Source organism: Paralichthys olivaceus, chromosome 7, assembly GCF_024713975.1.
Source record: "Paralichthys olivaceus isolate ysfri-2021 chromosome 7, ASM2471397v2, whole genome shotgun sequence".
Classification (NCBI taxonomy): Eukaryota; Metazoa; Chordata; class Actinopteri; order Pleuronectiformes; family Paralichthyidae; genus Paralichthys; species Paralichthys olivaceus.
The window spans coordinates 25,347,928-25,478,108 of record NC_091099.1 but is presented as its reverse complement, the minus strand read 5'-3'; the positions used below and the strand labels follow the sequence as shown (position 1 = coordinate 25,478,108).

General features: G+C 39.4%; 6 protein-coding genes across 16 annotated transcripts in view; 2 read left to right on the top strand and 4 right to left on the bottom strand.

Moving 5' to 3' along the window:
- Positions 1-21,750: 21,750 nt before the first annotated feature.
- LOC109624279 (pro-adrenomedullin-like) lies at positions 21,751-24,243 on the top strand. The gene is made up of 4 exons (XM_020078832.2): positions 21,751-21,881; positions 22,252-22,367; positions 22,841-22,975; positions 23,318-24,243. Exons 2-4 carry the CDS (start codon positions 22,264-22,266, stop codon positions 23,598-23,600), a joined length of 522 nt encoding a protein of 173 aa, XP_019934391.1. The 5' UTR covers positions 21,751-21,881; positions 22,252-22,263; the 3' UTR covers positions 23,601-24,243.
- Positions 24,244-30,353: 6,110 nt separating this feature from the next.
- LOC109623943 (AMP deaminase 3-like) lies at positions 30,354-45,682 on the top strand. Of its 4 annotated transcripts, none has more exons than XM_069528038.1 (17): positions 30,359-30,536; positions 30,923-30,985; positions 33,695-33,758; positions 36,771-36,993; positions 37,091-37,259; positions 37,548-37,713; positions 38,912-39,131; positions 39,290-39,419; positions 39,505-39,699; positions 40,070-40,201; positions 41,258-41,421; positions 41,780-41,906; positions 42,435-42,598; positions 42,858-42,978; positions 43,185-43,358; positions 43,565-43,675; positions 44,687-45,682. In XM_069528038.1, exons 3-17 carry the CDS (start codon positions 33,701-33,703, stop codon positions 44,852-44,854), a joined length of 2,322 nt encoding a protein of 773 aa, XP_069384139.1. In that variant the 5' UTR covers positions 30,359-30,536; positions 30,923-30,985; positions 33,695-33,700; the 3' UTR covers positions 44,855-45,682. The 4 variants fall into 4 exon arrangements, with proteins under 4 accessions (XP_069384137.1, XP_069384139.1, XP_069384138.1 ...); XM_069528037.1 differs by having other exon boundaries at positions 30,471-30,536; positions 30,923-30,977; XM_069528036.1 differs by lacking the exon at positions 30,923-30,985 and having other exon boundaries at positions 30,354-30,536.
- Positions 45,683-46,616: 934 nt separating this feature from the next.
- Positions 46,617-58,858, bottom strand: rnf141 (ring finger protein 141). Of its 6 annotated transcripts, none has more exons than XM_069528040.1 (7): positions 58,751-58,792; positions 58,478-58,682; positions 56,451-56,649; positions 53,387-53,495; positions 52,059-52,240; positions 50,252-50,359; positions 46,617-50,119 (listed from the first exon to the last, which is right to left on the bottom strand). In XM_069528040.1, the coding sequence occupies exons 3-7, from the start codon at positions 56,585-56,587 to the stop codon at positions 49,969-49,971; spliced, it is 687 nt and encodes a 228-aa protein (XP_069384141.1). In that variant the 5' UTR covers positions 56,588-56,649; positions 58,478-58,682; positions 58,751-58,792; the 3' UTR covers positions 46,617-49,968. The 6 variants fall into 6 exon arrangements, with proteins under 6 accessions (XP_069384141.1, XP_069384143.1, XP_019934016.1 ...); XM_069528042.1 differs by having other exon boundaries at positions 58,617-58,682; positions 58,751-58,785; XM_020078457.2 differs by lacking the exon at positions 58,478-58,682 and having other exon boundaries at positions 58,751-58,858.
- Positions 58,859-60,032: 1,174 nt separating this feature from the next.
- LOC109623979 (alpha-1,3-mannosyl-glycoprotein 4-beta-N-acetylglucosaminyltransferase C-like) lies at positions 60,033-98,230 on the bottom strand. Of its 2 annotated transcripts, XM_020078454.2 has the most exons (5): positions 97,938-98,230; positions 94,335-94,426; positions 62,160-62,293; positions 61,913-62,060; positions 60,033-61,799 (listed from the first exon to the last, which is right to left on the bottom strand). In XM_020078454.2, the coding sequence occupies exons 3-5, from the start codon at positions 62,286-62,288 to the stop codon at positions 60,631-60,633; spliced, it is 1,446 nt and encodes a 481-aa protein (XP_019934013.1). In that variant the 5' UTR covers positions 62,289-62,293; positions 94,335-94,426; positions 97,938-98,230; the 3' UTR covers positions 60,033-60,630. The 2 variants fall into 2 exon arrangements, with proteins under 2 accessions (XP_019934013.1, XP_019934014.1); XM_020078455.2 differs by lacking the exon at positions 94,335-94,426.
- A 20,909-nt stretch (positions 98,231-119,139) lies between these two features.
- borcs5 (BLOC-1 related complex subunit 5) lies at positions 119,140-124,410 on the bottom strand. The gene is made up of 4 exons (XM_020078354.2): positions 123,899-124,410; positions 122,578-122,721; positions 121,073-121,230; positions 119,140-120,785 (listed from the first exon to the last, which is right to left on the bottom strand). Exons 1-4 carry the CDS (start codon positions 123,954-123,956, stop codon positions 120,552-120,554), a joined length of 594 nt encoding a protein of 197 aa, XP_019933913.1. The 5' UTR covers positions 123,957-124,410; the 3' UTR covers positions 119,140-120,551.
- Positions 124,411-125,531: 1,121 nt separating this feature from the next.
- The window catches only part of smc1b (structural maintenance of chromosomes 1B), a 15,197-nt gene continuing 10,547 nt past the window's right edge, over positions 125,532-130,181 (bottom strand). The window contains exons 18-25 of one of the 2 annotated variants that reach the window (XM_020078493.2): positions 130,020-130,173; positions 129,769-129,867; positions 129,491-129,647; positions 129,118-129,272; positions 127,848-127,999; positions 127,021-127,090; positions 126,324-126,434; positions 125,532-126,237 (exon numbers count right to left, since the gene is read on the bottom strand). In XM_020078493.2, coding sequence (XP_019934052.2) covers positions 126,097-126,237; positions 126,324-126,434; positions 127,021-127,090; positions 127,848-127,999; positions 129,118-129,272; positions 129,491-129,647; positions 129,769-129,867; positions 130,020-130,173 — 1,039 coding nt within the window. In that variant the 3' untranslated portion in view covers positions 125,532-126,096. The remainder of the gene's footprint in view (positions 126,238-126,323; positions 126,435-127,020; positions 127,091-127,847; positions 128,000-129,117; positions 129,273-129,490; positions 129,648-129,768; positions 129,868-130,019; positions 130,174-130,181) is intronic. The other variant, XM_020078494.2, reaches the window with a different exon arrangement.

The window sequence follows — 130,181 nt, the reverse complement described above, 5'->3', positions numbered from 1 at the left end:
TCATCGTCGCCATCATCCTCCAAGGAACCTGGAGCCAGAAATAGAGCACACAAGTGATTAAACAACCCAGGAGGTGACGACAGGCTGCAGCTCAACATGAACCTGACACCACAATGACTTGAAACTTACTTGACAGGACCTCAGCCCTTCTCTTCCTCAAGGGAGATCGATGAGATGGGCGGGAGTGGAGGGTGAGACGGCCCTGCTAGAACTGGAAGGAGAAAGGATGCTGGAGGCTAGACCTGGCGATGAGGAGGCAGCAGGTGAGGAGGCAGCAGGTGAGGTCCTCTCTGTCCCTCCTCATGAAGAGCTTTAGCAGCACCAAGTGGGACTTGGCTATAGTCTCACCTCAGTCTGCTGAAGCCAGCTCATGTAACTGAGACACAAGACTTTAAAAGAATCTTCCAACATCTCCAACTACCGACCTTAGAATGAGGGAAACAGGCCCAGGTCGTTTTACCTGCTGACTTATGAAGCATTGCGTTAGTCCATGCAGGACACGGAGTCATAGGCTCAGCTATCGTAATCATCAACTAAATAGGTGCACAGGTGCTGGTAAGTCACTTACCAATCACAGCCCATCCTCTCATTAAGCAGGCCTTAAATACAACCTCCTCCTCACCGGTTCTGCACATGTGCCCTGTTCATCCTAGCATGCTGCTCAGCTAATCCAGGGAACATCCAAGGCATGGAGCATCAGCGCCAAGTATAACTGTATTTCAATTTATGCAATATATGGTTAAACCTGACAAAGTGTTCCTGACTGAACAGGGTTCATTGATGCATTCACCCCCCGACGTGTGGCGGCTATACTCCAGCAGGGCATCCTTGCTTCACATAAAGGAGGAGGCGTTTAGGGATCACGTGACCTCTCATGTACACTGGGCATACATGTGCCGTGAGGAATCATTTTGTTGTTGCAAAAAGAGTTACTACAAACAAATAATAGTTTAATTAATTCAATGGGGGCATTAAGCAGGTGCCATGTTTGACCCTCCATGCCTTCAATGAACCATAGATCTATAGGGGGTGCTACATGCTCCTTACAAATGCAGACATCAAATCCATTTGAATCAGTTAATTAATCAATTGAATGTTTTTTTAATTTTAGCTGGGTATTTATTTAAAAAACAATAACTGAAAAGGATAAATGATCAATACTATAACAGGACATCTCATTACCACAACATGCATGATAGTGTAGCAGTATATGAGATGTGTGTTGTGGAGGATGAGATGAACTAGCATGTTTTGCTAACAATAATGAAGCCATTATTAAACATTTATAAAATGTACATGGTTCATGCACTGGACATGGAACTTATTTCATTTATATTGATAATCTAAGCTTTTGTGAAACAAATGATGTTGCAGTAATGAGAATCGATTTTGACGTGTACAGGGGTTGGAGATTTTCATTTTGAAGTGTGAAAAACTGAAGACTTGTAGCTATTCTTCTCTGTGATGTATCTTAGGAGAATACAACTTTATTGAAAGAATACAGAGGTATTTACAGGAACGTGAAAAATGTTGTGGAAGATGAGAGGCTTTGATGGACATAATTTGGAAATGAATCACTGCTATGCATCATGTTTTGGTGACTACAGGACTTAATCAACAATATGCATTTTGTTTACTTGGGCATTTTTGTGTTTGTTTATCCTAAAATGAAATCAATGATCCTCTGAAATGAATATGGACACATCAAGAGAATGAAGCTCAAAATGTATTAAAATTCAATATAATTACTTTTCATGTGTAAATAACACACAGTACAAAAGAGAGCATATTATCTTTCATATTGTCTTTTTTTTAATTTCAATTAAATCATGGCTTTCATTTTGAAAAGATCACGGCTATGGTATAACAGTGGTTTCGTGAGAATGAGTCAAATAGGTTAACAATGGTTTCTAAATTTAAGCTGCACAGTACACTGCCCAATGTGTGCTGTGTTATTCATGCCTTTGAGTGAACACTGGTTTCTATTTTATGTTTTTATGTAAAAAGCTGAAGACTGAACAATGCAATAATACATTTTGAATAACCGGCTGACTCAATCCAATTTTATTTGTTAGTCCATATTCACAAATCATAATTTGTCTCATAGGGCTTTAACAAGGTGTGACATCCTCTTCCCTTAACAAGAGTAAGGAAAAACTACCAGAGAAATGCAAAACAAAACAAAATTCAATTCCAGCATTTACTACATTGAGTTGAAAAAACAGTTCTTAGCATGATGGAAAAGTGTGTCAATGTTTTAAGTGTTTGTGTATAAGAAAAGGTCTGATAGAGATGAAGGGAGCAGCGGTGACAATTGAAATGGAGCAGTTATTACAGGTATTAGAATCTGTGAGTAGGCATATTGTATATCAAGCAGTCTTAGTTCTAATCATAGTCAATGATCAGCTGCCACCACGATCAGGATCCACCACCACCATCGACAATCCACCACCATGATTCACCACCATGATCACATATAAACATATTGTAGCTGTTAGTCAACAGTAAATAAATCATTTATTTTCATAATAAATCAATCTCAAGTATTTTAATGCAAAATGGCCTGCTTATATAATATTCATAATTTCCTGACAAGGAATGGATGATTCAAGTAAAAGCAGATGTCTGAGTTTATAAACATCTTTTCTAGTCTTGATGACCACTGAAAGTGCTTTTACAGTACAATTTGTATCCACTAGAGGGTGCTACAGCTCCATAAACGCCACACCACGACCAAGCGACGTCCTAAGAGCTGCATTGTGTGACAGAGGAACAGGGGTCAGGTTTACCATGAAACTGTGGAGCATCTGTGGAGAGACTTCAACACCAAGACTTCACTGTCAAGGATCTCAGTCTTCCAAAATCAAGACCATCAGCGGCCTCTGTGAGATACAGATCATATCATCACCAACTGTGTGTAATTGTAAGGAAGAATGTTTTTGTCATCCTCTGTTTGTATTATCGGAAATTGTAGTAGTCTGATATCTGGGGGGTGAAACAGGAAAGAGTGGGGAAGTGAGTGATACCAACCTGCCACACATCTCCTCACTGACACTGAAAATGTTTTCTTTGAACAAACCCTGGATTGAACAATGAAACAGGATTTAAGATTTAAGAAAACAAGGAGGAGGGGAAGGATAAATAATGTTCTGTAATTATATATGTTTTTGTTAAAATAATTCTTGCTGAGTTGTTAATCATTCTGAGAAGTAATAAGGACACTATGTATATGGCAGTATGTATGTCTATGTAAGGGCAACTAATATGTAAACCATGATTATTTTGATTTTGATGTGTTATTTGTGCTGTTCATGTTCAGGGCTGTTATGAATCGACATTGCATGTGTTTATGTCAAATTGTTTGGATATATAAGATCATAAAAATGTCGTAACTCCTTGTAAAAGAGTCAGAGTGAACCAAAGTTGAAACGTGATAGAGTACAAGTGCACACTCACAAATCCTTACACACACAAATCTAATGCATTTGTTTTCCTTCCACCTTTTTTTTTTTTTTTCCTGTTGCTCTCATTGTATATTGCATCCAATGTTTGCCTCCTTATGTTGAAGTACAGAAAGATTTCAGATTTTGGCTGGGTATTGTTTTAAAGATTCTCAAGTTTGTGCTGACACAATACTGGAGATTTGTTACAATTTAGAACCATTATCCAGAGAAATAAACACTCGTATGATACACTTTCTCTAAAGGCGGACAAGGAATGCACATACAGGAATTTTGCTAAATAACATTCAGTCTTTGTTTCCTGTGATTTACAGTCTGGAGACGATTTATGCAATAACCCCACTCTTATTTTCAGAGCAGGAAATAAACCAGTCCAAGTCTTGTTTTGCTCTTTGCTGTGTCCAGCTTCTCAAATGTGTGGACTTTGCTGCCGGCCCTTGTTTTATATCATTTCCCTGAGAAGAACTCTGAAAACTTGTGAAGGCCTTGTTTCACAGTTTTATGACACTGATTGTGTAAATTATTGTTAGTTGTAGCTAAGATGGTAAATCTGTTTGATTGTGCTGACACATTTTGATCAGTAGCAACACATTGCGGTTAAACACGAGCCCTGAGTTTCTTTGTTTTTTAAATGTTGTCCACATTAATATTATCATGAAGATCAATGCTGCTTTTAAGAATGATTATGGTTATTGCATAAAGCATCTTCAGACTGCAAATCACAGGAAACAAATAAAGCTGCTCTAGAAATGTTCCTGTGTGCGAGCAGATGAACTCGGGCAGAAAATAACCAAGAGAAGAGATGGTGGTAAATCAGGTTCAGGAACTTTCCTTCCCCATCAAACAACTTCACAACGAGCCTTTCACGCTGACAAGCTCTGATACGCGTCCGCGAGAAAAGAAAAACAGTATCTGAACGTTATTTAGAACAGACCAGCTTGTAAAATCTCCACTTTTAGATCAGCTCCCCCTCTAAAGATCCCCAACTAAGTTAATTCACTCCATCCTCCCTCCGTATCGTGCAACAGTCGTTAATTTGAGTGAGACGGGACAGACCAAACAAACACACACAAAATACGTTCCAAACAATCTGCGCTCCAGATGCGCTCGGCACATACCACAGCTGCACTAACATGGCTTCATGCAACAAGATGGCCTGTCATTAATGAAGAGTGCCGCGCCGGATGCTCTCTGTCAACCCCCCCCCCGCCTCCCACTCCCTCCCAGTTTCCCCACACAGCCCCCCTCCCACCCTGTAACCCCCAGCAGCGTCTGTATCCCATCATCCTCCTCTCTTTTAAACATCCTCACACTCATCAGCCTGAGGTTATGAGGCTTGTGGCACGCGTGGCGCATTCCTGGGAGGTGATGCGAAACAGAAATGCATTAAATTCCAGATCTGGAATCCATCGCAGGGGGTGTGCGTGTGTTCCTGTGTGTGAGCAGGGGAAATTTTGTGACTGTGTGTGTATGTGGGGGGAAGAGGGTTGGAAAAATGAGGATAAGGTGGGGTTAGGGGGTCTCACTGCCCCCTCGAGTACCACAGCATCTGAGACACACAGTCTAAAGGTGTCTGAGGAATTCACAATATATAGGGTTAGAAAGTTTTAGGAATTCGGGGTATTTATAGCAAAGATAGTTCTCAAGAGCCCAGGGGTTTGTGGAGGTTTACGGAGCAGAGGGGGACTCTTGGGACAGTAGAATAAAATGCGTGCAGATCATTTACCTTCTTTCACAGTATCGCACATGACAATTCATGGACCCCAGGGGGATGATAGAGCCGCATTCAGGGAAGCATCTGGCGAGAGAGTAGACAAAAATAGCACATCACTGCATCTTCATATTATAGATCTCTACAGAAGATTTAAAGGTCCCCAGAGAATTCCAGTAAGGGTCAACGGCACAAACAGATGTCCTCCTCCACCTCATAAAAATGAAAAACACCAAAATTGGGTCCAGAGAGTGAGGAATTAGCAGCAGCATTCCACTTCACACCAACTACAGTGACTATTGCTGTTAAGAGCGGTTCGGCTTCACCGGTGGAATTTCACCTTCAACCTTATTTCACCTGAATGTCATCTCTCGTCCACCAGCACATGTTTCTCCACATCGGCCTCTTGACATTTCACAACATCACATTAGAGTTGGATTTGTGTAATGTGGGATTTACACCAATAACTGAAGGTTTTCGTTTAGAGATTTCGTGAGGTTCAAGGGTGCAAGACGGAATTTGGGACAAAGGATCTGGCTCTAATCAGTGCATCTGACTGAGGTTGACTCTGCACCCACAGGAAGGCCGAGCCCGAGGCCACAGCAGGGAAATCAAACCCATCTTTCTCAATTGTTCATTCCAGATATAAATATCTTTTGACAACATAAACAGCTAAGCTAAAGGTGAGCCGTGTGCCACTCTGACCTCCCATTAGTATTTTTACCCTCGTTCTTACTGTGAATGCATGTAGAAGTACATGCACATAAACCTATAAGCAAGCACAGTGTTTACACCTTGGTCGACACACACATTTAAAATGCATGCATCAGCAGTCACTACACATCTGTCTGCTCATGCTCAAATGTATGAGCGCTGTTTGTACACATACAAACCACACATAAATGCAGTGAAGCACAATATATACCTGTGCTGTGCACACACACAAACACAGGTGCATAACAACACACGTGTACACACAGATTATCTAAAAAAAAATCCAACCTGATATGAACTGAAATGAGGAATCGGTGAGTGACTAATCATCTATTCTATCTGAATGGAATGCTTAACGTGACAAGACAGAAAGACTTCAAAAGTCAGCGTCTTATCCTCTTCCTCCCCCATGAACACAAAAGAATGTGTGGCAAGGCGCAAATATAAAACACAAGTGTTTCCTTGAAAAAAGAAAACCTGCAACCCCCATGGACTGTGCTGCACTCCTGCCAAGCAAATACAGCTATTCATTTCTCAGTGAAACCGTCTGAGTTATGGCTGAGCCAAGTTTGGAGCTGGCTTCCTACCAGAGCATTGTTTACCAGCATCCTACTCGATCGCATAGAGTATATGACATGGTGCTAAAAATACTCAAGAGCAGCAGGCTTAAAGGAAGCCAGTCGACGAGTCAGCAGGGCTCTCACCGGGTGCAAGGCCAAGTCCTTGATGAGGTGATGCCAAGGGTAGAATGACCTAAACGCTCCTTCACTAAGCACACACCCTGCTCTCATCATCAAGGTATGATAGCCTGATGACCACTTAGACGAACAGCTTCAAAGTCAAAGTCAAAGTCAGCTTTATTGTCAATTTCTTCACATATACCGGACATACAAAGGAATTGAAATTGCGTTCCTAACTATCCCTCGGTGAAGACAAGACAAGACATTTCCTGACACTAAAGTAACAGTAGAGTGCACAGGCACAACAAATGAAGACAGACGTATCCTAACTAAAGTAGACAATGAATAAAAATGACTGTTTTTTAGTGCAAATGTATGAGGTAGCAGCAAAGTTTTATAAAATAATATAATATAATATGGTGATGTACAATGAGTTGTGATAGTGCAAACACAGTCCGTGGTAGCAGCAGTTTTTTTTTCTGTGTGATATAAGTGTGCTAATGGCAATGGTAGTGCAAAGACAGCCTCATTGTCTTGTCAAAAAGAATATGAATGGAAGGGAATGACACCTTATCTAAACTGTGTTGATTCTTCAGCAGTGAAGACACCAGCCTGGAGCTTTGCCACTCCTCTACCTCCACACCGCCTCCCTGACCGACCACAGTAGATGTTCAACATCACTGTGAGTCATGATGTGTCTTCCCAGAATCAGAATGGAGTCATTTTGTTTTAGAACATTTCGTAATGGGACACACCTACAGACAATGTAAAACAATTTGAAGACACGCTCCTCCGAGCGTCCAATTCACTTCCACATTCAAGTCGTAAGAGCATTAAGACTAACCCGGTAACAAGTGAGGTACAAGTCTGAACTGTATGTCATCAAATTCACATAAAACCTAAATACAATTAAAAGCTAGATCTTATATCACTGCAATGTATTTTCATTCATTATCTTGTATCGTCTTTTACAAAGAAAATAAAATCTATTGGATAATCCACAACACGCAAGATAACAAACTGGATAAATGAATGAATGTCCAGCATGAGAGCGTTTTTAAACAAACTTACAGTTCCAACATGTTGCCAGTGAATGCTTATGTTATTTCGAACTGGAACTGGACCATTAATGTGATATATAAATCAGTTGATTGACGGAAATGTATCTGCAAATGAATTCCTCATCTTTTCAAACAGATGAATTAATAGAGAAAGCTCAAGGTTATCAAATGTGAGGACTCAATGCTTTTCCTGAGCTTATGGACAAAAACATTCTGATGGGCATTATGAAGGTTCATGATGATTCAGTGACAAAATAATTGGGATTTTTTGCAGCTGGTGCCGTGCTATTAAACAGTAAAACATTTCAGATAATGATATATTGGCCAACAAATTAAAAAAATTGACAATGACTCCAAAATTGTCTTTATTCAACCCTTGTGACAAAGAAATCAAACTGACAATTTAACTAGAAACTCAATGAAAGGAAAATGTAATGTAAAATGTAAACATTGTTAACTGTTAACATTGCATTATTAATTCTGTAGAATAAAAGTTTCCATATCAGCAAACATAATCACTTCTACCAATACTGAAAGGCAGATTTTTAACAGGCTGTAATGAGGACAGTGTGACAATAATCCTTTGGCTCCAACAGTGAAGAAACTCCCCAATTCTAAAGTAGAGTTATACAATCATTTAGCGTGTGCCAGCATCGCATTACAAATTCAGCACCGGGAAAAGACTGTGTGCTTTCAGTACGCAATGTCTCCTTGACAGCGGATGACTCATAGCAGCAGAATGTGATGGAGCAGAAAACATCAGTTGCAATTACACTGTTAACTTCACAGGGATTAAAATAGTAAACATGCTATTTTCGAAACACATTTATGGGCCACTTGTGAGACATCCATCTGCTCGAACCGAGGGAGACAATGTGAAATAAAGCCCCAAAGCATCTTGGAAATGTGATCTACGTTTTCTCAGCTTGTTGCCTCAGTACAAAAATAAAAAAAGGATAAACAGTAACTCTAAGGTTTACAGATCTCAGCGCAGCAAGAGGCACTTTCCAATGAAGTTATAGCAGGATAGCAAATAGTGAATAATAGTATAAAAAGTTTTGGGTGTATAGAAAAACAGCTGCAGAAGGGTGACCAGTTCAAATCCCCACATCAGCAGTCACACACACACACGCACACGCACACACACACACACACACACACACACACACACACACACACACACACACACAATTGAATCCATGTAAATGTGAATGAGACGCAGAGTGTTGCTGGGTGCACTGGACTTGTCTTGAATAAATTGTCATGCAGTTTTAACATAATTGCCATTTTAAAGCCAATTTGTTGCATAAGCGTTCGTTGCAAGTCATTGTTTTTACATGTGACTCATGCTTCAGTGTTTTGAAACCAGAGGAAAGCACTACAGCACAGTTAAAACAGATGTAGTGAGGTTTCTATAAATATTTAAAGGACTCAAATGTACGATGTCTATCAGCCATTAGTAACAGTATATCTGAAGGTGGTTGACAACATTGATTTCCACACAGATTTCCTGCTTTCAAACACACTTTTTCCATTCTGCACCCTACCCGTTGGAATTTCAAGACTCTCCAAATCAATCCCTGACGTATATGCACTTTCAATGCATGACAAGTGAGAAAGCAGTATCAGCAGACACTTCAGCTATAAAAATACAAATATGTGACAGTTGTAGGTTGCTGATATATATACATATATATCCCTCTTCTCCTTCTCTACTGAAGTAAATGAAAAAAGAAATTCTCCACATTATGAAAACATGGTGTCATATGGTTGTTAAATCAGTTTCTAATTCTGAACCCTCATACACTTAATACTAATAACATTAAGATAGATACACATTAGCAATCATAGGATTCAATACTTTTTTCATTGGCATTGTATATAAAATTTGATGGGCATCTTTTTTTTTTCTCTGAAATTACAGACCAAACTAACATAAGCTTATTACTATCACACCATAAAAATAAAAAAACAATCCGTATCACGTTATAATATAAAAAATGTCTCACTATAATGTGATACTGATCATGTTTCTTCTTATAACATGATAAAAAATGACATTAGAACATAAAAAGTTTCTCATTGTAAAGTGATATTGTTCAGGATTACAATGTGATAAGTTATATATAAGCCGTATATTCAGAGACCAATGGTTTTCATCCCGATCAGATTTCAGCTCGTGTTGATGAAAATAATACTGGTTGTGTACATTACTCTGTTTGGAACAAGTGTTATAAGGACATTTCATTTATTAGTGTATCGATCTGAAAAGTCTGAATCTGTGAATCTGCCCCCTTTTCTTCTTCATTATCACAGTTTTTCTTATTTTTCTGGTGTGACAGAAAAAGGCTTCTGTACAAACCAATAATTGATTAATCAAGGAGACAATATGCAGATTTACCATGAACAATATCAGTTGTTAAACCCCAAGATGGAACTGAGAAAATATAACTGCTGCTTAATGACTGCCTATAGATGTTGAAGTCAATCTGTCAGTTGTCATTCGGTTCACTTCATCACGTCTAGACTGAAAGAATTTAAAAACTAATACATGGACATTTCCAGTCACTAAGCCAGTTCAATTAATGGACTGTATTTATGTGGCACTTTTCCAGTCAACCACTCAAAGCACACACACACACAAACACATAAAAAAACAAAAAAAAGGACTGAGCTATGAATTTGCTTCACCCCCAGTCACTTGACAAAACCACTGGATTGCTTTGATACTGGAGAAAAGCTGGTTATTTCTGGGGAAGTTCTGGATTTATGAGGAAAATAAGCGATGATGAGAACATGGTATTGCCTCTATGAGTTGTCGGCCACAGGAACTGTTGAACACATTGCTAAGTTGACCAAAAATATCTTCTGGTTGCGTTTATAATAATGACACGCCCCTGGATCTTTCACCTCATTAAGTATCTTATCTTGCATGCCTTCCTCGACATCATGTCTCCACCTGTCCTGTGTCCTCTCTGAGAGACAAATTTCTCCTCTAGCACCATCATCAGGTCAAAGTTTGCTTAATAGTTAGGTATGTAACTAAATGACTACTGATACCCCATCTGCCTCAGCTGTACTTGTTGTTTTGTGCTAATAACAACGTATTAAAATGCGAGCACATTAATGAACAACATCCCCAGAAAATGAATTAAACTCAGTCACTATAGTAAAACTCCTTTTCGTTTTAAGAATAATTATTTTTCCCTGAAATGTATTACTGTAAGCAAAACATCTGGTTAGTCAAAAGGAATGAAATTGCAGCTAAAGCGTAATTCTCTGAAATCACAACCACGTCATCTGTGTTGATGTCTGTGTTGCAATGGTGCTGTTTGATGTGGACATTTCATGATATGACACAGAAATGCCACTATTGAGAAACATTGACAGAGCATTAAAGTGGGAAATATCAAAACTGATTAGAAAATGGTCAGGATATCAGATCCCCTTACGTCTGTGGTTTAACACTGTTGAGATTTCTGGCCTTCAAACATCACTTTCTGGTTTGTTTTGGAAAAAATCTCCCCTGATGATATTCCGACACGCTATTCACTCACATTTTAAACAGACTACTAATGGAAAACTGTGCTGTGAGACAGCTTCTTCATCCTTGAATGATCTTAGTGTTAAAAAAATTAAATATTGTCAGCTCTCTCTCTGCCTGATTGTCAACATCTGTATATTGCATGTCATCTTGGGGATATTCACTTATGAGAGGTGGTGTAATATATATGACTGCCTCAGGTACCACCTGGGTATCACAGGACACTTGGCAGTAAGAGTCCAACTGGTATTGAGGATAGTAACACATTTCAAATGTCTTGAACGTAAAAATCTATTGAACCTGACATCTTAGGGACACACCAGAGTCAAGTGAGGCAACATACCGTTACATCAAACCTTTGGGTTCAGCATAGTGCAGCCACTGATTCAAGTTTCAAGTTTGGCATCTGGGCGCTCATCCCCATCACAGCCCATGAGATGAAGGATAATGAAACAGATATATCTTCAGATAAAAATCCAGAGCAGCTTTGACACAATCAACGTAATTTGATTCAGTTTTTGCTCTCATGAAACGGAGAAAATAACTGTGGATGTTTGGCCCCGTACACAACTGGTATTAAATGAGATTCATTCAGACTTTCGTGACATGTCTCTCTGCCTCTCTTTTGCGTGCTTGTGCCGACACAAGCACGCATGCACGCACACACGCACACACACACACACACACAGAGCTATCCACTAATCCAAGCGGTGTTGCAACAAAGGTTGAGCTATATTAAACTTCCTCGCTGGATTATCCTGTATTTCTTTTTAACTTGCGTTGTCATTAATGAATGTCAATGTATTTTAAAAGAAGTTTCTGTCTAAATTTAGCACAAAGTTCTAACCATTCTAACCTATTTGCATAAATCAAGTGTAACACAATTAAACACAACCAGTGAGAATTCCCCTGTTCTCCCCCGGAAGAGAAGAGAACCACACGCTGATGCAACTACAGTTGCAAATGTTGTGGAAACACTAGAAGAAGTCAATGAAACAGTGGAGAGGAGAAGTAGTGGTTGAAGTAATTGCTGCAGTGTAGAAGCCAGCGCCATTATGTGTGGGTGCACAAGCCCACCTAAGAGAGCACACAGCTCAGGAATTTATACCGGAGCTGTGTCTGGATGGATGCCATGTCCAGCACTACCTGAGGCTGAGCAGGGACCGGTTTAATCACCCTCTGGCTCTGGAGTGGTGCCAGGACTGAGTCCAGTGAATCTCATGCTCAGCGGTGACTGGGTTTCGCGATGCAAAATTGCTGTGAAGTTTGGTGTGAACGCACCATTATAGACCATTATAGAAGAAGTTGTGATAACACAGCAACAATGACGATGATGTAATCACTGGACCAATTTTGTCCACAGAGGGAAATGGAATAACATGATCCGCTGTTACGAAGTGGAAATGACACCTATCAATCATTTTTCATATGGAGGACATGGATGTGGAGGGTGATGAAATAACATTAACTAATTAAGTGTGGCCTCTCCCCACACACACAAATGGAAATAGACACATTCTCAACATAAGCATTGTACAGTTGCATATTATTCCTGATGAAAACATAGCACTGGTGCAAATCATGTTGGTTATCCCCACTTCCGCTGCATAGTGTGAAAGGTTGTTGTTTTTTCCGCCCAAAACCGAATCACTAATTCATCAATGAGCTACAGCTGAAGACAGATCGACAGGGAGGGGCCTTTAGTAGAGCAATCTGATCCCAGTGTGGACCACTGCCTGAGCTCCGAGCCAGTCAAACAACCTGCTTACTAAAGCAGCTGAGACCTGCCTGTTGGCATTTAAGACCTAATGATTGATTTTATAGATGTTCATAAATGATAACATTATTATTCAATAAATACAGTATGAAGCTAAAATAATTCAAAAACCTTGTGTAGTTCTTGTTTTCAAATAAACTAAATCATTTTGCTTGCAAATGTTTCCTTGTATCCCTTTATTAAGGAAAATCACATCATTTGATAAATTCTCATCCCATTCTTCAAGTCCTTTTTCAATTTGGGAGCACATGTCCTCCTCCCTCCTCCTTTCTTCCTAGGGAAAAAGTTAGCGTCAAGTCCTGGAGTCACTCCTTCAACAAATAAAAACAATGTGGAAAACGTGTTGGAAACGTGGCATTTCTCAATGTTTTCTGTCTTTGTGTGACATTTTTCCCTGTTGCATTTTTTTCTCTCTTCAGTGAATTAGAAGCTTATAATTTATGGCTTTTCCACTCAGGCACAAAAAACAGACGGATCTATCAACAACTCCTGGGCGACCCTGCACCATAGGACACGAAACCTCTTCTGGGTGTGTCGAGAGGATCTCCCTAAACTTGTGACTGTATTCTGATTAGATGCCTGAAAAACCTTAAATGTCTCCTTTCCATGCAAAGGAGAAGTGATTATACTCAAAGTTCCTTTGGGGAAGGAAAGCTCCCCACCCTGTGTAATACCCTACAACTTTTTTTTCTCGCCTGTTTGTGCAATAGAGAATGACACCAGCAGCATTTTTCTGTCTGACTCATCCCCAACCGAATAATGCCCATGCCCTAGCCCGACAGCCATTTTGTATTTTTCTTTCTGACTCGACCAGAGCAAGAAGTGACTGAGCCCAACAGGCAAATAGATTTTTTTTCTAAATGCACTGAAATGTTCCTACCCTGTCATGCAATTCTTCTCACCATGGTAGCAACTTGCCGGCAGACCCTGGTTACACATCTTTGAGCAGACCGAGCACCTTGAAAATGTCCATCAAATGGTGTCATCATTTTGGGTAGATTGTTCTAACAAACAAAACGTTTTTCACACATGCGGAAGGCTACTGAAGCCGTTTTCAGACATGACTTGGGTCGGGACTTTATCCACAGTTTGCCTGTCAGAAATGCAGAACGCAGCAGGAGATTCTCCGCTCGGACACGTTCACAACAGCAACAAATCCTCGGTATGATTCAGGCCAGGGGTGGTGCAGCAGGCATGCAGAGGCAGGACATTTGTGTTTGTTTACAGCTCATCAGACACAGGCCTCTGCTCTTTTCACCACAAACTCTCAATTCAATCCAATTCAATTTTATTTGTATAGCGACAAATCACAATATACATTATCTCAAGGCAGGGAGAGAAGAGAGAGAGATAGTGGGAAAGGGGAGGGGGGGGGGAGAGAGAGGCGAGAGAGACCGGGAACACTTGAGCACCATCAGGTATCAGATCTGATGAGTTAAAATGTAAACAATAAAAGTGTAAAGTTTTACTGGGGGACTATGGGAGATAAAAGAAACATAGTCATTGACATGTATTCAAATAAATAAATGAGTGTGGGGGGGCAGAGAGACAGAGAGAAGTGGAGAGGTGCTCAGTGGATGATGGGAGTTCCCCCAGAAGTCTAGACCTATAGCAGCTTAACTAAGTGATGGTTCAGGACTCACCTGATCCAGAACTAACTATAGGCTTTATCAAAAAGGTTTTAAGTTTAACTTTAAATGCAGAGATGGTGTCTGCCTCCTGAACCCAGAGTGGGAGCTGGTTCCACAGGAGAGGAGCCTGGTAGCTGAATGCTCTACCTCCTGTTCTACTCTTACAGACTCTTGGAACCACAAGAGAGCCTGTGTTTTGGGAACGAAACAACATCCACATTACCACTGATAACACACATGTTTCAATATCCAAATCCATCTGACACTCACAGAAGAACAGGGCTGGGTGTATAAGTGATGGGGGGGAGGGTGAGTACAGAGTGCTGGTGGATGGTTTTGTAGAGCGGGCCGGTAAAAATCATCTGCGTAAGAATGTGGCCAAGACCAGGGAGATGGTGGTCGACTTCAGGAGCGAGAGGACGGTTTCACAGCCGCTGCGTATTCTGGGAGAGGATGTTGTGACAGTTGAGGATTACAAATACCTGGGCGTGCACATCGACAACAGACTGAAGTGGAAAACCAACATCAACGCTGTATACAAGAAAGGAATGAGCAGACTCTGTTTCCTGAGGAAGCTGAGATCTTTCAACGTGTGCAGCAAGATGTTGGAAATATCCCATCATCAGTCTGTTGCAGTCAGTGTTCTGTATTTTGCTGTGGTCTGCTGGGGGGGGGGCAGCATTGGAGCCGGTGACACCAACAGAGTGAACAAGCTGATTAAGAAGGCTGGCTCCGTCATTGGCTGTGGTGGTGGAGAGGACGCTGAATAAGCTCTTATCCATCATGGACAATCAAGACCACCCTCTCCACAGGAAGTCTTTCCTGCCCCCAGTAATAAGAATGTACAATTCCCACCTCTGATAGTACTTAATAGTAATTACTGCTGCAATAACTGTCAAGTATTTATTTATTTTGCTCATATTATATTCATACCCATTTTGCCACATTTAGTTATATTTATATTTAATCATGTCTTTTGTGTCTTACTCTCTGTGAATGTTGGAACTGCTGCTGTGACACAACAATTTCCCAACTGGGATCAATAGAGTTCATCTATCTATCTATCTAAAACACAGGTCATTGATGAAGTGATCCAGACCTTGATCTTCATGCCAACTTGGAATCTTTCTCTGACCTCAGTCACAACACTGCATAACTATCACTTCACACAATATTTAGTTTATATTCTGACCAATGTTTCTGCACTGCCTCGTCCAGCTCTGATAAACTAGTCTCTCAGGGCAGCTGTTGAGACATTGCTTTGAGCTCTAGTGCTGAAATTCCCATGGCAAACTTCTCAGGACTCACAGGTCCCACATGGTGTAAATCTGAAACTTGCAGTGAAAAGTCAGATTCACACTGGGCAGGAGCAGCAACATTTAGATCAGACTTTGAGAAAACTGGCAACTCTGAACCCGAGTGAAAAAGACTCCGAATTCAGTCAGAGTGTAAAGTACTAATGATATTCACAGTAGACTTAAGCTATAGCCTGTGATGGTGATGGTTGAAAGTATGTTTTTAAATAGGCTCAAATATTGTTTTTATGCTCCCCTAGCCACCTTTAACACATTTCTAAATATATTGTTTTTCTCAGAAGTTACAGACTACTAGTTCACATGTGCTGCTTTCAGACATGCACTGGTACTGGAAACAAAATCATGTGATCTACGCAGCAGCAGAGTTAATACGTCTCTTCCTGCCTCGGTCTGCTCCACCTCTAGCCTGAATAATGCAGAGGATTTGATTCTATTGTGAACGCGTCTGTGCAGAGAACCTCCCGCTGTTTTTGTGGATGTGCGAAAGGTAAACTCTGGGTAGGCAATTCTTAGGATTTTACCACAAGGTCATGTCTGAAAACTGCCATAATCAGTTCTGTGTTCTCTTCTCTCCCTGCTTGGAGAATGATGAATGTTCACATCTATTCACATATAGGTGCAAACGACAAAATATATTCAGACACTAATTGCATAAATAGTAGCTGGTGCACTAGTTGCAAGTGACCTGACAGATAAAGTTTGGAAAGATGGCACATTGGCTGTTTGGTCATTGGTCAAATGTTTGTGAGTTATGCAAACTGAAAATGAGCTGCTACTACCTTTTACTAAAAAGAGTGCCGTATGTAGGATTTAGGCTGGATACTTACACATATGGGTATTACATTATACAAACATATCCCGATATACTGTATTAAAAATGAATTATTGGTATCCATGTAATAACACACATATGATAAAAGCATATTATAATCCAGTTCCTCTTCAATCATTTTGATTTCTTTCAGTTGTAATGCAGTAACTATCTGGTTCACACTCCAACATAATAAATAACAAATATTATTTATGATCATTATTTCTTCCGTATGTGCTGAGCTCCCTCTCAGAGCAGAGGAGGTATGTTATAGAGACAGCTGTTTATGGCTTATAGCACGTGCTCTCTCTCTTGCACTAACTGTCCATTTGCTTGGAATTAGAGCCAAAAGTTTTATTACAACCATGAAAAATGAAAAGTCAGCGGACTGATATGTTCTGTCTGTCTGTTTGTTATCTCCTCCGCTCCATTTCTGTTATAGCGGGGCACTTACACACTGATGTTTGTGTGTATCTTTGTGTCATCGTCACAAGTATTTGTTATACGTGGGAGATGCATATTTAAAACTACAGAAAATGAAGTGATTGATCACCGACATAATAATCTATCTGCACAACTCTAGTAAGTTATAGTAATTCTTGGTATTTTGATTGTAATTCATTTGCCAAAAATGTGAATATAATTTTGTTTAGTGTGTTGTGGTTGTTGAAATTGAGCAATGGTGCTGTACTGAAACCAAAATATGGACAATTGCCCAAGACTATCAAACACCTAATAAACATTCATAAACAGTCATGGTTCAGATCATTCTGTTATTTCTCTTACCACGTGCGTCAGTAATTTGTTGTTTTTCCCTTAGGAAAACAGACACCTGAAAATGGTACAAATCTGATTGTGTATTTTTCCACACAAAACCAATCACAAATTGTTCGGAAGTGAACTGAGAGGAATGCTTGGGCTTCATGTTTAGACAAGTCCATATAAATGAGTTGATTGTCAGAAAGACCCTGATTACTAATACAAGAGTAGAAGAGTTAATAAGATCCTTATATTTCCATCTGGTTGATCTCAGTAGCAATTACATCGAACTAAATCTGGAACTATAGATGATATAATATACATGATATAATAATATAATAACATCACAAAACGAGATCCAACGTTGAGCTCACACCTGCTCTACTGACCCCTGACTGTGGAAATCAACCACAGCTTAATCTGACCGTACCCTAACCGCACCGCCATGATCTCTTTTGCATTTAACGTAAAAGCTACAAATGCAACCATTATACAGCTACACACTTTATTTTGGAGTTGTGAAATTCTGCCTGTCATGAGACAAGACATTGGCATGAAAAACAGATTTGACATGATTTAAGAAGGGGACCGGATCGTGTTAAAACACAGATCCCTGAATCATCTTTTTTTCTTGTGAAAGGTGCAGTATTGTTGCCATGACAGCACTGTGTGTATCTATTAAAGGCACCATGATTTCTTCTATGAACCCATCAATCGTTTGTGTGTAATTGGGTAAGTCATATAACAACAGGCCTCGCACTTTCATAGGTGCGGAAATGTAGTTTACAAACATGGTGACGATGACGACTGCAGTAGTCAACACAAGTCAAAAGCAAAGGTTTTTGGCAGACTGGGAAGAACTTCGATTACTTTTAATAAGCAATCTTTTAGTTCGTCACCAAACATTCATTGTGCTAATCACTTTGACGACTATAAATCAGTTCATTTTGTCTAAACCAAGTAACAATTAAAAGTCATTGCCATTAAGAACTGATCCCATTTCTTTTCATACTCGCTTTTTGCAAAATGAACCAAGAGCTACACACATTAGATCAGACAGACTGACTGGTCACCCACTGATTGGTTGATTTCGGTGACTATCGTCACGTATCATCTGTATGACCTGGACCCGTGTGGGGAAATCAAATTCAGGTCACATATCTCCTGTCAAAAACAAGACTGCTTTCACACCAGAGCCTGAACTTTAAACTTCATCTGCAAAAGCAACAGTTTGATTGAACCATATCAAACAGGAAAGGGGAGAAAGCATCCTTTCCACCCTAAAAGAAATTCCACTAGACCTGCAGGTGATTTTAACAAGAACATGCACAGAATGTAGATCCGACTTGGGAATTGAATGAATGGTCAGGTACACTGCCTGCACTACTGCTGATGCCACACTGACCTGCCTGTCCATCTCCTGGTTCATCTTTCCCTCACTTTCCCCTCCAGACACCATGGCCTCGGACTTGGAGGTGCTAATTCTAATCTCGACTGTTTCATAGGCCTTGTACAAACCTGGAATTAAAATGTTGTTTTGTGATCCGATCTCAAGTGGACAGATCTAAGTACAGGTGTGAAGACACTCAGATCGGATATAGATCGGTCCTGGGCCACCTTCAGAGGACCTCCTGCTCAGCTGACGACCTCTGACCCGCTGCAGTTTCACCATGAATGGAGCATATTTTTATTTTCTAAATAATTTGTTTGTGACCACCGTCACAATATCAACACTGATCACCACATAATGATCATCCCTTAAATTGGTAAAATCTTTCTTCAAAGCACAGCTGCACAAGAGTCATTCAAACTCTCCTGACTCGTCTCTCTTTCGCTAGCTCTTGCCGACACAGACACACACAGGACACACTTAAAAACAACATAACTTGGTCTCCATGGAGAGAAATAATGTTTGTGTTTGTTTGTAAAGAGCGTGGTGGTGAGATCCAATCTGAGATCTGATCACAAGATCCACTTTGGGGCCACATTTTAATGCCAGATGTGACCGCACACACTCAGTTGCTGTCCAGTGTGTGTACTGGGCCACACTCTGCTCCTCCTGAACCGGGCACTCTCAGTGACTTTGTGCCGAGGGTGCAAACACAATTCTCTCTTTGGTTAAACAAGGACCTGATGGCCCGTAGCAAAGGCCCCAGTACCCCTTACTGTCTGTAATCATTCATCTCTCAAGAAAGCTAGATCTAGCAATAACACGGACCAAGCACAAGGCCAAATCCATACAGGCAAGTTTAGAGCAGGCAGTGCACCAGTATAATAAATAACTGGAGTGCATGTCCTGGCTGTCTAATCTGTACCCAAACTATACATTAGATTTAGCCTAACCTGTCCCAGCTTATCAGCAGCTTTGTAAATGTGGTTTTGGTTTTAGGGTGCTGCTAAAAGGGCTCACCCGCAAGCTTTTTTCAGTATGGAGTTTTTGTTGTCACAGCAAAAACGTTTTAGTTCAGAAAACTGTACTTACAGCCAGGAGTACCGGGTCAGGTTCAAGTCTGCAGGTCAAGGAGTGCAGGTCAGCTCTAACCATGGGTTCGGGTGAGGTCGAGCAATAAAAAACCTTGACCCGCATATTAAAATGAAAAATAACAATAACATGACATAACAGCATCAACTAAACAACTAAATAAACTGTGTACTTTCCAGTACCTCCAAAATGCATGTCAGAACATGCCTTGTAAATTCACGCTCACCTCGCCAGAAATAACACAAGGCTGCTGAAGGTGTGAACATGATTACTCATTGGTTTTCAGGACTAATGCCCATTTTTTATAAATATCCCCTTTAGAAACCCTAACGGCTTTCATCAGTTGTATGTTATACAAGGTCTGTGAGGTCTGTTTATTTTGTTTTTAGAAATACAAACCCAACCCAATAGCAACAACACCCTGCCAAAAAGTACAGCTAGAGTAGATATTATCTTTCAGGTAAATCAAATAGTAATTTTTAGGCTTGGCGTATGTATGGCAGTAGAAGGTCTGAAACTAAAAAAAGATGAAATGCTTCATATGATTAGATATTGTCGTACTCATTTCACACACCTGTGGTGGTCATGTGCCAAAACAGCTTATGAAACTCCAAACATTTTTAAGTTTAAATATATTTTGATTAACAGTTTTAAAGAGTCATTTTTCGAGCAAATACCAAACATTCTCTGGAACTTGTCTCTAACACATGAGAATTTGTTGACTTTCTCTGCTTATTAATGTAAATCAAATATCTTTGGGTTGGACTGGTTAGCAATTTCGTGGTCAGTATTTCTCACTTTTTGTCTCCCTATTCTCAACACTACATATCTTGTCATGTTCATCTGACAATTGAACTTACAGGTCCTGAGTGAAGATCAGATCAACTTACCGTTAGTCAATTTGATTGTTTTAAATGCATGTTTCAAGGTTTGGGAGTACACAATCAGCTGACACTTTTTAAGGTAATCCTGAACTCCTTTAACATTACTTCTGCACTTCTCATGCTACAAGTTCTTACATCTCAAAGCAAAGCCATTGCAACTAAAGTGTAGCACCCTAATACGTGGTTAAGCTTTACACATGCAGGAAACTGCCCATGTTTAGAATGCTTGGAATTAACTGCCGGTGGATATAAGTAGCACTCAGAGTTTCCCACCTATCATCTGGAGTTGCACAAGTTCAGTATAAAGCACGAGTTTCCTCCTAATCTTTCCAGTGCATGCAGTTACCATAACAACGCAGTACTCATTTAAATATTCATAGCCCCTTGTAGCAATTTAAAATCACAGATGACTAACCTGGGTTAAAACAGAGCCATCTAAAAACATCTTTAGAAATATTTCAGCTAAACCTCATTCGCAAGCAACTTAACTGCTATAAACAATGCATGGCCACAAACCATTAAGATCAACCCAAAAACAAGTAAACAGAAAATATTGATATAAAACAAGATGTTAATTTATTTTTGCACAGCACAGGATAAGTATTTGAGAAAAAAAATGGAGACTGACCTATAACTCCTATAATCCCTGACATGCATAAAACCCCATTCTTTTAAAATACCCCAGAAAATGAGTGTAATAAATCAGAATTAAGATTTACCCAAAACTTCATTAGTCACACTGTTTGGGGGATTGCTATTTCGAGCGCAATCTTACTCTGCATTTTTTTGGTTTGACTGTCTACATGTGGGGTAGTCAGGGTTGACATGAACTGTCCCACAGTCCCTCCCACTGGGTCTGGCATTCAGGTACAGCTCCCTCCCTCCTTCTATAAAGCCTCTCATGTTAGCAGTGTAAACTTCAGACTTCAACTCATAGTAAACTCTTTACAGCCTTGAAAAAAAAAAACACCTTACTCTCCTAAATAGTGCACAAAACACTTGAATGCATGCCATCATTTTTCTACATCAAGATACAAGCTAGAGCCTGAGGTAAGTGACTTTTTACACAATTTTAATTTGAGTTTAAGATTGTTTTCATACAATGGTTAAAAACATATTTAGGTATTTAGGAGTATAGATTGATGCCTTGTTAAATGTGGGTTCATGCTTGAAGGACTAGAATGTTTTTTTATTAATTCAGTGATGATGGCTGGACTGATGTATGGATGTTTCATCAATAACCTGTCTTACACATCCAATAATAATGAATATATTTACAATTTAGCAGCAACCAGTTTTCAAGCCATCCTTTTACAGGCAATTTCCAATTAAATAATGTCTTCATCTGATCAATCATCACTTGAAGCAGGTTTTCAGACAAAACCTCATAAATACCATTTCTGCATGTTTACTTTTGAAGTTTTCAGCCAAGATGAGATTAGCCCTACACACTATCATCTGCTGCTGTGTTTTCACCACCGTCCTGCCACTGGTGAAAGATGCCACTGAGGAGCTCAACTCCAGCCTAAAAAAAAGGTGACTTGCCTTTGTGACTAGCCTTGACTGTGAGAACATTGTGTTCACTCTAAAAAACCTGCTTTGCTCTCTCTTTTACCATTGAAATGAAGGGTTGACCTTAATGAAAAAATGAGTGAGACATTGTCAACATAATATATATATACATTATTTGACACATTAAAACAACTATGATGGTTAAATGTTACTAAAGATTAAGGGTCAGATGATGTAGTGATGGAGCATTTTGCAACTGAAAAATAAACAGGTCATCAATCAACACATTGTTTTTAAATGACCTAAAACGTGTCTTTAGTTATTGCTTGTTAATTAGTAGTTGGCATATATGCAGGTATTAATATAACTGTGATAATGTTGGTCAAATGGATTTGTAATACTATCTCATACTCTTATATCATTACTTTATGTCTGTATTCTACAATTTATATTCGAATTAGTGCCAGTTCCTTCGTTCATCGTCTCTTCTGTTGCAGGTTTAAAGTATGGTTGCAGAGCCATGCAAAGAGAGACCTGGGCAGCAGCTTAGTCACAGCCAATGAGCAGATCTCTGACGTCCATGTTGGACCACAACAGGGCGAGAACGCCAAAACTGCCTCAACTCAATTAAGGTAACGAAAAAAGCTTCATTTTGGGGGTATCTGTGCCCTCATTTGTTAGCTGAAAGTTAGGGCTAGAAATGCACTAAGGGATGGAATCGCACCAGGAGACCCCCAAAGCAATCATGAGTGCAGTGGAGGCCACCTTATTAATCCAAACTACCAAATTCCAAATAATGTCATACATGTGAAAAAAGACATTTTCAAGAAGGTGTGTAAGGGAGGACAGTGGATAATGTATTGCCTATTGAACTGTTTAGGTGAATGAATCTTCATGACTATTCAGATTTAAACCCTGTGAACTCAATCATGAAAACAGTCTGAAAATAGTGACTAATTATTTTTCTTTTCCAGCTTTGGGTTAAATGGCAGATCCAGGAGGTCAACATCATCGAAACAATCCAGCTGCCTCTTAGTCACATGTGTATACCACGACCTGTTCCACAGACTACATAAGATTAAGAACAGCCAAAGAGACACCAATGCCCCTGAGAACAAGATTGGCGCGAAAGGCTATGGGCGGCGGCGGCGGCGCTCACTCCTGTACGTCACTCAACCTGCCCTCCATGTGGGAAGACTGGCCACTGAAGCTGGTCAGCAAGTCTGCAGATACAATAGTGTATGCACAGTGGCCTAGGACGTTCATGGAAAGGGAGGAGGAGGAGGATCCTTGTTTTTTGCTCACAACAGACAAAGATAATTCTCCTATGAGGTTACATTCTACAGATTTACAACTAGCTATGCAGAAAGAACGGCTGCTACATCTGTACTGCCCATTATAGGAAACTCATGATACTCTAGAAGAAAGCGAGACTCTAATAATAAATACTGAGAAGCTTGTGTTCGCATGCTTTCCTGCAGGTTTCAGTATGTCTGAACGAGTGTGAGATTTATGGATAATTTCAAGTCTGACCTGTGGGACTTGACAATAATGTCTGTCTCTTCTTCAATTTCCAAAGTCAGCTTGGTAGCTGAGATAGAGGACAATTCCTTAAGATCTTCTCAGAAATATCCATGAACCGAAGAGGAACCGAGGCCGGGAGGATTTTTCTCTCAAGAAAGTGCTGTTACAGGACCCCAAACTGTCACGTTTAGGATCCTCTCAAAGTGAACTGGATGTGTTGAAGTGCAATCTATACCACGTGTACTAAGCTTATGCATAGAAAATGCAATTATCAACTTGTATCAAAGGATATATGAAGCTACCTTACATTTAAGCATATACTACAATTGTAATTTTATACAGCAAATATACATATTAAACATGTTTCTTACTTGTTTCTCTAACTTCAGTGAAGTATCTGATGCATCTTAACTGTGTAAATAGTTATCTTGTCCTGTATGTGAATGAAGGATATCATCACTGAGTTATGTGTTCCAATAATGTTCCAATTGTCTTAACATTATTGGGATCATTATAATTTACTGGAAATTAATCATATTTCAGATTTGTAAGACATTTGTTTGAATGGTAAAAATCAGCACTGGCAACTGTAAAGCAAAGCGCTCATTCAGTTTTGGGCCAGACAGAAGCAATGGAAAATTATTGAGAGGGTTTTCTACTATGATGTCGAAGGACTGATGTTAGTTTGTGTTGTGCTGCCATCTAGCTTTGTAGGCTACATAATGTATAACTAAAAGTAGGTAAACTGTTTTTTACAAACAGTGCTGTTTCAACAGAGTGCTTACCATGTTAATATTAAATGTTAATCAAAAAAAGCTGTACTTGTTGTTGTTGATGTATCTGCTTATTGTTTGAATGTAATAATTCACAATGTACTCATAAGTCAACTTGAAGAGTTGTATGGGAACATGATTTATGCTGTTGTTGTTTGTTTTCAGCCGGCTGCGATGTCCTTGTTTTTGAAATAAATGAATGCAACAATGAAAAGTTGAACTCTGATATATTTGGTGAACTATAATTTGTAGTATAAAGTAGTATGCTATGTTTGATTGTAATTGCTACTTGTAGTTGGTGTTGTAGACAAACAGCAGATCCAGAATCCTTATCAATGCCGATCTTAACTTTCACAGACATGCAGGAGACTGTAACTATAGCAGTTTCAGGTAAACTAGTCCATGCATTCATCTGAAGCAGGTTGGATGATTGTAATGATAGTTTTGCAGGACTACAGACAGTGTTTCTCCTACCATTACCTTGAGGATGCCTTTATGTCAAAGACAGAGGAGGAATAAAAACCATTAACAAACAGGTACAAAATAGAATAGGATAAGGCACTTAGTGGTCTGGTTCTCCAGTATAATACTGACCCTGTCAGTCAGTACAGATCACTCTAGGCATCTAGTAGTTGTCTTAAATGTACGAGCACTTTTAGTCACTTCGGACCTGTTTACTGAAAACTCCCAGATGACCGGAAACAATTCACGGCTATTTCCACATTAAAAGAAAAATTGAAACATTTCAGCCTTGACACCTCTCAGCCGGTTCTGCCACTATGTGTGGGGTTTCTCTGTGTGTTCCGGCTTTTTGCCCACACTCCAGGACATGCAGATTGGGGGGAAGTTTATTGGAGAATCTAAATTGACTGTAGGTGTGAATGTGAGTGTGAATGGTTGCTTGTGTGAGCCCTGTGATGTGCTGTTGACCTGTCCAGGGTGTACCCTGCCTCCTGCCCAGTGTGAGCTTGGTTCGGCCCCAGATCCCCCACAGCAAAATGGATAGATAAATTAAGAAAGTTTTTAATTTATGTTGTCAGGGCTTATGCCTAGACTGTCTAGAGTGAGAGCGAATTAACTAGTATTTCTTTCTTATTTGTGTGCTGTCCATTTTTATTTTTTAAACTAAAGGATTTTATCATGTTAATTTGATGAAAGCACATTGAACTGCCACTGTGTATGAACAGCGCGAGACAAATACAACTTTGCTTGACTAAATATGATTAAATCCTTAATTTTATTAAGTCCAAAACCTATGAAGCAATGGTGCACATTCCATTCTAACAAATAAATGAATAAAGCATGTACTAACATCAATCCCTCCTTAGGACAACATGTTCTTAAAATTGTGGAATTATGACGTTTCAACAAAATTAATTATGTTTTGGCAAAGACAAGCCAAGTTTTGAAGAATGGAGAGAAGAGATGTATTAGCACCACTCAAACGAGGACCAGATAAAGATATAAATAACTATGGAATTTGACCTCCACCTATCATCTGCAGACTGGTCACACTGTCCTGACACAATATACAATTTCACCAGAAATCTGGTTATTTTCTTCAGAACCTCCCTTTCAGATTTATAAGTACATTGCAACATAAAATAAATGGTTTAACTACAGTTGACACAAATGTTTCAAAGCAAGAACATTTCCATAGTTCCTTCAAATTAAATTAGTTTTTTCTTTGCCATCCATACAATACAACGTCCTCTTTTTCACAAACATCCAGCACAGTGCTTAAAACAACATGAATGCAGCTCTATTCAACTATTTGGGTCCTCTGAACAATTCATCATATACTTTGCCACAAGCAAACTGAGTCTGACTAGTGACAAAACAATTCTTCCACTAGTAGGCTAGTGAGGAAAACATCAGTGTCACTAGTTTACGAGTGGCTCTTTTTGGACCCGACTAGTTTGCTAGTGAGATAATGTGACTGTAATTTAACTAGTGGAATTGTGGGCTCTTACTAGCAACTAGTAAAATATTTGAGCCTCACTAGTTAACTAGTAAGGTCAAAAACATCCTCACTAGTGTGACTTTTGGCTCTTTTTGGCTCTTACTAGCTCACTAGTAAACATTTTGCGCCGCACTAGTGAGCTAGTACGGTCATAAAGACCTGAACTAGTGCAACTAGTGGACATTTGCGCCTCACTAGCTAACATGTAGGTGGCAAACCTAGTAGCACTAGTGGCTGCACAAATGTCCACTAGTTGCACTAGTTGAACTAGTGGACTGCAGGCAAATGAAGCAGGCGGGACAAGGATTTTCATTGGTCAGTGTTCAAACTGTGTTTCAAGCCTTAAAGGGCCCGCTCTAAATTATGATGATCTAAAGTTTAGATTCGAAATCCTTTAGCAGCATTCTTTTATGGCACATGAGAGTTATTTCATCAGCCATGCCTCTAACATTTGATGAAATGGTGATTCATTGGGCTGCATAATATTATTCAGATCAAAGAGAACAATCGTCTCTTCCAAAATAAAACAGATATACAATCCCACAATCAATGTTATCACTAATTTAGTTATTATTGACATATTTGTTTGTATATGACAAGTTTTCAATTAAAAAAAGTAAAGAAAAGCTACTCAGGTCATTTTGCCCTGCCATCTACTGGCGATAGTAAATGTCGCAGCAGGCCACATACACTGACCTCCAATACAAGTCAGATTAGTTGTTTATCATACAATAGCACAATACCTTCAATAGACCTACAGTGGAATATTCCTGTATTTGGATAATTTCTGCACCTTTGTATCCACAGTAGAAGAAAAAAGAACGAATGTAGTGTCAGCAGAATAAAACTGAAATGGACTCTACTGATGTGGATGTGCTTCTACAGAGTCCTGGGACTATCAAAAACTTGCAATATCAAAACATTAATGGAGGAGGAGGCTAAATTGTAGGCCTGTAGGTGTTTAGTGGTGAAACAATGCATGATCATTTCTGCTAGCTAACTAAACAATGCAGTCTGTCCTACTGCCAGTTATTCATATCGGGATTGAGAAGGTATCATTCCCCACAAGAGGAGGTAGCTTGAATGTTTTCATTTCCAGGGAAAGGAGGCAACGATAATTTTCTAAAATAATACCTTACATACTAGATTATTGTATGGTATGTTATATCAGTTATTTCCACTGATCTGTAACAATATAGTTTTTTTTTTTCCATGTGGAGACATGACATCAAACTTTGCATTTAAATAAGATTTAACCATCACTGCTATGGGCTTTTATTTAGATTAAGAGAGAAGGGACTTCTCGTCTGGTATTTCTGTTCTGAACATTCTTTTCATAAAATGTTCATGTGACCATGTTGAAAGAAAAGAAAGAAAAGGCAATGAAGGTGAAGAGCTGCTTTTCTGTTTTACTCACTCACAATAGAAAATGATTACATAGCTTTGTGTTTCATTGTTAAAAAGGCAAAAGTCAGGGATCAGTGAATTTACACAGAAGAAAAACAATGTCATGGCTTTGTTTCATTGTTGTCAGAAAAAACAATGAATCTGACACAGACACACAAATTTTCATGCTTTATTCCACATGGATAGTAAGCAAGGAGCTGGCAGTTCACAAAAGTGAAAGCTCATTAGGCTTTATATTTTCGTTGGGTGGAGTTCTTTCTGAAGAGCCAATAGGAAGGTTCAATTTACGCCCCTTTCCCATCTCCTCATTAGCATTTTGTGCAACTAGTGTGACTAATGCAACTAGTGGGCATTTTCACTGCCACTAGTCCAACTAGTAGACACTTTTAGCCTCACTAGTTCAACTAATAAAGTTAATAGACACTTCAACTAGTTAACTAGTGCACATTTTGATTTCACTAGTTGAACTAGTGAAATCAAAATGTCTCAGACTGATGTTACTAGTGGATATTTGGACCTCACTAGCTTACTAGTAGACATTTTTAGCCTCACTAGTTAACTTGTAAGGTCAAATAGGCTTTAACTAGTTAACCATTGGGCATTTTGGCTCGCACTAGTAAGCTAGTGCAGAAAATTGTAGGTCACTAGTTAGATAGTGAGCTGAATCCATGCTTGACTAGCTTACATGTCAGAGCTTTTGCAGCACACTAGTTAACTAGTAAGACTTTCAGCCTTACTAGTTTGGTCCAGAGGGCCACAAGTGCGTCAAAAAAACGACGAGTAGAGACTTTGATGCTGCTAGTGTGGCGCACATCGTTACTAGTATGTGTTGTTAGAACTAATCAGACAAAAGTTGCTGAAATAGGGTGACTAGTAAGAGTTTTTGTTCAACTAGTACAAAAAGATGCCGAACTAATTTGACCAAATGTCCAATTAGTGCTGACAAAGAGCGACCTAGTGGTGGGGACTGACGTGATATCAAGGATATGGAATAAATGCTCAAACGGCTTGCCATACTTCAGGGTCTTCAATCCTATGAAGCTCGTTCACTTTCTTATTCATATTAATTATGGAAGAACTGTGACTGCTTGTAATCACGTGTGCCGTGAGTGTACAGGGGAGCTGGCTTTGACCTTTAGTACTCTCACTTTACATGCTGCCACTGGGTGACATCATCAGGGCGCAATCTGTGTGTTTCCATAGTTACGCAGATAATATACAATTGAACAGCGCTGCTAAGTCGAATGAGGATAGCGTTCTGCGCTCCATCGCTATATGTCTTTGAGCAATAAATACATGAATGAGCAATAATTTCCTAAAAGATAATGAGGACAAAAGAGAAATTCTTTTAGTCGAAAATTCCCAAAATAAAAAAGAGAAAATACAAAAAAAGAAAATAATCTGGGTCAGTGAACACCTTGGATGGAATCAGGGGTGACAAGATTAGGTGTTATTTTAGACTCATATAGGCATCATAACAGATTATAACTCTAAAAACTGATTCATTGCTTCATTTCTATCCAATTGGATTACTGGATTACTTTAATGTCTGTAATGTACTGTATACACAGTATATATATATACTATATGTTTATATATATATATTATATGTTTATATATATATATATATATTATATGTTTATATATATATATGTTTATATATATTTCCTTTTCCTTTGCATGTCATATTAACATATTAATGTTTCTTAAATCAATTATATTTCTTAAAATCTGTTCTCTTATTTGAACTACATTTTAACATGTCTTTATTTTATATATATATATATATATATATATTAATATATATATATGTACAAGGGATTTTCTCCATCTTGTCCAATGTTCTAAAATAATACAAAATAATATAGTATACTATAATAAAGTTAAGGTATAAGGTCTACAGAATCAAAATCCTTTTCCTTCACTGTCCAGATGGTGGTGTTGTATTCCACCATTCAGATAACTTTTGCAAAGATGATCCACAGACACATTTGTATAACCTTGTCAAAACTATACTGCAGGGCTCCTTGAGTGTTTTGTTGGAACATCAGACTCTTTCCCAGGCAACACAGCAAAGATGAATCATACCCTGACCTGAATCAAGACAAGCATTGATGAATTAAAGTGTGATCTGCAAGTAATAAACTGAATTAATAAAAACATTTAAATAAAACAATATATTTGTATATATATTATCCAACCCTCATCTAAGCATATTTTGTGAAATCATATTATCTAAATAGATGAGATTAATCATGAAAAATACTGCAGACAAGCAGCGAGTACTACTGAAAATGTGATGTGAAGTTCCGGTGCAAACTTCCTCCTGAACTGATGCAAATCATTTCCTGAAATTCATTTGAGCTGTCACTTGTGCACTCTCTACTCTAGTTTACATTGGCACTGCAGTGAACTAGCTTTGTGCCTGCACTCTGGAGGAGGCTCCTCTGGTAGGACTTGTCCCGTGACGCCTAAAGGTTTGCTGCTGTACCATAAGTGTTAACACTGTGCACCACCCTGCAAATAGTGAGTACCACAGCTGTCAGTATCATGCTTTGTGTCTTTAACTCTTATGCTCCTCTCTCTTTTTTCCTTCATTCTTGCTTTTTTCATGCACTTGCCCTGCTTTGCCGCATTGTCTTGTGTATTTTATCTTGAAGGTCAATATGGATCAGATTATTTCTGAAAAGTCGTATTTGTTTTCAGTGCTGCATTAGTTTTACAGATTTTCATGCATCTAGAGAGTATGAAAAAATGACTCATAGTTGTTTTTAAGTGACAGTTACACTGTTGGCTTACACCCGACAGTTGCAGGGTTTATATTTCTCAGTCTCAGCTTTCCTTTGAGCTTAGTATGGTATGTTCTTGTCCTCTTTGAACATGTGTATTCTTGTCCTGTGGTTTCCACTCAGCCTAAAGAAGAACCTGGACAGCTCAGGTCTACTACAAAGTAGACATTTCCCACAGGTATTAATGTATGTGTCTATCAACTATAATGGGCAGGCAACTTTTATATTACAGGCAACATGTCTATATATATATTCTTGTTAAATATATCATATTAATTATTTTGTATTTATGTTATGTATAAGACCTCCTCCACCTAGATGAAATGTCCCCCTAGCTTGTTTTTTTCATTCCCTTCATGCTACAGCACAGATTTGTTTAGGAACCTACAAAGCCTGGCTTGGATGAGGAATACTAAAATACTGTAGGTGTAGGGTTCTGTGTTAACTGTAAAACAAATTAGTTCAAGGTGGAATTCTATTAGAGTTCATTGGAATGTAATGACATGATGATCTAAGGCTGATAACTTGATTATACTGCATTTGTGTTTTAAACATTTTCTTCACACCCAAAAGCCAGCACTTAAAATTGTTTAAGCAAAGATAGATAGAAAGTTTAGTTAGAGTTTTGCTCTGGAGTGAAGGTTGTGGTTTTAAACTCTCCTTTATGAGCAGAAAACACTTGATAACCAGCAGAACATGTACATCTGAGGTAGATTAATTATGTATTATTCCTCCTCATGTTGCATAAGCAATATATTGGACTTTGTCATATTGCTATTGATGAAAATGATATGCAGATAATTAATATACATAGGTGAAAATGTCAGCTATCACTGTAATAGAGAAAACATAGTTTTACATTTGCAGTCATCCGGCAAAAAAACAAAGTGACTATATTACAAGATCACTTTTTTCAATATAACAGAAATAATGACCATAAGATAATGACCAATAATAGAGATATACTCAGCTGAAAAAGCTCAACTCAGATTATGATACTGCAGTTTCACTGCACTGCTCCAAACCTAGAAAAACACTGCATTCCATTGTCAGGCCACAACTTGTGAGCAGGTTCAAGACTTGAAATGCCTTATAAGGGAAAGTCCAGTTGAGTGTATACAAAGTGACGAGCGACTGTGCTAATTATCTTCTGTAGATTTTTATGACAACACCAGGCTAAAAATCTTGTCGCAGAAACTGTGCGAAGTTCAGAGATTGTGTGTGTTGCCTGCATCTTCAAATAGATTCCTGTTTACATTCCATGCTGGGACGCCCTGATCGCCATGTTCTTAAAAAAATATACACACTCTTCTTGACCCTCATACTACCTTTGCTGCCACTGACGCTTTGAAATGTTACATGTTGAATAAAAAATGAGTTCTAAAAAATGCAATCATTTCAGTAAAAAAAATCTATACAAGCCTGTTTACAGTGATGATGTCAATACACTAACAATGAACACTTAGACGATGCAGTCCCTTTAATCATGCAAAAGACTGAGTGATTCTGTGCTGCAGCGTTTGGGTGTGTGTATAGTAGCCAACTGAAAACAGGAAAAAGAAAACAAAGAAACAGGAAACTCTAAAATCAATACACCATTTCAAGCAAAACTCTAGTAGCTCTACAAGCTTGAGTTCCTCTGTGTTACTCTTCTAGAGTTGGTCACCTCAGTCTTGTCTAGTTAGACATCTAATATTCTCCAGCGAAAAAGTCACTATTGCAAATTGATTATTAGAACAGTTGGCAACTAATTTAGTATTTGATTAATCAAGTCTGTTATAATGCACAGTACACACAGCAAAGCCAATGCCGTGCCTTGTGTGGCTCACAACGCCGTCTCCTTTCTAGAGTAAGCATTTGAAAAATGGAGGAGATGAAACCTGCTGACACAAGTCGTTAAAAGTGTGAGAACACTTTACATTACAGCTTTCCTGCAAACTGTGTAAAGCTATCAGATATCAGTCATTATGACTCATTAATTTTGACTGTGACTAGTATTGTGACTATATTTTTTAGATTTCTCAAGTAAAGAATTTACGTGTGAATTGAAAAATGTGTTTATAAAATATCTGATATGTATAAATGTATAAATATAAATTAAAAAGAAATTCATATTTCCATTTGTTTTGTTTGTACACTGGATATTTCAGTGTACGACAATTTAGTCTACATATGAAAGAAATCCTGAGAGAACAAAAGCTGTGAACTGTGACAGGAAACCTCTAACTTGGCGCATTCTTAAAAAAATTAAGTTAGGCCCTTTATAATGCACTGATCCACCGTTTGGAAACCACTGATCTATGACCTGTCAAATAATCTTTGATTCTGTTTTAACTCCTAAAAAAACCAAAATTTAAGCATCTGTTGAGATGCTTAAATTGAGACTATTGAGATTCAAACTACCATCTTTGAAGATTCAGAGGTATACTTAAATTATGACTAGTCAGAATTAAACTGCAGATGTCTGTAATACACATAGAAAGAACACTGTACTTCAAGAAAAAAGGTTGAACAAGAAGACGAGGAAGTGTTTTCTCGAAAAAAAAAAAAAAACAGCTGGAAAGTGTAAAATGTAGCTTTTGTCTTTTTATCCGATTAATCGACAGATTAATCGATTATCATAATAGTTGTTAGTTGCAGCCCTACCAATGTGTTTTAGATTTTTACAAAGAGCTCAAAGGAACCTTTAAGCTGATTTAAAAAGAAGTTACCCTGACAGAGGTGCTGGACTTGGCTTTTAGTGCATATTCTTGAAATGCCAGGTCAACATGATCACCTCTAACTATTTTCATTTACTTATATAGACTTGAAACTCAGACACCACCTCTAAATACAACTCGTGTGCTGAAGTGTGGATCAGTCCAGAGTTAATTGAACCTTTGTTTGTCCTAACAGATCAAAATGAGTAGAAGGGACGCTCCGCTTTGTAAGCAACTGTCCACACCATGCTTTGGGAAAGGTGAGTAAATACTCCAATGTATGTTGACCATAACAGTTTTTCCCCTTGGATGGAATTGTGCAATGTTTGTGCAGCTCAAGGCAAGTTCGACTTAAGACATGAAGACTTTTCCAATGTCACAAGGAAAGATCTTGTGTTGGTATTGGAGCATGGGAGGGATATGTGCTGGCAAGGGTAGAACTGTTCAAACTGTAGAAATGCAAGAAATGGATTGAAAATGGCACAACAAATCAACTTCCTCTCTAAAAACTGTTCCCATATTTCATGGTCATCTTATTGCCCCACTCACATGTTAGCAGCCAGTTGTGACATACCAGCTTGGATTCGCAGCCCCAGTTACCATGACGCCTCTCAGTAGCCTAAAATAGGGAGAGAGGGACACTCAACACAGCAACAACTAGCAGCTGCATTATACATACAGACACCAGACCACATAAAGAGCAGAGCAAAGCCTGACCGAGGCAGATGGAGTGAAAAAACTGCAGAGACGCACCGTAGATACAAGACAGATACAGACACCAGACCCGAGGACTTGATAGCATCAAGAGGTTTCAGCAACACTTCAAAGTGTTCTGTAGGACCCGACATAGAGTGGCAGACATATGAAAATAGTGGAGCCAAAGCTAAGAAGTAGGAAAGAGACAGAAGCAAACACATGAAAGCTGAAATACTTGACTCACCAGGCAGAGACTGAGAGGGACAAACATGGCCCAAATCACTACAGAAGGTAAGAGACTAGTGAATATAAAACTTTTTAGTGACACTGAGACACAATGTGATGACATTTACCAGTTGGTTCATTCATGTCTTTGGTCTGAGGCAGTAAAGTGGGGAGATTTGATGGATGATACACTTTCTGGTTCTTTGACAAGTACATTAGCTTTTAGCCAAAGTGATAAGTGAAACAAGACAAATGTAAAAACAAAAGGAGTATTACAAATCACTGAAAACTTTTTATAAAAATGTTAGGCCATCTCAAAAGTTCTATACTTTTGGAAAAAGAAATCAGCTGAATAACTGAAGTTTTGCTAGAAATGTTCAAAGACTCGTACACAGACTGCTAAGTAAAGGTCAGGTTTTTATAGCTGGGGTATGTGGGTCAAGGTCATCATAAAGGCTGCTCAGCTGTTCCAGTAGAGAGAGAGTGTGCAAGTGCGAAGAGGCTCGTCAGGAATGACAGCTTCTGAAATGTGCTAGCCATGGAACAGGCCGCAACTTTTGTGCAAAGTGTCATCTGTGAACATGCCAAGATTTTTCACTTTTCAAAAGGATTCAGTTGCATGTAAACCACTTAGGATGATGAATGTGCAGCACAGAAGTTTGCCATTTGTCTTGTGCTTGTTGATTCAAATACCTCCAGGCATTGATGCTGGAACTGGCGGTGTCGGTGTTCGAAACACTGACGACATGATGATTACAACAGCCAAACATCTCTGCTGAGGGGCAGTTGGATTGAGACTGTAGCGTTTGCTCCAGGGAGATGAAGCAAGCAGCCAGAGCTATTTAAAAACCAACTCTGCTGTTCTTCATCTGCTCCGATAAACAAATGAATTCACAGAGTCAAGTCTAAAAATAAGACCCACGTTCATACCATGGGTATGTAAGAGAACCAGGTCAATACAAATAAATATCACTGTGTTCCCACCAAAAGGTCTTGAGAACCAACCATTATGTAAGTAATACAAATAAAACCATAAAGGATATTCATTTTCTATGTAAAGTAAAAGCTAGACAAATACTGTGAATAAGAATGAAAATCCCCTGGGAATGTTTACTCACTTTAATGTTCATATGTTTGTAATTGAACTTGATCTGGTAGTTTCTGCTAAATGCTAACTTAGAAATTGAGTTGCAGTTGAGGAAAAAACAACTTTGACCAACTCAAAAGAATAAAATTGCAAAAAGCAGGAAAAACAAGCCTTGAAACTCAGTCTGAAGTCAGCTGTCAACACAGCTTCTAAAATCATGCCTCCTAAATATCACATTCATTGATTTCCTTATGTCTGATTTATCCATACAAACCAAACACAGATATGTATCAACAGACAAACACACTGTGGAAGCAAATTCTCTTCATGTTTTCACTTCTCTCTGGGTTACATACCATTCCCAGTGCTCCAAGGGTTTTAAGGAGGTCACTCTGCCAGTATAGCACACCCCGGACAGGGATTAACTGTGTTTACTGTAACCTGCCTGGCACACTGGCAGAAGACGTAGTCAGAACTGAAACATAAGTCAGCCACTAAAGACATGTTTACTGTGACACGACATGTAAGTATAAATGAGACTTTGCAAGTTCATTGCTTAGGCCCCACCACCCCTCACCTGAGACTCATTTCAACGCCTCATGTTTATCATCCTGGTATTTGTATTAACTGCCACCACTAAGATGTTATCTTCATTTAATGCTGTCATATTTTATTACATTGAGAGATGAGATGAAATATGATGCGTCGGTAAGTTTGGCTGACTCCAAAACCATGTTATCACGTTGAAACTCTATCTCTAGTCTGCAAAGTTGATGTGTAATACTAGCTTTTGTTGTATGTGTGTTCCTACTACGGGCATGTGGTTCTCAGCTCGTGTGCCAAACTTGGCTTAGCACCAGCCGTATCTGTCTACTTGTCATTAGGAGTGTATATCAGAGCCTGCTGCATGCATGTGCCAGGACGATACACTGAATGGCATAAGACTTAGCTCACCGGCGTGTTGGAATAACCAGCCCTAGTCAATCCGACCTAAGTCCTTAGCCTGCATTTCTGCATTCTGTTGTTTAACATAACTATATGGACCAACAAGAGAATTGATGTGGAAAAACAATTTTAATTTGACATAACCCAGCATTTACTGTGAACTTCCACAAAAAAACTTTGCCCAGAATCATTGATAAAATCACAAAATTACAATCTAAGAATTATAGACATTTCTTTGAGAAAGTTTTTTAAACAAAGCCTTTCTTTGCCAAGACAAACAAGGCCTGAGTAAAACTGGCATTTTTCATGACCCTTTTAGACATGCCACGGCTTTTCCCAAGAATTTCAATTAATGAAGTGGACGAGTCGGTTCGCCTCATAGCAGAGAAGGTTTACGCCTCGGCCCTGAAGGAGGAAGACACCAAAGATGCTATGGCACTGTTCACTGTACCAGAAGACTGTCCCATTGGTCTGCATGAGAACAGAGAACGGGCGCTGCAGAAGGAGCTGGCTGAGCAACAATCTGAAGAGTCTGCTAAGAAGTAGGAAACACAACTGCACAGCCCTTGGGTCATACAATTCTAAATAACAAAAATACTACAAACAGTTATTGAGGAGATTTTTTTTGTGTGTCAATAGGAAGAAGAATTTCATGTTGAAGCGTTCACAGTCAGTATCTCTACAGTTACCAGTCAGTGGTGACTGGCCCCCGGCTGTGGCTTCCCCAATGCTCTCACCAGTAACAGCTGAGCCAGGGAGCTTCCCAGACTTTCAGAGAGTAACCATCAGCGGAGATTACTGTGCAGGGGTAAGCCTGTTAATGCACAACTACACATACCACACACGTGAAGGATGCTTTCTAGATTTATCTACAACAATTTCTAGATTTTAGGGTTTATTCTCAGTACAGTGCAGACTGTAGACAAAATATAAATACAACAAATAATTTAACTCTAAGTTAAGGTCAAATCAATCCTGCTGAAGCATGAAATAGTGTGGTTTTTGAATTGTTTTTTCTTTTCTTTAAAAGAACTTAAACTTTTGAGGTTGAGAAATGCATTCACGACTTGAATTTCCTTTTTTATGACATTTCCAGATCACAGTTGAAGATTATGAGCAAGCGGCTAATAGTCTCCACAGGGCACTGATCATCAGAGAGAAGTACTCCAAGCTGGCCTACCACCGTTTCCCCAGAACCACTGCCCGAATCCTCCGCAATGCCAAAAATGAGAAGTGGCGGGAGGAAGATGAAGTCTTGCCAGGTGTGTACACACTCTAAAGTTAACACTCAACCACACCACACTGAAGTGTTTTTCTATACACTTGGTTCATACAAGAGATCTCCTGTTTGATCTGCAGTAGTTTCTCCAGCCCAAATGACCAACACTACTTTTTGGTCAGGAACAAAAACATGGAGGAAGATGCAAATAGGTTTGAAGGATGTGTGGATGGCCCTTTAATATCCCAGGTTAACAACCCCTCAGACTGAGAGCAGAGACAAGCAGTGCAGTGTTTAGCCGCTGAGCTGACTTTTTTTCATAAGGCCTGTCATGATAATTACTAAAGGCCTATCGACTTATCTCACGCTATAAAAACATCAACTTGATAAGTTTGCTGACCTCGATAAATTGTGAATTGTGTTACATGCATGTTTATTTATAAAAGAATGTCACAAACAAGTTGTGCCGCTTCTCTCTGAGTGAGGCAGAGTTTACAGAGCCTCGCCCTTAGTCACTCACACAGAGCGACCCGCACGGTGAAGTAGCCAAAATGATTGGCTGGTTTACCTGTCTGTGCACACTGTTAGTGCTCTAACTGAGCATGACGGAAGTCTTCAGCCATAAAGAAGTGCACCGCTGAAGCAGAGACAATAGTCAGGGGTTTGTGAGTGAGTCACAGGAAAGTTGTCGCTTTGGTTCTTTATAACATAAGACAGATATAAATGCTGTAAGGAGTTCAAGGTGGCAAAACCTTTTTTTTACGTTATTTCACTTTCTCAAGTGAATATTTCACATCAGAGAAAAGCAACATTTTAGCACTTACTATTCCTCGCTGGGCTGATAAAAGCCCATGTCTCACATGCCATTACTAACACATATAGATAATTCCACGTTTGAGCACAAACAACTCGGCCATATGGAAAAACTCAAATTTCCTTGTGGAGTCTCGGACAACTGAGTTGAAAAGGTTTTCAGAGGAGCTTCATTACACAAGTGTTATCCATAACTTTCACCTGTTTAAATTCAAAATTGTTAGTATTAATGATTTCCATTTTTAATTGTACTAAACTGTCTTCAACGATGTTATCAAAATATATACATTTATTATGGTGCACAATTTATATAATCATGATAATCTAATGGAGTCTCAATATTTCTCATGAGGTTGAGATGCTGCTGTTGCTCATGTATCTCGGTCCAATTATAAAGCATTCTCTCACCATACCTCCATCACCTGTAGAAATCTGGCCTTCCCCTCGTGAAGGGGAGGACCCATATTCCATGGAAGGTATTCCTGAGGACTTGAACTATGAGCTGCAGATGAAGGATGGCATAGTTCATGTTTACGACAATGCAGAGGCCCTAAAACAACAGCAACTCCACAGCCTCCCTTACCCCGACCTTGAGACGTTTGCCATAGACCTGAGCCATGTCCTTGCTATGATAGCTGATGGTCCGACGTGAGTACACAAATGTTTGACTTATTTTTACCTATAATATATCAAGTAGGATTTTACACAGTTTTTCACTAACATTTCACGATATGGCAGTTTCTTAAGATGATAAATCTCTGATGTTCGGTTTTATTTTGCTGATTTTCTTTTATGTTGCATCAAAGGAAAACGTACTGCCACAGACGGTTGAACTTCTTGGCCTCTAAATTTTACCTTCATGAAATGATGAATGAAATGGCAGAGCTAAAAGAGCTGAAAGGTGTTCCACACAGAGACTTCTACAATGTTAGAAAGGTTTGTTGATAGTTTTATCTCTGTATACAAACTTTAGTGATATATATATCCAATTAAACCAAAGTTTGTTTTATCACCAACACAGGTGGACACACATATACATGCTGCTGGTTGCATGAACCAGAAGCACCTGCTGAAATTTATCCAGACAACATACCAAACAGAGGCAGATCGAGTGGTTTTGGAGAAAGGCAGTCGGAAAATCACACTCAAGGAAGTCTTCAACAAGCTCCACATGGACCCATACGACCTCACCGTCGACTCGCTGGACGTGCACGCTGTAAGAATAATTTTTAAAAAGTCAGTTCCAGTTTCATTGCTTCAACGCTGCTGCCACCTTCATCAGGTTTACCTTGCATGGTTTACATAAAAACACCAGGTCCTCAAAGTACATATATCAGATATAATGACATGCCTGCCAACACTTAAATTCTTGCTTTCAAAGAACAACAGCACATTTCACTAACCCGTGCTTATTGACACAAGGATGCAATTAGTGTTCGTGCACTTCATACAGTGTTACACAATCATTTGATGTTTCATGCAAGGTCCTCAGTGTGTAATGTGAAAATAATCAGCACAGTCACTTTGTTGGAACAAAGACGTGATTATCAATAAGATTCATCCTCTCTCACCAATTACTCTCCCAGGGAAGACAAACATTTCACCGGTTTGACAAGTTCAACTCCAAGTACAACCCTGTGGGAGCCAGCGAACTGAGAGAGATTTACTTGAAATCAGACAACTACATCAAGGGAGAATACTTTGCACGTCTCATCAAGGTGTAGTATGTGTTTTTTTTTTTATCACATAAAGGTTCTGAACACTGGTGTTTTCATTCATCTGTTCTAAATAGGTTTTCTGCTCAGATTAAAGAAAAAGATAAAATTACATGTAAAACTCAATAAACCCAGGGATGATAAGAATCAGGGCAATAGCTATAATTATTATAACCTTCTGGTTCACTGTATGCCACATCACGCTCTTATCACTTAACTGCAAAATGAAACAGGACTGCTATAATCTTCTTACTGTCAGACAAACAGAAAAAGAGCACAGAAAAGTCTTTGGCTAATCACCATTATTTTATTTAAAATGTTGACTGCTTTTCTGTGGAAGAATGTTTTGTGTTTTGCCTGTCGGCTGCAACACTGGAACCAATCCTTACCCACAACTCTGTACAGTCCACTCACAGGGCTTCTTCATTCAACCAGAATTGGCTCAAATGGTACAGTGTGGCCTTGTTGACCACCTCTTTTCCAGTACTGGAGATACTGGCATGGAGTCACTTAGTGATGGTGTGTTAAATATCAATACATAAAATACTTCACTTTGGTCTTGCAAACTTATTTTGAAGTAATTAAATCCATAACAACCAAACACCAACAAAATAACAAAGTAGTAATAATGGTGAGTGCACACTGTACCCTGTCAAGGGTGCTGCACTGCTTCCATTTATTTTTATTTTTATTATTCAAGGCATACAAATATTTATTTTTGACAATAGTAGAATGAAATATGAAAGACCCTGGTATTATGTATACATTTATATTTAGTTCAAAGTTATCTTTCTCCTTTTAAACATGTGCACTGAATGTGTACTTGATGTATCACTTTTTTCTTTAGTGTATTTTGTGTGGTAGTCTGAGATGATAATGGCGTACGAGTATTGCTTATTCCTACAATGTTTCTGTGGTGTATAAATACCACTTCCTTTCTTAGCATGTAGAAATGGCACAGATATGAAGAAATATATGCAATCTGTCCAGTTGTTGTTACTAACATTCTCCTGAGCCTTATCACGAAACATTACAAACATCCTGTGGCTTGTGTTACAGGAAGTAGCTAAAGAGCTTGAGGAGAGTAAATACCAGCACGCTGAGCCTCGTCTGTCGATTTACGGACGCTCTCCCAGTGAGTGGGAGAGCCTGGCGAGCTGGTTCATCCAACACAAGGTCCACTCACCCAACATGAGGTGGATGATCCAAGTTCCTAGGATCTAGTAAGTTCATTGATAGCAGAGGCCGACTAAAACACAGCAAATTAGGACATATCTGATTAGATTAACACCAAAGGGAGTGGGACTGTTTGAAAGTGGGAAAGCTCATCTCAGAAAGTGTTATATTATTATTTTAAATACTGAGTGATAAAATTAGAGTCCATTTTGTCTTTTTTTAGTCTTAGTTTACAAAATCCTGAGTGGACTAATTCATAACATCCGTGTTGACAACTCTGAAGAAAGGCAGAGTTTCATATGACACGCATTATAAAAACATGACACACTAAGCTGTTCTAAATAAGCAAACAAATGCAAACATTTTTGTTGTTTGAAAGCTGATTTCATTCCTTTTATGTTGCAGTGACATTTTCAAGTCAAAGAAATTAGTACCACACTTCGCCAAGATGATGGAAAACATTTTCCTTCCCCTCTTTGAGGCAACAGTCAATCCGCAGAAGCACAAAGAAATACATGTTTTCTTGAAATATGTAAGTATTATTATGATGCTGGAATCTGAAACTGTTACGGCCCCAGCCCATGTCTGTGTCCTGTCTGTGCACGGTGTGTATGCTGTGTGGGTGTGTCTTGCAGGTAGCTGATTGTTGGCCGGCTGGAAGTTCCTGTGCATGGCTCCCTGATTGGCTTGCTGTTATAAACCCCCTGCCGTGGGCTGTCTTTCTCTCTCACTCATCCCTGAGATCTCCATCCTGCTGCATCTACTTTTGTTATGTTCTGCACCTGACAACATGCACCACACATACTACATAGCACTCAAACACCCTCACACACTACTGACGCTCACTTTCACACTCCATCGCTCATTTCCGTTTATGTTAAATCAATAAAGCATATTGTAATTCGCTACATCACGCTGCCTTGTCTGTGTTGTTGCGGCCTCAGAGCCAGGCGTAACAGAAACAAACTGCAATCTTTTTAAAGTGGAAACTTCAGCTCTCTGTGGAGGAGACAGACAAGACTAAGTTATATCTTGGTACATTATATTCGCTGTCCTCCAGGTGACAGGATTTGACAGTGTGGATGATGAGTCCAAACACAGTGACCACATGTTCTCTTACAAAAGCCCAAAGCCTGAGGCATGGACCACAGATGACAACCCTCCCTACACCTACTACCTGTTCTACATGTACGCCAACATCATGGTGCTAAACAACCTGCGCAAGTAAGTCCTGCATGTCTGTGCATGGAGCAACCATGCAAAAGATTCCAGAGTAGTTGAATGAAAGAAACATGTACTTCGTGTACATGCTCATTTGATTCATCTGCACACATTTTGTCATGTAGATATAAAGTATACTGATTAAAAATTAATGATTTGCAGAACAGTTAGACCTTGTGGTTCACACGGTTATGTAAAGTTTCCAAATTACATTATATTTTGCCAACTGCATCGTGCTGTATTATCATTTGTCTTATCCCAGGGAGCGAGGACTGAACACCTTCCAGTTTCGTCCCCACTGTGGAGAGGCTGGTTCCATCACCCACCTGGTCTCCGCCTTTCTCACCGCTGACAACATCTCCCATGGACTCAACCTCAAGAAGGTGCACTTCTCAATACTTAACTAGAGTTGTATACAAAAGTCTGTACATTGTGACAGCTTAAAAGGTGCCAATAAAAGTATTGGATACTTTGTTTCAACATATACAAATTTGGGCCGTAATAGATAATGTTTTGGTACCAATAACAGAGATAGCATTTTCAGAGATTTCCAATTACTGTGGTGTCAACACTTCATCCTCCTCCCCAGAGTCCAGTGTTGCAGTACCTGTACTACCTGGCCCAGATCCCTATCGCCATGTCCCCTCTGAGCAACAACAGCCTGTTCCTGCAGTACTCCAAGAATCCTTTGCGGGAGTTTCTACAAAAAGGCCTGTGTGTGTCTCTGTCCACAGACGACCCCATGCAGTTCCACTACACCAAGGTCAGAACCACAAGAATGATCTTGAGCATTTATCTTCATTATCCTTTGAGGGTCGCGGGGCCTGAACCAATCCCAGCTACACCTGAAACAAATGAGCTAAAGAAAATCCATTCTTGAAACACAATTCACAGCTGAACCTAGAATTATACTTAAGGTATTGCTAAACTTTAGCACTATGTTACAAATGTTGCTTTTAACCCTTTTAGGAGGCCTTGATGGAGGAGTATGCCATCGCAGGACAGTTGTGGAAGCTGAGCACCTGTGATTTGTGTGAGATAGCCAGGAACAGTGTGCTGCAGAGCGGCCTCTCACACCAGGTATAGTTGCTTTTTGCTGTATCAGTTATATAGCTGGATTTTAGGAGGCAGAAAAGACCTCAGAGGGGTGACAATCCTTTCTACATATTTCACCATTTCCCTTTCAAGTTTTTGACAGTTTTGTAAAAACTTGCAGGCTGATGATAAAAACATCTAATGTCTATTCAACTGAAAGCTACCCTTGTGAGGCAGCTGGACATCTCACAAGTGAGAAACCATCTTGCCAGGCTCCAAACTATTCACTTGTTGGCTAAACTACGGTGGTTACCTGTCTTAGGTGTTGAAACAGCAACAAGTGACTGTTAAACAACAATGGTGCTCCTACAGAGCATAGATTAGGACTGTGTGATATGACTATAAACATATATGAGACAGTGCAACATCTTCTTAAGGATCCCAAATACATTGTGGATTTGGTACAGTGTCTTCTCATCAACACTGATATATCTGTGATCAGCTAATATTGACCAGTATACAACATTGTTGTTAACCGAAACTGAGGCCAATGCTGGAGGACTCAAGCCTCTGTGTTCCGAGCATTGTAAATTTGGAGTATGCTTTGTATTCCAAGAATACCGAGGCAGAGTCCATCCCCTGTGACTGCAGGTTCATTTCTGACCTGGACCCCAGCTGCATGTCCTCCCTCACGCTCTCCCCTTAAAAAGCTGAGCTGTCTTGTCTATTAATAATAAAGTCATAAAAGCCCCAAAAATATTTAAAACATGTATTGGTCAAGCTCACGATAAGAAAAGATAAAATCTACAGACAGACAAGAGAGTAAATTACATTAGGAACACCTGCATCATGAAGACACGCAGTCCCTCTTTAGTACTCCCTGCCTAAGTTAGCCAAAGATCCAAAAAACGCTGTCCCAATCCTCCGAAATGTCTGGAATGATTCGAAATTAAACCTTGTGCCAGAGCTCATACTGCTACATGTGTCCTGCTCTGGAAAAACAGCCAGCCACATTTTGCAAGCTTCTCTATATTGACTTTACCTTTTCACCCGCAGGAGAAGAAACATTTCATTGGTTCCAACTACTTACAGGATGGACCGGAGGGCAATGACATTCGGCGGACAAATGTGGCACAAATCCGCATGGCGTACCGCTATGAGACTCTGTGCAATGAGCTCAGTTTTCTAGTGGATGCAGAGGTTGGCAATGGCCCAGTTGAGTGACTGAGTTTACCAGCACAAAGTGTACCTGGATACGTCCAGAACATAGGTTACACAACATTTTTTCATCATCTTTTATCAGATCTGAAAAAGGGGTTTCTTAGGATTTAACATTGACTTTTGTGCAGGCATTTGTGGGGAATACTTAATATAGCATGATAAAACTTGATCTTAAGACTGTATTCAATGTTGTGTCTATGAACTTTGCCAATCCCATAAGTGCCTTATTTTTGACTAAGATAGAAGTTTATTTCCTTTTGAAGAGAGTATAAATCTATTTACATTTTAGACACAAGAGAGTAAGGCACAGTCACACATAGGCGGATGTAGAAGCGATGAACCTTGTGGTGAATCTGTGCGAGTTAGGAGGTAAATAAAACCTAAGCTTCCTGGGCCACAGCAAACACTTCCACTTCGGTGAACCTTGACCTGTGATACTCGCTTTACATTTGCATATGTGTGACTGTGCCCTGAGGATGGACACATTCAGAGGCAGCATATCATATTATTTCCAGAGTTTCCCAAAATTACAAGTTTGTCGATTTAATTTTTTTTTTAACTCATTATATGTCAGACCTGTAATCCATTGCAAATGTGTAAAAAGAAAGAATTTCAGGCAGCAGTCAGATTTGCCTATTCACAATTAATTGATTAATTGCATGCTTTTGTCTGAACTAGAGGCCAGGGAGATATTCTCAGAGTGATCCAGGTGTAACTGAATTACAACGTCTGTGCGTAACTAGAAATATTTTTCTTTGTTTGTCATTTTTCATAGATTTTAATATGTAAAATAAAGATCTGAACATAATAAAATAACATTGGCATAAGTAACCTGACACCTGCTGTTGCCTTAACATGCCATTCAGTCTAAGGAGCATGTATGAGGTATCATCAAAACATTTCTGCTGTAATAACAATTTACTTACCAGTAGTCTCCAGACCGAAGGGGGACCTCTTTCCGATATTGTAAGTCCTTAATGGAGTTAGCTCTAGACTGGACTAGATCAAATCCTTCTGATCAAAAAATTAGATAATAGACAAAAAATAATCAGCTGACCAAAAGTTTGTCTGCCACAAGTTTGACAGAAGAACCATGTTTCAGTTACTGACAAATTTTAACTTTTGTACTCAATTAGCAAGTGAAAAGCCCAATAATCCAATTAACAGCAGATGGTTGGAGTTAGCTTGACTTTAGCATGCAGAGTAAGTGAATTATAATGGATTCCTTAAAAAGCATAAAAGAAGAATATTTAAAATACAAACTGACCTGAGAGGAAGTGAACGTCTGAGCAAACCACGTGTGAATGTCTTTAGGATTGAACGTGACTAAAATAACATACAGCTTCACCCGCCTGCCGAGCGTCACCGACACTCAGCCATGACAGTGTTTTCAGCAGCATCATCTGCAACATTCATTATTGATGTGACAGTCTGTGCTATTCTTGAATTAAATCAATATACTGTAGGCAGTTAATGATATCATAGATCCCTACATTTGAGAACAGGCTACTCTCGCCAAGTCATTTACTTTTAATACTAATACGAAGTGTATTCAAATGCAAGTACTAACTTCCCTTTAACTTATTTGAATACTTCCTCCACTGCTTTGTATATTTGATATATACAATAAATCATATCAAGTCATGATCATAAAACACAATGATGCCTGGATTTTATTGAACGGACTGTGAGGACTACTGCCCTGCTGTATGTGAAACACAATTGTACAACATTGGGGTAATATGTAAGAAAGACAGACGAAAAATAAAATTAAAAATATACCACATAGCTTTAATGCTGAATAAGTGCTACATTAAATCATTTAGGTTTTTATTGCATCAGATGTTCTTTGCATGTATAAATGTGATGGATAAATTTGTTTAAATGATCAATTTTACAGCATGTCTACAGGAGGAAGTGCTGTCAACCTTCAATTCCGTCCTAACACAAAGTCTTGAAAGTGCAAACAAGCAAGTAACCCTTTATTAAAGATTATACAGTGAGAACAAAGTCAGGTTACACACACCTTCCATTCAGTTTCATAAATGAAAAGCCTTCAATGATTCTCGAACTGGTATCAGTAAAATTATAGGACAATGCTTCCACCTTTTGGATTCAACATTACATTACACAGCAGGTTGAGTGATTAGGGCATATTTAAAGACATTTACATATAATGTACAGTATGTAGGCTCAGATGCATTACATTAATATTATTAGACATATATTGAAATTATGACCTAGGAACTTAATTGAACATTCATTCTTTCTTTTTTTTTTCTTTTTTATCAATTTGTCTCCAGACCACGCAGTCATGTGTCCTGCAGAGCGGAAGGCCTTTGGTCAAACTCTTGATTCATTTGGTTAAAAAAGCCTCCTGTTCCTGCACATTGTTTTGTGCACATCATTTTAACTGCTGCTAGATTAGTGTCATCAGATTATATTCTACACCACAGATAAAATCATCTGCTGTTGTAGTACACATACACTGACAGGAAGTTACTGTCAGGTTTTAAGGTGCGATTTGTCGGCATCAACAACCAAAAATTACTTTTTGTGCAATAAAATATCATGTCTGTGGTCTATTAACAGAAGAGAAAGTTAAAGCTACATGGTAAATGACTACTGTGTAAAATTCTTATGTCAGATTTTTGTTAAATAATTGTGAAGCAATTCTCTCATGTTTTTAAAGAATGTCAATCTGTAATGCAATCACAGCAAATTTCACACAAAAACTGTTAGCAATTAATAATTCTGCTACTTTAAATCAAGCATTACGTTTTATTTAAACATAAATTTATGAATCTAATTCAAATTAGGTTGATACATATTCACAGTTCATTAAATACTTCAGCACGTAAATCACAACCACTTTATTCAAAGTGCTTCAGTGATTTCACTGATTTGGAAACAAGTATCAGTTTGAATAAAAGATGCCCATCTCAATAAATCTAGAATTAATGGCATGGCAAATCAAAGCAAACAAACAGCTTTGGAAATATGAAGTACAGTACTACTCCAGCAGTCTGATAAAAATAATCTTAATACTGTATAATTATTGAATGGAAAAAATATATTTATAAAATATTAAAAGATGAGAACAGTAAAGATCACAGATAGTAGTTATTTCCAACAGGTAAAAAGACAGCACAGAAAGCCAAGTCATTCAAATCATATAAAACTAATTAGTCTTGCACACCTACAGATTCAGGTCTGAAGTGGGTCAGAGCATCAGTTTGTAACATGTTCACATGACAGCTTATAAGGCGTGTCGTGTGGGGTAGAAACATGCAGGGTTACATAGCACAGACTACAGAGCAGTTTTACATGTGGGAAATTCATTTGGCTTAACTGTTTGACCAGATACTCTGATGGAAAAAAAAAAGGAGCGTGTCAGTGTCTTGCACATGAAGCAAAAGTTCTACATTTCAGGAAACGTGTATTTGTTTTCAGCTGGAGTCGGATGAGAAGATGGACACCACTCTCAAATCTGTGAGTTACACAGACAGCTCCAGCCTGCACCTGTAAAGCTCACTCATCAACACATCCTTCTATCAGTTGGCTGTTTTATGTTGTGGGCCAGACTATTTCTTGGCTCTGAGATGTTGTCAGGTAACCAGCTAACAGACAGACATAAGAGTGGTATCAAACATTTCAATCAATTTTCTGCTCGGAAGAAAATATTTTCCAAAATGTTGAACTATTCCTTTAACTTTTAATATGAGTCTGTAGGAGTCATATATTTATCAGCCCTCTCTTAATATGAGCGCTGATATGAGTTCATCTCTTTTGTGTCATATTAACATGAAGAACTTCACCTCAGATCAGATAAGTGTCTAGTTAGGACCTAGGTCTTTTTGTGCTGTAAGAGCCGGGCTCCTGGTTATTCTGTGTTAATTTAGAATATTATCATGAATTATAATATACTGAAAATACAGAATTTTCACTTTAGACAAGAAATGATCTCACACATCTCCCATAAAGCACTGCATCTACAATACATAGGTAACAAATAGCATCATGGTATTTTAAGGTCTTGAAGAGAAAGTATTAAAGGTTCAGTGTGTAGCATTTGTGATATCTAGTGTTGAACTTACATGCAGCTGAACACCCCTCACCTCACCTTCCTCTCATGAAAAAGAACCTGTGGTAGCTTTAATTGTCATAAAAACTCAAAAGGTGTTTAGCTTGTCCAGACTGGACTAATGTAAAAAAACATGGCAGCCTCTGTAGAGAGGGTCCCCTCGATGTAAATATAAAGTATTTAAATATAAAGGGTCTTTTCTGGAGTAAAGAAAACTACAATTCATACAATTTAAATGAAACGAACTAGTGAAAACATCATGAGGATTATTCTACATTAAATTTCTGCCAATTGTTCCCTCTCACCTAAATCTTACACACTGCACCTTTAACACTTTATTTTACCAATCATATATTTTACAGCTAATTTCCTGAAAACTTTACTTAAAATGCCCAACAATTTTGCTGGTATTTAACTGTAAATCACAATGTCCTGCTTAAAAATGGGTAATCTGGGTAAAGCTAATCTGTACTTTCCATCTGCATTGGAAATTCTTTAGTTTTGTGTTTTAAACTGATATGAATGATGCTAATTAAATAAAACCCTACATGTGATAAAACTTTACAGACCCCCACAGTTATACTTCAGTCAGTTGATGGTAAGTAAAGTATTTTATACTTACCCACTACATCATTTCTTATTTTGCCACACAAATAGCACAACCTAGTGCTTAGCAACAGCAGAAACACCTTCTCCTTTTCACTTACAATTAGTACTAAACTGTGATGACATTTCTTAAAACGTCCTGTTGATTTACAGGTAGATAACAGCCAATTTTACGACATTTTGCTGATCATTTTCAGGAAGTCTGCTTGAAAGAAAGAACCTGTTAAATGTGTGGTTACTGGTGTCATGTTCCAAACATGTCAGAATGTGAAGATTAGGAAACCAAAGGGGCTTCCTCTGCATTGTTAACTATTTAAGAGAAAGAAAATCTCCTCCCCTTAGAAAAGTGACATTTTGTGTTGTGAAATCTACTTGGTACGGGTCACTGTCCCTTATCTAACATCTCATTGGCTTTGTGGTAAGTGTGTTAAGGCCTGTGGGGGTGGCCTGCCTCATCAGCCAAGTTGAGGATGTAGCCAGCTATGTCATCCTCTGTGGGGAAATCAGACATTACCCACGATTCATTGGCAGCAGTCACTTGCAGGCGGCATATTGGACAGTTTCGGCTCTGCCCACTCCTGCAGGAAAAGAATGACCATTTGGGGTGTGTATCACAAGAGACTAAAAGATTTCTGTGACAAAAATAAAATGATTTACAAAGGAACAGATTAACTGTTGAACCAAACTGAAGCTTTTTTTTGTCATCTTACCATTTGTCAATGCACTTCTGACAGAAGCTGTGCGCACAGGGCAGGATAAGGTCGGCCTTTCCGTCCATGCAGATACAGCACTCCTCCTCATCAGTCAGCTGCTTCACTCTGCAGAGAAACACAAAGAAACAGGGGTAAACTTTGAATTATTTCCAAAGACAAAAGGTGTTTTTTCACTGAGCGGCCGCTAAGTTATTCTTGAATTAAATGCTCTTTGTAAGATGAATTTAAATTCCTTGCTGGCTGGGGATTTATCCCTTGAAGACAAATATCTTTCAGTGTTATAAAAATGAATGGGAATTGAGACTCAGCCTGCCCCAACCTCTCTCTATGTCTGGAAATCCATTGTCTGAGAAAACGGGGGCAAGAAAACCAAAAAACACAAGCTGTAACGCAGAGTGGCAAAACTTTACATTACACATAGTCATTTAATCAATAAAATACTGGTTATTACAACTATATCTGAAATCATTATATTGTGGTTGAGCAGAAATGTTTCTGGTGTGAACCCAAACACCAGGATAGTTCAAACTGCAATTCAATGTCATCAATAAAGTTAATTTAGATAGGCCTCCATAAAGTTGTAGCTGGTAGTGTCACAGTAAAAACATCATGACTTCAATATGAAACCTGCCTAAATAGCTCACATCAGGGGAAGTAATGAAAAAAATAAATGACGATGAATAAATTAGCCCAGCAGTGTGATCCTGTTTTAAACAGGAAACATGACTATAATTATCAGCACACAGCAAAGGGTACCTTACAATCTTTATCATCTGTTATAAAGTTGTTGTTTTAAAATATATATAGTATATTCCTCAAGTTATTATATCATCTCAACATGTCAGTCCTGTTTGATTTTTTTTTATTTTGTAGTTTATTCCTGTGAGTAACTGATGGTTAAACGTTTCCTCTGTATAAGCTAACAGGCCCGTGAGGAGGGAGGACATGTGGCAGTGTAATTTAGTACGGTTCAAGGATACTGGGCCTATAATGGGTGTCTGCCCGAATCCTGAAGCAGCTTTGGAAAAGAGATGAATAATAATGAATCATGAGAGTTAATAATATTAATATTTGAATTATTATACATAATTAGATCAAGGGCATTATCTTATTAAAGTTTTAACCTGGTATGAAGTCATCAAATGTCCCCTATACTGAAATCAGACATCAGTGTTTAATACACTTCCTTGGCAGACGTCTGCACTCCACTGAGCACATTAGCTGATTATAGAAATAATTATTGACAACTACTGTAAGTTGCAGGAAATATGGTAACAAACTCTGTTCACGATTTATTGCATTGAATAATGGGAGACTGTCGGCTATTAAAGCAAAATGATGTCATACTATGCTTCTTGCGTCTGTCAACAAAGCCATGGATGATCGGCAGGAGCACATGTAATAGCACCCATGCCTCTGGTCTTGTTGTCACCATGAGAGCTAGAAATAGCCCACTGTCATACACTGACTCAATGTTTAGGCACATGGCACTTAATAAAATATAGTTAACAGAAGTGTCAGCACTAATACATTGGGGTATTGTAACGTTTTTTAACAGCAGGGTATTGTGATACTTTACACAACACTAGAAATTAGTCTTCCTGACTAAAAGCACAACAACACACATCTGGTTCAAAACCTTTAAAAGATTTTGTAGATTTTGTAAAGTAAGACTTGCATTCAACAGCTTATGTCACATTCGTCCACAAAGAGTCTTCGTTGTGAAACAAAGAATTCAAATGGGTTTAATGTGAAAATACATATTGGTAAAATACTGTACTTTGACAAGGATCAAGTCACAGACCTGCCCATCCACATGCTGGCCTGGCAGGAGTCTGTGGAAGGGAGCTGGCCAGACGGGCCTTCGTTGGCGCCCTCTGCAGACAGCACCTCAGCAGCCTGACTGGTGATGTCACGGTACAGCTGGATGAACTGGTACAGGTTCATGATCCGTGATGCTTCCAACGTACCACTCTCCTTGTTGATCTGAGAGGAGGCAAAGGCAGTCACATTAGGACTCACTGGTGTAGTTTATTGATTTTCTGCCACATCACTAAAAGTACACATGGAAGGGTCATTAAATAGTTCATAAGAGAGAGAAATAAAACACCATATGATCTAGTGTTTCCTATTATTTATCTAGATTGCGGCAGCCTGCCATATTCTATTCAGTCCTGCCACAGTTTCATAATGAATCAAAACATGTTTATGCCTCTGCGCTGACTACAGCCAGTTGCCGGAGGTATTATGTGTCCAGGTTGTCTGTCCGTCCCATTTGCATAAATACGGTATCTCAAGGATGCCTTGAGGAGGTTTCCTTAAATCTGGTACAAATATTCACTTGGACTCAAGGATGAACTAAAAAAGATTTTGGTGGTCAAAGCTCAAATGTCAAGGTCACAGAGGTTTTAAAAAAAATGTGTGTTTTGAATGTGATGTCACCGAATTGAGGGCATTTCTTCAACTTCTGATCAGTTGTCCCAAATGAAGTGATTACATTTGAGTGGTCAAAAGTGTCACAGTGACCTTTTATGAATCTGGAAAAGGGTTACAACCGCAGCGTGCAATTCTAATTTACACTTGTCATAATAACTTAAGAGATCTCCACCTTGGTGTGTGCAGCGCTATTTGCAGTGCTACTGCATATAGGAAAGAGAAATTAGAGAAAACAAATGTGAGGTCACTAAAATTTAATTAGACAAAATGAAACTCTCTGTCGAGCAAGTGTATTGAATAATGTAACTATATATTTTTTAGTTAAAGTTTGACGTTTAACTGATTTTGTGGCCTGTTAATGAGACTGACAGCATGAGTAGAACAGATAAATTGATAACTGTTGTTAAATGTTAACATTAGCTGGAAACGTGTTGTTAATATGTAAAACCAAACAGAGAGAAATATGTTAGATATTCTTCCAATCTTCCAAACATCTGTCCGATAATTGTCTATTTCCAATCTGATAAATCTTTCTGACTCCATTGAACTGACACAAACATGCAAACTTTCTCCACAGTTTGCAGGTGAATGGTTTCAAAGGCATCTGTTTCTTTATCCGTCACAAAAATGAAATGGTGCACACCGGTGCATGGGTTGGCATGTGATGTGTGTGCACAGAAGGACATTTGGTCTCACCTTGGTACAGACAACCCTGACGGCCACCTTCCACAAGGCCGTTGCATCGGATCCTGGCTGCACCTCAAACAGAAGGTGCTTCTGCTGTCCGGCGGCAAGCTTGGCCGTACTGAGAGAGATCCAGCAGAGAAGAGTAGGTATGTGCAAATTTTTGATTTCATTCCTGGTCATGCTGAGTGTTAGATTGGTGAAAGATAAAACTGCTGTGCTTGTTTTTTTTACTGGTGGCACTGTCACACACATAGAAAATGGCTGAATTAATTTGACAGTACATTGTCAGAACAGCTCTGGACATACAGTGGCTTCAGAAAGTTTTCAGACTTCACTTTTTGTACAATTTATGTTGAATATTTAATTTGAAACTGATGAAGAATTTAAAATAAAAATCCATAATGATGAAGTTAAATTATTTTTCATTAACAATCAAAAGGTTGTCAAGATCTTTTTTTTTTTTTTTATCAATTCACAATTGAAGTAACAACACAATAAAGTGTGTAAAACATACTGAAGTCACTTAACTACAGGTGATAATAGAGAAACACTGGGAAAGGCTCCAGCCCCAGCTTCCCCCTCAACTATATATGGATTTAAAGGTCCAGTGTGTCAGATTTAGGTGAAAGAGATCTATTGGTAGAAATTGAATGTTGACTAATCCTCTTGATGTTTTCACTAGTTTGTTTCATCTAAATTATATGAATTGTAGTTTTCTTTACCCCAGAAAAGGCTCTTTATATTTAAATACTTTATATTTACATCGAGGGGGTCCTTTCTATGGTAGTGAAATTGCAAGTTGCTGCTGAACACCCTTCACCTCACCCTCCCCTTCCAAACATGAAAAACAACCTGTAGTGAACTTCAGTTCTCAAAAGGTGTTTAGTTTGTCCAGTCTGAACTACTGTTAAAAACATGGTGGCCTCCGTAGAGAGGACCCCTCGATTTAAATATAAAGTATTTAAATATAAAGGACCTTTTCTAGGATAAAGAAAACAACAATTCATACAATTTTGGTGAAACATACTGGTGAAAACATCATGAGGATTATTTTATATTCAATTTGTGCCAATTCACTTAAATCTTACATAGTGAACCTTTAAGTAATGAATGTTTCATTCCGTATGTTTCCATTTAGTTTTTTTGGAACAACTTAGACTAGCTCACTTTAACCACATCATCCTGCATTCATAATACCATCTCTGAGGGCAGGTGATCTAAATTTAAAATGGCAGAAGCTGGGCCTAATGGACCAGGGGAATAAGGTGGGCTACAAAGGGAATAGTGCTGCAGCTCTTGGGTTAAGCTCTCAAATTGGAACAACCTAAAGAACAAATGACAAATCCTACAAAACATCCAGGTTCAGGCATTCAGGTATTCTTTGTGATCCAATTGACGTCCCATACGTCCATCTTTACATCCCTCTCAGTCAGTCACTTGCTATTTAGCCCACTGACCTCCTCTACAATATAAATGTACAACCCTTTAGTAAAAAAACAATTGGAAAATGCAAATAAAAAAAGACAGCAGTGATTTCTTGATTTACTTTCACTTGTATTTCATTGCAGACAGTTTAAGCACAAGATATTTTATGTTTTGTCTGGTCAGCTTCATTACATTTGTAAATATACATCCATTCCTGCCATTCACAACACATTCCAAAAAAAGTTGGGATGGGGGCAATTCAGGGCTCGTAATGAGGTAGAATGATTAAAAGATGTGGTGATTTGAAAAAGTTAATGTCAACAGATGATTGTAATCTTGATTTGGTTCAAAAGCAGCATCCAGGAAAGGCCTAGTCCTTTAGGAGCAATGATGGGCTGAGGTTCACCAGTTTGCTGACACAGGTCTGAGAAAATTATTATTATTATTATTATTATTATTATTATTATTATATATATTTTAATCATCATTGTGCTTAACATAATTAAAAGATTCAAGGAATCTTGATGATTTTCAGATTTTCAAAGGGCAAGGGCGCTGACTGACCGTGCTCTATGATCCCTCAGACGGCTGCATCAAGCACTGTCACTTGTCTACAAGCAATATAACCACATGGGCTCAGGATTACTTTGGCAAACATTTGTCAAGCACTACAATACGTAGTTACATCCACAAATGCCAGTTAAAACTTTACTGTGACAAAAGGAAGCCTTATGTTAACCGTATCTAGAACCACTGTCGACTCCTCTGGGCTCAAAGGCATCTGGGATGGACCATAACACAGTGGAAACGTGTATTGTGGTCAAACGACTCAGTACTTCAGGTCTTTTTTGAAAGAAATGGACGCCATGTGCTCCGGACCAAAAGGTACATCCAGAGTGTAACCAGCAACAAGTCCAAAAACCAGGGTCTGTCATGGTATGGAGTTGTGTCAGTGCCCTTGGCAAAGGTAACTTACACTTCTGTGATGGCAGCATTAATGTTGAAAGGTACATAGAGATGTTGGAGGACGACATATGTTAACTTCAAGATGACAACGTCCGTGTGCATATTTCAACAATGCAAAACCACATTCTGCACACATTACAAAGACATGGCTGCGGAAGAAGAGGGCGGGGGTGCTGGACTGGCCTTTCTGCAGCCCCGACTTGGCCACAATAGAGAATGTGTGCAGCGCATTTTGAAAACGCAAAATACGACAACAGAGACCCCGTACTGTTGCACACCTTAAGACTTGTTTGCAGGAAGAATGGGACAAAATGACACCTGTAACGTTTCCTCACTCTGTGTCTTCAGTCCCTAAACATCTTTTAAGTGTTGTGAAAAGGAATGGCAACATTAGAAAAGTGGTAAATGCTTTACCGTCCCAACTTTTTTGGAAATACAGTATGTTGCAAGAATCAAAAAGTGTTTATTTTGAGAAAACAATCAAATGCATGAGGTCAAACGTCAAATAATGTGCTTTTGTATCGTTTTCAATGTGATACAGGTCAAAGATCATTTGTAAATCACTGTTCTCAGTTTTCATTTTAAATTAAACATTCCATCCCAACCCTTGCTGATTTGGGGTTGTACTTATTCCCACTGTGCATGTGCTGGTAGCATTGAACAGTTATAGTCTGAGACTTACACGTCATTAAGCTCGGCCACTCGAGCCAGGAACTCCTCGTAGGTGAGGTAGCCACCGTCACGCACCAGTCCGACGTGTTTCACCAGCTTCTCAGGCAGACGGGTCATCACCGACTGACCTGAGATCTGCTGGCCCATCCCGGCAGCAGCACTTACAAAACAGCAAAGGTAGAGGACCGCACCTCATTCAGTTCTGCAGTCTCAGGAGACAAATAAACAAATAAAGGTCTGTTTTCACAATCCAGACTGGACAGTTTAATTGTGATCATGCTGACAAAAGTGCACTTATTCCTTACTTGTCTATGTCTGACTGTATGTTTTGTCTTATCACTTGTGCTTTGTGCAACAACAAAATTGACTTGAACGTGTCTGAACTCAGCTGCTATGTCTTGTAGAATCACCTTCCTGTTATGAGAGGTCACTTCAGTGTGAACCAAAATGCAAAACTGTACTTAGAGAAGAGAAGATGCAAAATCTATTTGACTGTTAACATTACAGTGAATGTGCAAAAAGTTTTACTTGGCTTGCTATCATAACCCAGTCTTCAGCCGAGCTGTGCTCTCATAAATTTACTCTGCCTGACAACATGTGACACCATTATGTGGCTCTGACCAAACATCACACTGCTTATAAATCCTACAGTCAGCTGAGAAAAGAGCTGGGACTTGGTAGCTTGATGATTGATCCAGAGTTGTCTTGTTTCTGCTCAAGTGAAATTACCTTTGTTGGATCCATTTGTTTGATGAGGCAGTTTTATACCACTAATTTATTTTCACATTTTCTGATGGAAATTAAATAAGCCAAGCTTTACAGTACACATATCTGTTAAACAGCCTAGATTTGTAAGGTCCAATACTAATTGGGAACAATAAGGCCTGATTCAAAGTCAGCTTTCGAGTTCATCCCAAAGGTGCTGGATGTGGCTGAGGTCATGTTTGTTTGCAGGCTCGTAAAATTCTTCCACACCACCAGGTTTGTGCAAGAAACAGGATCCCTTCGGCGGTGAATAAAGTAATCTATCTATCTATCTTTCCCAAACTGTTGCTACAAGGCTTGAAGCACATTTTAGTGAAAAGTGTTCGCTGCAGTGCGAAGATCACCGAGTCGAACATGCACATAAAGGTCTCTAACACATTTTTACACATAACTTTACTGCAGGCCACAAAGTTCCCCTTTCACTGAGCACTTTATTAATACTGTACTGTAATAATACTGGGCAGTTCCTCCCTCTACTCAGCCCCAGTCCTTTGTGGTAGATGTAAACTTCCCTTTGAGATTTCTGCTCCACATTAAAGCTGCCATTCTTTTCTCTGACCAAACCCCAAAGGTGCTCTGTTGATTTCAAATTTGGTGACTGAACTCACTGTCATGTTAACAAAACCAGTTTGAGAGGACTTCTGAATCATTCTGGTAATATTTATTAGAAGATGGTAAACTGCAACCATAAAACGTGATGCGCATGGTAATCAACAATGCTCATATAGTCGTGGTATTGTGTGTAAAAATACCACATCAACAGCTTCTGAAATACTCAAACTGGCAACACTTAGGACACAATATATAAAAGAATATCTATAATCAATATCAACTGATAGGAACGTTATTATATATTAATATAATAGTTGGGCATATCCTGCAGTCCTGACTCTGCCTGCCATCACAGGCTAAAACGTGGAAAACATAAACAGGTATACACGTGTTCCTAATAAAGTGCTCAATGTGTGTTCATGTGCAGGGTGATGATCAGACAGCGTGTCATACACTCGTGTATTAAAACTTAATTGGTTTAGAAAAGTAAAACTATTACTCAGCTTTCAGAAACAATTGTTCACTAAGAAATATAAACCAACCCTGTCGGAACAACAACAGATACACAACACTTCTACAGTGCTGAGGCATCAGATCTCAGTTAAACACGAGTTATGAGTTGATCAATTAAACTCACAGGGAGTGCACGCGACCTGAATAAGCCAAATGATTAGCATCGGATAACAAGGATGCTAACGCTGCGGACGTAAAGGGACTTACCCGTCAATTCAGCCAGTGACAGCAGTGAATCTACTGACTTTTTAAAAACACCATGTCAGTGAAGGCTAATCCTTCTCTGGAGCTCCAGTCCACACAGACTTCTCTACCAAAGTGACAGCGATAATGAACGTTCGCTAACCATGAAAAGCGTCATTTAGCCCCAGACTCAGCAGTCGGCGAGCCTCGGGGTGGAAGAGCAGACGAGCTGTGAAGAGGAGGAACACTGGTGTGACCGTGCGGCGACAGAAGACCACAGTGAAACAGCCTTCTTACCAGACTGTCAACACCACAGGCTGAAGTTCCCTGCTAGCTCTGCTGCTAGCTTCTGTTTGGGTTGAAGACACTCGGTCGCATGTGTGATGACGTAGACAGATGACGTTGTTTACATCAGAAACACCGTATTTACGCAATATTTATTTAACTGTATTATAACTTGTATTCCTCGAAATTCTTGAAACCTATAGAACAAATATAATGTTTGTAATGTATAATCTATATTTTATCATTGCACATATACAAACTCCATTTGGTCATATTTTATTTCCTACTGTACGACTAATGATAACATTGAAATGAATTGCAAGACCGTAATTGCATATTTTAAAGTGGATAATAACTTTTTAAAAGTTCACATGCACAAATGTAGGATAAACAAAATAAACCCTAACTTTGCTGGCTTCAAAAGATTATTAAAAAATTATTTAGTTGATTTATTCCAAAAAGTAATATGACTGTACAAATATTGCATTGCCTTTTTAAGGGGGTGTGGTTGTATGTGTGGTTTACTTGACTTGACACAAGGAGAGTCCCTTAAAAAGATCTGTATGTCTGCTCATCCCACAAACTAAATATCAAGTGTGTCCTCTGTGTGAACAGAACTGACAATAGTTTCAATATTATTTGAACTTTCATAAAGTTCAGCAAAGTTATGTAAGATTCACTGAGCATCTGCTGATGTAAGTACATTTTTGGGAATAATCATTTCAATTCATATTGTAATAAAAAAAACACATGTAATGTTAAAAATATAAGTAATATTTCTCTCTTAAATTTTCAGTTATGTCAGATTTAGCAGATTTAGGTGTAGCATAACTTAAATGTATGATAATGATTTCATTAAACCATTGCATTTATTCATAATGTATCACATTGGCTCTGAATAGTGCATATTAAGACATCACTAGGTAATTTACAGCCTTTATATAAAGTTTCCTTTTGGAAATGTAAAGCTATTTATATGACGTCTTTTTGAATTGAATTTCAATTATCAGTTTTTTTTAATAACTTTTTGTCATTGTTGAATTCATCTTTTCCAGAAAATTCAGATCCCTCTGTGCCAAGCCGTGAATTTACCAGCAGATGGCAGCAAATAATACGAAGCAGAAACCCAGCGACAATACCACTCATGGAAAACTAAGCTGTGAAGGATGTCGACATAAATCCATGATTTAGTTAGCACAGGGCTCGTTTCTTTATTCTAACAATTTTGAATGAGATTTGAAACTTTTTTCATTGTCATCAACGGTTTTTTTTTTTTTTGCAGGCAGTGTTTACACATTTTACTTTTCTTACCATCTTAAATTCTTAAACATGCTCTCTTCACCCTCCATACTCACAAATCCTCTCCAAACTACAAAAATACATTGTATGGACATATACATATTCATAATTTTAGAAGTGAAAACAGATATTTAGCTCAGAAATGAATCCATCCTCATTCTATTTCAAACTTAGAAACATTGAATGGGAGGCAGCTATTCATTAATTGATTCTGGCTGCAGACATCAGCGTGGACTTTAAAAAGGATCTGAACCATTTATAAGAGGTAAGCTTGTTGTTTTTAAGCTCAGGTTCTGAGGAATTCCATTTAAATGTTTAGAAAGAAGGAGAAATGATACCAGTCAGGTGTGAACAATTTTATGTACAGATTTTTCTGAAAATTAACATTTAGTATAAAGGCTTCATACTGTACATGTTGGTCATTTGAATACATCCCAATAAAAGCAGTAGTACAGTACAGTACAGTGGATCAATGAACAACCCAAGAAAAATATGGATTTTTTTAGATCCAGTAAACAGCAGTGTTCCAAAATGAAGTGCATCCATCATTAACACTATACACACTGATGATGATCATTTACAAATATCCTCTGTTACTTCTTTAACTGACTCACAGGCTGCGTCGTCCATAAGCTGATAGTTCTTATGATGAGCCACTCTTTCTGATTGGCGGTAATAACTATTCGCACACACTCAATGTCAAAGCCGATCTTGTGGTACACATTGTTAACCTCAATGTTACCACCTTTAAACTCCCCTAATGTGATGTATGATAAACACTGTCTTCCCTGTTTAGTTTCCACAGACTTCTGTCCCACTTCCAGAGCTCCATGATGAAGAATGTCATTCTGCCGATCCTCTGTACCTGTAACTATCTTAATTCTGCTGACTTTAGTTGATTTATTAAAGATTATGAGAAAGAAATCTCCAGTGCAGGGAGGTTTCCCCCAAAAATACTCATCAACGATACTACTGTAAGCCTTGGTGGCGTCATAGTTTTCAAAGACGTTGATGTTGGTGTAAAGGCTGGCAGGGGGGTTGTCAGGAATGTCTATGGAGTCTTCCTCAAAGTCGTCGTCCTTCAGTTTGTTCTCCGCTCCTTTGTAAGACGAGTAGTAGCCCATGTGCTGGAAAAGTGAGGGCTTGAAGCGGATCACGTCCTTCTGGGCCAGCAGACCCCTGAAGTGGATGAGGAGCCAGTCACAGGGCATCTCCTGGTAGAACATGAGCAGGAAATGAGCCAGACGTGGCAGGTCTCTGGAGTGGTACAGCTTCCCGATGTAGCCCAGCTTGGAAAACTCCAGCATCACCCAGTAGGAGCCTTCTCTGGAAGTGATCACCTTCTTCAGGGCTGTCAGGAAGTTCCTGGAGCAGCGCACGTCGTCCTCTAACATCATGTAGAAGTGAGAAAGGTTCGTGCAGAAGTTGAGGAGGAACGCGTAGTCGACGTTCTGCTTCGAGCGGAAACGGACACGGTCCTCCGGGTCGTTATAGTTCCTTTTCAATCCATCCAGCGACGGGTAATACTCCTCTGGTGCCTGGATCACCAGGAGGCGTCCGGATATGATGTGGTGAGCAAACTTCCTGGTGATTTCCTGCACCAGGTTCTCACACCAGACCAGGTCAAAGTCGGCCAGGTGGACCACAACCACTATCTCTTTCAGTTCCTCGTAACTGGACTGATCAAAGATGGATTTGATGGTCTCAAGAAGATAGTTCCCTCTTTTCCTTTTCACTGAAGACAGTCCAATGGTAAGATACTCTGTGGACAGAAAATACATTAGTCAGTTATATATTTCTTGTTGCTTTAAATGAAATATGTCTAGACCTCAGAACCTAACATCAAACAAGTATTGCCTTGGTAGAGACACCTACTTTTGCGTGGGAGAGGAGTCCCTGCAAGATAGCGATAAGTTACATTAATGGTCCCAGAGAAGTTGGATAAGTCTCTGAATGTGTTGACATATCTTTCAGAGTTTGCAGGATGCATCAGTGTCTCCCCCAGCCGTCTTTTTTCAGCCTCCTAGAATTATAAGGACAAGATTACAGGAAAATGACACGAGAGCAAACATCTGACAGACACATTTGAGCTTCATCATATTTCATAATGAGAGCAACCTACCAGCACATATCCACCGTCCATGTAAAGGTTAAAAAAGAGTAGAAAGGTGATGAGGAAGCCAAGAAACGGGAACATTGACCTCTTCCTGAAACACCTCATCTTGTCTACGGACTTCCATATCAGCCTCATGATCACTGCAGGAAATCAGAGACAAACAGAAAGCTGGTCGATGAAAGGATAGTTCAATGTATGAGAGCTTTTATTCATGGCTCATAACTACGCACCTTTTATGAATTCTAATCCTTGAAGACATTGGGGTTATGACATTACAATTAAAGATGAGTGAATAGAAGAATAAAAAACCTCATCACCTGCTTCAATCTAAAAGTAATGTATCGTAATGTATCCGTTTTGCTGTTACTGAAGTAAAATATCAGACAACAAATCAGCAACTTGTTTATCAAACACAAATGTCCAAAATTCACCAGTTTCAGCTTCTCAAATGTAAGAATTTGCAGCCTTTCTTTTTAATTTAATTCATGCAACTCGATGTCTCTGGATTCTGATTTGGAAAAACAAGCACCTTCTTGTTAATGTATGTATATTATATATAATAATGTATAAATAATGTATATATAAGGCTGTCTATAGATGATCAACAGTGGAGATGGAAAGGGAAACATGGGGAGAGAAGGACGGCAAGACCTGTAACAAACAACAAGCCCCAAATAAGCTATTTTACCATCTTGGGATCCGGAAAATCACTATTATCATATTATACACATATTTTTTAGTCTAAATTAGAGATTGATGAATCATCAGAGCAGCAATGGTTGATTTTATCACAAAGAATGAACATTTTATTATTCACACATCTAGGAGACCACTATTGGTACCTTTACTTATTTACCAACAATTTGAGGTCTAATTATTATTTGGGTATTTCCATTTTAAGCTAATCTCTACTTCTACTCCACTATTACTTCTAGAGGTAAATATTGTACTTTCAACTCTATCCACCCATCCATCATCTATATGACTTTCCACTCCTTTGAGGGTCAGGGAACACCTTGAAAAGGTCGCCGGTCTATCACAGGGTGATCTACTGATTGCTACCTCTCTTTGGATGTGTGAGGAAGTTGGAGTACCCAGAGAGAACCCACATAGACCGAAGGAGAACATGCAAACTATACACAATAAGATTCTAATCGGCCGTCAGGTTCAAACCCATAACGGCCTGACTTTTCTAAGCTTTATTATTTTGTGAAATCAGATTATTCATACAAAACACAGGTAACAAATCAATTATGAGGTATTAATATAGATCAAAAAAGAAAATCCACAGGCCATCTTCGTGAAAGTGATGCAAACATTTGAATGTGAAAATCAGTCAGTGAGTATAAAAAAAGGTCTAAAATCATGTGTGAAGAAGGCCTACATTCACAAGATTGTATCTAACCGCTTCTTTCTGCTGTTTGGTGTTGAGCAGGTAGAGCACAGTGGGTTTTTAAAGCTTTCCTGCTAAAACACCTGCAAATAGAACAGCACATACACAGCGTATACTTCTGCCATGGCCCAACAATCCTCTTAAATTCAATCAAGCTGCACCAGTTCACAAACTCATAAATATCAGTGCCCTTAATATGAAATCCATGAATTATTCCTTGGGAAATCTGTCAACATGTCAAAAAGTGCCACAATGTGAAAGAATCTGAAAAGAAATACCTGGCTCCACTAGGATCAGGCTCTCTCCTCACCCATATCACTTCCTCTCACCAAGTTCCATGCTAATCCATTCAGTAGTCTGTTCATCTGATTAAAACAGGCTTGATGAACTGTGGACCAGAAAACCAAAACAATGAGCTGAACGATGCTAAAATGTCAGGTTAGTGGACAACCTGCTGCAATGGAGATGAGTCAAATGATAACTGTCTGTGGGTTCATCGTCACTAGGAACAAATGCTAAATGGACATTCATCTGGGATATGATGAGGCACCAACACCACTGACACTGATACAGAAGGCTGATTTCAAGGTTTATCAGTGGAATAAACTAAATGATTGCATTTATCTAAGTGCTCCTGAGAGGAGACATCAGCCACCAGTTCATATGACTTTCAGAAATTACTAAACAACAGTGACATTTAAGAAACAAATGTTCTCACTCTTGTTCCGTGTGACTTTTCCTCCCAGAGTAGACATTTAACTAAAAAGAATGATCCTGCTCAGTATCTGTCCTATTTGGCATCACATCTGAAAAAACCCAACTGATCCCATGACGTCCTCTCTAATTCAGATGCTGCGTAACAACAAGACAAAGCCTACAATGTGAGTAATCATGAGCTCCCCAGTGACAGGGACAATTTTAGCGTAGACCCTCGTCCCTGCCGCTGGGCGCAGTAACTCAATAAACAACTTAGTATTCATTGTGTTATTCACTGCTTAAGTTCCATTTTAGGAAGGAAAACCATCTGCAAGAGAAGATAGTAGGCCATTTTCTGTTTCTGTCACAAAAGCGCTCCAAGGTGGCACCTGAGAGACGTAGTGGGAAGAATAAGTGGAAACACAATGACAGCTGTGAGTCAGTATTATGAAACCCCCACCTCACAAAAGCACCTCAACAAACACACACGCCATTATTTGAGATGGCTGCCTGCAAAATCAGATATCGAGAAGATGGAGGAATATCTAATAAGGCGTCATAATGGCCACATGCTTTCTGCGGGAGAGGAAATACTGCTATGAAATGTGATTTTTGTTTTCCTTCTCTGAGTGAATCTAAACAACAAACAAAGCGAGGAGAGGCCACGCACATTTATATGGAAATGAAGCTACATCTATGAATAAATAAGCACCAGTTGTTGGACCTGTTTGCTTTAGTATAAAATGCTCTTCTGCTGCCAAGTTGTTTTTGTTTTGTTTCTCCCTCAGAAAATTATCAGTGTGTACGACCGGCGAGCTCATTTCAATGGTCGAAGTCATTTTAGATTAGAGCTGGAAAAGTAATAACAGGTACAGAGGAATACTAATGAGTTCCAGGATTAAACAATGTTATATGTCCTATGGGAGGGTTTATCTTTACTGGGGAACATTAAACAGTCTCTGGGGGATTTGTCCTGTCCACTAATCTTTTGTTTTACAAATGTAAACTCCACAGATGAAGGGAGTTACAACAGTGCTTAATAATAGTCGAAGCCTGCCTCTCCTAGTTTACAGGTAAAACTTCTGCTTTCAATCTAAGGGAGGTTAAATTAAGATAAATTGAATGATTCAAATAAGCAATTTCCCGTTCCATTAATATTTCCAGGAACTGCATCTGATCAGACTCAATAATAGCTTGGGGACAAATTATATAACAGGTAAATTGTCTGAGGATGTTGCCGCAGTGAATGTTAGTGAATTACTCTCTTAAATTGCACATTAAGGCTGCCAGCAGTCAAACACTCTCTTTAATGTGTTTTTTCTCCTCACTCAGTCTGTCTGTTCATCTTAAGAGCAAAAAGCTGCAGGCACATTTCTGATATGCATTCATGCAACGGAACAATCAGATTAGAATTGTGTTTTAGTTGGCTAACGCTAATCATATCAAAAACGTTTGGGATTACCCAAACCTTAGCCCTCGAAAAACAGTGCAAAAAGGATTTTCAAATGGGTCAACTATTAGATTAAAGAGGTGGAGGGGTGCATCTACAGGATTTGAGGCAGCAGTATGTACAATTTCTGAGGCTCTCTTTGGAAAAACAGGATATAATCCTCATATTTAAGTGTTAATAATTTCGATAGAATGAGCCATACACTGTATATTCCTAAATATCTCCATGACCACGGGACCCCTATCGCCATGTTGGATCGTCATATTGCTACAGGAGAACCCATTTAATTTTGGCTTGGATGCAGACAAAGTTAGGTGCTCTACAAAGTGCAAGTCTCCTTATTAATGATTTAACTATGAGTAGCAACTGGAACTTCAACAAGAAATATCAAACACAACATTGTTTGCACCAACATGCTGGCAACATGAGAGCTAACTGTGTAAAACAATGGCTCCATTTATTTAAATTTCCACCCTAACTCTTTATTTAATTTTTTATGTTTATGTGCATGTATATAATTATAACCTCATGTTTTGCTTTTAATGTTTTTCTGTAAAAATGTTAGAGTCACATAGTTGCGGAATGGACACGTCCAAAACAACTCTGTAAATGTACAACTAGAATATCACTCATATACCTCCACTTAAATCAAATCAAGCCTTATGGATAAGGCCACAATTTCAAGCCCTATTTGTTACCACACAGCAGATGAAAAAACCCATTAAAATGGGTCTAGATCTAGATTTTTGTTTAGAAATACAATTGCACACACATCGATAACAACCCTATAAATGTATCTGAATTTCTTCATCAAGATTCACACATGATTTGCTCTGCAGTTAATGAAAATTCAGAAAAATGTCCTCTCTCACAGTGTTAAAGAAAGAAAGAAAAGTCCTGGATCCAAAGCTAAATTTAATGGGTTCTTCCCTGACGTAAACCGCATCCTTCAACCAGGTTGTTTGGTAATCTTTCTAGTAGTTTTTGCATAATCCTGCTAAAAAACAAGCAAATATATAACCTTCCCATTCAGGTAAATGGGGCAGTGGTCTCACAGAAAGCCAGTGGTCTGGTTTGTAACACAAGCTTTCTGTGGTATAAGTTTGCAATACACGACTCCAATTTAATATTTTCTAGGACCTCAAAAGCACATCAGAGGCCACAAAAGATTATGATGATGTCAATTTTTTCACAAATTGAGTAGTACTCCCTATGATGAGATAACTGATTTTTAGAAGTGAAATTGATGGAGTTGCGATTTGAAGCTATGACATGTGGATATAATCCAGAGTTTTTCCAAGATCATGTAATATCAACATTTCCAGCCCACATAAACCTCGGATCTGAAAATTGTGTTTTAGTGCATCAAAAAGAGAAACCAGTGCTGACATATGGTTTAAATAATGACCAGGACAACGATGATGCATTAAAAAAAACAAACCTCTTGCCGATGTGATCTGCACCTTCAATATTCCTGTGAGTTGTTATTGCTAACAGATCCTAAAATGAAGCCTTCTTAAAATCTGATTTGAGCAATAATTTAGAAAATACAAGGTTTTTTGCAGAGTCAATAAATGGATCAATGCGAAAGTCGGCTTGAAGACAAAGAGACTGTGGTTGTACTGGGAGGCTCGCAAGTGGGAACGTGTGTGTATGAAATGCTGAGGCAGAAAATGCTGCCTCAGCAAAGCAGTCGTCCCTGAATAAATGAAGACAAAGAAAGATGGATGGCATACTTGTTGCTGCAGAGACAAAGCGCTGAGACTCGGCTGTGATGAATGTGTACACCAGCTGGCTCACATTATTGACTCCATGAACACAGATGATTTGAAATTGTGAATGGATTTACTTTGTGTCGACCGTGTGATGTTTTCTTCATGTTGCGGAGGATAAATCCATCACACATTTAGCAACATTTTCACCTTCACCAAGCAGATTTTAGTCCAAGATAAAAACATGAAGTAGTACTGGTACTTAATTTTTAATTAAGTGTCATGCACCAAAATGGGCCAGACCCGCATGGACTCGACAAACAGAACAAAAACAAGTGCAGTAGCAGAATCACAGAGGAAGAACAGGTGCATCTTCAGGTAAGTCAGGCTGTCACAAGCACCATATTAAAACCCAATCCTTCTCCTTGGACATTAAACATATGAAAATGTGTCAAACTTAAAACTCTTCAAGTTTCAGATAGATATTAAACACAAAATTCAAACACTGTGTATAAAGAAGAACTGAAGCCAACATTCAGACATCGAACAGAAATCAAGACCTGCTGCAGACATTTGACACAAAAGCCTATGACTAAGGTCATAATATAAGGGACTATAAAACAAGAAGCGTATTTCATTTTAAGAAAAATCACCATCATGCCCTCTCCCAATCGGTGCAATAGATGCCACTCAAAAAAATAAAATTCAAGTAGTAGGCAAATCTGACAACTGAACAGAGCCACATTTGGGATGCAAATACCCAACCTGAAAACAAAATAGCTCTGGCCACTGGCTTTCAACCACGCAGACATAATTATCACTTTAATTTCATAAAATTACAACTTTTGACTTGTAATGTTTGTATTATTAAAACTTTATTCTTGTAACATTACAACTTAACTCCCACTTTATTATCATGCCTTCATTCTCATTATGTAATGACTTCATTCTCATAATATTATGACTTCATTCTTGAAAACTCCGATTTCTTCCCTTAAAGTGGCTCTAAAACTGTGTCGTAATAATTCAACATTTTCATTTGTGAAAGCATATATCACTTAATTGATAAGGCAGGAGTGCTTCTTCAGTGGCTCGTTATTTTTCTTGTGTTGGTTTATCTCCCGATAATTTCTGACTTCCCTTCCTTGTCTGTGGTTTTAAGACTCAAGCCAGAGAAGAATAATCAGTGGATTTGTTGGGGCGTTTGTTAGCTGAGGGTTAATACACATTTCATTGCTCCAGTAAGTATTGACAGCAGCAGGTCGATGTATGTACAGTAAGATTGATTTAAAATAAACTACAGTGTTTTAAGATTTTAAGTTTATGTGAGACAGTGAGAGATGTTGAGCTCTCCAGTGACTATAGTGAATGCTGTGCATCATGCTAAGGATAAACAGACGGCACATCATTGTTGGTTTTCGTTTTTTCATGGAATTTGGTGACAGCAAGAAAAATACAGAACACCAGCTGGTGCTTCGTCTGTTTTCACCATCTCTGTTTCTGTAAATCTGCTCCTCGAAACTCAAGTTTCTGCAGTTTCAGATACATTATAAACAGCTTTAAAATAAAGGTCTTCTCCCGATGTGTCACCTTGTGTTGAGCTGAATCTCAGATTAGGATCTCAAAGAACTACACTTCCCAGAGTGCACCAGCAGCAGCAGCAGCAGCAAACCGGCTGCTAGTCACCTGATCAACCATTGTCACTGATTTGGAGCACCTGAGAAGGAATGGAGGCTCTCAGTCATTCAGACAAACTAACTCCAGAGAGAAGAAGCTCCAAGGTCACTCATTGGTTCAGTCCAAAGACGCCATTGGTCGGTGAAATGTTTTATTTACTTTCAGGGTGTTTGCAATGCTGCTTGATATGTTCAAGTTTATGTTTAACTGCTGTGTAGATTGGTTAAGGAACGAATTGCAGCATTGACTTCATTGATTTTGTGTTGAATGAGTTTGCACGAAGAAACATTTCATTTTGAGTTTGAACATTTAAAAGTATAAGATACAAAAGGATAATACAAAGTTAAAAATGTTAAAGTTCTGTTAAACGTTAAAACTTTAATCAAAATGTGGAAAGTTTGTGAAATTAGATTTTTCTTTATTCCATTTAAAAAGCTTAAGTGGTTAATTCATTTAAAAGTGCTTAATGTTTAAAAATGTTAACTTTTGTTTCTCTGTTTTAAAGGTTTACAACCTATTTTATCAACAGACCGATCGACTGACAAAGACAAAAGAAAATAAAGTGACTGAGTTGGAAATTTGAGTTCTTGTGTCCTTTGGATGTTGAACAAGAGGACTTGACACCTTGTATAAACAAAAACCAACTTAACTGCTAAGAAACTTGAAGGAACATCTCTCCACTGCAACCATGACTTTGTCTGTAATTTAAGATTGTTTAAGATCCATTGAAATCAAGAGATGATCACAGAGCTGAATTGTGCTCAGGAGTCTGAGCGAAGGGCTGTTAATAGCTTTCTTTTAATCCTCTTCACTTTATGAACTTCACACAGTCTTGTGGAACTCTATGAATATAATTTAATATACAATGCGCGTCTCAGACACTATATCCAGCTATTATTCTCCATCTTCATCCTGCCTCTGCGGGCCTCTGGCAAAGCACTAATGTGGGTCAAAGCACTGACTGCCGTTGAGAGTCTATCCTCATTACAATCGCCACCACTGGGACCACAGAAGCCTTTCATGTTCCTGTTTGACCTGAAAGGTAAATACACTCCAGATGTAATTTACATGCACTGCAGGCCTTCTGTAGAAGCTTTAGAAGTAGAGTATTATGTTTGCTTACTGAGGGCTAAAGCCTCCTTTAATCATGAGGACTGTGCAGCTATACTGATCATTAATTGCATGATCATGATCACTGATCACAGAGATGTGATTATTTGAAACCATGATATGATAATCTAAAGGTAGGCTGATATAACCCGACTACTTTTTGAATTGTAACAGGTATATCTTATACTTAAGTCTGTAAAGTACATGAATAGTCAAATTCAGCACCTAAAAGTGAAGTGAGGATACTTTCAAAAATAATACACTAAATACTTTCACTTATCTTCCGACAAAGTGCAGCTATTAAAAAACACAGAAATCAGTATTTACTGTGACCATATACTAAACTTACTGTATATTAAGATGGACGACATGATGGATGACATGACAGCTCCTATAATTGAAGCCAAAATCATCTTGATCGCTCCCTGTTGACTGGCTGCAGTACTGGACATAACATGAATCAAACTCAGAAGTCAAGTTACATGTTAGATGGTTCCTGTCATTTTAGATGGTTCCTATCACACTGAACTGTTTATTTTTCTGATAAGTTTGGTTTTAATTAGACTCAAGTGAGCGTTTCAGTGGCTCCACAACCACTACGGCGCAAACACTGGCTCCAAATGACGTCAAAAGCACAAGATGGCTTATAAGTCATCCTTTTCAAGATGATTCTGTTATACATCTATGTCAAAAAAGTCAAATATCACGATCTGCATCAGTAAAAATAATAGTGCATTCTTAGTCGCAAGCAATAACTTAAATATAAATTAGTGAAAGATAAATTGTGCTTCACACATCAACAGATGTGAAATATTATAAATTGTAACCTATATCATTTTTTTATTTGCTGATTACTTTGGAGCAAGATGTTTTGATGAATCCCTACAACATTTCTAAACTGCTGTCATTCTTATTGCACTATTGTTACATTTATCTAAAGCTCATGTGATATGAGGGTTGTGGATGATTTACTCCCCCAAGTGAAGGAGTTGAAGTATCTTAGGGTCTTGTTCATGACGAGGGGATGATGGAGTGCAAAATGGACAGGAAGGTCGATGCAGAGTCATAAGGATGTTGTACCGGACCTTTGTGGTGAAGAAAGAGCTAAGTAGCAAGGCAAAGCTTTTGATTTACCTATGTCAACAAGGTTTGGGTCGGGACTGAAAGAACAAGGTCGTGAACACAAGTGAAAATGAGTCTTCTCCGTAGAGTGGCTCAGCTCGGCCTTAGAGGTGGGGAATTCAGACATCTGGACAGAGCTCGGAGTAGAACCACAGCTCCTTTAAGTAGAAAGGGGGCAGTTGAGCTACCAGGCATGCCCAACTGGAAGTAAACACTGGGGTAGACCCAGATCTCGCTGGAGGGACTACATATGCCAACTGGCCTGGGAATGCCTCAGGATCCCCTAGGAAGAGCTGGAAAGTGTGGCAGGAGAGAGGGGTGTCTGGGATCATCTCATAACTTCTGCGACTCGAGCCCAGATAATCGGACGACGATGGATCGATCATGTGATATAACTGAAAGCTCCTTAACAGCAGCTACTACATGGAGCTTGTGGTGAGATTGTTTTGGCAACCGCTGATGTTTCTGAGATCGAGAATAAAATAAGTCGAAACTAATGTCATTTAAATGCTCAAAATAAGTGAGCCCACTTCAGCAGCTGATGAGGATTATGTGATTGAAAACCCCAGGACTGCAGCTCTACAGACCTTGTGGTTAAAAGAGCTTGGAAAGTGAAGAGTGAACTTTGACCCTTAGCACACTCACACAGTGTCACTGTATAAAAGGACAAGAGGAGGTGTTAGAGGAAGATACTCTCAGGGACATTACTTCAGCAGAAGACAGAACTGAACATTGTATACACTAACACTGGCTAATTTCCCAACTGTCTCTGAGCTTCCTGTAAGATGAATATGTAGGCTTCTTATGGTCTCAGCGAATCCAAATGCAATGCAGAATATTATGAAGAGAAAGTGCTTTCAAATAAATGCAATTCATTTTATAAAATGGCTGCTGAGGGCCTTTATGAGATGCCACTTTAATATTCCTGTGTGTTGAACAACAAAGCCATTTGGTAAACACTATTGTTCATTTGTCTGTTGACATCCAGGCCGTGTATGAACCAACAGAGACCAGGCTGAGCTGGTGTGTGTGTGTGTGTGTGTGTGTGTGAGAGGCAGGAGACCAGGAGATGAAAAAAACAACAAACTAGAATTCTGTTTTAATTTGAACAGTGCACACAAGCCACATTATTTCAGTGAACACTATGGCAAACACTTCTAATGCTATCTGTGGTAACATTTAGTCTTGACAAGATCTCATATCAATCATAGTAAAGGAAACATGGAGACACATAGAGGCTGGTGCTGGGCGGTCAGCAGCACTAAAGAATGACAGGATGACAGGTACTATAGGAGGTGTTGAAAGGAAGCAGGCCTTTCTTGGTTTAATCAGGGATTGTTGTTCTTCCTCCTTTTTGGGAACAAAATAGTGAATAGAATTGGAGTGTTGTTAAGAGACACATCTCTCTTCCAACCAGGTAAATAAACATTTGGACGTACACTGGCTGTTCCAACATTTCCTCTCCACTGCAGTCAGGCAAAGCCTGTTTTTGTGAAATATTCGAATTAATGGTCCAAACTAATATTTGTGTATGACTGTACTTTTTATACCCTCCACCCCTCTCTCTCTTATTTTATTAGTTTCATTTAGTAATAATGAGGGAGTTTTTCCTCCACAGTCGCCAAAGTGCTGCTCATTGTGGGAACTGTTGGGTTTCTCTATATTTAATAAAATTTTAAGGTCTTCTATGTAAAGTGCCTTGAGATAATGTATATTATGATTTGGCACTATACAAATAAAATTGAATTGAATTTATATAGTAGCTATATGTGTTCTTCACTGTGTTACTGTAAAAAACTGTAATTAATTTGAGACTTTAAATGTGGGTGTGAACTCTGTCTATAACCCTAAAGACACAAGCAGTATAGATAATGGAAGGATGGATGTTCATAGAGCAATTTCCTATTTAATTATAATGCCGTCTCTAACCTGGCAAAGATTTTGGGCTTATTTCTTCTATTACAGAGAGTTAGAAAAGAAGATTATTGCCATTCTCAATAACCATTTCCAGACATGAACTTTGGGAAATGTTCTCACAATTAGGTTTACCCTTTTTTCCAGAGTTTGCCTTTCACACATGGAGAACGCAGCAGGAAATTCTCTTGCTCAGACGCATTCACACAACAACACAGAAATCTCCAGAGTGTTCAGGTTAGAGGTAGCACAGCATGCAGGAGGCAGGATGTGACATATCAATTGAACAGTGGAGATCACATGTTTTTGTTTCCAGCACGCTGACATCAACATCGACCCTTATCACCAAATGCTCTCAAATCTTGTTGTCTTTCTATCTTGACATCTTTGTCAGTATCTGCAATGTGCATGATATGACTTTCTTGTTATCCTGAGATATCTGATGACATCTGATTCTATGTTTTAAGTAGCAGAGATTAAACAAACATGTACCGTGTTGATTAGAAAGCATTAGAGCTGTTGGTGAATTTATTCTTGTACACTGGACAGAACCAGGTAAGAAATCTCCCCTAACATTTTTATCTTGTTTGGTCACACATTTGCATTTGTTCACTTTGCCTGAAGCATATTCGTGAACACATTTTTCTACTGACTTTGCATGCAATCGGACTGCATCTAAAATTCTCTTCCTGTTCTGTCTGAACAGACCTGTGTATTGTTTCCTTCTGTCTGGTGCACGGAAATACCTCATATCAATTTTTCCAACACAGCCACCAACTCCATACAAAGTGCAAAGAAAAACCACAAACAGACAAAAATCAGTTCACCCTCTTTACAAAGCTAACAAACAAAAGATTTTACTGAGTAACACCTGAGGCAAGATCTTTTTACTTGTGTGCTCAAACAAGAGTTGCTGCGAGTTTGATTGAGGCAGAAATGCAATCTCCTGGTCAGAATTAGAGTCAATGCATGAATCCAGACTCTAGAGGAAAATATAAATAGAGTTCAGAGGGAGCGAACTGAGGAATCATCAGCAAGTAAACATGATTTCTTTCGGAAAAGAAAGCAAATCTTCTGGCTTCCAGCTGGGAGTTTCACCGACTGCCTCTCTCCCTGGTTCAATGTGTTTACTTATTCATCAAGGTGGAGGGGGGCAGTTAGTTTGCACAGACTCCAGGCTCCAGCAGTTACCCTCCTCCTGCTGTTGGACAACAGGGGCAGACCAGATTAAAAATGCATGGGAACAGGCGCAGCTGCACGACTTGCACCACATATTCACACATACAGCTCTGCATGCAAGTTCGTCAGCATGCAGAGCTGATGTGACTCTCTTAGCAGCCAGCAGATCCGAGTCTGTGATGCAGTGAAGTTTTGCACCCTTAAGCCAATTTACTACAAACCATGTACTTCTTTCTGTTTGTAAAATGTTCATGTGAGTATTTGCACAGACATAAGCAGGTGGATTCAAAATCAAAACAGAAAAGAAACCAGTTTTAGCAACATGGAAATTCAAACTTGGTGTGAGCAGTGCCACTTGCAGTGCTATTTGCCGTGTACTCGCTCGCACTGTCAGGCTAGCTCATACTGGCATTACTACGAGCTACTGCGTGCTTGGGCTATGGTCCGTAACATTTTTACTGTCCACTGGATCACCAGATCTGATCTAATAGATATGATGGGAGCGATGAACAAATACTTGGTGGATGCTGGGGTGGAGGGGCTGAAGCAACTGGTAGCCATACTGATGCAGAGGCGGGGCAAGCAAAGGGAGTTAAGGGAATTTCCTCTGTTTAAATAGACCGTCTATTAAGGTGGGTGTGTATTATAGATGATTGTGGAGCAGCACGTGAGAATTTATCTTCCCTCTTTAGTCTGTGTGTCACCTGCAAGCTGTTGAGCCTGACCTTCCTGATTGAATTTTGCAGGAAACACGGAATTCCTTACTTTTAAAAAATATGAAAACAATGTAAGCATATATCGCAGTGCACCGTACAATTGTAACGCAGCAGAAAGTAAAGATATTTGCTGATTACATTTAGTGGAGAAAAGTGAAAATAAAATTGCTTATGTAAAGTACAGATGAAAAATGTACAGCTCAAATGCCCACTCAAAGATCTTTACACTACATAAATACAACTCATCTTTCATAAATACAATATAAATTTCCACTGCTATGCAGATGACACACAGCTCTACCTGGCCAGCAAACCCACCTCCAACCACCTACCCTGCTCCCTTACTGACTGCTTGGCAGAAATCAAATATTGGTTCACCTCTAATCTTCTTAAATTAAACAGTAACAAAACTGCGGTTCTCCTCATCGGCACGAAAACAACATTATCCAAAACTGACAGTTTCTCTCTCAACATTGACAATTGCTCCGTTTCCCCCTTCCCCTCAGGTTAAGAGTCTGGCTGTCATCCTCAACAGCACTCTCTCTTTTCAATCTCACATCATTAACATCACCCGGTCTGCCTACTTCCACCTGCGCAACATAAATCGCCTCCGCCCCTCCCTCACTCCCCATACCACTGCCATCCTCGTCCACAGTCTCGTCACCTCCCGCCTGGATTATTGCAACTCCCTCCTTCTTGGTCTCACTCACAAATCCCTCCATAAACTCCAACTGGTCCAGAATTCAGCTGCCCGCATCATCACCAGAACCCCCTCCATCCACCACATCACTCCTGTCCTACAACAGCTCCACTGGCTCCCTGTCAAATCACGCATCAACTACAAAATCCTTCTGCTTACCTTCAAGGCCATCCATAATCTTGCCCCAACATACCTCTCCGATCTACTTCATGTTGTCACTCCGTCTCGGTCCCTCAGATCATCTTCTTCTATTCACCTGTCTGTCCCCTCTGCCCGTCTCACCACCATGGGGAGCTTTCAGCCACTCTGCTCCCAAGCTCTGGAATTCTCTGCCACCCGTCATGCGAAACATTACCTCACTCTCACAATTTAAGTCATCACTCAAAACCCATCTGTTTAAAATTGCCTTCTCCATCTAAACCCACCTCATGTCACTGTGGAATTTTATTCGGTTTTAATGTTTTACCATGTATACTTTTAATGACTCTATTTTAATGTATTTCTTTTTAATGTTTCGCTTTTTTGGTTTTAACTATGTGCGGTGTCCTTGGGTGACAGAAAGGCGCCTTTGAAATAAAATGTATTATTATTATTATTATTATTCATACAGAGGATCTATGTGCAGCACTTTATCACGCACCACTTCTACAATTTGGAGTTCAGTGTCTTCTCCAAGTAAATTCAGCACCCAGATTTGGAGAGACGATACTTCTGACCCTCTTGTTAGTTGACGCTCCACTTTACCTCCAGAGCCACAGCCGCCAGCATTTTACATTATGATAGAATCTCTAATAGAAATCATGTGTAAAAAACTTTGACTTGTTTTATCCATTGCTAACAAACAGCTGTCTCTAAGCTTGCAGCTAAGCCATGAAACGAGTGGATTTTAGAGCAGAATTTCAATATAAATCAATCTCCTGCAAAACATTACACTGATTGCAACATTGTTGTTGTTGCTGTTTCACAGACACTTTGTAATATATTTGCTTTGATTGCTTGTCAGTGAGCATAGCGCCGCTGACAGTGTTTTAAATCTAAGAGATTCAGATTGAGAGAAGATGAGCGAAGGAAATCTTCCCTATCGTTAGGGATACACAGAAAGTGAAATAGTTTTTATATGATATATTTTATATAATAGTTTTTTAACTGCTCTGTTATGATAGCAGCGGTGAAGTAGTGTGATTGTTTTGTATTTGACTTCATGATTCAAACAGCTTGTCAGATTATTATGCAACGTTCAGCATCAGTGGCGTTGCATGGTGACTCAGTCAGACCTTATTTTTACCAGGTCTGTGTGACATCATAGGCTGAGTGGTTGAAAATGACTGGTTTGGGTGAGAGGCTGAGGACAGGAGGTGGGTGGTGTGATGGTGAGTCGGGTCATTTTGAGAGAAATGGTCGCCTTGGAAACATAAATAGCCTTTGATAACTCTGATAACGTTTTCTTCTTGTGCTGATTTATCAAGGTTGGGGCGGCTGCCACGCTGCTTCCACAACAGCTGGCTGCAGACATATTGTGGGAGTGGCCAAGGATGACCAGGGACTAGAGTAATCCTAATCAGAACATTTGAAATGAGCATTTTTATGTTCCATTCAGTCCAGATTCATTCTGCGGTCTTCTGTAAGGATATATGTTTCAACTTTATCTCATCTATTTTATCTTAACTCAACAACTTAGATAAAAAAAGGGAGAGAAAGAAGAGAAGTTCTGTATTTCTTGAAATTATATAAAGTAAAAGTATAACAATGCAGAAAATAATCATCGGTCATCAACATAAACATTAGTACTTCAGAGTGCTGGAGCTTCAGCAATATTTCACAGTTTAAATGTCAATGAGCTTAGCTGGACAGGTGCCAGGTTCAGGGGCACTTTAGCATTAATCACCGAAGCTGGAGGGTTGGCTTCCTAAAACACAGTTTGTGTTTTTCAGGTAAAGTGAGCTGGGAAAAAACATGATGAACCTCATATTTTGGACCACACCCATCACAGATTTTTTATATTCTCCATGAGACAGACTTGTTGTGTAAATCTGAGGACTAAGGATTATTCTGGCAGAGAAATATGGCGTACCATGCCTCCAACAGCAGGTGGTGAGGTCACAAATTCATCATGCTTGTGACTCGAGGATGCAACGCAGCGATGACATGAAACACATTTCACCCTCAGTCCAAAGATGCAGCCCTGAGGTGATGTCTGCAGCAGAGTCGATATATCTATATAACATTTTTTAAAGACTTGTGATAAGGATTTATTTGAGCATGCAACTTTGCTTGTCATTAGTTTCGATCTAAAAACATTTACTAGTTACTGTGGTTTAATTAAGTCATTTAACTGGTTGATTCAGAACAAAACATTCTGAGCACAAAACACATTCCTAAAGGAGCTAGCTGAGATATCAACACCACAACCAAGCTAATCTATTACCATGATGTTGTTTTAGGAGGTTCAAGTAAAAATCTTTTACAGTCGTCACAAGGCTTGTGAACTTAAGGAGCCAATAGATTGTTGCCAATATTGATATTTGTTGACACCATAGATGTATACATATAAAGATGGATGAGATGACAATTCCACAAATGTCTCGATTGCCCCCTGGTGGTTGGCTGTAGTTTAGGTTGTAAACCCTGATATTACTGGATGGGATATGGACCAAACTATGAAGTAAAAATATATGTTAAATAATTTTGTCTAACAGATGGTTGCTGTCATTTTAGGTAGTTGTTATCACACTGATGTTTAACTTGTCTGCTCATGTTTCTGATAACTTCGGTTTTAACTAGTTCTATTTCGAGTGAAACGTCATGATTGACAGCTGAGGGTGACTCACAATTGGTCAAGTGTGTTTATTTGCAGGATCTCGATACCACGGCTCCACTCCATGAGTTGACAGGCTCGCTCCCAGTGACATCAAACACACAGGAGGGCAGCGACCGAATCGAGGATATTTTTGTTTAATTTTTGTGCAGCGGGAGGAAAGGCAGACACATTGTTCATCTTTATATACACAATATGGTTGACACTAATTTTGAGTGACGGTGTTGCATTGCTGAGAATGGCTATGTGGACCTCTTAAATCATATCAACTGTCAACAAGAAAGATAAAGTGATACCAGGATTTTCTTAATTTAAAAAAGCCAACCAAGTTAACAGAGTAGCAGGTGTGAGTTGTGCCACTTAGCTACTTGACAATTCTGTGGAGACTAGTACTTAAAATAGCATGATGTCTCAAGACTCTCAGTTTTGAAAAACACAGAGTCATGTGACTAACAGGACTGAACTGGATTTCTTTCCCAGTTTGACCCTGCGTATAAGAGACATGATTTAGGGCAGTGATGAGTAGTTCCCTTTGTTTCGACCAAAGTAGTGTTCAAAAGAATTGGGTCTTCTGTAAGCATGAAACCAGAGGATTTCATTCGGTGACTTTAATCAGTGGTGGTGAAACAGTGTGCTCTTACAGGCCAAAGTGGGCCTGGGTGCATAGCAGAGATGCTGACCCGTCCACTTCTGAACACGAGTCATTTCAGGGAGTAATTCAGGAACTTACTTACTTTATACTATGTCTGAGAACCAATACTTCGGTAACAAAATTCTTAACATGTCGTGGAACTCTTTTTCTACAGTACCAGAGGTACAGAACAAAATGTCCTGGTGCTGCAGGAAGGTTGCCGCCGCTTTTTCGGCATCAGGGCAGGTGCATATTGCATGTCTGGTGTCCTTGTGTTGTGCCATATTACCCTGCCGCATGTCCTTTCTCCTCGCTCCCCTGCTCACTGTGCTCACTTTGCACGTTGATGGTGGACACTGTCACTGGAAGCCCTGCAGTGCTTCAGGTTTGCTTTGTGTTTGTTTAGTTTGCTCTGGAGTTTATGAGACAATTATTTTTAACAGTGACAGAGACGAGCAGACACACACACGCACGCTCCTGCGGATGGGAAAGAGGATCTTCCCACAGATTGTGACGCAACGCATTGTTTTAACTTCGTTGTTGCAAGGGAAGCAACACCACATTAATCCCGTGTGTGTGTGTGTGTGTGTTAGTACTTACCCTCAGACTCATGATTTATCCACGCGTTGGGTGGAGTTTTGAGCAGTTTGCAATTATAGTCAATGAAAACTTATTTTTTGCTCATGTCTATGATTCATATCTTGTGGCCACAATTTTTAAAATAAATCCAATGGGAATTTAACTAAAACCAGTCTTCCTAAGTATAATATGTTACCATTAGAGGTGCAGTGAAATGTTGATGTGGGTGCAGGTCTCTAAATTGGAGAAAAGAATTGTTTCGTTTGGGTGATGGGCGGATGAGACGAGCATACATGCTGATTGGGATGTCATTAGAGCCGATCAACGCATCTCTAATTAGTACACTCTGTGTGCAGTTTCTTATTCATTGAGCTACCTGATAACTGAAAATCTCATCATTTTCCTAAATGCCACTGTTCTGTTTTGTAATGTTAATAGTTTTTTCTTTTTTCTTTATTACTTAAAGGTTACTAGTTGTTTTTCGTATGTACAAACATTTTTATAAAGGATGTGTGTTAAAGTAAATGGGATTTACTGTTTTGTTTTTGGTTTTTTGCCGAGGTACTAAATTGGGTATTGAGAATCGTGGAAATTCCATGCCGTCGCTATTGATTGCTACATTGTCGGTATCATGAAAGACCGAATAAACTGGCAAATTAATGTATTCCGAGTACACATGTTTATATGTTATACCAGGGATTTCACCCAAACCTCTGCCTTTACAGTTAACTCTGAAAATAAGTCCTGCATTTTCCCTCTGAAAAAGGACTTATCTGGGTGGAAATTTGTTTGTGTGGCCAGTTATGGAAGCACTCTCACTCATTAATCATTCATCTGGCAGAGGAGCTTCTGCTGAGAGCTGATTCTTGGCATTCAGACGAGAGGAAGACTACAGTAAACACATTCTCTGAGTGCTGCTCTGCTGCTCTGTCCACATATAATCAATTCTCCTGTTATTACGTTTCACTTGCTGTGGGGCAATAGGGCGAAGGGATATGATATCACCCAGGAATTGCCAATAATAAATTCATATCAGCCAGAAAGCACCACGGGGTACTGGGGAGTGTCAAGCTAGTCTGAAACACATTTCCAATAACAAAACAGCGCTCCTGTGAGAAGTTAACAATGCCCCAAGGTGAGGCGCTTGCTATTTGTCACTCTGGAAGCATGACACCATGTGTTGCATCAATGCAAAATATGATATGTGCAGGGGGAGCTGAGATTTCACATCTGAAATGAAACTGCCAGTGAGAGAAAGACGGGAAAGTATTCTCAAAGCCCATCTCTTTCTCTGAGCTCTGCAGGAACAGGGGAAATCTGCATCGAGGCAGACTGCAGTAAGAAGGGCACAGTCTCATTGCCCCTAGTTTTAAATATACATATATGGGTAATAAGGAGATTTAGAAAGGTAGGGGAATATGGAGGAGTCTCCATGTTGGTCTCCATGGCGACGTGTGTCGTGGAAACATCAGTGCAAATTTTGAGGCATAGTGGCACTCAGACGGCCTGAATCTCTGTCAATCTGAAGCGACACAGCTCTCTGTAAAATCATCCCACAGCTCCACAGAGAAGAGGAGGAGGGAGAGGTGTCAGAGCGCACAAAGCTCTGCTCAGAAGCTCACTCCGTCACTTTCATCTTTTTTTTCCAAGAAATGATGATTCAGAAATACCATAATTGAGGAAAACCAAGCTCCGTTCACACTAAAGCTGAGGACGCCTTGATTCACATGTTGTGTTACAGTGTCATAAGACGGTAATGATATGAAGCAGCAGGAGAACAGAATGATGATGTAAAAGCACAGAGACGAATGTAAGAAATACTTATGACAAAAGCTACATTTAAAGGAAACAGGACTTTGGACGTAATTGAGCACTTTGAGTTACTTTATAACTTTGCCCAGAAGGTAAGCTACCTGAACATGAAGGATGTGGGCTCTTATTTATCTTTGGCCCTCATGTCTTTTGAATATAATGAGTGGCGCAAGTTGGCATACACACAAGAAGCACTGGTTAAAGATGAGGAAAGCTCATGCTCATGACTGAAGAGCCCATACTGTAGGAAGTGAGATTTCCATGTCTGCTTTGATTATAAACCAGGACTATAGTGAAAGTATGAAAGTGATTGATCCACAGTAAAGTGCTGCCTGTATTCAGAAAATAAACCATCAGTCACTGCCCTCAGCCGTGCACCCAGCACAGACCACCTTGAACCACCGTCCAAACTTCCTGGATTTAATTTCTCCAAGTGTTATCATTACTCTTTTCTACATATTAGTCAACAATGTTGCATGTTGACATGGTCACGGTAAGTGTCTTCCTACCAAAGCCTCATCCTAGTCAAAGAAAAAAATACTTTACTACCCATGAGCAGCATATGCAGGTTTTGACCATGTATTCCAAAGAAATCAGGGAAACTCTTAAACACAGAACTGTAAGAAATTGTGTGGTGAAGAAAAATAAAGTCCCTTTACTTATTTTGAATAGGACCGTTGCATTGGCACAGCAGGGAGAAGAAAAGCAGACAGACTTAATCTGGCAACACCCCTTATTGGACAAATACAAGTAAACACTCATTGGTGGTGGAGGACTTAGTAACTTGAATGCTGTAATTCTATCGTTTACTTTCACAAGTGCTGTAATTATATCGTTCTCTGTTGTGCAGTATTTAAACATCTGATAAAATGAACGAAACGTTCCTGCTTTGTTTTTCATCTTCTCGGGTCAACATACAGTGCAGCTCCTAACATTTTGAAGGCAGTGCTAAAGATTGCTAAATTCATCATACATTATAGTTTTCCTACAATTTGTCTTCAATATGCAAATGTGTATATCTACATTTCATAGCTCTTCATACATCTTGCATATGAGATGTGGTCATAACTTTGGTTATAACCAACTTGGGTGTAAATTTGTCAGCAGTTACAGCATGGCAGCTTTTTTTATCCTCTGAACGCTTGTGGACGCTACTGTCGGCTCATATTGATATCAGATATTTATAACACCCAGGCAAAGACAGGAACTGTGCTCCGCAGGAAAGAAAAACCAGGTAATTTGTAACCAAGCCTGAAAGCCCATGTTGTGAATGTAGCCCGAGAGTGCATGCTAGCGAAACCATCATTCCTCAGCTGCCTGCCAAGAGTGTACAAGTGAAGCTGCTACTATAAGATGAACATAATAGGATGCTAATAAATCCTCTGGAGATCACCGGGACTTTAAATGATGCTTCCCAGAATGCTCATCAATCAGGAGAGCAAGAGGCTGACTTGCTCTTGGATGGCGTCCTGTTTCTGCACAGTTTTGCCTTGTCTGGAGTACAACCCACACTTGTATTTTTCTGTAATATCTCACTATGATGTAAATAACAGTCACTTGATGAGTAATGCTTCAATCTTTTACCACTTCACTGTTACTCAGGCTGGCAGCACTTCCAGCCTCTGACTTGCCCGTAGCAAGTCTGTTCAGTCTGTCCTGGTTTCTCCTGTAAATGGTAAATGGTCTGTATTTATATAGTCTTGATGACCACTAAGGCACTTTACAGTACAGATTTACATTCACCCATAGATGCACTGTATGCATCTATGTGCGGCACCTTTCTCTATGAGAAGGGGCAATTTTCAGTATCTTGCCCAAGGACACTTCGGCAATCGAAATGGGGAAGACTGGGATTGAACCTCCAACCTTCTGGTTAGAGTCTGGTTATGTCTTGTTGTGCTTTAGAAGTTTGTACTTGCAGTGTTATCCTTGTTTATTTTCAATAGAACACTTGAACTTATGGAATATTATATTATAATAGTACTTATCTTATATCTTATCTTCTATATTTTATACTTGATCTTGATTTTTTAAGAATGTATGTTGATATATTCACCTTCAAGCTCATACTCTTAAAAGCTGTGAGGCAAAGAAGAGTTAAAACTCATGTTATATGCAAATACAGAGATGGACAGGGCGCTCTGTGCATACTCTTAGTACTCCTGTGAAGGCTTACATATACCAGAAATCCTGGGGGGCAGTGTAGCCAATAGTTTAAGCAAGACGTCCATAAGACAAGGAAACATATTAACAATAGAGGAACGTTTTGAGGACAGACTCTGCAAGTCGGTAAACTACAGGCATCTATACGACATTACTTTGCCAAGGCACAGGGACATATGGGTTTTTCTGAAGCTTTCAGACACATATTGTTTGTGTTCCTCAGCAGAGGGAGAAAACTCAGCCTATAAACTAGACTTTAAGGTACAATTTTCTATTGTCTAACTTGATGTCTTTCTCTCTTTCTGTCAAAATCATGTCAGATCTTAAATATATTATTAAATATTACAAAATGCACATTTACATTTTGGAAATGTCACATTAAAACTTATCTGTTTCAATAGAAATTGGGTAAATTGAAATGGATTGGATTAGATGAGATTGAATTGACAAATCAGATTTAACTGGATTCAATAAAGGAAATACGACTTAGGGATATAGGGAAAGGGGAAAGACTTATTTTATCCAAGAAGTTCACAATGATCCTCAAAGATAAAAACAACATGCCATGCTTCACAAAATACACAGACAGTGAAAAGATCACAACATGTACAAGGGCACTTGATAAATTGTTCCATTATTCAAAACTTAGCTCAATATTTTAAATCAATTGCAAGATAATGTAAAACATGAGCAATTAATTGATAAGGCAGCACTGTACAAGTGGTATTTAATTATCTGGAATATATTAGTGCACAGTGCCATGGCACCAGCCAATTTAGTGCAACATTTTAATTTGTGCAACTTATTACATTTTCTGTCAGCGAGAACATTATTAGCTCCAGTAATCTGCTCTGCTGCAGAAAACAAACGTAATGCCGTTTATATACATTGATTTGTGTTCTAAAAATGAGGAGCCAAGGACAGTGCTCAGTCTAACACTTTGATTTTCCAGCCTTTAAAGTGGAGATACGGATGTGCTGGAGAGAAAAAAGCATTCTTCACTTTGTTTGTTGAATCTCTTTCAAGGGTAAGAGCGGCGGCAGCAGCAGCAGCAGCTCACTGTGCAAGCTGTTTTGATGAGAAGAGAATGTGACACTGGAGAAGGACCTCCACACCAACCTCAGCCCCATCAATTAAGATTTTTTTTGGCCATCTGATGTCATGCTCATTTCCAATCTGAGGACTGCATGCCTGCAGGAATAATGAGGCTGACTCTGCCAGAGGTTTACTCTGTCTACCAGCATAACAATTCACTGCAGGAAGTGTAAACTATCTTCCCTCTGCTGAACAGATCAATTCTAATTTTGTTCCTGAAGTCAATACTCCGCTCATGTCCCTCTTTTTATTCACCTACCACATTTATCTGACTTTTGCCTGCATGTAGAAGGTTAGCTGATCAAATCTCATTTTCTCACTGAAATCATAATGATATGTTTGATGTTTGATGTATTATGTTTTTCACTTTGATTGTACAATTGGAACCGACATCTGTCTTGTCCAAAGACACTTCTGCCTGTGCTGCGTTCAAGACTATCCCCCCCACTTTGGGTCAGGGAAGGCAGGAGACGTGATACCACTGATCAGCGTGCATCACAGACCTGATCTGAAACAGATTTGAAATCTACCCAAAACCAATGAGTACAAAAGTGAGTGTTCGTCCCAAAATCTGGTCAAACTGAACAGAACCGGCTTAACAAAGACATGTCTTAAATAGAAGAGCACTCAGAGAGGGCATACCACTGCCAAGGTCCGACGGTCCTCTTGTGAAACCACATGAAAATGTGATTTTTTTTATCAAGATCAATGAATTATTCTCTGAGACATCAACAGAAATGTTGCAAAAAGCCCTATCTTGTGATGTCAAAAAATTCCCATCCCCTGACCTGGATCCAGACCAAAGTTTTGTGGGCTCTTTCCTGACTGATACCCCATCCTTCCACCAAGTTTCCTTGAAATCCACCAAGCACTTGTTTGCATAATCCTGCTAACTACTAACAGACAGCATCCACCTCCATGCAGACACCCAACGGACCAGTGGAAGACGCTTACACAGCAACAATGAAGCAATTCCTCACTGGCTTCCCACGCACAAACACGCCCAGGTTCCCATGCCAGATAGTGAACCCTCAGCTGTAACGATAAGTATTTTATGTGTGTGCTGCTCAACATAACCTTTTTTAAATTTTGTGGTTTGATCTGACCTCTCCACCTTTTGGAAACACCAACAGGAGCATGGGTACGTTGTCAGAATAAAATAACAACGAATAACAGGATTAGTATTCTTTAACTGTAAGAAACATTTAAAACACAATGATGAGCCAGGAGCAGAAACTGCCTATATATTGTTTAACTCAATGCAATGACAACAACTAAGAAGACACTGAGAGAGCACACACCTCCGCCAAGACCCAACACTCCCCTTAAAAAATCACTTTTAAATTCACTAGATCTTATTTATTTTATTTCATTTCTATATTTTTATTTGTCTCTATCCTAATGCCCTTCTTAAATTTCCCCAGTGTGGGATGAATAAAGTCAATCTTATCTCTTATCTTAAGTGAAAAAATAAATCCTGGATCCACCCCCTGATCTAATGGATTCTTTTTTGTGAAACCCCTCTCCACAAAATTTCCCAGGAATCAGTTTAGCTGTTTGGTATTTTTTTCGTAATCCTACACCTGCAAAGCTCTGCTCCATCTTTGCTTGTGGTTTTGAAAGTTTTGTCTTTTCATGCCTGTGTGGTTGCTCAGGAGCACACTCGCCTCCACACCAGCTCCACACTGCACCCAGACTTTGTAATAACATTGAGATCTGTATTGGGTTTTGGTTAGTCAAAGGAAAAACCTCCAATCACTCATTATCTATACTTCTCATCTTTTAGGGGTGGGGAGCTGAGATCGATCCCAGGCCACATTGGGCGAGAGGCGGGGTACACCCTCGACAGGTCGGCAGTGTATCACAGGTCCAACGCCTGAGTCACCAGTTAACCTGACCTCATGTCTTTGGATTGTGGAAGGAGGCTGGACTCCCTGGAGAACACCGACGTCCCAGACACAGGGAGAGCATGCAAACCTTACACAGAAAGGCTCTGACTGGCCGAGGTTCAAGCCCACAACCTTCTTGTTGTGAGCCAACAGTCCAAAACACTGACATCATATTTACATTGATAATTTTCCCATTTTTCTCATCCTAAAATATTGTTTATGTGGTCAACTTTTTCTCACTCAGCTTTGTTTTGCTGAGACCTGCTATAATACAACTGGATGCCTTCCAACACATCTGGCACAAGAACAATCATTTTAACAATTCCAAACATGAGCTTTTTACAATCTCTTGGGTGTTTCTTTACCTCAACATTCAAGTAGTTCCAAGAAAGAGGTCAGCCAGAAACTGTCCAATTAGGAAAAACTCGGGGGTACTTTTTTTCGCACGTTGCCGCCATCCTCTGTAATCAAAGGGCTCCGTCAGGAAACTGTAAAACTGGATCCTCCAAAAGAGGGTGCGTCTGGCAGTCCTGTCACCTTCAGAGCAGACTGGCTGAGCTTATTAAGACTTGGGGAGCTGTGTACAATGCAGCTGTCTCCTGGGACATTTTTAAAATTGAGAGGACTCAAACTTTCATTTTACACGAGACAAGTCAAAAAAAAAAAAAGATTGAATACAGCTAACACACCAGTCCCTGTCAGTTTAAGTAGAATATGCTTTATATAATGCATGTCTGCTAAAGCTGACAGATGAAACCTGTCTGCTGCTGTAATAAGTCTCTTTGAAACTGAGCAGTTCTTTATGTTTCACTCCAATGGAGTGGTAGGAGAAGTCAGCAGATTTAGTGCATATTTAAACGCTGCTGGCAGGGACGTCATCAGCACATTAACACTACACAGGGGAAATTGTAGAAGAAATCCTCAATCCCCAGCTCTCCGCTTAGTCTGAATTACAAAGCAGATCTGGAATAATTCCAAATGTTCTTTCTACTCACATATAAAAACAACTGTGGAGCAGACCTTTTGGTTTGTATGACACTGCGCAATTCACTGATATCACTGATCAATATCAGGCTGTCCTGACACTATTGCGGTTTCTGTGGCCAACAGGAGGAAGCTATCAGGGCTCATTAGCTATTGTTCCAATAAGGGGAGCTGGTTTGAAGACAGTTGATACAGAATGTGTGATGAATGTGAAGTTACTGTCCCATTAGCAACGAACATAAGCTAACGTCTCGTAGGGGTCTATGTAATGGTCAGGGAGTAATCTTGTAAGGTGTACTTTTTACTTAGATAGTTCCCACAGTATACATTTTTACAAAAGCAAAACATGACCATGATGGTGCTTTAATTTGAATCGAACATTAACACTAATGTGATATTATAATAAATATTATATCATAATGTGACACTGTGGTGCTATTTTTATGATCTTGCTTTTAATTAATTTGATATAATCAATTCAATCAATCACTTCAATGTCTGCTCCAACAGAAACAGAACACTCACAACAAAGGTGATACACTACCTCTCTGTTAGATCATATAACTGCATATCTGACTCATCGCTCACATCAAGTACACATAAAGTGCATTATGTTAATTTGTGTCTCGTGTCACTTAAAGAACCGGATATCAGGATGTATGTAGTTAGAATGTGAATTCTCAACAAACAGATCGGCAAAACACATGAATATTTCGAAGATAAACATAGAGGTGATTTTTATCAAAACAATGTTCCCCTATACTGCACATTTAGTACGTTTACTGTCAGTTTAAAGGATAATCCTAATACTTCTTAAGTCATGGAGGAGTGCAGAGAGGTGCAGACGTCCTGACAGAGAGCAGCGAGAAGGAGGAAGAGACTTTCAGCACAGGAGAGTAGTTGGTTTTTTGCCTCTGCCTGCCTCTCTGTAACATTCACCACTGCTGGAATCTTATCACTCCGCTACCAGCATCTGCCGCACTACACCTGCATCACAAATGAAACACGCATGGAAATCAGGCCCATGTGATCCTGCTCAGTATTCCAACTGAAGACAAAAGGATGATGACACTGTAGCATAACAATAGTTGGACCAGAGCAGGGCTGCTACAGCAGAGTACAACTGCAGGGTAGAAATGGAAAAAGGAAGAAAACAGAATGTGAGAGCTGAGTAGCAGGCTGGCAGACTATGATGAAATCCTCTCGTGGATTTACGAAAAGGAGCCGGGGAACCAAGCTCTGAATGTCAAACGCCTATCTGATCCAATCACTGAGGGGCTTCGGTTTGTGTCAAAAAGAGGAGAATATCCCTGCTAATTAGTTAAATAATCCCTGATCTGAATCACCATCCCATCACAAGCGCAGAACAAAGCATGTGTTGAGAATTTTGACGGGTGTGCTCTTCACGGTTCACTTATCAAACGGTGGTTTGATAAGCTCCCATCTGATTGTCCCTCCCGTGACAAATCCAAACATCCAGTGAATACTGAATTGTTAAGTAGCTAATTTGGTTATTGCTCATCAATCATATTACTGCTTATCATTTATTTATATGTATTAATGTTGCTGAACTGCCACAGCTATACATTACATTTACTTTTCTGGCAGTAATTAGTTCTATCACTGACTGGTTTATCATTTTCTTGCTGTCCAACAACAGCTTGGACAGTATATAAACTGACACTTGTGATAAATACATTACAGATTACAGAAAAATATTCTCTGCTCCTCCATTGGAAAAAAAATTGCTTTTCCAAATTTAAACAATGTCCCATTAGCTTATGCTGTAGAGTGGCTGTGCATTGCCCTGCCCCAACATCCAGTATCACTGTAAGCTGAAAACTCTGATACATAATTTTGTTCTAAATTTAAATCGCTGCTGCATGCCTCTGTCAGCCATTGCAGATCTAAATACTGATCTTGAGATATCACGTTCACCTGAACAATTTGTGAGGTCACAGTGACATTAACCTCTGACCTGTGATCACCAAAATTTAAGCAGGTCATTCTTGGCTGTCACGAGCACGGAGGCATAACAATTATTCAATTTAACAAAGAAGTGAACACAACGGTGACTTTAGTTTGAGCAGCACTTTCTCCTCAGTGTTTCTTCTCGCCTCATGTGACTTAGTCATAATTACTTCTGCCAACAGAGGTGAAATCGAATATTTGAGTCATTAGATACGTTCACCTCATTCCATATTTGATCTCATCATATATCACCATTTAAATATCTCAAAGTGAACCTTCAGTCAGGAGAAGCATCACAGTGCAGCAGCGACGATTTGCTGTGGTATCATAGACACTTCTCCAAACATCATAAATATCAGTAATGATAAAATAACTGAATATCATATTTTGTTTTGATAATACCACAAGAGTAAAACTAGTATTTTTTGGTGAGTGAATTTGTGCCTTCAGTGGCAAACCCAAGCCCCTTTACAGACAGTTATGATGAGAGGAGGGTGGAGATGTGCATTGGGATATAAAATGTTAGTAGACTGTGCCAGAAAGAAAGAAGCTAGGTGCATGAAATATCTGAAATATCTGAACTTGTCAACTACCTTGTGAAAGCAAAGCCACCTCCCAGGAATGTTATGATTTGTATTGTCCTATGTCTGTCAGCAGGTAATTCAACAATTACACAACCAATTTCCATGACATTTTGTAGAGGGGTAGAACATGACCCAAGGAAGAGCCTACTGCATTTTGAATCAGATCCAGATTAATGAGAAGATACAGGATTTCTTTTTCCAGTTCCTATACAAATGCAATATGTTGATCAGCCTTGGCAGACGTATGCGCTCAATGACCACCCTTCTTTTCCTACCTGTTTTAAACTGTTGTCAAAACATTCAAATGTCGGTGTTGTTCAGGCTGAATTTAAACAAACAGGCAGCTGAGAGGGTTGCAAACAATATGTTCTGTCAGGTTTTATTGACTGTGTTACCACTGAATGCATCTGTACCAGCAGCAAAAGAAAAAAGAATTCAATATGAGCTCATAGTGTTTTAACAGAGGACATAAGGACATGTTTGATTGCACATTCTGATTTTGAGGACAAGATGTATTTTCTCAAGGCCTCATGACTGGCCCAACAGACTGTTTTTATCTGAGAGAGAAGCTACAGCAGAGTTATATTTGTCTCTTGTCGCAACAAGGTTTAAGTGTCCTCTAAGTGTAAAAGGGAAACACTGATCATCATGTGTGGGCTCCTCTGTGCAGACATCCGCTATTTTCAGATTCAAGGACCCACTGTCTCTGTTCTATTCATCTTTTCTGGTGACAAACTAATACCTAAAAACTGCTCAAAAAAACAACAACATACATTCTGAAGTCTAAAAATATATATTTTTAAAAACATTGATGTCTAGATGTAGCACATTTGTGACTAAGTGCAAATCTTAATGTGGCAAAATTATCATAATTTCTTTTAAACACTTCTCTCCAATTTGTCTTTTACTTTGAGAGAAATTGTTAAAATGTCCTTGAGCAAAAATTCTAATTACATTCCTGAGAACTGTGATCAGGCTCATTGCAGCCAGCTGCACTTCAGAAGAGAAAAAGATGATGAAAGAAGAACATTTGTCCAGCAAACGTCTCTATGGAAGAGAACATCCACCATTTGTAAGAATGGATTTGGCATTAAAATGTAATACAAAGCACTGAGAAATGTAGTCAATATCGAAAATAAATCTATAAATAATGAACCTAACTTGTGCTTTTTTCTTGTAATGTGATCCATGCCTTCAGATTTCTAATTACAGTAGTACTAGTGTTTCCATTAGGAGCAGTCTCTCCATGCACAGCCATCCAAACAGCACCAGCAGTTTTTGGCATCAACAAGAGAAATCAAGAGGATTATGTGCTCCGCCTGCCAACACAGTATTTTGATCAGAGGCCAGGTGATATTAGGCAATCTACGATAATCCGACCATCTCCGTCTCCCCTTTAGTTCCTGTTCCCTTCCCGGGCCTCCAGTCTTACCAGGTTGTTATCAGTCTGGGATAATTGAGCCTTGTGGGACTGCTGCATTCCTTCCTCCTCAAAAGTTAGACGCAGATCAAACAAAGTTCAGAGCGAAGTTTTGAAACACATTGGAAATAAAAAGCTGATCTACAAGAGACCACAAACATATTGTCTTCCTTTAACCCTCACCCTGCACTTCAAAATAAAAGTTCAGACTTGTTCAGAGTTTAATATTATTAGACTTTTGAGCAGCTTTCAGTCATGCACCGAAGCCCAGATATCTTTCCAGGGCTCCAGAACTCTTTCCACAGGTAGCGCTGGTAAGCTTGTTTTATTCACTGCTACTGTTATCCATTGGAGCACAGGTATTAGTGTCTTACTTTGGACCTGATGTGTGCTCAATAATAACAGTCAAAAAAGCTGCTGTTATTTCCTGTGATGCTGTAAGTGCTTTGTACGATGATCTTCATCAGGGTAACCACATATTTTTGTGTTTGAAACAAATTGAGTTTACACTCGTAATGTTCCACTTACAGCAAATCAACAGTCTGACAATTAAAGAACAGCTCCAGCCTTTTCATGCAACAACTAAGCTATAGTGTTCTCCACGCATTCACATCTTAACCTGAGAACTTGCAACATGTTCACTCGCTGTTGCTACTAGAGAAGAAGAAGGTTTTTAAAGTTTAAAGTAGGTAGTAATAAAAAATAGGGTGAGAACTAAACATAACAAACACTTACAGTGTCTAAATATTCCCATCGGCAATAGCATCTCGTCCTCAGCTCCACTGATGTGCAGGGTGCCACAAGGTTCTATTCTTGGTCCCATCATATTTTGACTTTACATGCTCCCATTAGGAAACGTCATCAGCCATTTTAATGGGATATACTATCATTCCTATGCCAATGATACCCAATTTCACCTGTCTTTTAAGTCAGACAACGTCAGCCACGGGACTGTCCCAACAGAGTGCCGAACTGCCATTGCGGTATGGATGTCACTTAACTTCCTGCAGTTAAAATTTTATAAATCTGAAATAATAATCATCAGCCAGAAGGCAAACTCCTACCATGTCTTGGTCCCCTGGCAACCAATATTAAAACCACAGCTAAAAATCTACGTGTCCCATTCGATTCCCAACTGAATTTTAAAACACCGGTTAATGAAATCATTAAATCCTGCTACTTCCATCTAACAAATATTTCCAAAATTAAATCGGTTCTATTTCATCCTGACTTAGAAGCTAATATATGCATTTGTCTTTTCTGTATGGACTATTGCAATGTACTTAATACATGCCTTGGTCAAACCGTAGTAACTAGTTTCCTTAAATCACTGCTTAAAACAAATTTTTATAGTAAAGCATTTCTAACATGTGATTTGTAACTCTGGTACTACTGTGTTGTTTTAACTCCTTTATTCCTTTTTTATCTTACTCTTATTGCAACCACATTTTATGCAGTTACTTAAATAGGGCAGCTTTTGACTCTGCTGCCGATTAGAGGAGGTATTTAGTTTAGGTTAAAAAAAGGCACAGAGGTAATGATGTCTGATCCACATGGTTCTCATAGCACTACCATACAAGCCAGTAGCCAGTCAGATTTACCTTTAGCCTCAGTGTACCTTCAGGTTCAGCTTTTAATTTTATTTCGATTAAAAGGCTGAAACGCCTGATGAAGACAAGGTACAGCTGAAGATTATTGTAATTATTTTCATTATAACAACCATTCTGACAGAGCTGAAATATCAATCAAATGTATTTATCAATCAATCAAATTGTATTTGTATAGCCCATATTGACAAATCACAATTTGTCTCATAGGGCTTTAACAAGGTGTGACACCCTCTGTTCTTAACCCTCAACAAGAGTAAGGAGAAACTACCAAATAAAACCTTTTAACAGGGAAAAAAAGAATGAAAATCCTCAAAGAGAGCCACATGTGAGGGATCCCTCTCCCAGGACGAACAGAAGTATAATAGATGCTACGTGTACTGGAGAACATCAGAGAAATAGTAGAGAAATGACAACATTGGCTAGAGTGAAGAGTTTGAAGCATGATGGAAGGTAAATGAATTGAGGAATATATATGATGGTTACACAACTGTTCCTGGTCTCTCTCTCTCATGAAAGTAGCAGTGGACGAGCTGTCTGGAGCAGGAGCAGCTGTTTAGATGCACAAATACCCTGTTGCTGTTAGATCTACTAATTTTCCAACAAACTTAGGTCTCTGTAACCTTCCTTTTGAAAAATAAAAACATTTACTCCTTCACCTCAGTTAGGTCAGAATCACTGGTAAAGAAATAGATGATTACAGTTTCAACAAATTACATTGGAAGGAATCTCGTCTCTTCCTCCATAATCATTGCGTAACTCACCCTTTTAGCACAAAGTGTGTTTGTGGACACATTTATGAGAAGAGACGTGTTGAATTTGGGTGAAATGATGTCACACTGATAAGTGGGGCTGCTGCTGTTGTTCTGGTGGCAATAATTAAAATGTGCAATCACAACTAATTTGACTAAAATGTGAGAAAATGCTGAGAATGTCTTTCTTTTTCAATCTAAAACTCTTACCTGCTGACGCAATCAGGTGGAATGTTGATTGTGGGGATTCTTCGGTTCGCTGTGTAGATTGGCATGGACTCCTAATGGTGAAGTGAGACAGCCTGAGGAAATGATGCATTTAGTTTTTATAATTCAAAAGACTGTGATGCATTTTCACCCACACATCTCCTAATGAACGGCACGGCCAATAGAGAGTACGGAGGACTGCATGTTCAGCAGACTCCAGATCAGCTTCTCACAAACAGAGCACCCTCCAGTTCTTTCCCTACATCTGTGTTTAGACAGAAAAAACAGGCTCATTATCGACTGGATCTACAACACTGTTCTCTTCCATTCCAAATGCAGGCAAGCCCAGCAGAATATTTGTGCATTTTCAATTAAGTGTGTCCCAAATGCTGTTGTATGGAGTGACTTACAACCATATATGTACACTCTATTTTGGGTTTTTTCACTGGAAAAGTTGCACAAAACTATTTATCCTGAATTTGTATTTTTTCTTAATCAAACTTTCAGTGTAAATCATTGATTGCACATAAGCCTTTTTCGCAAGAGTGTATTAACTCGTATTTAACACATATAAACACAAATAAAACATTTAAATATTGATTGGATTTGGTTTGATGCTGTCTTTTTAAAATGTACCATTCAGCGATGTTTCCGTTTTGTAAGAGAGTTAGAAAATCTAAAATAAAACAAGTCTCCTTGTGTAAGTGTGATACAGATCAACCTGCAGCAAACTTCACACGGTTTGTGGAATGCAGCATCTGTTTATGGCAACAAAGCCACGCTTGGATTTCAGCTTGGATTTGCTGTTACCAACATGTTGTACGGAGCGTTCTGCTCGCTCTTAACACAAGATGCTAAATTGCAGGAGGGAGGCTACAGCCCTGATTAAAATAAAATTCTTCTGTGAGCAGATGGCCATGCAGACTTTTCTTGCTTGTTTCAAAGTAGGCAGTCCACCCACCTTCCATATTTTTCACATTTAATCACTTTACTTTGTCGGATGGAAAACTGAAAAGGGGACAGACGAGACAAATGAAAGCCGGAAAGAAAAAAGAAAACACTCTCCATTGTTATAGTGTTTATGTCAATGGGTTCTTTTCGACCATTTTTTCGATTTTTTTTTTAAATAACCAGGAGGAACAACAATAGTTGTAATTTTGCTGGTTTTACTCAGTCAGAACCTTTTACCTTAAGAAACCCTATGAACATGGTTTTTCTTAAAGCTGACTAACAGCCAGGTTGATTCGAACTCAGTCTACAACCCAGTCTCATTATGAATGTGTTTTTAGTTTTGAATAATATTCATAAAAAAAATATATAAATATAATATATTATATTTGAAAAGGAAATGTGATGTGTGTGTGGTCTGCGGTCACTGGCAGCATTTTTGTGCGCAAGAAACTGTTCACTTCTCATCTTGCTGCATGGATGTAGAGGATATATATAGGATCGATCCAAAACCAGTGCTCTCTGCTGAATAAATCTGTAAATCTGTAAATAACCCTTAATACATAGAGGTCATTTCATTATTTTGCATTTTGTTACCATGAGGACGGAGGGATCTGTGAAGCTAAGAACAAGTTGGTCATCCATAACTGGACTGAAAACAGAAACAGTGAATTACTGTATGTAATGTTTAGTGGTCACATTGGGACTCATACCTGATCCCATTTAATAAGCTCAGTACTGCTGCTAATAGCGATTGAGCATATCAGAACAGTTGTACGCAAAAATGATTTGTAGGATTTCAAGATGTAGAAAAAAAGACGGTGATGAATTTTAGAAGCACAAAAATATGTGAAGCCAGAATCTATGTTCACGATGCAGATCTTTCACCCAGAGAGATTTAAAGATCGTGGTGTGGCTTCTTTTGCCTGCAGTCGTCATATCTGTGTCAGCTGGAAAGAGCGAGAGCAGATTCTAAGGTGTGAAATCTGGACTATTTGGTCAAAATTAGTTTCCCTTTGAGAACTTGAGAGAAGCACTCTCTGAAGCCTTTACCTCCCTGTTCAGCCTTGTGTTCACACAGTGGTTTTGACATTGACAACGAGACAATGATTTTTAAGTCAACCTGACTCAAGCTGTTACATTTGTTAACTGGCTGCACTGCTTACCCCCCTGAATTGTTGATGCCTGTTTATCGATCCGGGAGCTTTTTCGCCCAGCTGCAACACTGAAACTTTAATATGAGGTCTTAAAAAAACGCTGCTTCAAGTATTGAAGAGTCACACAGGGAAAGAGAACATCATGTTGAAGCTATAAACACGGCCCTCTCTCTTTCCAAGAGGAACATGGATAAGGTCAATCCAGGTAAAAGCCATTTTCCTTGACCGACTCCCCCGGGTTAAATCTATACCAATCACAACAGAGGAGAAGCAGGTAAAGAGAAGCAGACGAATCAATGAGAAGGATTTTTTAAGCTGTGAGACAACAGAGAGGTGGAGAAAGGGGTTGAGATCAATACCAAGCAGATGGCCCTCATATTTTGTACATTTAATCAAGGCCTTTGTCTAGGGCAATATCATGGGCCAACAAAGATGAAAATACCGTCAGCAGTTGTCCTTTATGGAGAGTGATAGAGGTCCTTGCTGACGGTAAATCCAGTTGGCAATAAATGTCATTTCTAATTTTAAAGAGTCCATTAATTCTTGTCCAGAACTCCTGCCAGTAGTAGTTTTGAGGGGGTCATGAGGAGAACTAACATTAATAACAACTGCCATATTACTAGTGGATGTGTCAGCTGACAGTGTCCCGTTTGACAGTGTCCTCTCGGGAAAATAACATATGATGCCATTAGCTGCCATTATAGGTCAAACCCCACACAAACACATCGAGGCTGATGGGGAGCAACAGTAGATCACTCTAATCCAGGCAGGTTATTCCCACATCGCTGAGGGGAACGGGGATTTGTGTCACAAGCTGAGTCATGATAAAAGCTGTGATAGAGCTCAGCTGTCACTCAAAGAGGGCTGAGCCACACATCTCTCATCACCTGCCTCCTCACACTTCTGTTCACCCAGACCTGTGGGGCCCCCGGAGGGACGACCGGGGACACATCCAGCTCCCTGTCCATCCTGACGCACAGGAAAAACACGTTTTGCCTTGGCTTTATTGGCCAAAAAAAAATAAAAAATGGAAACAAACAAATAAAATGTGCATATGCAGCGTTAAATCCGACAAGCAGCCAGGGCTTACTTGTGCAGGATTATCTTTTCTCTCATGCAGATCGGGATCATTATCGCTGACGCTGGTACCCTCCTGGTCCCTCAAGCAGAGATTTGCCTCCTCTCCCTCTCATCCTCTTCCAACCCACAGCCCCTGCGAGCCGCCTGTCAATACACAGACAGTGAACGCTGCTCAGACTGCCAGCACAGCTTCCACACTCCACACGGTCTGCACTGTACATCCCGCCCGAGCGCACACCAGCCGTGCGCCGACAGCCCGAATGAGAGGGACGAAGTCTGCTGGAGCGCTGTCGGTTCGGTGAGGAGGAGAGGAGGTGAGCTGAGCAAGAGGCAAACTCCGCAGAAGTTGTTTGCTCCTCTTCACGGGGAGGCGAAGAGGAGCAGTGAAAACGACACCCAGAGGGGTGCAGGGTGAGCTTACCTGGCCACAGCGCAGACGCACGGGCAGATCTGTTGCTTCCTCCTGCTGCTCCTGCTGCTCCTGCTGCTCCCGCTGCTCCGCTCACCTAAATCACTTCCATGACTCACGCAGAGGGAAGATAACCGGCTCTCAGAGAAAGTGGAGTAACAGTCGCTGCAAAGGGAGGCAGGGAGGGAGCTGTCTCTGCAGAGCCGCTATCTCTCATCCTCCTTTCTCCTCCTCTGTCTCTTCCTCTGCTTTGATCTCTCTCTCTCTCTCTCTCTCTCTCTCTCTCTCTCTCTCTCTCTCTCTCCAGTGTTGCCTCCCCTCTCCCTCTCTCTCCGTCTCCGCTACCCCCTCATTCTCCGCCACAAGGTGTCACAAACAGTGTATCTGCACCCACTGCCTCTTAATTTGAATTGTCTGCCTTAAAGTGGCAGATGCACAACGCAGCAGTGTTTAAAGGTGTTTAGCTGCAGAGCACAACACAACAGCGTCTTCATGCACTTTCAAGGTCCCTTTTTTTCTGAAGGATCTCGGTCCACAGTGGGAAGACAAAATTATTAGCTTTTATCGCCAAGTAAGTTTTGTACACATACATTGGAATTTGTTTTGGTGTTGTTGGTGCATGTCAGACATCTCTAAATATCAGATAAGAAAAGTATAAAAATGTAACAATATCAATTTAAATTTAAACATATATACACAGTATGTTTTAATGGTAAAAAAAATAGGAAGAGCATTACAGCTGAGTAGTACAATGTGCAAGTGTTCAAAGTATGCAGAGTATTTCCCATATGCAGGTATATAGCTGAGCGTTAATGTAACACATAAAGTTGTGAATGCAGTTGTATATGTATTGTTATCTCTGTTGTCAGACCCCTGAATCAGAACATGAGGTAATTTCTTCTTGATTTTTTTAAGTTTCACCAAACTAAGTCAGTGTCATATCTGTGACCAGTGCATGAGCATGGAAGAATCTAGCAGCAACTGCAGAGAAATTTTCTAGTCAATCATTTTTGAAATGCAATGCTAAGAAACACTCACATAATTACTTCTCATGTTTACAGTTGAATAAAAAACCATGAATGAGTTTGACGAGAGATTGTCCAAAAGTGTAAGAGAACGGTTATTAATTAATTAATCATGATGTTTCCACCCATTTTTATAGGATCAAATAAAAAAAACTAATAGGGAAAATGAGCACTTAAACACATCAGTGTAATAAGAAGAAGCATGACAGAAACCATTAATAAGAAAAATGAAATGTGTACTTTAACTTTTCAGTTTCCATGTCCCATCCATTAACATGGAGAAGGTGGGGGTCAATAACCTATACTGAAGCCAGCCACCAGGTGGCGATCAACATGCTTTGGTTTCACTTTTGAAGGGCAGTCTTGTCATCTATCTGTATACAGTGTAAATGCTACTGTCTGCTGATAATCAGGTTTAATTATACATATATCTCATTTTATGTATATATCCAAAAGTCTTGAAACTTTATGTGATGGAGCAAACAACATACATGAAAAGCCCCCCCCCTCCCACACAAAACCTAAATTCATAACGAGCTGGAGTCCTATCATACAGTGGGGGTAGTTAATATTTTACTTCTTCTCCTCAGCCACTTTTATTAAAAAACCCTTCCATGAAGACAGCAAATGTAAAAGTATACTGCACTGTGTAAGAAATCAAAATAACAACACAGCACCAAGCTGCTCTCACTAAGAAGATCTAAGGATTGTGAATTTTGAGTGGATCCAGCCTTTAATGATCAGTTCAAACTGGGTCTGTGCCGAAAGAGGGCCAGGAGTCAAGTTGCAAATTTGCAATTATAATTAGCCTTCAGGCTCCTTAAAATGTAGATTACATATATTCTCCATGCTGCCATGTCCTCGTGCGATATTCACTCTAATTTGGCATGAAAAAACCGATTAATGGCAGAACCAGAGACGCTCGTGCTGAAGGCGTGAAGTGCTCTCGGTGTTGTCATGTTTGGGTATCTGAAACTGTGCTGCAGCTGTTTTAAAATGTAAGAGTCCTAAATCATTCAGATCACACCATGTAACACCACAAGCCTTACACTGAGTCCCTGCTGCTACAATACTCCTGCAAGCATTAGCCCAATTCAAGTGCAGCAGCTTTGATATGAGGAGGAAATTAAAGAGGAGTGGTGGAAATTCTGTCCTGCTCTCACTGGAAACTAGAGAGTCTGCTGTGACCAAGAGTCATTTTATTGTCTTGTTACATTTGATATGATTCTATGTCTGCTGTCTGTTTATTGGCCTCAGCTTCAAACTTAACTTGTTTGAAACATTTTGGTTAGATTTCCCCTCTCGGGATCCACAACTAGATCTGAGCGCAGCACCATTAATGTTAATGTTCTAATTCTAAAACCATAAGATTGATCAATACACTTAAGGGTTATTGGTTCTCTGTTGCCTGTGTGTTCTAGTTAGAATATTTAATCTAAGTTTCAAGAATGATGGAAAATTGATGATTTTCATACATGAAATGAGCTGGAACCAGTGAATATAATTAATCAGTGAGCAGGTATGGCTTGAATAAATTATAAGGTGGACTGTAAAGAGAATACAGTCTGTATTTAATGGGCTAACATGTGATAAACTACCTTTATGACACTCTAAAATATTATTGCAGTTTTTAATTGTGGTCTGAAGAGGCTACAAAGGGACAATACACCAACTGAGTTATTATGTTTTAGGAATTGAAGAGTGAAATCCAGAATTTAATTTTTACCAATGCTACAGAAATGACTCTCAATGGTAATATCAGTCAGTCAATTCCACCATTTTGGTTTTCTGGTAAGTGTGGTACAGATAGTCACGGTCCCCACAAGATGATTCCTAATGAAATTGGTGATCTCCTGTCTTTCCCTCTAGCGCCACCTTGATGTGGCGCTAGAGGCATGTCATTCTAGTTTGTTGCTCTGGATGTTTTTTTAAACGAAATCTCTAAATTATTTATCCATAGCAATGAAAATTTGGTTTGCACATTTCATTTCTCCAGTGGATCAATCCAAACAACCTTTGCGTTTCATTCACATTTCTACTCACATCATTACTGGGTCATTATTTCAGTACTTTGGTTTATGACCTGATAAAATTCCCATCAGCTTCAGCTGGACTTTCTGTTTGGTGCTAATTGGCAAATGTTAACAAGCCGGAGCGACTTCATTAAAGCCAAAAGTTCCCTGGCGGCTCCTCTGAGAAGCAACCTGGAACCTCTGGCAGCCATAATGATGAGCTGCAGTCAGCTGATACAACAAGGGAATGTAATTATACATCAGGAGCATGGTGTGTACTTTAGATATTCATGTGTAGACAAGTAAAGAATGAATGAGTGAATAAATCAATAGAAAATTGATGAGACAATGCAAAGTCCTGCTGAAAGACATCCACGGGTTACTGGTCTCCTGACATTGTGCTGCATGACCTTCTTCTCTCTGAAATATGAATATGGATTTTCCTGCCTGAAAAATCTGAATTAGTCTTAATTAATTGTTTCCAAAGTTCAAGTAGCGCTGTGAGGTTGATGACAGATGACACTTAAGAATATTGCAGACACAGGAGGGTGAAAACAAGGAAAGAGATTGAATTCTGCCAAACTAAGTTAGACCTATGATGACAACTTGGTGCAGGGTAAGCTTTGCGGCCAGATAGAGAAGAAGTAACAGCCACGGTTAGTAACACATGAGTCTAATCTCAAGTTTTGAACATCTTTTCTGTTGACCTTGTTCCCATTGTGCACTCTTTCTTTCATATATAATCAATGATGAAAAGGAACTCATTATATTGATTTAAGCTCTGTACTTAAGAACAGTTCTGAGGTGCTTTTAAAAACCTCCGCTAAGGACCCTGACTGTTTGTTTGTTTGTGATCAAGATCACGCAAAAACGGTTTACATGAGATTTAGTAGAAAGGATTTGATGAGATTCAGGGAAGAACCCATTAAATGTTGGTGCAGATTGTGGCATGTCATTCTAGTTTGTTGCTCTGGATGTTTGTTAATTAGTTAGCAGGATTGTGCAACAACTGACCTCATTTCCATAATATTTGCTGGGGCATAATGCAAGAAAGAACACATTAAGTTTTGGTGTAGATCCAGATCCACATATTTTCTTCAACATTGCGAGATAGGGTGCGTTTCAATATTTTTCGTTGATTTCTCTGAGAATAATTGATGTAGCTTGATGAGAAAAACATGCATGTTAAGGGGGCTGATATTTATGAGTGTGTGAAATTTGGTGCAGATACAAATTCAAATCTGGATCTAGTGAATTTAAATGGGGTTTTCATAAGGGGGCTGTTGGGCCTCGGTGCAGGAATGCATTCAGTGTGCCTTTCTAGTTTAGCTTAGTATTTCCATTGTATGTGTGGCAGAATAGTGTTTTGTGCTGTTGATTACTCGGCTTTATCAGCCAATCACCAGTACAGGGACACTATACTTGTAGCTGTCCCCTGACACTGTTGGTGTGTTCACCTTTCCTTTGCCTTGTGATTACTTACCAGACTGTTTATGGTGCTTTGTTGTCGGTAACAGTATGGCTGCAGACCGCAAGCCCCCTCTCCTCCTCCCTCCCCTCTGAGCTAAGGGACGCTGCAGAGTAATTGGTATGTAGCCCGCTGTAGTACCACTTTTACTGTGTTTCCACTATTGCATTTAATTTAAGGTTCACTCATGATCCTAGGGACTGTGAGCGTGGGTTGGAGTTTGACCGCTTCACTGGAAAACTGTGTCGGCTCTTCATCACACGCTGCAGGAGCGCTGCTGTTTTGCTTTACCTCGCTGTTTTGCTTAGTTTTGCTTACTTACTTTGCTTTACTCTGCCTTGGCTCGTTTAAAGTGTCACGTCAGCATGTGTTTGTTAAGTGTGAGCCTTTTTAAAGGTTCAGTGTGTAGAATTTAGTGACATCTAGAGGTGAAGTTGCAGCTGAATACTCCTCATCTCACCCTCCCCTTCCCAACATGGCTACCTCCACAGAGAGGACCCCCCTCCATGTAGATAACAAGTATTTAAATATAAAGGTCCATTCTATGGTAAAGAAAACTACAATTCATATTAATTTAGATGAAACACACCAGTAAAAACATCACAAGGATTATTTTATTTTCAATTACTGCCAAAAATCCCTTTCACCTAAATCTTCCACACTGAACCTTTAACAGCATACATGTGAGTGGGGTTTGTCGCCTTCTTTTTCTGTGTTACTCACGTGCCACTGCTCTGGTGTGAGGCGTTTATTTCTTTAATTCATTTATTTTGATTAGGATTGCAACATGGCCACCTAATCTATGTGGGTCTCTATTATTTCCTGTCTATTTTGGTTTATATTCTTTTATTTGCACACACATTATGACTTCGTTATTTAGGTTTGTTTTTTTTGTTTTGTTTAATGTGTGGTTGTGGTTGTTGTATATTAGGTTCTGTTTTATTTTACATGATATAAATTAATATTGTTTTGGACTGTTTCTTTACTTTTGTTTGTTGATGAAATTATAGAGGAGCCCTACTGGCTTGTGTATCCTTTATATGTAGCAGGAGTTGAAAGCTGAAGGTGGTGGAGGTGTCTCCTCCCTGTGTGCTGTGCCAAACAACCCTCGTCTGGTTTTTCACAATTGTGTGTGTGTATGTGTGTGAGGGGTGACTCTCCCTGGGATACCTCTCTTCCCCAGTAGCCTCAGCCCTGGATCATTCCCCCCTTCCTATAAGTGGTGTGTGTCCACTCTTTTAATAGTTTAAATTGTGTCATTGTTAATATAGCATTATTTTGGATGTAACCACGTCTCCTGCTTCTTAATATACTGAACCTGGATGCCTAATGGTTATTAGTATTGGTCTGAGGTAATGAATATTCCCTGGGTTAATATCCTGTTGGATTTTTCTTGATTACACTATGCTCATCCCTACATAGCCACATATGCTACAACCTTCTAATACAGAACCAGGTCCCAGACGATTTGACTTGTGACCCTCTACCTAACATAGTGTGTGTTTAGGGCCCCATGTCACCGTTAAGATGTCTAAGAGAATAAAACTCAAATATTTCATGAAATCAATGGTTGGAAAATGTTTCTAAAAATGTGCAACAGTGTTATTTAGCATTAAGTATTTAAAAATGGCTCAACCTTAACCAGCTACAAAGATAAAAAGCCGGTTTCATGTTGTTGCATCAGTATTAACAATGTGCTAATTTCATATAGTCATGTATTAGTTACAGGATCCAATTTTTTCTCCAGGATGAGAGAGGATACTGTACTTTTCATATATTTGAGATAGATTTAAGAGATGATATTTTCATCACTTATATGATTTTGAATTGTAATTGAGGATTTCTACACTGCGTTATGGGTTGTGAGTAAAGGAGCTGAGTATTTCATCTACCTTTTCTATGAAGAAAATAAAAATTAATTCAAAACCCAAACCAATGAATGATTAATATGAGACCTGCAATGAGAGTGCTGATTGTGCAAGGTAAAAAAGTCAATACTTCACCTCATCTCCTCCATACATCATGAGATTTCCAATCACAGGGAGAACATAGTGGATCATAGCAGCAGCACGGAGATTTTTCTCCTCATCTCCGCCGGGCTGGCAGCGCTTTACATCAACACCACGACCTCAGCTCAATCCATTAGCCTGTCAGAAACTTTGAATTGGAATTGATTCACCTTGCAGTTATTATTCATCTGTCTTCATTATTTATTGTTCCGACAAATTTGTTGTTGCTTTTGTCTTTGGTGTGAAGTTGGTTTTTGGGGTGCAGAATTTGAAGTTGAGATGAAGGCGTGAATGGCTCCTGAAATAATGAATAAAGATCTATCTAGAACAACAGCTGGACCAAAGTCAGGCATTTAAAATGCATTTACGTCAGCGGTGAAATGTGTCTGGTTTTCATCTCCTCGCAAAATACACTTTGTACTAGATGTTTTTTGATTTTTAGTTATTGTACCAGCAAAGTTTTAAAGGCAACATGTGTTTGAGGTATAATTTCATGAAGGAGACTCAAGGTTATTTATGTGAGTCATAGGAAAAACTATATAATACTGATTATAAAGAAAAGAAGTCCAGCAGCTATATGTTCACAATGATGGATTTTGAATGCACGGCAGCATGTATGGCAGTATATACCTACCTACTGAATGGAGCACAGTGAGCTTTTAAATCTCATGTAAATGGCCGGCATGAGTAAACAAGAGGTGTCATGAAGGTGAAGCTGCTGACACTGACAGCAGCACAGCGGAGGAGGAGGAAGAGTGAATAATCAGGTGTCCACAGACAAGCCACTGCAGGTATCTAACAGAACAGACTAACCTACAGTCCCTGACTGACTGAATGAATGGATGGATAAATTAATGCATGAAAGAACATGTGAATCATCCACGAGGTGCTCTGGCATCCAGGAACCATAAAGGGAGGTTAATTTAAATGCTGGCGCTTCGGCACTTTGCCTTCTCTTTCCAATCCAAGTGCAGAGGCTGTACTGACAGCCTGAAATCTTGACAACTGTTACAAAGGCTATATTTTTAGATCCACTTTAAAACGTCTATGCAGTCACAGCAGAATGTGAAGTACCAAAAAAGTCCCTTAAACACTGTTGGGAGTCTGTGAAAAATAAAGAATAAGCCAACTTTTGGGAGGTAAGCGAACATGAGCAATGCTCAGGTTGTAAGAACAAATCAAAGCAGGCCCATAAAAAGTCAAGAAACGCTCTCTCCTCTTTCTTTTTCATGTTTCACACTCTAGAATACACAGATTTGATACTACCATAAACCACCCACTGTTGATATGTGGGACCAAGAAGACATTTAACAGGCTTAATTTATATTATCAATACATGTTAAAAATAGTACAGTGTTACAGTGGGTTACTAACAGGGATTTGCACGTCTGGAAGGATGTGAGAAATTTAAACCTGTTTCAAGGTTCTTGAATATTTCTACGTGTTAATATTAAAGCAAAGGTTAAAGACCTTACTTTGTATTTACGCCTCTTTTTTTTTTGTCTAAAGTGCAATTTGTATGTTTCAAGGTCCAGTGTGTAAGAATTAGGTGAAAGGGAACTATGGGCAGAAATTGAATGTAGAATAATCCTCATGAGGTTTTCACTAGTTCACTTCATCTAAATTGTATGAATTGTAGTTTTCTTTACTCTGGAATGGGCCCTTTATATTTAAATACTTTATATTTACTCTCTACGGAGGCTGCCATGTTTTTTACATTAGTCCAGACTGGACAAACTAAACACCTTTTGAGTTTTTATGACAATTAAAGACTACCACAGGTTCTTTTTCGTGTTTGAGAGAGGAGGGTGAGGTGAGGGGTGTTCAGCTGCAACATGCAATTTCAACACTAGATATCACAAAATTCTACACACTGTACCTTTAAATAAAATGCCTTAGTAGAGCTCATACCTCCGCAAAGGCCCAGCAGTCTCCTTAAATTTAATTAAGCAACATACAACTGCACACACTTACAGATAACATCAAGATCTATGATTCATTCTCAGAGAAATCAATGAAAATGTTGAAAAATGCCTTGAATGTAAAAGAAAGTGGGCAAATTGCTGGACACGCACCAAAATTGAATGGGTTCTTCCCTCACCCATATCACATCCTTTGACCAAGTTCTGTTGTTTTTGTGTAACCTTGTTTACCATTAACAAAACCAACCATCCATCCCTGACCACCAGGGTTTTTGGTAATCCATCCTGTAGACTTTGCATAATCCCACGACTTAAACATATAAAGTTGAAAACATAACCTCCTTGGCAGAGATAATCATACATCACTCAAGTTACTTTTGATGCCTGAGCAGCAGGTTTGAGATAATGATATTTTATGAGTTGGATGCAGCCATAAGATTTTAAACATGATTTACTTGCCAGCTGACAAAGCTGTTACTTTGTGTATTTGACAGTTGCTTTTATATACAAATATATAATACGTAATGCCAGATCAGCATGGACGGAAATATCGGATAGCTACATTTTGATTAAAAGGTCAAATAGAGACTTTCAAGTTCCCACTTCAGTGGTATTTTTATCACAGATGATGAATAACAGTTCATTCATTTACATTGTTCCACTCTCCAAACTGCCAATTAGAGTTTTTTCTACCTGCCAGCACCATAATTACATGCTTGAAAGGCGTGAAGGGTGGCCATCAATGTCAGCCTCGCCAGTATAAAAGGGGAAATCAGAATGTAATGCTTAACAGAAATTCTGTCATCCAATCAGCTGTCAGAGGCTTCGCCTCTGCTCCATCCCCACAGACGGGAGGTCTGAATATTTCATGACCTATAATTTGAGGGGCTGCTGGAGTTCCCAGTGTGACTAAATATTCAGTGAACTGCTATACTCACATTTTAACCCAGTGGAACCAGATGAAAGGTGGCAGCGTGGGCGTGACGTGACACTCTCCTCCTCACCTGAAGGACTGGACAGAAATCCCTCTCTGCTCAACCCTGGCTCAATTTTTTCGGAAGTGAAATAAATTATTCAGTGATGAATTTGACACATCACTGAAAAAAGATACTTAACAGTCGCGGCCAACATCACACCAGAGTCTCTGGACCTTCAGGGTTGGGACCCTGAGGATGATATGCAGAAGAGAGATCATCAGTTTTTGTTTCGGATCATCAATGAATTGTAATACAGAAATAGGAGGCATCACTTTCAGCCTCTCAAACATCAGGATCAAGATTTACTCTTCATGTAAATTGATTTTCAGAGTTTGGAAATTGTTGTTTGGGGGTGAACATTGTAGTGGGGATTAGACAGGAAACAAGACAACAACAACATTCAGCACACAAGCCGAATATGAACCGGGAAGATGTGACCACAGGGCACCCAGAGTGATAATAGTGATGAGGTAAGTCATTTCACTGCCCTAAATCATGTTTGTTAGCTATAAACCCAAACTAATGAAGATAGATTCAGTATAATCCATTAGGAAAATCAGCCACACAATCCAAACAAACTACAACAGAGTTGACGATTAGATAGACGATCATCTCAAGATAAATGGAATCTGTAAACGAACGTACCTTTTTCTTCGAGCCATACTTTGTTATTTTTCTATTTTACTAAAGTTAGTCTGTCATTTGACCGGCCCCTGTGATGTGTGAAGTCCAGAGGAGTGATAGTAAACCTGACACCTCCATTGTCCAAGGCAGCAGCTGATTTAGTTTCCATTAACAATTCATAGAAACTAGCCTGTCTATTATGATGTTGTATTTATTTAGATTTTCTCCTTCTCACTCTCAGGGCCATCTACTGGCCATATGCTATATAACTCATTTGTTATGTGATATGTGAAAAAGTAGCAGATAATATAAGATTTTTCTTCTGCTGCTCCTCTTTCGTTTATGGAATCTATGTTTGTGTATTTTTTGTTCTGTCTTGTAAATTGCTTTTAATTACACTGAAATGAACAAAATAAACTAAACTAAACACTAAGCCCAGACCTGAATCTAACACCTGAACCATTTCAACCTCTGCTCTTACCACATGAATTGATAACAAAGCCAGCTACTGATATAACCACCACAGCTAACAGACAGGCTTCTTTCTAATGTTCTTCTGCGGCAGTGTCTGTCACTGTGTAACGCTGAACAGGAAATCGGAAACAGACTTCAGTGCTGCATTATAGCATTAAAGATGCTGCAGCTCCACAACATAGCGCAGACACATTCCAGCTGTGCTTGACTCTAAAGTGCAATGACCTTAAATACATTTTTAAAATGGAGTGTTTGTCTCCATAACATCGGCTTCCTCTTTGTTGAGTGAGTCATTTCTCTCTCGTAAAATAAAGAGATGACAAACTTAAACCGGCTGCTGATGATTTTAAGCCCACTGCACACACTCATTTTGCTTTCATGCATCATTGTGTATTATAGATTATTCCATTTGTAGCATAGTTTGTTTAAACCCTTTTTACTGCAAAAGACATTTATTTGAGATTATTGACTCTTCTCTGCGGCATGCCAGGCATTTAAATCTGCCCTCCTACATTACACCAGGAAGTGGTTTCCATTTATTTTAGGATACTGCTGAAATCAACAATCAAGATCAACATTATTGCACTAATAGCATTGTATTTGCTGGTGTTAATGGTTCCACACTATTTGGAAATGTAAAGGCACCAGTGATTGTATGGAAGGTAGGTTTCAAACAGTTTGAAATGCATGAAGGGTTCTTCAATTTTACTAAATGATTTTCACAAGAAAAGAGATATAAAAGACCATCCAGATGTTACAGAGGAGGTCGGCCTCTTGTGACGCTACCAACACACTGTATTTTTATTTCCACCAACAGACAGTAACAAAAACACGTATGATCTTAGTAATTCACTAAATCTGATTTTCACCCTATTATAATCAAAGTTCTTAGAATCATGAATCAAGTTGAAATTAATGCAATTACATTAACTTGACTATAAAAAATGTATTTAATATGTCTTTCTATCAGATTTTACATGTAGAGGGGTCTGGTGTGAAAATAAATCATAGAGTGAACTCTGATTGTCTTTTCCTTTATTCAATTTAAGAACAGGAGAACAAGTCCAACATTGGTTAAAGCAAGAAACTAGCTGATCAATTCTCATTTTTTACTTTTCTCTGTACTTGTTTTATTGTCTATACCAAAAAATGCACTTTTCTACTTTAACACTGAGAATAAATCTCTCATGGTCCCTCAAAGATGGACAGACTAACGGACTCTGGTCCACTCTGGTAGAAACCACATGACTGTCGAGTGATGTTTGATCCTTCACCGACACTGGACAGTTCTCCAACAGGAAACCAGAGGCTGCAGATAACGTGCATGGTGCTGGATTTTTTAAAATCAAGTTGAGTATTCGTCCACATTTACAGCCAAACACAGAGGACATGTCCCCCAGGACAACATGTTCACCGAGTTCTGTCCTGAGCAAACATTGAGGGCCTCTCACTGCCTTTTCACCAACCCATCCACCCACAACAAAGCTTTAGAACAAAGCATTTGGCTCAGCCTCTTATCTGCTAATCAATGTGGAGAGACCACTCAACATAATTGACATTGGATGAGATGATGTTTTTCTTTGTGCTTCGAGCACTCACATATACACAGAGCAGGAGCACCCAGGTAAGTGGAGGCTGAGCACGAGGAGGACGGTGTACAGGACAAGTAATCATTTGCATATGAATAATAGCAAATACTAAATCCTGCTGCTCATTATTGTTTGAAGTGAAGCAGTGCACATGTTCCCTTTCCAACACAAACATGATGAACAGTGTGGTGCTCACTGCCTTTTTTGAAGATGCATCACCATTACATTACACTAACATATGCTAATTTGCTATTTTAGACTAACACTCTTTTAAACACATTAGCCCATTTTGCACCTGCCTACATATAACACATACACATATATATGAAATTATATAATAACATTATTGACACTATTGTGTATTATTCACAGTTGGTTAAGCGAGTTTTCTACTTTACTGGCACTGAGGATGATAAATATTTAATGTACGTTACATTTAAAGCACCATTAAGATGAGCAAGACCTTGTAGTTTTCGCTGGGAGAGAGTTAAACTGCCAGCGGCTTGTTTGACTCATCTGAGCAAGTCAAGCAGAACTGAGCAGTGACGGATGGACGAGGCTCCTGCCTCACCGGGTTCCCTTCCTCTATGAATAATGGATGAAATATTTAGCCTTGATAAAAATGGTCATTCGGAAAAGACCTTTCAGCTCACACAGCCAGGTGCTGTCTTTTTAAACCACATTCCAGTGGCCTCAGTGTGACTTAACCTCACAGAGTCTCCTGATGGTGAGTGCATTTACTAACTCTGCCCCCTCAACCTGAGAGGAAAAGCTGGGCGTTCAAAACACAGTTGACAGAGGTAGAGGATTATAAAATTAGGAATCTATTCAATTGCAATGGAAGCACAGCACACCTTCGCAAACACAATCAACTCCCATCATGCACTGTAGCACTTCTGCACTTCTCTCTGTCTCTCTGCCCCCCCCCCCCCCCCACATTCATTTATTTATTTGAATACATGTCAATAATTTTGCTTCTTTTTCTCCCATAGTGCCTCTCTCTCTTTCTCTCTCTCATTGCAGATATCTCTGACTCCAGAACTGAAGGACAACAATTATTATTAACAACAATACTTCAGTAATTCATTATTATATGAATTATGACCGTTATCAATAATAATCCATAACTTCTTCACACTGTTCAGACAGAAGATTGTAGAAGATGAAAGGAGACTGTAACCTTCTTCAAATTAACGAAATGAACACAAATATTTTGATTATATCACATTTTCATTCGGACAGGTGCTCTTTTAATAACACCTACACTTCTGCGTGGTTTCATGGCACCCAGCTGGAGAATAAAAAGCAGTTTGTCTGAAAAAATGTCAGAAATCTGCATAAATCACAATATTCTGTCAATATTTTCTAGATATTTGCTTCCATGAAATATGGATGTAATTCTAATCTGAAATCACTTTTACTAATGCTATAATCAGAGGGACTGAGTTTGATTTTTGTAATTTTTCAAAGTAGTTTATCCAACTGTTTTTCCAAAATTCCACTCTGTATAGGTCGAGTGTGGTGAAGCAAAAGTATGCAGGGTTTGAACTTTTCTCTGAAGCTCACTCTCTTTTAATTGAAGGATCTGTGTGTTGAGGTAGTCCTTAACAATGGAGCAGGCTCTCCTGTGGACTCTGCCGTGGTAGATGTCCTGCAGACAGGGTAGTGACGTCCTGACGATCCTCTCAGCAGTCTTTAATTGCTCTGTGTAACTCTCGTGTACCGTGCAGGAATATTTGCAAAATGCTCACCAGAGTTATGTGTTTACGTGTAACAGCTAGCTGTAAAGGTTACCGTAATATAGCTCTGAGTAATATCTTAGTAATATCATAAACTTGTTGGTGAGAGTTGAGGGAAACATGAGGGACAAATGCTGACTTGTTAATCATCTAGGTAAAAGTAAAGGTGAGAATCAGGTGTAATGAAATTCCTCCAGGAGTTCCTGGAATATCCAGTTCACAAGCATGGTATTGCTGTGGTGTCACTGTGACCTTTGACCACCGAAATCTACTCAGTTCAACTTTGAGCCCAAGTGAACGTTTGTACTAAATTTGGCGAAATTCCTTCTCAAGGTTCCTGACATATTATTGAGAATTTGACAGATGGACAGATGTACAGACAACCTGAAAACATTATACGTTTGGCCCCAGCTCTTTGGCAGCGTGGACGCACAAACACAACAGAGGGCAGCACTCGGATCTTTGGCTCCCGCTTTGGTCACGACACTTGTCAGCAGCAGGGCCGGTAGTGTTTGTGGTAAACTGTGCCTCTTCAGTTTGTGGTTTGCATGTCTGGCTCTTGTCTCTAGCCAAACAGACAGCTTGGCTGCAGCTTCTCGCCGACTCGCTCCTGTACAAAAGCCAGTGCATCCAAAGTTCAAGTACCTCTGGTTCCACATTGTGATTGCTGAGACGTAAAGAAACACTTAAGAATGTACGGCACCACGCTGCTCCCCTCCTCCACGTTATGAGCCAATGTCACCTCTCCTGTTCAGAGCAGGAGATCCAAACTGATGAGCTGCTGTTTGTTTGGCTACAGGCTGTCTCCGATGACACATGATGTTGTCACTTGGATTTCATGGCAGCAGCCCCGATGGCTGAATCACCATCTGAGTCTCTCAACGCCCCACGTTCGATCAAACGCAAGTTTTCCAGCAATTTTCATTATTTTCTCTGGTGTAGAAATCCATTATCCTGCTTCTTTTTTTTATTAGTGTTGTAAAACCTTTATTTATCCAGATAAGTGCAAATGTTTTTCTTTACGATGACTTGAGGGGGGAAGGATGTTTATACACATTATTCTTCTGCCAATATTCACATCTGCAATGACTCTCTGCTGATGGTCACTTTGCTGGAGCAGTCTGGAGCAGAGTGCCCTGCTGAAGGCACATAAATCAGTTTTTTGGCCAGACTGTAGAATGACCTGAGAGTTTAATGTTCAACTATTAAAAATACTCTTCTGGAATACAGAAACTTCATTACCACCTTTGTTATGCTCATACAGTAAGCAATTAAGACATACAAAAATAATTAAATTAAAATATTAAAGGTCCAGTGTGTAAGATTTAGATGGAAGGGATCTATGGGCAGAAATTTAATGTAGAATAATCCTCATGATGTTTTCACTAGTTCATTGTATGAATTGTAGTTTTCTTTACTCCAGAACAGGCCGTATATATTTAAATACTTTATATTTACATCGAGGGGACCCTCTCTACGGAGGCCGCCATGTTTTTTTACATTAGTACAGACTGGACAAACTAAACACCTTTTGAGTTTTTATGACTGAAGCTACCATAGTTTCTTTTTCATGTTTGGAAGGAGAGGGTGAGGTGAGGAGTGTTCAGCTGCAACATGCAACTTCAAAACTAGATATCACAAAATTCTACACACTGAACCTTTAAGTCAAAAAGCTTAATTAGAGTGACATCCAATACACTCGGCAGTCACACTGTTTTCTTAAAGCTTGGATTCACACTGTTGATTGTTTACATCCAGTACTGCAGGTCAGGGTATCACTGTTTGGTCATCCATACAAGATTGCAGACATTTGTACAATGTTGTCGTCCCTCGTTACACCCCAAACACTAATGATAGTAAATTGTTGCATGAACACAGACCAAACTGAACAGTGACTTTACATACTCAGTTCTGTTTGATATGTAAAATCTATTTTTGGTTGAGGGGGTGGATTCTGAAGTTAATTCATTTAACAAAAACTTTGTTCCTCGACCAACGTTTCCAGACTGGTTTATGTCACAGTGGGATATTTGGGCACTGACAGGCTCTGCTCAGGACTTGGAGTCGGTCACACCAGAAAGAGGGTGTGTTGCTGTACAATGTGTTGTCTAACTTCATGGAGGGTCCTTATCCTGGATCAGGTTGAAAAGCTGTACATCACAGAGAGCAGGGGGTGTGAAGAGAGTTGTTCAAGCACTGGCACATTTTTTGACTGTGTTCTATGTTGTGTACTTATACATCACTTCAGTTCTTAATATGTACTTACCGTACTATGTTAATATGTTGTATACTCATATGTTGTGCCTGATATGTTTACTGTTATTTTTACACCAGGGATCAGGGTGAAAACAGCATCTCAATCCCATCCAATGTAAAACTGAAATCAAATTCCTTGTATTCATATATATATACTTGGCCAATAAATCTCCTTCATGTATGTTGCAGTTTGACTAATGTGCAAGAAGTTAATTAGCAATTTAGCTTGAAGCTGATTTTCAGTCTTTTAAAACCCATGTAGGTTAATGTCTGCAATATAATATAAACAACATTACACCTTCTTTGCAAAAGAGTGAATAAACCCCCTCCAGTAACAGGGTGCATATCTTTCCTTGTTGGCGGCACAGTGGTACAGTGGTTAGCACAAAGAAGCAACAAAGTGTTTGCAGGATTCGGGCCTGTACATCGGTTTCCTGCCATGGTCCATAAACATATAGATTATGGTTAGTTAGTTAAATAAATAAGCTTGTACAATTTAAGATTTTACATAGAACATATTATACTCCATTAAGACTGAATGTTATACATTTAGAAATGTCATATTTATGTTGGAGATCCAAGAGTGAGAAGGGCCTGATGACTTGAAAATGGTTTGTATTTATATTGAGCTTTTTTAGTCTTGATGACCACTCAAAGTGATTTACAGTACAGTTTTACATTCACCCATTCACACACACATTCATACAGTGCATCTATTAGCAGCTCTTTTTTTTTTTTCTATGAGGGGCAGTTCGGGGTTAAGCATCTTGCCCAAGGACACTTGGGCATGCAGATGGGGGTGACCGCTCTACCCCTCAGCCACATTTGTACAATGAAATGACAAAATATGGACAGATTACTTTATGGATGAGTTATAAATACATATTTTGAATGAATCCTGCGTGTTTGAGGGCAGACTTGCCCGGGGAGTGACCTAATTTGCAAACACATGAAAACTATTTTATTTTTTACATCTTAGCTGTGTCCCTAGCATTGTTTTGTGTGTCCCATGTTGTTCGACCTGATCCAGACAGCTGAGCGGGACCACAGCAGGACCTCCGGGTGGAAGTCTACATCTTACATGTGCGTATGTGATCTAATCACACGGCACATTCCACATGCACTAATCGGCAGACAGTTGACATATTGTCGTCCTCATAAACATTACTGGAGCAGTGGTATTTCAGTGGAAGGCCATGTCACTGCTCTGCTGCAGTGGCTTGGTGTCCTTGAGAACACAACTGTGCAATGAAGCAACAAAGTGCTTTATTAAATGTGCCCGGATAGATCTGGTCTGAGGTGGATTTCATGTCTGCAGAAAGAAGGATAATGTTTGGCTGCAGCTCAAGAGGGAGGGCCCACTGGGTATCTATCACTGGAGGAGACTGGGTGTCAAATAAAAAAAAAAGCAGTGCTTGGTAATTTTACGGGATGAAAGTCAATACATGCAATCATCTAAGACACGCCTCTCGCTTTCCCTTGAAGCTACTCACTGGCACAGTATTTGTGCTTTTTAACCTGCTCACAGAGGAAATAGCTTAGATATGGCACATGTACAGGAGGAATGTAGTGGAATTTAAAAAAGAAAAATCTCAGTCAATTCAAATCAGTATTGTGTCTACATCCACTCTTAAACCAGAAAAAACTGTATCTTCATAATCTCCGTCCAAGTGAATACACTATCCTTAAAAACTTTCCAAGAGGCAGACCACTATTTGACAAGAATTCCAGATTGTAAGTCTTTATGGATCGTTGACCTGACCTTGTCTGAAACAGCGGACTCCTTTTGAAACTACTTCTTGTCCAGGAGCTGTAACGTTCAGTTGGCGCAGCAAAGAGAAAGACCTTGTTCAGAGCTGACATCAACGTCTCTCCTGAGTGATCTGATCACACATGGACAGCTCTATGTTGAGGTGTGAACACACACTCTCCACATATTGAGGATGGATTTTAGATCCAATCCCTCAGACCTCAGTTGGACGCACGAGGCCACGGTGATTCACTCAGCCACTCCCCCTCTCTCTTTCTGACATTGTTGAACTGGGTAAAAACATCATTTGGTCTTTGTGAACAGAAACTACATACGTGTGTATTTGCATATAGAAGAGAGAAGTGAGATCCGAACACAAGTGGGGACATTTTGATTTTAGTGTGAAGAGACGAACTTAGAGCTGAACACTTGTGATCGGATCTCTGAGGAGGGATGTTAGTGCCAGGTCTGAACAGTCCTCTGGTCTAGCACATACTGTGATATAACAAATAATGATCAACACATTTTTATACGATACTTTTTGACTTGAACAAACATGATATAATGTGCTAACTAAGAGGGGAGACACCTCTGCCAAGGCTGACTGGCCAGTTTATCACCATATTACACGTGTCTCCTCAGATAACCAAACATATTCTAAAATTCACAAAATCTGCCCCTTAACCTCTGAAATTTAATTGGTTCTTCTTTGGGTCATGCCCAACCCGTCAAAATTTAATTGAAATCCTCTCTGTAGTATCTGGGTGAACTTGCAGTCGGACAGACGAACAACAAAATGGCAAAGAAAACATATCCGCTGTCACAGAGGAAGTAAGTGGGTTTCAAAATGCAGGTAGGTGGATTTTGTTCACTGAAGCTCACTGGCTTCTGCCTGTCACTTTACATTGAGTTTGCAGTGATGAGAGTGGAAAAGTTAAATATGTCATTTTCAGTTTCCCACATAATATTTTAATGGTTTTTAAACATTTCCAAACCAATCCACAGATATTTGGCTCAAAGAAGAGCAGCAAGTTCTCACTGTCTCCGAGCTTCAGTCAGTAATATCTTTATTTACTACTGGGAAATCACTGTCTTCATTGCTGCAAATTGATTTTCTGTAGATCAGCTAATTAACTGCATGTTTCAGCTTTAATCACATAACATAAAAAATGTAATTAATCAGTAGCTGCAGCAAGGGCATGTTTCTCCATTAACTATTTAATATTCTGTCAATCGTCTAGTTTCAGCCACAGATTACATGTTTTACACAATTATTTGTCCTCAGACAGGGTGAGAAGTGGCATTTATTCTTTTGAATGACAAAACTGAGAAGTAATTACCTTGAATGTTTACACATTTCTGTGACTCGCTGTCTGGAAAGTCAAAATCCAACTCTTATTGCAGGAAATCAACCTATGTTGAAAAATGATGATGATAAGAAGTCTATACTTAGTTTAATGTTTCCATTTCAGTGTGGGCAAAACAGGAAGGAACCCAGCCTTTGATTTATATTCAAATGAGAAGTATACAGGGGAAATTAGATTTCCTCTTTCATTTCAGAGAATGAATTTCCTGGTGGCAGATCGTATTGTATCATCTTGTAGCTTTAATATCCAGCTCTGAGCGTCGAGAGCTTTTCTTCATTACAAAGACTCCAAGGAACTTTTACACCTCATCGCTGCAGAATGCAATGACAATTTCCATTTCTGCTCCAATGTTCAAAAAATACCCCCAAGGCTGTTTAAGACGTTTCTCAGCTGTTGTAATTTACACATGAAAGGCGATAACATATCAAAGGAGCTTTTCTTTAAATTCAAAAAAGAAAATCTGTCTCTGCCTTACGACCCTCATGTCAATGAACCGGGCTAATTCTGCGCCTCAAAGCAAACCAACCAGAGGAGGATCTTTTTGTACGTGTAATGGAGTTCAGCGTGTTTATACAGCAGTCCAAAATTCAACAACGTGCACCACCAGTTCAAGTTCAGACGATACACCGGTTTATGTGAAAAAAAATCTTTTACTGTAGCCAGAAAAGAGGCAACTCTCCATGAGCAGCAAACTCTTTCTGAGAAAAATCTTTAATGCCTAATTCTAATCTGATTTTAAGGGTTCGTTTTAACTTCTGACTTCTGTGACGTAGATAAGCCAAGTACGAGACAAGAAATAAGGATTCACCTTGTTTTTACCTAAATTAATCACAAAATGATCAAAAATAAGTGATAAATGTTCAAATAACCATATTAAATCACATCTCAATCACATCTCATGGTTGCTGGTTTGAATATTTGGCATTTTTGCATTAGAAAAACATTTTATAATATATTTAGGAGACTAAACAATTAATGGACTAATGGTTGCATCTCTCAAGCAAAGATGTGTCACTATAAATGGAGCTCAACGAAATGCTTATAGCTATTACTTTGCTGACAATGTAACAGGTTTGATTCCTCCGACAATCAGTGGTCGGGCAGAAACTGCAGATATTAAAGGGATAAAAACTATTATCATTATCTCCTCTCCACTATGCTGATGGAGGGGCGGGTGAAGTGTTTTGAGTCCACAAAACATTGGAGGCTCAGGGGAAAACAGTGTTGCAGCCGAATCCAATAGAACTGATCAATTTTTCAAACGTAATTAAAGAGAAAAAAAACATCACATGATCCATACTGCATGTGTGGTGCCATGTTAGTGTCCGTCCCAACATTCATATTCTACTTAATACAGCGTAATTTAAATCAAATTCTTCGCCTAAAAGTCTGCAACTGGAAGTGGTGATGCTACCGGATGCAGAGATGCGCAGCCTGCATGTGCCATTGGGCGAGAGCTTGCGTGTGTGCTTGTGCGAACGTGAACACGCACTGCTCCAAAGAGGACAACAGAGGACTTTTAGGCTTAAAACCCTCCATCGGCATAGGGGTGAGTAGATAATGAGTGAATTTTCACTTTTTGGTGAACTATCCCTTTAATGCCCATATTCACTGGCACGGCTCTGATTCTTTTGTTCTCTGGTTCTAAAAAAAATTAGTCAAGAAGCCATGAGGCCCTCACTTACACCTGGAGTGATGCTTTATCCACACAACAAGAGCACTTTGTTATTTATCCTAAAATGATGTGTGGTCAATTGACTGACAAGGATCAGCTCTTAAGTCAGTGGTGCAGTATTTCATCATTATCTTAAAGTATTATAATCAAGACAGTAAAACGCACCTAGGTGGGTACACATCACGTGCAAACACAGATTTTCTGTCCATGTGTTTTCACTTTCACACAACAAGATCTGTTCCCTCTGTAGAGGTAGCAATTCCAACATTATAATAGCAATCTACCAAAGTGGAAAGTACAAGTCAAATAAAAACACAGATGAAATAATTACGGCATATTAACTTTTTATTTTTTTAAGAATTTGTTTACAGTAATAATAAAAAAAGTGTATTTAGCCTCAGTTTAATTTATTTGGTTTTGATATCTGCCTTTTTTTCATTTTTGAGATGATTTACTTGAGAAGTGATGACACTTAAAACACAAAGTTGCTTCTAAAATGTGGTACGATGACCGAACAGCGTGGTTTGGATGGAGATCTGAGACGAGCTGAAGATTTACACAGGACTCTTTCAAATGTGTTGGAGGCTTCCACCGTAACTCTGCTCATTCACTTTGAACGGGGGGACATCATACATTGCAGAACTGCATTGTTGTTCCGCTGTGTGGCATTGATCGCACCGTGTTCGGAAGAAGCAACATCAACACAACCATGCTGGAATAGAGGCACCAGCCAATCAACCACAAAAACACAATGTGAAAGGAGACAGAGGCAGCTGGTGTACCCGCTGTATGTTCATCTGATTTGGATTTTTTATTTCCTGTGTACCTCTCTTTAGCATTGCATTGACAGTTAGCATGACATGTTAGCACTACAAAAGGTTATGTTGTGTGTCCCAAACATTAAACCTGTGAGTCTATTTGAAGGGTCTGTTTTTCTACACTTTATTGGGTTTAAATGTTTAAAAAAGCTTTAGAGAACTTCTTGAGCCAAAGAGTCCAAATAACTTAAATTCTAATTCATCAATTCAACAGAAGGAGCTTCTCACTTTTCTTCCAATGTACAGCACATCCATGCCCTCTGTGCAATCCAAAGACGATAATCCTTCCTCATTCGTTCTCTCCCTGAGTCTTTTCATCTCAATGTCCCAACATGATACACAAATACAGTTCAGAAGATTAAATGCAGTCAATCTGCATACAAGCAGTGCTTGGAAGGGATAACAATGACTGGGGGTGAAAATAGCAGGATATCCAGTATTCGTAATGTGAAGTGCATGATCCAAAATCAATTCACTGCAAGTTCAGATGTTTTCGGAGGTGTATGTACATTTTGAAAACTGCCCAAAATATTTTGAGATGTTTGTAAGTAGCTCACATCCACATTGGAGTCTGTAAAACCTATGCAGGAGTTCTTTCGGTCATCATTATTTGGTTCCTCCTTTGCCTTGGATAAGAAATTTGCAGTGAAGGGATAAATAACAATCCCCCAGAGCCTCGACTTGTATGGACTGGGCACAGAGCTGGTCCAGTGGCAGAATGAGAAAGTGAATGCGTGTTTAGTAAGTTGGATGCTGCTTTTTCAGAGCATGATGACACCTCTGATGAGAGCAGTCTAACACATTTACACCTGAGCTCCACATCTACTATGAAAAAAATAAATAAAAATACTTTAATGCATCAAGCCTTCTACTCGTGTAAAGACTTCATCTCCCTGCAGATGGACAGACCTGCACTTCAGGCTACTTTGCGGCAGAGTCCCCATCAGGCCTCATGCTGAAGGGCTCCAGGCGCTCGCTCTCAGGCAGCATGTTGTTTAGGCGCTCCATCAGAGGCACCGTCTGGTCGATTCCCATCTGGATGCGTCTCAGGATCATGGACATCTCGTTGACCTTCTGGATCTGCTCAGCGTACTTGGCGTAGCGTTTCTGGCGCTCCTGCATTATGCTGAACAAGGTTTCCACGGACAAGTCCATCTGGAAGAAAAGAGACGAGGGAGAGACAGCAAGAGAGATAGTCTTTAACTTTTAATGACACTTAATCATCTCAAAGCAAAGCAGAGAACATTTTATTTAATATCTGAGACGACTTATAAAACTTCTGGTTCACAACTAATCATGTTTCTAATGTAAAGTTTGCCAGTTGAATATATTAAAAAACCCTGTCAATACCAAATGTCAAATAAACATGTAGTTTTAATACTGTTGTTTTGGGGCTGACCGGTAAGACACTAACTGTCCCATTCTGTCCCATGCAGCTTTACCTCTTTTATCCTCTTGACCAGGGCATTCTGGTCGAAGGCCACGGCCTCTGCACACTGGTGTAGATGGTCCTGGTAACGGATGCAGAGCTGCAGAACCTGAGCAGCATCCAGCCTTTCCAAACTCACACTGCTGGGTGACGTCTGGCCGCTCAGCACTCCTGTAGAGAGAAACGAGCAGGGGACTTACATGAAGATGTGAGAACAGAAACCTAACCTAACTCTCATTTTTAATAAGCTATGCACAGGATCTGACAGACCTACCCTTCCTGCTATTTCAGAAGTGTGATACACAGGAAACGCGGCTCATTTTCCACGTTCTCATACAGTGCTAATGAGTTGCAGCGACAATTATCTTTGCTGAACAGAATTAGAAATTGGACCAGTGGGAACTTGTGTAAGATGTGATGAAACTGTCACCATCTTCCTGTGAAAACTGAACATGTAGAGACCAGACAAAAGATCTGCACAATGTATCCTAAGACCCTCATTTATCAGAGCAAGATTTTGATCTGACAAAAAAAATCTTTGTCAGACATTATCAAGATTTACCAGAAAGACCAAAACATTGCTATATCATCCATCCATCCACCCATCCATTCATGATCTATACTGCTTATCCTTTAACAGACGCTGGGGAGCTGGAGCCGATTCCAGCTGACAGTGGGTGAGAGGAAGGGTGTAGACTATGCTATTTTTGTCTGACAGTGTTTTTTGAATCTAGCACGTGTAAGTGTTCAGGCATGTGCACGCTACACTTACACCAGGAATGGATATCTGATCTAATTCAGTGATGAGGGTTTCATACCTAAAGATATGGTTGGTAATCCTAGAAAACTAGCAAGAGCAGGCTCACTACCTCCCACTGGCCCCCTTGTCAAAGCTACATAACAAATGAATGTATACTGACTTTACGTCTCTGCAGCTTATAAGACTCCAATAAATGCACAATACGAGCACGGGCAGGGTGCGAACAGACAGACAGGTGTGCCAGCAATTCAGTCGATTCATTTGGTCCGAATAAAATGAAATGATGTGTTTATCACAGTTGTGCGACGGCCAAAGACATCCTATACTTTACAACTTCGTTTATTGATCGCTATCAGGACGTGAAGAGGATTTTAATAAAAAGGATAAAAGGATAGACTGAAAGTTATTCAGTAACAACAATGCAACCCTACCTTTAACACATATCTTATAAACAATATCTGGCGCGTACTGTATTACTTTATTGGGATTTCTGCTGTGAGTAAACACTTGGAGACTGAAGAGGGTTGTAAAATGTATGCTTACTGATGTGTTTATTAGTTATATTCATGCTATATAGCCTTCTCTCATGCTGGTTAAAAAGCCACAGTCTACAAAATGATCATCAAGCAGAGAGTGTTCAAAATCGGTTCATAAAAAACACAAAGCATTATGATTGTATTGTAATTTGTATTATATTGTGTTATTTTTGGTCAGAACGATGAAAATCCATGTCAGCAGCTGGGGCACTCGAACGGTACCTTTCAAAAGTGGCTGAAATGTGGGTATTTCTTGAAGCTTGATGACGTCTGGGTCATTGTGGATATTCCGCATTGACTGGGTCCCCTGGGCCACTACCACAATATCATCCATCTTCGCCTTTTGTTTTGCTGGAGACGGCACCACTGCAACAACAACAATACTGTTAATATTAACAGGCACAAATCCCTTCACCATGTCACAATCAAATCACGTCAACACCAATCTGATAAAATGTGTTAAATGTTTTTGAGATGTACGACAGTGTAGATGTAGATGTAAGAGTACTTTGGATAACACCGATCCATTTGAAATGATGTAAGTCAAACTCACATCTTCTATTTAAAAAGGCAAGTTATGTCACAATGTCAAAAATACTGGATCCAAAATTTGATATTTATCTAAAAGTAACACTTAGTTCAAGAAAATAAAGGCGGGCAATAAAACATATTCTTTAATTATCGCAATCAAATTTTCATCAAAGGAAATATAACAGTTTAAATATGTATCTATATAATGCTTAAATGCATCGTGTGAGGACAGTGAGACTGATCTACTTCAGATTTATAAAATGTTTTGCTGTTTATCAAGTCACTCAGGAGCAAAAATGAATCTTTAAACTTAGAAATAATTATGTGACATTCATAAGGACAATTATCGATATAGGCTGATATGAAAGTTCTTATCTTGATATGATTTTTGCCGAATTGCCCAGCCCTATAAGTAAACATGTCAAATTCTCTAATTTCAGCTTCTCACATGTAAATATTGTCTGATGTTTTGATTATTACACAAATCATGACATCATGTGAAAAGGCCTTGCTAGGCTTTGGAAGATTGAGATGGACACTTTTCACAACTTTCTAAAACTGTATTGACCTTTAGGGTCAGCAAGGACTCAGAGAAAGACACATTTAAAACTGAATAATCATTAGTAATATCATCACACATAGAAACAATGTAAACAAGTACGTGTTATGCAGAACGAATCATTTCTGAATAAATGTATGCAATTACTTTAATTTCCATATTAGATTTAGCATTGCTTATACTGGAGAATGTATATGTTGTAAGATGAGAATAATTGTATTCTGAAGAAAGTATCTGGAATCTGTATCTACAAAGTAAATGTTATGGAGTGAAACATATCATCTTTAACTTTGAGGGGTAAAGAAATACTGAACGTACTGCAGGATTGTACTCTCTATCAGTGCCAGTGACCATGCAATCACTTTATTTTGTCAAGCTAACACATGTTGGTTAGTACAGAGACAGACAGAAGTGGACAGATACACGGTGAGATGTACCAGAGGGCAGATTTACCTGACGAGCTGTAGTCGGAGTGTTTGTGCTCCGCTTCTCCGCTCTGCTCGGCTCCCATGATGCTAACGTCTGGCCAACAAGCTAGCAGTTAGCTTTCGCTAGCGTTTCCACAAACTGCAGCGAATGAATCGCGAATGCGTTTGATGCTGGAAGTCCCACGGACACTTCACATGACCTCCACACGCACACCGGGGCAGTGAGGCCACCCAGACCGCAGGAGAGGAGCTGGGAGCCGGGGGTGATGTTGGCAACGGTGCGAGAGCAATGTTAGCTATGTCAGCTAACGGTTAGCCTCTGTGTCAAACGTTCATGCTACAGTTTACTAGCTAACAGGCTAACAGAGAAAGCTACATGAGCCGCAAACCCGGCGATGAGCGACAGACACGTAGTTTAGGACATTAAATAATCTTGACATTAACGTCACATGACACACCCGACATGACTGACTTTCTGTTCACGATTCTTAGGCGGCTGACAGCTGCTTACTTCCGTAAACATTGATCACGTGGTCTGCCCAGTGTTTGTATCCATACCAAAACATCACCGCCACCTGCTGCTCGTGACGTCACAGCTCACCAAAATGACACTTCAGGTTTTTCATGACTCTTTTCTTCACATGAACTCAAAGTTCAGATCACATTTTGTCAGTGAGTCCCAACTCCTTATAACAATGAGTCCAAGTCTTATATGATTAACAAACGGGGCCCTGGTCCAGAGCCTCTGTATGACGCAATTGTTCATATTCCAGCAAGGACTAAGACCAGCAGGACTATCCCAAAGATGCAATAATGAGGACCAGACACAAAGCATCCACAAAGAGACATCAACTTACCACAAGACCCAAAGAGTTCACAAGCAGCACCATAGAATATCATGCAAGATGCACCAAATTCAACACACATAACAGTTACCTTGACGTGCCTCGTTTTTTCATCAATATCCATATTACCTGGGACATCAGTGAAACAGTAAAACATCTTCTGATAATGTTAAAGTAAAAAAAAGATCAAAATGTCCATTTCACCATTAAAAAGGGTTATTCCCTAAACTATACCACATCCTTCCACCAAGGGTCATGGTAATCTGTCCAGTAGTTTTTGCATGGTCTTTCTTACAAACAAACAAACAAACCATTCAACCTACTGCTCGTAATTAACCTCTTTAGCAGAGATAACATCCACAGAGACATAAAGTGACCAGAGACATAAAGTGACCAGAGACAGACTGACCACATTGGGAAGCTTACAGACCACAAAGGGACACAAAATGACAAACACTGCAGTGTCTCTTTAATTTTGGGGCCCAACATTGGAGGGGTGGGGTGGGCTTTTACCCATTTAAGCCCAGAGGCCCATCATCTCATAATCCATCCACCCCTGCACCAAAATAAGAGGAAAGAAACTGTTGGATAGATGATACAATATTTAAAAAACAGTAATAGCTTCCATAATGGACACCATTACAAGTCAGTGAACTTCATAATCCCCATCTCCCAAAAGCTATAATTAGCATTACCATCTGTGGCAGGCAAGAGAAAATAGGGAAAATAATGACTAAACCATCTGAGAGAATTGTTATTTTCTTAAAACCTCCAGAAAATATAGCACAGATCAAAAAACTACAGAAAGCATCATTAACTCTGTAGATTTAATGAACGAGACACAAATCACACTGAAATGCATAACTTTCAATACAAAACAATTCAAGTCACAAACAAACATCTTGTGTTTTATGTCAACTTTGAATGACATGGAACATCCTGTAGGGTAAAGAACAGCCATTAACATTATAAGTCACAATTAAAGCTGATGCATTTGATACGTAACCATTTGAATACTATAACTTGTAAGAGTAACACCTCTGTATTCAAGACAATCTCGAACAGACAGGTTTATTCTCCCTGTTAAGTTTCAGTCTTGTTACACAATCTGCTAAATAAGAGGCTCAGAATCCAACAACAACAAAAAAACTAAATGCCTTGAGGTTTAAACTGTTACCCAGGAAGGAAAAAATCCTTTTCAATTAATTTCAAAGAACGGCTTACTAAAATCAATGTAGTAAATGTAGTAAAACAGTAAAATAGAACACAAGTCTTAATACTTGTTTTAAGAGAACTAATATGCCCTAACATTAGGTCAACATTTGAAAACAGTGAGAGCTGATGTCTTAAAATATCAGCAGAAACACAAATGAAGGCATTAGGCCAGTGACTCCAGGCCTCTGGAATCCTGTCTTTGGTCCACTCTGTCCTTGTCGGTCAGTTGTCCATTGTTTTCTTCAACCAGAGGGTACGGCTGCAAGTTCAGGGTCAGCATGCCGCTGAACATGCACTCAGCAAACTGTGCCAATAAGGGACGAACAATGTAGTGACTGCATTTTACAATAACAATAAAGAAAGTCCCACCATGTTAGAAATGTTTCTTACGTCTGAGTAGACTCCCAGCAGAGCGTCTGCCCTGGAGAAGAACTCCTCCTTCAGGGAGATGACAATGATCTGCATGTTCTCTCTGGACTCCTCCCTGATAAAACTGGTCACCTGGATGTGAACAAAATACCAACATAGTGCACAGGTGAGCACACAAAACCTGATACAACCCTGACAATTACCAGTCAGGTTTCCTGGTTTATTGAAATTTAATTAGTTCAAGTCAAGCAAATAACCTAGTGGGGGTGGGCAGTACATAAGTGTCATAGTCATCACTGTTGTGATAGTGCACCATGACATGGTTTATACAATGCCTTCAACACAGTGATAAATAAACAGCCTAATTATAAAAAATTACAGCATATTTATTCCTTCAAATTATCAGTTGTGTTCCGAATACTTTTCCTTATATCCTGCAGCCAATATAACAGTAAAGCTCTCACTTGACAGAATAGGCTTCTCCTCCCAAAACTTGAAAAATACAGTGATATTAATTTTAGGTCATATCGCCCACCCCTGATACACAGTACAAAGTATTATTGCCAACAAAAAATCATGTACATTTCATAGAAATATAAAAAAGTCAGTTTTACTTTCTTTCCTGCAGAAATAGAAGTAAATGAAAAGAAACTTTGTGAACATTTGGTGTTGAGTGGGCAGTAAACTAGGTCAACTCTGGGTGAAACTGGAAACATACCTTGTTGATGTTAGTGTTGTCCAAGGCTGCGTCCACTTCATCCAAAACAAGGAAAGGAGCAGGGCGGAAGCTGAGAGAAAAGACACAAGCACCAGTGTCAAACAGCACAGCTGCACAAACCACTGACATGAGTCGACTGTTCTGTCAAAAGAGGGCTCCGTATTAAATTGACCTAAGAAATGAAGCATTGCGTTAGTTCATGTAGGACACAGAGTCAGGTGCTCATCAGCCACCCACCAATCACAGCCCATTCTCTCTGCAAAGCAATCCCTTTAAATACGACCTCATCCTCACTGTTCCCTGCTCAGCTACACTGCCACCCACGCCTGCTGCCAGCAACTTGCCTCCACCTCCCCAGCCTCCACCTTTTAGCACCGAGTCCAAACACTGTTGTGGTAAACGATATTCATCTTAAACAAACATACCTTGCCTGCTACGCCCACCAGGGGGTTCTGCATATGTTCCCTGTTTTATCTTAGCATGCTCTTGGCTCATCCAGGGAACATCCAAAGAATGGAGCCTTCAGTGCCAATCATAACTGTATCCCCATTTGCAACAAATGGGTAAATCATGAGTGTTCCTGACTGAACAGCATTTCAGTACAAAAGAAAAGTTGATGACTCTGAGGAGAGTATCAAAAAGCTCTTCAAATTATATCTTTATTTTGTTACTCACTTCACCAGTTTAAAAATTCATGGTCATTAGACGCCAAGTTCCCCATGCAAAGTTTTATTTTTATCTTCAAAAACTGTGCAGCATGACAATCTGCTATATTGTAAATGTGATCTAACGTCTGGTTTGTAGTTTTATTGAACTCCCAGGATTACCTGTGAATAGCGAACACCAGGGCCAGAGCAGCAATGGACTTTTCTCCACCAGACAGATTGTCCATGGACATGAAGGATTTTCCGGGTGCCACACAGTTGTAGTTGATGCCGCCAAGGTACGGTTCGTCTGGATTGTCTGGAGTCAGAATGGCCTGGAACACATCCAGCACTGCATTGTAATTTCTTTTGATGGAACTTGTCCTTTCAGGCACCTTGTCCTTGTTTCTAACAGTTACCAAAAATGTTGATACCATACAAAATTACCTTTAATACCATTTCATGGCCAAAGTATGAAAAAAGAAAAACTTTGCTTTAATGCTCTCTTCAGAGCTACGCCCCTAAACCACATGAACATGCACTGATACTGCTAGAAGCCAACTTTTCCTTGACTTGCTTGCCAACTTCTATTATTGTTCTATCGTCTGTGCTTCAGCAGGGTAAGACTCTTTCTTAAGTATCCAGTCATGCACAAAGAGACAGCAGAGCAGGGTGCGCGCAGCTATCCAGATCATTTAATGATAGACAGGTACGTCATGTTTATTACAGTCCTCCGAGGGCCACAGACTTCTTTTCTTTCTTTTTTTCATACAATGTTATTTATTGATGGCAACTGGGACGTGCTTCAGAAACGTATCAATCCTATCTTTAACCTTCCTACCTTCATCAAGCTTTTGTTTATGTTTAGCTGAACTTCATTATGGACTCACAGTGTGTATGAAGATACTCTTCAATTTTAAGTATCAAATGTTAAAAAAATCTACTTATGGGGCTAAAAAGGTAAAACACCTGGGCCACACTGGGTGTGTGCAGCATGTGACGGTCTGATCTGCTGCGTCTGCATCTGTTGTTCACACATGGAGTGTTTCTACCTGATGTTTCTGATATGACTACTATATTAACTAGAATAGAAGTAGGTCTATGTGCTCAACTGAAAGCCAGAACACTACTGCAATGACAAATCCAATGCTTGTTGAAATAAATGAATGTATTCAGTCAACAGAAATGCTAAACTGTAGTAAGATCAGTTCACTGACTCCGACACATGAAGGCAGTTTAGCAGCTCTAACCTGATAACATGGGTGCCAAAATGAAAGGCAAGACGTTCCTCGACTCACACATGCCGTTCACACATCCAGTGTGGCCTGGGTGTTAATCAGCCGTACATAAATTAATCTTATGTGAACAGTACACAGTAGAGGAGGGCATATAGAATAATACAGACAAAGGAGACCAGAGGAAAACAGAGGAACTTGTGCATGTGTTGCTTCACCTGAGCACTGCTGTTCCTGCAAATTCTTTTATAGATCTGATCAATTACGACAGACACATGCTCGAAGCACTGGCTGAAGAGGTGGAGGCGCTGGGTTTTGACTTGCTCGAACTCCTGGTTGCACTTTTTGGTTACTTTGGTGCTGGCGTCAAAGGCTGAATGAAGGGGGGCAAGGCTTAATAACCATTCCAGGTACTTCAGTTATCACATGACAACTCAGTATTATTACAACATTAAGCAACAGGTAGAAATCCAAAATTAACTTAAATGTTTTTTTTTTTAAATTCAATAGCAAACAATTTTTTGCAGAGATTACAATTCTCCACCTGTCAAAGGTTTCATTTTTTAATGAAAAGCCTGAATGAAGAAATACCTTCCATCACTCCCTGAAACTTGTCCTTCACCTCCCTCATCTTTTCCAGAGCTTTAAGGTTGGGGGCAGTGGTGCGATGCAGTGCTAACTCTATGGAGGACACTGATTCCTTCAGCTTCTCTAATGAAGCCTTTACCTCCTTCTCTCCCTGCAGATTCTGTATGAACATATGTTCAACACATGTATATCCTGTACAAATATATTGTGGTACATGCTAGTCACATGACTAAACAGAACTCCGGGTGTAATCAGGGTGATGATGAAGCTTCAAGTCTCACCCTGAGCTTAGCCTCCAGTTCAGAGTAATCGATGACGAGCTGTGACTCTCTCTCATAGATGTCCATGGTGGCTGAAGTGCTTTCAGATTCTGTGTCCAGCTGCACAACAAACACAGATCAGTCACACCTTAAGTTGTTTTCAAACAACGCTTAAGTTTTACAGTAAATTTTATTTTTATGCATATCACTTTGGTTCGAGTGACCTCTGCAGACTTCAAAACGGACACCTCCTGTGTCTCTCTGTGTCCTACCTGCACCCTACTGATTTCATCCAGGCTCCCTGACAGCAGAGTGATGGGCAGACTCTGGATCTTGCAGGCCAGCAGTAGGTTGTGCCTGGCCAAGCGTTTCTGCTCTAAAGCTGACTCTGCAGACATCACCTCCCGCTGAAGCTTCACCAACTCTCTGACAGA

Coding starts and splice junctions, on each gene's coding strand:
- LOC109624279 (XM_020078832.2), top strand. CDS start 22,264: ATGAGATTAGCCCTACACACTATCATCTGCTGCTGTGTTTTCACCACC. Junction 22,368..22,840: donor AACTCCAGCCTAAAAAAAAG/GTGACTTGCCTT, acceptor CTTCTGTTGCAG/GTTTAAAGTATGGTTGCAGA. Junction 22,976..23,317: donor ACTGCCTCAACTCAATTAAG/GTAACGAAAAAA, acceptor TTTCTTTTCCAG/CTTTGGGTTAAATGGCAGAT.
- LOC109623943 (XM_069528036.1), top strand. CDS start 33,701: ATGAGTAGAAGGGACGCTCCGCTTTGTAAGCAACTGTCCACACCATGC. Junction 39,700..40,069: donor ACTCGCTGGACGTGCACGCT/GTAAGAATAATT, acceptor TTACTCTCCCAG/GGAAGACAAACATTTCACCG. Junction 40,202..41,257: donor ACTTTGCACGTCTCATCAAG/GTGTAGTATGTG, acceptor CTTGTGTTACAG/GAAGTAGCTAAAGAGCTTGA.
- rnf141 (XM_020078457.2), bottom strand. CDS start 56,587: ATGGGCCAGCAGATCTCAGGTCAGTCGGTGATGACCCGTCTGCCTGAG. Junction 53,496..56,450: donor GTGGCCGAGCTTAATGACGT/GTAAGTCTCAGA, acceptor GATCTCTCTCAG/TACGGCCAAGCTTGCCGCCG. Junction 50,360..52,058: donor GCCAGCATGTGGATGGGCAG/GTCTGTGACTTG, acceptor GTTTCTCTGCAG/AGTGAAGCAGCTGACTGATG.
- LOC109623979 (XM_020078454.2), bottom strand. CDS start 62,288: ATGAGGCTGATATGGAAGTCCGTAGACAAGATGAGGTGTTTCAGGAAG. Junction 62,061..62,159: donor TGGACGGTGGATATGTGCTG/GTAGGTTGCTCT, acceptor TTATAATTCTAG/GAGGCTGAAAAAAGACGGCT. Junction 61,800..61,912: donor GACTCCTCTCCCACGCAAAA/GTAGGTGTCTCT, acceptor TTCTGTCCACAG/AGTATCTTACCATTGGACTG.
- borcs5 (XM_020078354.2), bottom strand. CDS start 123,956: ATGGGAGCCGAGCAGAGCGGAGAAGCGGAGCACAAACACTCCGACTAC. Junction 122,722..123,898: donor CTCCGACTACAGCTCGTCAG/GTAAATCTGCCC, acceptor TTGTTGTTGCAG/TGGTGCCGTCTCCAGCAAAA. Junction 121,231..122,577: donor ATTTCAGCCACTTTTGAAAG/GTACCGTTCGAG, acceptor TTCTCTCTACAG/GAGTGCTGAGCGGCCAGACG.